The sequence below is a fragment of the Colossoma macropomum genome, unplaced genomic scaffold (assembly GCF_904425465.1).
Source record: "Colossoma macropomum unplaced genomic scaffold, Colossoma_macropomum, whole genome shotgun sequence".
NCBI classification, from domain to species: domain Eukaryota; kingdom Metazoa; phylum Chordata; class Actinopteri; order Characiformes; family Serrasalmidae; genus Colossoma; species Colossoma macropomum.
In genome coordinates this window covers 21,358,976-21,503,154 of record NW_023494800.1, presented here as the reverse complement: position 1 = coordinate 21,503,154, position 144,179 = coordinate 21,358,976, and the positions used below count along the sequence as shown (strand labels likewise).

Here is a 144,179-nt window from a genome sequence, read left to right as displayed (position 1 = left end):
CATAACTCTGTTATCAGATTAACTAGAACACTGTTGGCTCTCTTTGTGTTAAGCTGCCTATAAGCACAATATAAACTTTTAATCTTACTTAATCACCTACAAACACAAAAATCTAGTTTGTTTTTGGTTTTGTAGATCAGTCACACAAATATATTCCATCAATGTTACTGAAGAAAAGAAATGCATAGTGCAAAAACTGAGGGGCCTCCAGAACAAGTAGAAATTGTATTTTATGGCTCCTGATAAAAAGAGTTAAAGAACTAGGATTGTGAATACAATGTTGAATGTGAAGAACCTCTTATAGTCTAAAGAACAGCCAAATATAATTTTTCAAGAACAATACAACTGGTTCCAAGTCAAGAACCATTTAGGAACCCTTATTTTTCAGTCAGTAGGCATTACCCTGTCAGTTTTCCACTCGCATCCACACACAGTGTCTTTGTTCTGCTGGACAGACTGAAGCTTACTTGTGACTTGATTTTGTGTTGCAGCAGTTGCGCTGCTGGACTGGAGAGAACAGAACTCTACTTTGATCCTCCAGGCTGGAAGAAAGAGAGCAGACAGAGAGAAGAGAGGGTGGGAGGAATACGGAAGAGAGGCCGAGAGAGGGGGAGAAGTGGAGAGGATGCTGTCTTTAGCTTCCTTGCCTGAGAGGCCATGAGACACTGAATGTTGTGAAGAGGATGCAACAGTAATAACTAGAGCTAAGTAGCTGCATAGGGTGCATATTGATTGCAGTGACATTTAATCCAAAAAGGTCAGACATATTATTTTGTCAACACAAGAAAACTACAACGTGAATGTGGAGTGCTGTGCAAAACTCTTAATTGCCAGTCAAAACAACCCTTAGGTTAATGTTATTCATTTTTCATGTTATATTTATAAGCAGATTAGAAATAAAATAATGCACTTGCATAAGGGAGGGGAAAGTCAAAGGAAAATAAGTGAAAAACTGGTATTTACCAAAACTGGAAAAAATTATTAAAAGATACAGAGAAAATGGGACTCCTAGCAGATTGACCACCAAAAGGGACTCCTAGCAGGTCCACCAAAACTGTCACCATCAGATAAACAGTACTTTCATCTTTGAGAGATAATCAAGGTCCAATTTTGCTTCAGATCTGAAAAACAATCAACAGGTGTTTCATCTATCCCTTCATTGTGAGAAGACAACTCAATGCTATGGGTTGGAAAAGATGTGTAGCTCTTAAAAAGCCCTTGCTGAGAACAGGAAATAGACAAGAAAGAAGAAAATGTGCAAATCAAAGAAAAAAAGCTGCTGGTGTTCTCAGAACAATGGACTGACCACTCCAGAATTCATAGTTCCATCAATTAGTCACTCAGGCCTTGAAGCAGCAAAAATCTGTACACTATCGCACTACCACCATCATGTTTTACTGTTTATATGATGTTCTTATTGTGGAATACTTCATACCAGATGTTCCACGTTTTCTCCATTTGGAGATAATGGCTCTTACTGCGGTTTGCTAGAGTACCAGAGCCTTACACTCTTACAAATGATGGTTCTTAAAAGGTTTGTTAGTAAAAGGATGTTCTATATATGAGTTCTATATAGAACCATTTCCTGCTTAATGGTTCTTCAGATTGATGGTGTTGTATATGGTTCAATGTGGAATATTTTAGAATATTGTTCTATATGGCACCAAAAAGGACTCTTTTATTTTTACAATGCCAAGCTTGTAACAATAGAAGAAAACTTATTGCTGCTACAAAGATCCATTTTAATCAAGCTGAAGAACCATTTCACCATGCAAAGAACCATTTAAGCATGAAAAGGTTCTATATAGAACTCATGTTTCTAAACAGATCCATTACCTTTACTAAAGAATCCTTGAAGAACCACTTTTTTTAAATGGTTTTGTAACCCTTTCCAAACTGATATATTTTCTTTCTCATCTCTTTCAGGATTTCTTTTGATCTTGGCATAGTGTGCTGCTTATTGAGACATTTTAGCCCACTTTACATTGCTGGAAAGCTTTTCAAGTGATGTTTAGATTCAACGAGCCTGAGTATGTCTAGTTTCATTGATCTCAGTTATCAACTAACTTCAGTTAACTGGGTAACTAAGAGGGCAATTATTTTTTTCACACGGGGCAGTTGGTGTTGGATAACTTTTTTTCTTCATTAAATGAAACAATTGTTTAGAAAATGTATTTTGTTGACTTTTTTACAAGTTGTCTTTGTCTTATATAAAATTTTGTTTGACAATCTGAATAATAAAGTGTGACAAATACGCAAAAATAGAAGTGCGTGTGTGTGTGTGGGCGTACTTTTTCACAAAACTATATGTTTGTTTTTAGTGTTTGGTTTGTTTCTCTGCTCTGTGTTGCGTTATGTTCCATATCTAGTGTCCTTGTTTGTTTATCCTTATGGATTTCATGGTGCTCTGTTTGCCTGTTCTGTGACTCTCAATGGATGTTAATGAATCTGGATCTCAACAAATCAAACTTACAGTTGTATCCAGCCCCTCGCCTGCCTCACCTGCTGCTTTGCTACATACATTTACAATAGGCTAAGAACATGATTTGTGAATGGCACTAGAAACGTTGTTGTTGTTGCAATTTGGTGGCCATCCTTAGCCAAGCGTTGCCAAATTACTCAATCACTGGCAGGATGGAAGAGTTACAACTGCCTTTCATTTACAGCTCCAGTTTCCTCCTCTTCCACTGATCTTTAATCACCAGTCATTATAACTGACAGCACAGCCACGCCAAGTCTTTCTCACCTTACAGGCATAATAACATAGTAGAAGAGTTATGCATTACATTGGCAGTTTGCATGCCATGTTGCTAATGATAGAGAGGCTGGAAAGATATTTAAAGCCATTCAGTGTGGCACTAAAAGCACGAGTCTGGCAGGGCTTCCTTTCGCTAAACTATTGAAGCGCTTCTCACAACTCAAAGCATGAATTCAGCCCTATTGACAGCTCGAAAGCATGCATCTGCGCAGGTCTCGCTGATGAGGAAAGTGAGGGGTTCTTGAGTTTCAGAGTCATACAGTGCTCAGATAAAGTAGAAATACTTCTATAAATACAGCAGATGCATTTCTGCAGCATTTTAACAGACATGCTGCTAAATAGGGGTTGAGTGAAAAGGTACAAGCTGTGTGGGTGCCACAAGGAGGGATTTATCAGCATGCTTAAGACGTAGGCTGACAAAATGTATGCCACGAATGTGACAAGTTCTGAGTCTAAAATTATGACAGTGGTGCCTGCCATGATTACAACCATGACCTTCCATTTGAATGGATCAAATCATCAAAAAGAGTGTTTTTCTTGAGTTCTTTCCCATTTTGCTAACCAAAACTAGCATTAGCTTTACTTCTCACATCTGCTCCACCTTTCCGATGTTCCCCTGCCCCTAAAAAAGAGTGTGAATCTACTATCTGCTTAGTGTTAGCTGTGGTGTGAAGGAGGAAGCAGTGTTAAGCTCTGCAGCTTGTGTGCATTGTGTCCTGTCATGATTCGTGGATTATCCTCTGACAATTATAGCACCTCCGCTAATGCTCCACACCTCCGGCACTGTTTACTGAGAAAAAGCAAACTTTCCTTTTTAAATGTCAAGTCAAATCAGTATTATATTAAGAGTTACAAGATGAAATTGAGTTGATATGTCTAGGGTGAGTTTTTTTACTGCTCTGAAAAGGCTGTGGTGAAGGGACTTTTGTATGTGTATGAATGGTTTTGAAGACCGCGGTGCTGTAGCCCCTCCAGCAAGAGAGAGAAAGAGAAAAAGAGTGCTAGGACCATCTCTGATCTCATGCAATAACTTGAAATATTTCAAGCGTTTCTCCAAGAAAATGTATTCCCCCGAACATCTGACATAGGTCTCAGAAGTTGTTGTGGCAGCATCAGGCCATCGTCTTTTGACAGTGGTGCTTATTTTCACACAGAGTTTGCCACTATAATTATTTTACAATTAATTAGCCATTAGATACATCAGCAGCTGCCATCTTCCAGCAATTTGTGAGTTGCAGAAACATTTTTTCTTCACATACAGGATTTGACGTTACAGATTGTGTGCCCTGAAGCAACAAAGCATCCACCATGCATTAACATTTATGTCAAACTACTGAAGTGACTGCATTATATCACATAAATGGGCTTTATCAAATCCCTCTGCATTGTGCATTCACGAGGGTACTCTAATATTCTAGTTCTCATTTGTGGTTATTACACCTTCGAGACATAAACAATAAACATTAATAACAACTGCCATGGCCGTAATTAAACCTCAGTTCTCCAGTGGCGTTTTGCACCACAAACATTCTGTTTATTTCAATTATTAAAAGGGCAATAAGTAGCACTGTCAGTCATTTTGAGCTGGTTTTCTGCTGGTCTCTTGCCAGCTAACTGACCTGCTAACTGACCATCAATGAGGCTTCACTTTTCATCGCCATCAAACATTCCATGGCAGCCATTCATCTGTAATATTTCAATTTTCATTAATAGTTCATTACAGGGCCCCTGCTGAACAATTAACCGACAGTTTTCATTTGCTTGAACCCCTTTAGACATGCTCACACAATTATGTGGTTATATGTTTAACCCTTTAATGTCCATTAAAAATTTCAATGAAGCCCTATTGTGAGGAAAATGTTCAAATCGATCAAGTTTTTAATCACATGATTTATTATATTGATGCTGAAAAAACAAGTATTCCCATTTTATTTCTCTACATCATTTGAATGCAGCAGCTGCCCTTTACATTGTGTGAAAATTCCATGATGATTGGACAAATAGCATTGTAAAGAATGTTTTTGCCTTAACAAAAAGCTGCCATTTCGGAGATACTTGTTTTTTGGACAGTGATGATATGTTTTTATCATTTGATTTATCATATTAAATCTATTCTTGTGGACAAATGGGACTACTGATTTTTAACAAACCCATATTTTAAGGAAAATGACGTATAATCAAAACATTCAAGTAAGTACCATGCAATGTTCATCCATACATATAAGTAAACAAAACTTTCATCATTTTAGACCATTGAGAACCAGTTCTGTAGCATTTTTTTGGAATTGAACAGGTTAAACACACATTTAACAGCGCACTTATGTTATTTTTCTTAACTCTGTACAAGTCATGATAAGACCCCAGCCATCTGGGAAACCTTCTTACAAGTTTCAGTCTTGACAGGAATCTGTGAGAAGTTTAATATTGGATACAAGGGTCTATACTATGGAAGCCTGTTTCCACCATTGGAAAAATATATAATCATTTAGTAAGTCATAATAATAAGAAGGTTTTCCATAAGTATGACTCAATATCTCATAATTTTGACATAGAATTTTAGGATTAGACTTGCTATCTCATAATAATGAGATTCTATCTCATAATTATGACTTAGTATCTCATAATAATGACTTACTATGTCATAATTATGGCTTAGCATCTCATAATTATGATTTACTTTGACCTTCTTATTACTTTCTTATAATTATGAGATCATAAGTAATTATTTGGAGGTATTATGAGAATTATGAGATACTAAGCCATAATTATAAGATTCTTTGCCATAATTATGTGATACTAAGTCATATCTATGAGAAAGATTCATTATTATGAGATAGCAAATCATAATTATAATAATAATCAAATTCTATGCCATAAATATGAGATACTAAGTCATATTTATGGAAAGCTTACTCATTACTATCACTTACTAAACAGCTATGTATTTTTACATAGCATTTACATGGCAGAAATGGCCTTCCACACAATACTGACTACAGGACACTGAGCCTGTACAACAAGCTGTACATCACCATTAGGTTGCTGTCAAAGGAACCAGTCCATAGGTCCACAGGATATTTGATGTTATAGGCTGCCGTCTGTGCTCTTAAAAACATCTAACAGTGCAATTTGTACAGCAGTTCTGTTATGTGTAGTTGCTAAGATTAACTAAAGTTACAGCACAATATGTATCCTTGAAATTATAAGGCAGTTTTACATAACCATGAAGAGCCTTTTAAAGGCTAATTTTTCATAATTTCTGCATAATTAAATGCTTAAGATGTGAACAAAGTGTTCAGTGATTTGCCGTGAAATCCTCTGTTCTAGAAAAATTTACAGAGTCAGAATTGTTCACAGTGGTGGTGATAGGAACCAGACGTCCACCTCTAAAAGAATGTAGAATGCAGGAAGTTATTACATGAAATGGTTTTGAATACACTGCCTGATGTCTGAGACATTGTTTTATGATAGTTTTGTGATAATGTATTTGAATCCATTTATTTAAATCTAATAATGGCAGAGGGATACATGAAGAGTGTTCTAAGACGAAATAGTTCTCTAAAAAAAACATGGTTTCCTATCACCACCACTGTAAAGATAGAGTATCTACAATGAAGCATCTCACACCAAACCACTCTGAATGACTTTGTTTATATCTCTTATCTTATAAATTTGAAAAATCGGTGGAATTCCCCTTTAAGAAGCAAGAGGCCTGGCATCAACTAGTGAAAAAGACACGCACTGCCATCTAGTGTTAGTTCAATGTATTACAACATTTTGATTACAAGTAAGCAAGCAGGTACCTAAGCAAGAGGCTCATGATTACATGTTGCCTAATTCAGCGTAAAATACAGGTTCTCACTCACTCAGAACCTCCTCTTATTCAAAAAAGCAAGAGTGAAACAGTACTAACCTCTATTGTGGAAACAGATTAATCAGACCTTATATAATATTAGCTTGTCATTATTTTGAGTCAGTCAGTGCAAAGACTAATTAAACTATTTACTAAGTCAATACACCAGATACAATTTTGGTTATATACCCCTTATATATTACTAAGGAACATACAGTGCAGAAAGGAGTCTGACCAAGAAAAGGCTAATTATGTTACACAAGTTTATTTTATAACCGAAAAGGAAGGCCTCACTGTCATTTACAACTAAGTGGTAGTACTGATATATAATTTGTAAGGCTTTAAAAGAAGGGTTTGGACAAATGTTGACCATCTCAATTACAGATTGCACAAAAACTAATATTTGAAGTGACAATTGCTGTTACAACAGTAGCAATGTTTGTAAATGGAAACACTACTAATGGGTGCCAGATTTTTTCTAAGCTCTTCATACCTGTAATTTTTAAAAACTATAAAATGCTATATAATGACCATAAAACAAATGTAAATAATTTTTGACACCCCCTTCTGTCCCCTGGCCATAAAAAACACCTACAAATTTCTCTGTCACCATCTGAGTTGTATTTCACAAAGCAGGATTTCTCAGTTAGCCAGATAATTTAAGTCAAGCTTGTCCAACAAAACAAGGGTTAAGGGATGTTCCTACTAGACAATCCTTATTGTTAGCTTAGATCAGTGGTATTAAACTTTGGTCCTGGAGGCCTGGTGTCCAGCACAGTTTGGTGATTCCTTTACTCAAAAACACCAAACCTGGCAGTTAACAGATGACTAGAATCAGGTGTTTGTGCAAGGAAATTACCAAATTGTGCGAAACACTGGCTCTCCAGTACCAGATAATTTAAGCCGAAAATCAGAACTGTCCAATGTAACTCATGGGAACATCTCATATACAGCCATATATGGACATACATTATAAAGGGAGAGGCAAGAGGTACATTTAAAAAAAATGTTTACATATATTTTACATACATGCATGTAGGTATCAAACAATAGATGTAATATTGCATTATATATGGATCATACATATACATCTGATCGATGGGTGAATACATATATGCACAATACATAGATCATACATGTATGTCCAATACATGATTGAATATATATATATATATATATATATATATATATATATATATATATATATATAACTGTATATATATATACAGTTATAATTGTTACTATTATCTGCTTGCTTTTGAATACTAAATTATTTAAAAGTGCTAGGAGCAATATTTCATTTATTTCATGTTATGATTTTATTGCATAGCTTACAACGTGCACGTTTTTAGACTTTAGTCATGGCATCAGAGAAGATGCATGTTACATACAGGGGAATACGTATAGGCTAATACATGGCACATGTTTTAAATCTATATATTCCATATGTCAGATTTCCATATGGAAGCGCTAAGGAACATTCTTACAGGATAATCCTCACTTCGGGTTTAAGTTTTCCAGTTAAATGAGTAATCCTGTTTCAGATGCGCGTCAGGATTTTTCAGCGAGGCCGGTGATTTAAGTCTGAAAGCATCGACTACGTGACTATCAGGGATGGTTTTATTGGACAGTCCTGACTTCTGGCTTAAATTATCCAGCTAAGTAAAGAAATCCTGCTTTATGAAACACCTTGCAGGATTTCTCAGTTATTACAGGTGGTTTGAGTCCAAAATCAGGATTGTACAGACGGGCTAAGGAATACTCTTAGTTGAGGGTCTTCACTTTTGGTTTAAATGATCCAGTTTAGTGACTAATCGTGCTTTGTTAAACCTATAGCTCCACACACTGACCCATTTCACTGCTCCTCTTCTCGTTACACTGCTGGCGTAAACACGGTGGAGGCGTCGCGCGACAGTGCGGACCAATCACGGCGCTCCTTCTCGGGAGACAGCCAATAGCGACACGCGTTGTTCTCGTGGACCGAAAAATCTCCGAGCCGCCATGATGCTTGTTTGCTTTGGGTGAGAAAGAGCAGCGGATACAAAGTGGAGCAGAAACAAAGGAGACGCGCACTCAGCTTCGTCAACTGGTAATGCGCTTACAGGTAAACGGAGCAGACGCCGAGAACACCATCCACTTGGTTTTGCTATGAGGAAAACGCCTTGTTCATTTTAATACAAACGGATTTTGATGAGCGCAGCTCGTCTTTAGTTTGTAAAATACAAAAATCGCACGTTAGCCAGTGAGCTAGGTAGCGGCTAAGTGGCTAACTCACCAAATCTTAACAATGGGATCTTGGCTGGTCAATATAAGCTCAACGAGTGCTCGGTGTGTTTGTCAGGAGGCCTGTTCTTTTGTGTGTTCGCTTAAAACGCTTTAGTTTATGTCCGGTCTCGACCTCATAATATTCACCAGTAGCGGTAGCGGTAGAACCAGGGTTCATTATTATGTAAGTTGATTGCTGTGGTCTGTTAGTGCGCCGCTGAGCTAACTAGGCTAGCGATTTGTATTTATTTATACACCTAGCCAGCTAGCTAGCCTCACTGAATAACTAACGATGCCCGAAAAGCTAACGCTAACAGCGCTCAGCTCCGAGTCGCTTGTGCCAGTCTTTATGTGCTTGCTAGCTAACGTTACTTCACGGCTGGCACCTCGAAATCATTCCACAATGTGTTTTTCATTAGGTATTCACGTATTACCCCATTCATTTATATAAAAACCATTAAACAGTAAATAGTTAGTTGAGAAACAAACTTGAGGTAAGTTAATGAAGCTCCCCGCGCTTATGTTTTTTTCCTAGTAGTTTAACTAATTGTTTGGGATGCTATCTCTTGGCTGAACATTAACTCGTTAATTGTATGTTTTTCGTTCCAAAAATTAGTCATACTGTGGAGTAAGTTAGCTACAAGTTATCCTCCTGGCTAGTAAAGTGACTTTGTTGTAACTTACACGCTGTCTTATAATTTACATTTGATTATTTGTGTGTGAGGCAGTTTAGCTGGCTAGTTGTACGTGGTAGCTAAGTGCTGTACACACGAGGTATTGGTGTTGTGATTAGCTTGGTAACTTAAGAGGTAGCTGTAGCTGATGATAAATATTGGTAAATTGTTTAAAAGCAACTTGAGTTTGGCCTGCTGTCTAACTGTGGCTCTGTTAATTATGTTTGACTTTTGTAAATTTGTGGTGTGAGCCACTTTGTAGGAACTTCATGGATCAGAATCATGGTCTTCCCTGCAGCATAGTGAACACCACCTAATTTGTTAGCCTAGTTGTGAGCATGTCCCTCCATCTGTTCAAACCTGAGAGCAAATGGACGTTTTCAATCACAGGAATATCCCATTGAAAATTAATCAGCCTAATGGGGAAATTATCCTCAACTATTGATCTTTTAAATGGCTACCACATGTTTTCTGTATCCTGATCTACATTCATGGTTCTAGTGCTTCTCAAAAGCTAGAGTTTGAACTGCATATGCTTTTTAAGGAGCACAAGCTACGTAGCTTAGCTTAGATTGTGTGTATACAATTTGTTTCTAGGTCTCTTACCTAAGAGCCTCCTGAACTTGATCTGTGCATTTCAGAAGTATTGTAAGGCTTTTATTTCACAATGGTGGATTACCTGCTGTTATTGCTCTCTGCTGCTTTTAAACTGTGCTCTCCGCTGTTTTTGTCCAGCAAGGCATGAAGAATAGCTCTCATTTACAGCATTTTGAGTAGACTGGTGGAAATAACTATTTCACTTATTTCAGTATTACAGGGATGCCCAAGGAAAAATATGATCCGCCTGACCCAAGGCGGATGTACACAATAATGTCGAGCGAGGAGGCAGCCAGCGGGAAGAAGTCATACTGGGCCGAGCTGGAGATCAGTGGTAATGTTGGTGTTTTAGCTAGAAGATGTTTTGTGTAGAGCTTTTTAGTTTTTATAGCTTATAACAGCTTGTTTCCACTTTGGGTCCACATTATGACTTAAGCTCATTTTTTTTTAGTTAGTTGCACTCAAAGCAGATGTTTGCTTCTGATTTAGTTGACCAAGTTAAGAAGATTTGAGGTTGAAATTTTGCAACTCGTTATTTAATGTGTCCTTAAATGTAAGTCTCATTGTTTTTATTTTGTATTTAGGGAAAGTAAGGAGTCTGAGCACGGCGTTGTGGTCTCTCACACACCTGACTGCTCTGCACATCAGTGATAACTCCCTCTCGCGCATCCCGCCTGACATTGCCAAACTACACAATCTGGTGTACCTGGACCTCTCGTCCAACAAGATCAGGAGCCTGCCCGCCGAGCTAGGCAACATGGTATCTCTCAGGTCAGCATCTGGTGACTTTTTTTTTTTTTGGTTATTTTTGCACAAGACAAGAAATCTAATAGTAAATCTCAAGAGCATTAAGTGTATCTCTGAAATGTTGGCTGTTAGCTCTGCAGATGAGCTCTCCTGCTAGCTGAGGTTATTAACTCCAGTGTACACATGATATGAGTCATTCTGGATAGCCCCAGAACCTTGCTAATTAGTTTCCCTTTTGTTTGGAGGGGATGTTAATGACCCCCCCTGTGCTCACTTATATCAGTGTTGTTCTCATGTGTGTCTGCCATAGGGCTTTACTTAGATGGATCAATTCCATTAATGTCACCGGTTGTAATATATATCCACCTCTCTGCTGCTTGATTACTGCTGCACTGGCTGGTTATAAATCATTTTCTGCAAGGAATTGAAAAGGCACAGTGCACTGTTCCAGGCAGCCTGGATCAAGTCCAGTGTTACAAGTCTGTTGTACTACACCATTTATACCGGCGATATATTTTTTAAATATATATATTAATAATAAATGTAAAAGTATTGTCAACTTTGCGTCACTAATTTATTTTATTCTATTAAGTTTGTATGCATAAGTGTATCAGAGATACATGCTGGAGGGTAAATTTCAATTTTCAGTTATCTGCTGTTGTACCTAATTTTAATGTGTGTGTGTGTGTGTGTGTGTGTGTGTGTGCGCGGTGTTTTTCCTTGCTTTCAGGGAACTGCTTTTAAATAACAACCAGTTGCGAGTTCTACCTTTTGAGCTTGGAAAACTGTTTCAGTTACAAACACTGGGTTTGAAAGGTATGTCTGATTGTCTGCTGTTAAGTAACTGGATTGAACCTCTTCACTGCTTCTGTTTTTAATATGGATGTGTGTATTAATAATCTTTAGCAAATTAATTTATTATCTGTAGTCATGATCTTCTTGTCAGTGTTTGTCTGGGCATGAGGTTCTTTTAAGTAAAATGGAAATTTCTGCTTTTCTTGTACAGGAAACCCACTTGCACAAGACATCATGAACCTCTACCAGGAACCCGATGGGACGCGCCGACTCCTAAACTACCTGCTGGACAATCTTGCAGGCACTAAGCGCGGTATGCTTGCATTTTTGTTTGCTGTGTTCTGGAGCAGGCCTCTTGCAGAGCCTGGCTTTTCTTTGTAGGAAAACTTGGTTTTAGCAAGCACAAATTTCTTTCAGTGAGATGAGTCAATTTGTTGTACTCCATGACTTTTTGCCACATTCCTGCAGTCTTTTCTGAATTGCTATGGGGGTAATTACAATGTGCGCAAGTGGTGATGTAGTGGGAAGTGTGCGTGTGTGTGTTTCCGTTTTTATTGAATCTTTTGTTCTATTGTGATGTGTGTGTGTGTGTGTGTGTGTGTGTGTGTGTGTGTGTGTGTGATGGTGTTCCACCTCTGCTTTAGTCTCCACAGAACAGCCCCCTCCTCGCTCCTGGGTACCTCTGCAGGAGCCTGACAGGACACGACCATCAGGTGAGAAATTCACACAATCACAGGATGACTGTATGTGGCTAACAATAGGGATTTCAGGCTTCTGAAAGTAGCTTAGTGGTTTTGTAGTTCTTTAGAATTTAGGATCACTTGAGTTGTGTGGTTTTTTTTGGTTTTTTGAATTCAAGGCCCTGCCTTTGGCTTATACCATTCTTCTGTTTCTCTGCCTGTACCAGCCCTTTTCTCAGTGATGTGCTACAATGTGCTGTGTGATAAGTATGCCACGCGCCAGCTCTATGGCTACTGCCCCTCCTGGGCCCTCAACTGGGACTACAGGAAAAAGTCCATCATGCAAGAGATCCTCACCTGCAGTGCAGACATCATCAGCCTACAGGTCTGACCATGACACACAACATTGCTGTCAAAAAAAAAGAAAAGAAAACGGGTATCTCCGTTTTTTTTTTGTTTTTTTTTTGTTTTGTTTTTTCTTTTTCTTTTCATGTGCATCATTTGAGCTCAGCAGCTGTCCTTTTACATTGTGTGAACATTTCACAATGAATAACAATAGCAATGTTCCAAAATCGCAAGGGATCTAAACTTTTTATATTAACTTGCATTAAAAGTAAAGAACAAAATCATTTTGGAGATACTTGCGTTTCTTTGGACATTGATGATATACTCCTTACTCATATGTAGGCGGTTTACTTCTGAAAAAGGAAAGAAACCAGTAGATGGGTGAGAAGTTGATGTTTCAGTTGTCTGGCAAAGAGTCGCCACTATTTGCTTTTGAAAGCTTTTGTTGTTTTTGAATGTCTTTGCCCAGTTTAGATACACCTGAAGTGTGCTAGTTATTGTGAAAGTTTAAAATAATTTTGTGGGAACAGTAATTCCACCACTAAAAACCTCACATGGTAACAAGTAGAGCTAGTTCCTCTTAGTGATTTATCGCTAATACCTATGAAATCGATAGGTGGAATTTATTGTCCTCCCCCTTCCTTTTTGTACACTTGAGCGCTCTGCCCTCCAATTCATTATCTGAAACTCCAGCTATCTAACTAACAGTTAGCCATGCATTGTAATCTCACTAGCACAAAGGTCAAATTGCAGCAGAAATTGTATTTTCATTCTTATATACTGAACTCTCTGGCAATAAACAAGTCTGTGTTAATGCTTGGTATCTGCATATAGGAGTGTTACCATACACGCTTGCGCTACATCCTCCCAGAGTTTGAAGGTGCTAAACTGTTTTTCTTTTTCCTGAACTATGTAGCTTATCAACGTAATTTGAAGCAAATATCTGAAGATTTTGGTGACACTTGTGTTTATTAGCACCGTTAGCCTGGCAGCTCTAGTTGTGAACTTGGACAACCAAATATGTCATTGATCTACTGCATGTGAGAAGTAGAAAATCTTGTATGGTGTGTTTTTTCTGAACTATTTAACAAACAATGTGATTGCAGAAGATTTGCGTGCATCTGTCCAAAGTTATCATGTTTAACTAATGTGACTCAAGACCCAGATGCAAGGAAAGGGAATTAAGCCATTCTGGAAAAATCAGGAGCACTACAGAGCTTATCAAGGCTCTACTGTGTGTTTGTGGTTGAGTTTGAGCCTCTGATTGAGCTCAGAACTTCTAGCAAACAGAAAACTGCAGGAGCAGCCATGAGCTCTGAAGTGAAAATCAGTGTTAATGTGTTTGTTTTAAAAAAAACTCAACCTGAGACATTTCATAATAATTTTTAATAATAATTAATAATAATTTTATTTATATAGCACTTTTCATGCCGGTGGCAGCTCAAAGTGTTTTACAGACAGGTGATAAAACCTAGTTATAGAGAAGATCATTAGTACTAAATTAGAATCAGAAGAAAATGAAGAAGATTAAATTACAAGATAAACACCACGAGACATTGAGTTTTAGTTAAATGCTAATTTAAAGAGAGACGTTTTTTAGGTGCTTCTTAAAAGTGAGCACTGAGCTTGACTGTCTAATAAAAGATGGAATTGAGTTCCACAGCTTAGTCGCATAATAACTGAAAGAGGCCTCTCCATGTTTTGTGTATTTTACAGAGGGTATCTGTAGAAGGCCACTATTTGCAGATCTTAGATTGCGTGCCAGAACATAGACAGACACTCTGTGATGTAAGCAGGTGCCAGGTTGTTTTGAGCTTTAAAGACTAGTAGCAGAACCTTGAAATCTATCCTGATACAGGCAGCCAGTGCAGGTCTTTCAAAACGGGAGTGATGTGATCTCTTTTTTGTTTTTGTTAGGATGCGCGCTGCTGCCTTTTCTTACAAGTTGTAAGGGATGTGTAGTTTTCTTAGGAAGTCCAGCAAGAAGAGCATTACAGTAATCAAGCCTACAAATGCATGAACAAGTTTCTCTGCGTCGCTCTGAGATAGAAAAGGCCGAACTTTAGCGATATTTCTTAAATGATAAAAAGCTACTTTAGTGACCGTGTTTACATGTGGGGTAAAACAGAGCTCCGAGTCTAAGATCACACCCCAGTTTCGTACTTCAGGTTTGGTAGATGAAGCTAAAGTTTCTCAATCATTTTTCTCTGAGTTTCTGTACCAACAATCAGTAATTCAGTTTTTTCATGATTTAATTGTAGAAAATTTTGCGACATCCACTGAGAAATATCTGACACACAGCTGGTTAGTCTGTCTACAGAGTCTTGATCTTCAGAAGGAATAGAAATGTATAACTGGGTGTCATCAGCATAGCTATGAAAATTTATGCTATGTTTCCTAATAACCTCAACTAGAGGTAGCAAGTACAAAGAGAAAAGCAAAGGCCCTAAGACTGAACCTTGGGGGACTCCGCAAGAAACGGCAAATCGTTTTGATGAATGATTTCCAAGTGAAACCATGAACTCCCTATTACTTAAATATGATTTAAACCTTTCTAAAACTGTGCCTGAGAGGCCGACCCAGTATTCAAGACGCTGGGGTAAAATCTTGTGGTCAACAGTATCAAAGGCTGCACTTAGATCTAATAAAACCAAAATAGAAGGCTTTTGTGCATCAGCGCTGAGCCTGAGGTCATTCATAACGCGAATCAATGCTGTCAATGCTTCTTACCCCCCACTTTGTGTCAGAACTGTTTGTGTGAACTCCTTTTGTTCTAGATATATTTGTCACTGTAATTCACTAGTAGTTTATAATAATACATTGGTATTTATAGATTAAATTTGTTCCAATTTAAGAGATGTTTTGGAGTTGCTTCTCATCGCACTTGAAGTAACAAGCTTCTTGTCTGTGCTCTCTGAGCAGGAAGTGGAGACGGAGCAGTACTACAACTTCTTCCTGGTAGAGTTGAAGGAGCATGGTTATGAGGGTTTCTTCAGCCCCAAGTCTCGTGCCAGGACCATGTCTGAGTCCGACCGAAAACATGTGGACGGCTGCGCCATATTCTACAAGACTGAGAAGTGAGTGCCGTAGATATCACTATGGTCCTGCTTTTCTGGTCTCACTAAAAATGCAAGAGCTATCATCTCTTCTAATTACTAACTTGGAAGCAAAATTCACTGTCTGCTTCTCTGACTAAACTCTGTATGCATATGCTTCGGACACAGATTCAGCTTGGTGCAGAAACACACAGTGGAGTTTAACCAGCTGGCCATGGCTAACTCGGAGGGTTCGGAGGTTATGTTGAACAGGGTGATGACCAAGGACAACATTGGGGTCGCCGTGCTCCTAGAGCTACGCAAAGAGATGATGGAGCAATCTGGTCTGACTCTAATTCATTCTGTCTTCTTCTCTGTGTTTGTCTCTCTTCTTACATTGTTTTAATAGTATTTTGTACAAAAAATAATGCTTGTTTGTTGGTATATTTTAGCAGGGAAACCCTTGCATGGAATGGAGAAGCAGCTGCTGCTGGTGGCAAATGCCCACATGCACTGGGACCCTGAATACTCAGATGTAAAGCTGGTCCAGACCATGATGTTTCTCTCAGAGGTGAAGAACATTGTGGACAAGGCCACACGCAGCCTCAAGCTCTCTTCTGTGTCGGGAGAGACCAATGCCATCCCGCTCGTCCTGTGTGCTGACCTCAACTCACTGCCTGACTCAGGTAGGTCGTGCGTGTGCTTGGTTGTTTGTTTGTTTTAATTTATGGATAATGTTAAGGCAAATTTGACAATTGTAAAGGCATTCGTCTGTAAAACTGTGTGTAGGTGTCGTGGAATACCTGAGCACAGGTGGTGTGGACAGCACGCATAAGGACTTCAAGGAGCTGCGCTACATCGACTGCCTGACCAACTTTAACTGTAACGGCAAAAACGGCACATCTAGCACGAGGATCACACACGGCTTCAAGCTAAAGAGTGCCTACGAGAATGGCCTGATGCCTTATACCAACTACACCTTTGATTTCAAGGTATCACTTACACATTATTTATCTAACTTATTCACACACATCCCTTATCTATGGGAAATCCAAAAGGCATATTCCTCTGATTTTTCAAAATTTCTGCATAATTCTGTCACTGAGATGTAAAACAGTCATTCAGAGTGGTTTGAAGTGTGATGTTTTTTTGTAGTAAAATGTATTTACAGTGGTGGATTGTCTACATTGCATATAGATATTTTTTGCTTTCTAAAATGATCAGTGAATCTACATGTATTGAGTTTTTATATTTGACATTGACAAAGGTAAAATAGTGGTAAATGTGGGTTCTTTAAACAAAACAGCAACAATTAAGTAGTACATTCTTTTGGTACTGTTTTGTCTTGATCTATATTTTCTGCCATGAATTATTAAAAAAAAGTTTTAGACCAAAAGCTTAAACTTGCTGTTGAGCCAAATGTTTAAAGGGGCTGTATTCTGCTGTTATGGATTCATGAGACCAGTTACGTTTTCTTTTTCCATCTGTTTTCCCGCTAAATCAGAGCCAGGAAATACTGAAGGAAACTACACAAACGAGTGACTAACTGCTCACAGACTAATAGCTACATACACACACTACAAAACATGTTTATCTCCCTCTGACATTCCAACATCAATCAGTCGACTTTGCTTTTGCTTGAGTTGGCTAGCAGTAGCTTAGCTAGGAAGCTACAGCTGCAAACACCACAGAACATCAATAATAATAATAATAATACATTATACTTATAGCGCTTTTCAAGAACTCAAAGACGCTTACAGGTTTTTGAAATACAGAACAGTAAAGACAGACAAACAGGTTTCATTTAAGCTTTTTGTCCTTTCAACACCAGCCACTCAACTTCGCTTCCTCAGATTTTAGTTATTGGCTATCATCTCAACTTGCATCAGTAAAGCTTTTGTAAGTCAGAATCAAACCTGTTCTGTGGGGAGCAGAGCTGGCAGCATACTAGCTAAGCTCATGTTAATGAAATACACCAATCTTTGGCTAAACAGGGGAGTGTATGACAAAGCTTTGATGTTTATTGAATAGTGGATTTTAAATTGTGAAGTGCTGTAATTTATCTATTAATTTATGAGAACTGAGCTTGTTTAGTTTATGCTGTCGCACAATACCGACATGAACATAGCTACGTTGTTATGTCATCTCATCAAACGGTTCCGTGGCCCTGGGCGTGGCCAGCTAACTGGCCTGAAAAAAACGTGCTGAGCCTGGTTTTCAAGGGTTCCATGTTGAGCCATGTCCTTGTGGAAAAGTCACTGGAACGGTTACTCTCCATGCTCAGAACTGTTTGGCCCTGCAGTGGAAAAGAGGCGAGAGTTTTAGGCATCAGGCAGCATATTTAGAACTATTTTTAGTAGCATTGACTGTTTCAGATGTCTGGTTTTTATCACCACTTTTGTGAACAGCTCTGACTAATTTTTTTCTAGCATGGCATATTTCACATCAAACCACTGTGAATGACTGTTTACATCTTAACAATCAAAATATGCAGAAATTGAGATCAGAGGAATCCCCCTTTTAGGGGTGCATGATATTGAATTTATATCAGTATAGACAGGTAATTTGTTTAAAAAAAAAAAAAGACAAGTTTAGATTTGACATATTTGAGAATGCATCACTTATGTAGAAGAGCAGAATGTCCAGGCAACACTGCATTTTATTTATTTTATTGCTTTTATAAATTTATGAATGCAAGTGTTTTCTCTAATGCAAATCAATGCATACCAAGCTTGGATGATATCTAAAAAGAAAAAAAGCCTGGTATTTTCTATTTAAAAAAAATTGCGATTATCAGTAATATTGCATGAGCTGAGAGGTGACAACAGAGCTAAATGCTCATTGGCTAGAAGCTTAGCTGTCAACCATGTTGACATTTTGTTTAATACAGCACGTAAGCCCCTAAAATGTGTAGCTTGATTTTCACGACTGTGAATGTCACATTTGTATTTTTCAAAGAAATGTTATCTAGTATGTGAACGCCACAAACTGTCAGCTTGACGACCCTATTCTCAGTTCCTTCTCCAACTGGCTTTTCCAACTGCCAAGGCAAGGCGCAGTTAATTCTGCACAAGCCCAGTGGTTCCTAGTCCTGTTCCTTGAGTAGCACTCCCCAGCAGTACTTTCCTGTGCTGACAAAGCCACTACAACTGAGCAAGGATGTCTTATTAGAGCAGGAAAATGCCAACATATTCAGGGCAGGATACTCCAGGAACAGGGTTGGGAACCACAGATTTTTGAAAAGTAGATGCCTCTGAAGCAGATGTGGATTCTTTTAGTATGGTGCCATTGTTGATGAGAATATATTGTTCACACTTTAATACTCTGACAAACTTTGTCAGCCTTTGTCCCTGTGTGAATTGTTTGCTTTGCTTTCCTCTGCAGGGCATCATTGACTACATCTTCTACTCTCAGCCCCTGCTTAACGTGCTGGGGGTGCTGGGCCCACTGGACCCCCACTGGCTTCACGAGAACAATATCACCGGCTGCCCCCATCCCCACATCCCCTCCGACCACTTCTCCCTGTTTGCACAACTAGAGCTGGTCCTGCCCTACCCGCCCGCAGTCAACGGCATCCACGTGCCTGGCCGCAGGTAGTTCTCCGAGCCAGCAGGGGGAGCTCCCATCCACGCCTCGCCTCGCCTGCTCTCTGCTCAGGGAGAGAGGGGCAAAGCTCGTTGTGTATAAATCAGAATCCGATAGGAGGAGCTGGGTAATGGCTAAACTTTTATTCCCAATGGATTTTAACTGAAGCAGATGCTTATTGTCAGTCTTATGAGTACCACCTCCCCTTCTCTATTAGTTGTTTCTTGATTTTGATTTATGTATTTTTTTTTGTTTGTTTTTTTTTCCCTTTTCCCCCCCTCTGGGCACAAGTTTAACGTTACCTACATTTTTCACACTGTATCCCAACCCCAGATTATCCTGAGTATTTCTTGTAAATTTTACCTGAAGACAGTGGTCAACGCTTTTATATAAAATATGGCAATACCTTTTCAAACACATGCAGGGAGTCCAGATTAAGCAAGTACATCATCAGATTTCTATTTTGGACCATGCCACTTTTTTTCTGATGCCAGTTCAGAGCAAGCAGCTAAATTAGACAGGAACCGTTAACCACACCAGCTTTTCAGAGATGATCGCATAGTCTGTTCTCCCATAATGCCCTTCTGACCTAAAGGGCTTCTTCGGTGTGTACAGAGTGTGAGAGCAGGTCACACTCTCACCTTTACACTCCACATGGTGCTGAGGTGTCTTCTAATATAGCCCCTGCCCTCCTGCTGTACACCCTTAACCGTGTGTGTGATTCACCACACTGAGGCTTCAGCCTTCAGAGACGCTGCAGCCCACCTGACTGCGTCCATCTCGTCATCTCAGTAGACTGAGGGAGTTTTAGTAGAGATGCACTAAGTCACTCATACCGTGTATTTTAATCTGAATCCTTTTGCTTGTAATGGTTTTCAAACCCACGTCTGTAGCCCTGATGTATGCAGCAAAAACAGAGGGCGGCAGGAAAAGGGAAACGTTCTGGAATGGGCAGCTTTGTTTTTGGCTTGTGTGGGAGACTGCAGCTCACACACCTGGAGCACGGCTGACCCCAGGGCAGTTGAGTTTGGCAGCAAGTCACTAAGCAGTCACTAAAACTCAAGCAGGGCAGTACATAGCAGCAAGGGCATAAGTGAAGCATGCTCATTCTCATCTAGTTAGGCTAGCCACCCTCTCTCTGTCCAGTATGTTGCCTTGCCCAGCCAAGGCACCCACCCATTTTCTTTTGTTTTTTTTTTCTCTTGTTTCTTTGGTTTCTTTTTTGTATATTCTGTTTTGCTCCCAGATATTTTTAATTTTTTTGTTTTTGGGACTCCACATGATTGTATACAAACCACAGAAGTCCTGATTTCTTTTTTTTGTGTACATATTCAAATTTCGATTTGGATAAAAAAATGATTGTATTGTAAATGAAAGCTAAATTTCTATCCGTTTTAAGGTGTTTTGAACCTAACGAACATGCAAAATGACCAGCATGTATACAAGAGGAAGAAGACAATTTTCAGGTTTTTGCTGTGTAAATTTGCACTTGTCCAGGTCCTTTTTGTTTCTTTTTTTATTTCTCCCTTCCAGTACCACTTTTTATTTCCTCTTAACCAAAAGCATTGCTGCATAGAGCCTGGTGTCTGGTTATGTGCCCCTTTTTTCTTTTCTGTTTTCATGAAAACATGCAGCATTGTGCCTCACTGCTTCCTTCCTCCAAGCACACTGCCAGTGCTCTCCTGGACACCTAAACAGCCTCCAGCTAAACCACCTCCCCTCCCTGCTCTAGTTTCTTAAATATTAGCTCACCTGCTGTTACCCTTTAGCTGCTTTGCTGATTGTTTCTATTCAGATCTTTTTCTTTTCCTGTTTCAGTCCACCATCAGTCTTACCTTACAGTGGCTGTAGACTAGTTTTTCGTCCACAACTCCTTATTTTTTCCTCTTGCTCTCAATTTACTGCCACTTCCTCGCTCTCAACTCAGGCGATTCTCTTTTACCGTTTGTGTTGTGGATTCGTTTTGAGGTTTTGTTTTATTTTATTATTATATATATATATATATATATATATATATATATTTTTTTTTTGTCTGTTTGGAGCTTGAACTTCTCTTACTACTGCTAGACCACAGCTGTCTCCTCTTTTGTGTTGTGCCATCCAATGTGTTCTGCTGCAAGGCCAAGTGTAAAGCTCCTAGTCCATCTACTACTGTAAAACTCTTTCTGACCTGAGGGACACAAACCTGGCTGCAACTTTGTTTGTGCTACGTCTGCTCTCGGCTGGAGTGCGTGTATGTAGCGTGGTCTAGTCCTGTTGGATTCCGTTATCTGCAGTGGCCAGTGGTGTTGTAATCGGCCACTACCAAAACACAATCCATGTCAATGATATGTGCTCACAAGGCCAACCCCCCACCCCTTTTTGTTAGTTTTTTTCCCCTCTTTAAATTTGTCGTATTTTAAAAATGGAATGAATTGACAAGCACTTATTGTAGATCACTAGTGCAGCTACTCATTTTCCCCCACTTTTTTCCTTTTTTTTTTTTTTGTTTTGTTTTGTAATAAAAAGAAACTTTTGCCATGAGGCAGAGGTACATTTTAATGACTTTTACCAAACAGGGGAAAGGCATTAAAAGGCGGTCCACCCCGTCTCACTGTTGATGTCCCTTTTAGTTCCCCGTTCTCCTCCTCTTTCTCTCAGTCCCCAAGCCCTCCCTCCTTGTTTGGGTTGTTTTTAATCAAAAGCAACTTGTCTGGTTATTATATTGGATTGCTGATGGTGTTGTCGTAGCTAAAAAGAGATTTTTGTAAAGTGTGAATAAATTATGTATCACGTTTCCTTTCTTTGACATGAATTGTTGATGTGTGTATCATGATTGATATCTAATAGTTGTTTTTTTGTCATTCTTTTCATTTTGCTCATTTATTTTTTTTTTTTGCTTTTTTGTAATACTCAAAACCAAATTTTTTGTAAAGATGTTGGCACACTGAATTATAGATTTATATGGTTGCTAACTTTCACTTCGAGATACTTTTAAGAAAAAGAAAAATACTTCAGTGAAACCTAGAGAAAAGTCACAGAGAAATAAAGAGCTGTCACTTGTCACCAAACGAGATTTCTTCAACTTTGACCTTAAGCTTTATGTGGCTTTTTCACCTGGCTTGGAGAGCTTGTTTGATTAGCTGAAAGTTAATGCAAAGGTTGTTTTGGGTTAGTAAGAAGCATAGAAGTGGGCTGTACAGCCTTTTTCCTGCCTCCTGTCCTGTTTCACTGTTGTCTGAGGTTGTTTCTTGCTCTCTTTGGGGTGGGGAAGTGAGGTGTGAGAATGTGGGAGGTAGTACAGGCATGGATCAAAACTCGCTCTCCTCTTTTTCCTCTCTGTGCTCTGTCCTCTTGCTCTCTTTCTCAGTTTCCCTGCTTCTCCCTCAGTGCTCGGAAAGCCAGTCACTTCTGATAAACTGCATGTTTAGCTATCATTGCCACTGTCGTAGTTGTTAGATTTTTTTTGTTTGTTTTTCAGTTTATTTTTTTTAAGCTTCATGTTAGACGATTAGTTCAGGTGGTGTCTTGTGAACAACAAGCAAACTTTAGCGTCACGCTATCATGTCTATCAACTTACTCGAAACTTGGCAATAATGACTTTTCACAGCGGTTCCAGACCTTCTTTTACCCGTTCACATTGATTAGGCAGAAATGTCTGGCTTTGCCATAGACGTCCTCTCTTCCTTTTGCCGTTTCATGGTCTGTTTTTACCTTTCTTGCTCTGTCAGTAGGGGTAGTTGTGCAATGGTCAGGATTGTGGTTGATTCAGCTGGAAGTCAATAAGTATTTAGGCAATGTCACTATATGATGCACTGGACCAACTCTTGTTTACCATTTATGGAATACCAGCAAAACACTTGCACAATGTTTTAAAAAGAATGTTACGTATATATAAATATATATATATATATGAAAAAGATATAGATATAAAAAAAAAACAAATAATGGCAGCTGTTTTTATTCTGATATTAGGAAGTGTTTAAAAAAAGCCTAATGGTAAACAAGGCGTTTTGGATTTTACTGTTTCTCCTCCAGTTCTCTTGGTTCTTCTCCTCTTCTGAGTAGTGATGTGTTTATAACAGGGTCAGCTTGTTTCCTTTACACCTCTGTATTTTTTCCTACTCATGGTCAAATAAATTCTATATCTGTTTCAGCCTGTGTGCTGTGTTCATTCTCACCACTAGGCTGTTGCGAGGTTTGAGTCAGGAGTTTTAATGTGGCTAAGGGAACCTTAAAGGTATAGTGTCAGTAATTCATATGGTCATGACGTGAGCCGTTTTTGTTAATACGTGTATTAAGATCAGAGTGCGCTCCTAAAAATAAAGGTCCCGGAATACTTTTTGGCTTCGATGCAATGTTCCAGGAATAGCCAAAAGGGGAATTTTGGCCTAAAACTAATGTGTTTATGTAACATTATGTAGTGCAGCACTGGTTTGACACAATTTGTGATTTTGCACCTTTTTGTGTATTTGTGAATCTGCATTCTCTACTACAATAACCAGCATGCATTACACAAAGATGGAATCCCCCGAAAGGTATTTAAAAATCCAGTGAATTTGCCAGCAGGGGAAAATGAAAAATAAACAGCCAGCCCGCAAGTATCTGCCTCAAAGTGCTTGTAGTTTTACTGAATGTACACAGCAGGTTTCCTAATCTTTAAACCAGGAAATCTCATTTTGTGACTATTGTAGCACCACTGAAAGAGGCAAGTAGGCATGTTTACAACAGGTGTAGCAGTGGTAGTGTATTATTTTGGCTGGAGTGTCCCTTTAATTGGACAGAACCTTTACATTATGTAGAGGTTCTTTAAACTTCTGGGGAAAAAAAAATTCTTCTCACATCTCATTTACATGAAGCGCTCTTTGAAGTGTTCTTTCGGGAAACTAAAGGTGGTACCTTCTATATTTGAAAATGTGTCGAGTTTTCAAGATTTCTGAGACTGCTGTCCTCTACACTTAAAAAAAGATGGTTCTTCAAAGGTTCTTTAGTAAAAGGAATGGTTCTATTTAGTGCCATAAGTTGTATATAGAACTGTTTCTTGCTTAGATGGTTCTTCAGATTGATGGAGAATGTGTTGTCTATGGTTTTATATAGAACCTTTTTGAAGATGATTCTGTATGGTTATAGCACCAAAAAGAGAACTATACCCTTTACAAAAGGACCCCTGAAGAACCATCTTTTTCAAGAGAGTGATGTGCATCAACTCACATGACTCTTCACGTTATCATAGACAGTAGACTGTCTATGCACAAGTCTGTTACACAGATGAGTGTTTTCTTGTCCAGCAGGTGGAGTTGCTGTTCCACTGCACTGTTGTTGTCTCTGGTGAGCTGACAATCTGAAGTTTTCCTTAAGAAGCCTGTATATATCACAAGATGAACGAGACGATAGAAGTGCACTGGTTGTCTGCACTTCAGTCGTGACATATCTTCTCTGTTTTGTGTCGGAGAGAAGAGAGATCAGTGCTGCTTTGTCAGAAACTATCAGTTTGACTGGGAAAGGTTTACCACAGCTGAGGCCCTGTGGTATAGTTTGATAAACAGTTTATCTTTTCTGAATGTCATGGAACTTTGAAGGAATCCACTGAAAATAATGACCCAAGAGTTCAGCTCTGCTTCTGAGATCACCTTCTGTTTTATGCAGTCATTTGAGGTAAAAACCCTCAAATTGTCAATCTGCATGAATATATGCATAAACTTTCCCTCCACAGCACCACAAATGATGCAGAGTAATTACCACGCAGCCAATTTCTGGCAAAAATCTTGGCAGCAAACATGCACTGCTTCAAAATAAAAAAATCATACAAGTCATCATTTGTTAACATCTTGTCAAGAAGATATTCGAGTGCCCTGAATTTGTATTGCAGACATCCAAACGAGAGTCACAGAACATTCCATGTGCACAGTGTGTAAAGTATAGGCCTCAGGATAGTATAGCGCTCTCCAGAAGCTTCTGTCCACCTGGAAATTTCTACTCTGAGACTTCACTTTTTGAGGGGGTGGATATTTTCTAGACTGTAAGGAGACCTAGTATGTCGCTCATACCTGGCAGCATATCTAACCAAGCATGAACAGTAAGCATGTGAATCTAGCAGCACTACATACGGCCATGTAGTCTTTCTCAGTTTTGTTTCCATACAACATTTTTTCTAATGCCAATCAGTCGTGTTTCTGCACATTTTATTTTATTTTTAAAAATGAAAACATCCAATCAAATTCATATTAATGTAAAATGAAACAGTGAAAAAAAATAGTAACGTGCAAAAAATAGTACTGCCTTTTATTTACAACACTACACTCGTGGGCCGCACCGCCGAGGCAGATGAGGAGCGGGAGTGCCGTGTTCCTGCTGGATGTGACGTGGATGTGATAATTCATTGCAATGCAATGGTGACAATATCACATTACAGTGGCCCCAAAAAGCATTTGGACACTTCAGTTCATTGTATTAGGAAATACATTTCAAACAAAGTGGTTTTATTTTAAACAGATCTGATTTGAGCAGTCTTTTAGCAGATTTCTTCAGGTTTACATCCAAAATGTACTGTACAGTTCTGAGTTCATCAGCGAACACAACACAAGACACTGCTTTTGCACAAATTGTGGTGCTTTATTTTCCAGCTGTTGATGGGCACAACCAAACTCCGGGGGGCTTCTCCTCTAGGGTCAGCTGTCATCGCCATCAGTGAGATGGAGTGGAGAGACTGCCATTCCAGCCTGCCACATGCACTGCATCCAGCACTGACTTCCTCAGGCTGCTTCCCAGGCACTGGTTCCTCTCACTCATGGTCTAGCATCTCATCATGTATCCGGAGCCCGTCCCAGCAGGCACAAAGCACCTTAGCGGTGGGCCCCTTGTGGTGTCATGTCTGCCCAGCCCAGTTTATCTCCCACCTAGAGCGATCTGTGTGCCCAAGAGAGCTCTGCATCCTCCTCTTGGGTATGGCAGAACCCCCCACAGCTGTCCACTGTATAATTGTTGCTGACGAGGGTGCTGCTTGTGTGCGTAATCCACTGGCACTGGTGCTGTATGTTCAGCTCCTCTGACACTAGCAGCTTTACCCTTAAAAGACCGTGGCGCCATCGACCCGACAGCGCACCCTACCCCTGGAGAGATCCTCCAACCGGCTCTGATGCTAGGTGTTCAGCTATGCACTGGACTTCTGGTGGCTTCATTATCACCATGTGGCTTATCAGTGTGTCACTCCTTAGGTCCAACTGGCACCTGTTATTCCTCAAAAAGTCCTGGCCCAGAATGCTGATCTTGCACTTCAGCTATCCAGACTCATGCATATTCTTACCCCCAACTGTCATTGTCAGCCATCCCCTCCCTCTCATAAGTGTTAGCTCACTGTGCGGAGATGTACATACCATTGGGTCTTTCAGCTCGAACCCTGCAAGAACCACTTCTGACCAAGCCACTGTGACTGTCGAGCCTGTGTCCACTAAAGCACTGCATGGAACCCCTGCAGTGTTGATGGAAATATGGCAGAAGTCTGATATGGACATCTACTATGGCCACTTTGTTCTCCTTGGCTAGGGTAGCATTCATCTGGGACATGCAGGACGTGGATCTAGGGGCCTGCTCACTGTGACCATGGCAAGTTTCCTGCTGACTTCACCCCTTAATGTACAAGCCCTGGCCAGATATCCCAGCCAGCCGCACATCTAATACCGGCAGCCCCATCCCCCTGGCTGTATGGCCATGGGTATAGCTAACCTTCAGATCACTCCTGTCATCTCCTCCACCCGTGCTGGCATTGGTGACACACTTGACTCCACAGCTTTGACGGCAGAACCTGTAACATCTGTGCACCATGAAACTGCTGACCACACCATTTCTCTCCAGTGCCAACTCTAGGGCCTCAGGCAAGTTGCGTGGGCGGGCCAGCTGTGTGTGGGCGCCCAGCTCAGTAGGAGACAGTGGCAAGATGAACTGGTCTCAGGCTAGCTCTTTCTGTACAGAAGGCAGCATGTGAGCATGAGGCCATCTAGCTAAAGTTTCAATATCAGTAGCTAGGGAACCTAATGGTTCCCCTGCCTGTCTTCAGGAGTTACACAGTTCAGACCAAAGGAGCTTGGGCTGGAAGCACTGTGCAAAACCTCTAGAGTGCCCTGACCAATGCATTGTAAAGAGATCTCTCGCTAGGGTCTAGCAATAGCAGGCAAGCTAATACATCGTTGGTCACACAAAACGTCAGGGGCAGGGCTTTCTGTTCATCAGATCACTCACACAGTTTGGCTACTTTACTTCTGAACACAAGTTGTAGCGTTCACCACTATTAAAAGTGCTGGTGCTTTATTTTCTAGCTGTTGTTGGCCAAAATATATATTGTCTTTGATAATGTCGTAATTGTTGTTTTAAGGATGTGTGAGCTGACATGATCAAGTATCTTACCCACTTTGCAAAAAACAGTCAAAAACACACCCTGAGAGTCCACACATTCACTGTGTCATGTAGCCTAGTAAGGCATTTTTTTGCAGAATGATTCCACTAATCTTTGCTGAGTTTTTCATATTCTTCCTACGCTGTGCGGTGGTTAGTTCACAGATGGTGAAACAAGCTGAGCTGTCTTTAACAGCAAATGATTTCCAACATAGTTTGCACATTGCCATCTTTTGAGCAACATCTGTCTTCTCAAAGCCAAACCACCTCTATGCCAGCAATTTAATCAAGCTATGTAGATTGCGAGGCTGATGGTGTCTGTATTTTGTCTCTTGGCACAATTTGTTCACTCATTTTTAACTTCAGTCATGCGCTGTTAGGCAGCTATGCTAGCTTAATTTGTGGTATTGTGACCATGTGCGCCTATACCACACTGCATGACCTCTCAATGCGAACGCGGAGTATTCTGTCCTACTAGGCTACATGACGCAGTGCGTGTGTGGACTCTCAAGGCATGTTTTGGGTGCTTCTACGAAATGCAGTTGAAGTGCTATAGATCCTGGATTGTTAGGATGTTGAAATATACAAAAAGGAACAATGAAAATATGCAAAGCTATTATATTAAAACATGTTACATTTTTGTTCTTGGTTGTGTGTTGCACAGTTCCCAGCAGAGCAGCTGAATGTTTGTCCAGATTCTAATGTTCATGCCCTGAAGTTCATTTAGTTTATCTTCTGCTAACTGAGTTTAAGGAATTTTCCCATCCCTACATATTACGTAATAATTTTGCAAGTGCTAAAATTGAGTATACTCACAAAATCCATACTTAGAATGAGTACAATGTTAAGTATAATGATGATGAACATTGTTGTCCCACAATGTAATGCAGGGGGGAAAGGGAGAAGCTATACATTTGGAAAATTTGGAAAACATTAAAGAGTTGAGCTCTAGGTAAGCTGGCTAACAAGATCAAGATGGAACTCACATACAAGGTTTGTAAGTAAGCAGGACTTTTCTATGAAAAGGTTTTTTGCCATCTCAAAGAAATAAAATAAAAAAACAACTAACAAGGAAAAAAAAGTCTGAGACATAAGATTCTGTTTAAATACGGTAATATTAGCCTACAAAATCTCATCTCAGTATTTATTTGGTACACCTGCCTTGTCTTTGTATGTACACTCATTGTCTATATCATCAGCTCCACTTAATATATAGGTGCAGTGGTAGCTCTGCCATTATAGACTGTAGTTAATCTGTTTCTCTGCATACTTTGTTAGCCTTTCTTTACCCCATTCATCAATGGTGAGGACCACCACAGAGCAGGTATTATTTGGGTGGTGGATCATTCTCAGCACTGCAGTGACACTGATGTGGTGGTGGGTTGTTAGTGTTTCTGTTCCGTCCTGACCCTGGAAAAGTAGTAACTTCTGCTTAAAGGCCGTTTTGCACAGTACTGTATACTCTGCAGTAGTAAAGTGCTTAGTACACAATTTGGACACAGCATTACTCTAGAGTCAATTTCTCCACTAATTTTCCAAAGATGTGTCATTTAAGACTAGCTCCTCTCTATCCACCTGCTTAGATGCTTTCCAGAAATAGACTGTGGGGGAACCCTTCCTATGTCCTACCATTTGGTCCAGCTGTCAAGCTGCATTTTATTACACTTCATGTGACATTACCTAGGTATGAAGTTGCTGGGCAACAGAAGGCAGTCTCAATGAAAAGTGCCACAGAGATCCGCAGAGAGATGGTGAGTGGTTTGGGGATGCTCCTCGCTACTTCCGACTAAACCCCCGATGACCATCTTGGCCTTAAAAAACAGCAGAAGCCTCAGACGTGTGGACAGCAGGTAGTTTCAGGCTGTGCTTTAGGGAGGAAAGATGGTGTCTGCAAGAAGCGACTGGCTGCTGAGGGAGCTGTAAAATTACACACAGTCTTGGCTGCCCCTAAATACATCATCTGGCCTTCTGCCAGAGGAGAGACTCCATGCACACGCGCGTTCATGCCTGTACTGGCCTGTCCCACCCTATTTATGACTGCTAACTTCAATGACGCTCATGCTGCTTAATAATGTATCTTGTATAGCTTAGAAACTGAAAGACTCACTGACTTTGCAGACTCTATATATAGTATTACTAACACTGAAGTTAAGATTGCTGGTTAAGTTCCTTTTGTTTAGCCACATGTTCCTCAGGCTTAGTGTGTATTAGTTCTAATAGCCCTGTGCTTTCTCCCTTTGCCCGTGTACACCTAACATAACTCAGTGACATAGCCAGGGCCTTTATATAGAGCCTACACAACATTCTGGTTAGCAGCCCAGTGACTCAGTGCAATAGGCCTACTTATGCTGTGGGCTTAAGGAGGTGTATTGTTTTGCTCCATACTGTTTCATAATGTGTGGGTTCAGGGCTTGCTTGTAATTTAATTTAATGCCACCTTGTTCCCCTTGAGTCAGCAGCTGTGTATCTGTTTGTAGATAAAGGCAGTAGCCTGTATTACAATTTCAAAGGCAATACAATCTTCCGTGACCAATAGAAGACATCAGGCCTGAGCAGATGTGCCTTTCAGGAAGTTAAATCCTCTACCATCCTATACTGTTGTATCCGCCTTGCCATGTTTCACAGCCTTTATTTGGTTGAACAGTATCTGAAAAGACTTTGAACCAACAGTATCAATATGAAGTTCTTTTTGTTCTTTCAATAAGGAAAGCAAACATCAACAAAACAGGACACAGCCCTGCAATGGATGTGCCAAATTGAGCATACCCAATAAATATGTTACGCAAACTTAGAATTGGTTGATTTTTGAGGATGGTGTTGATGGACACTTTCGTCCCACAATGCAGTGAGAAGCGGAAAAGGGAGGGGCTACTTATGGCTGGAAGATTGACAGAAGCATGTATGTATGGCAATTGTTGAGTAGAGCACCAGCTAGCTAACAACATCAAGGTCAAGAACTTGCATTGTCCTCTACGTCACTCCTCTACAGTAGCCTTTCTGCCATCTCAAAGAAGGGCAACAATGAAACAGTTAATGAGAACCAAAAAGACATAAATACGTCCGTGACAAACACATCTTTAGTACACTCTTAGCAAAAAGGGTTCTATGTTAGACCAAAAAGTTTCTTTGACTTGTAACAATAGCTGAATGCTTTGATGCTCTTGGTACTATAAAAGATTCTTTAGTGAACCAAATACAACAGGTTTGCACATTTAATAGTTCTATAGATAACCATTGCCTTTGCTACCTCTGTGAAAGAAAAAAGCATTTTTATATTTATTTTATAATGCATATTTATATTTATATTTATATTATATAATATTTCATATTAAATATGAAAAGCGCATACTTTTGATGTTGGCACTTTAAACATACTTTAATACATACTATATATGCTATTTTGGAAGTATTTATGCTTTTTGTAAATGACTTAAGTTGCCCTTAAGTAGACTTAGGTGTATTTATGTCATTTGAAATAACTGTTATTACACTTGTAAAAAACTGCTGCATGTACTGATACACTTCAGTGCTACTTGTCGAGTTACACTGCAACTAAAATGCACTTCAATGCATTTTAAATTATATTTCAATATCATTAAATACACTTCAATGCAACAAATAAATCACAAATTAAAGTGTACTTTTATGAAACAATAAAATGTATACTTAAATATGTTGTTATGAATAACTAAATGTATATGTACTTAAATTATATTCAAGTCATGTTGAAATGGATCTTCAGTGCCTACAACGTATGTTGGAATGATGCTAACTTAAGCGATTGCTAGGACACAAACTTTACTACACGTTAACTTAAGCGACTGTTGAGACACAAACTCTACTACACTTGAAACCTTTTTTTTTATATACTTACGTATGTTTCTTTTTCACAAGGGTAAAAACCCTTGAAGAAACATTTATTTAAGCATGTAGTTCCAAAGTAGCCTACAAAGTTGCACTTTAGCAACATCATAGCATCACAGCAATGTCAGTATTGTAAATAAATATCGTGCAGTGTGTTAATATTTTGCGTACTAGTCTGCCAACATCTTACACTATTAAGCTTAATATACACTACGTGTGCAACAATAGTAGTGTTTAGTGTACAATCGCACACCACTTAACAATAACCTTCACTGGTGTTTCCAGTTATTTCAAGGCTGTTTCAATGCCGTTCTTTCAATCCTCATCTGATCTGCCTTGGATGGTCAATTATTGATCTTTTGGATCAGATCACTGGGCTGTGGAGCCGCTTAGAGTTTACAGGCCGCTAAGTCCAGCTCGAGGTGCGGTACCATCTGGCCTGGCTGTAGTAAGCCTGGCCTGAACGAGATGGAGTTAAGTCTGCAGGCTGCTCACCAAGCACAATGGACCCTAATGGGAAGCACGTGGAACTTCTCGGCCCGAACTGAGGATGGAAAACACGCGCCCGCTCGTTCCGACAGGCAGTTGGAGAAACGTGTTGTTTTTGTTTATTGGGTCTACACCAGAAGGTTTTATTGGTACCATGTAGGGTTTCTTTTTACACTTTTTGAGGGAAAACGTGCAAGATTTCACTGTTGTGTTCTTTTTTTGGCTGAAATCTAAAGTGCTCACAAACAAGTCAGTGGCTGTTGGGTTGCAAGCTAATGAGATGTGATGCTAGGTTTTATTCTAGGCCTTTTTCTGGGATTTAGACAAATTAAAGTTTCATTGACAGTGACCTCAGCATCCTGACATGTGAAAGGGGCTCTGCAGCACATAAGCATAATTGTACGGCGTAATGAATTCCTATTATGGACTTCTAATGTTGCTTGTTTACTATAAGTGTGATCCTGCATGGCTATTAACTGCATGTGTTCCCATTTACCTAATTATCACAGGCCTTTATGTAGTGGAATGTCTACTTTCTGTTAACATCTTGGCATCACTCAAAGGGATTCTGTCCTGTGGCCATGGTGGGCTCAAAGTTTGAACCCCATAATCAGAAACCGCCGTCGCTGAGTGTTCTTGTCCCGCATTCCAAATTTGGAGAAAAGAGAAGCAAAATTTTCAGTGCCAATGTAAATATCACTGCACTGGCTAAAGTGCCACAGTGGGGATGACTTTTTGATGCAAATGCTTACTGACAGGTCCCATATATGGTCCGTACTTTCATCAGCCGTGCTCCACAGTCAACGTCGCCTGCGTCGTGGAAAACAAGCAACTCATCTTTACGGCGAGGGCCTTCAGTCCCTACCCCGAAAAAGAAGGCGATTGATTGCCTGTCCCTCCCTCTGGGCCGCTTCCTCACTTCTGTCACTCCGAATCCCTCCTGCCATCTATCTGAGCCTCAGAGGAGCCCGCGCAGTGCCAGAGCGTTGTTTAGGTGCGCTCCTAAATTGAGTTGTTGATGAGCTTCCAGGCTGAGTCGAAAGATTGAGGGGGCCTGTGCCGAGGATAGAGGTGTTTGTCTCTGCCACGGCGCCGGTGGGACATCAAGGACACTGATGTTTGTTAGCGGGGAGCAAGGCTGTGCTGGAGATGCAGGTAGGATGAGGAGATGCTAAGTGACAGCAGGCGCAGGTAGCTAACACTGCTGCAACTGCTGAACTCTGTGGGGATTTGCTGAGCTCAGCAGCCAGCAGGGAAGCTTCCAGCACAGGCAAATTCCCTCAAACCCCGAGCATGAGTGCGGATGAAAGGAGACAAAGTACAAATGTGGTAGAACAACAGCAGGTGACATCGCGATGGCACCGAATCTGTACTTTTGCAAGAACACTGCTGTGAAGGCACTCTGTTCTCTAATATCGACAACAAATTTGCACACCTTAACTTGGTGTAATTGGAATGCGTCTAACACCAACATCTACTCTCCTGAAGATATGACTCAGCAGGATGTGCACCCTTAAAAAGAAGTGCTCTTGGCTTGGATGTACGGTCCTAGGGCAAAACCCTTTAATTACTATAAAGTCCACATTACAATAGGTTGAGGTTCTCTAGACTTTAAACTAAAAAACTTTTTTGCATCTCATTTACAAAAGTGTTTTTAAAGAACCATCTAATTAAAGGTTTTTTAGGGAAGCAAAAGTGGTTCTTCTGTGGCAACACTCCTACACTGTTAGAAATAAAAGTACTGTTCTGGTACATTTTTCGTTCTCAGGTACAAACAATATAGAGGTACAACAGTGGTTTTAGGGTTGAATTTCTGTACCTTAAACAAGTTGTCCCAGGTGAAAATTATACGGTATATTTTCATATTTTAAAACAGAACAATAAAATTAAAGCCTGGAGACGAGACAGGGTGTATGGAGTCAATACAACTTAGAAAGCATAATTTGAATAAATTATGGTACAATTATTTCCCCTGAACAATAGTACTGAGATGTATCCTTGAGGGTACCACCCCAGTGACAAGAGCGGCACTGCCCCAGAGAGATTTTAGTACCTTTTTTTTCTGAGAGTGTAAGAGTCCTTTTGACACTTTTATTTTAAGCATCAAAAAAAGAACATAAAAGAAACAGATGCATGTCTGAAATCCAAAATAGGCAACAACTGGAAACCAGGTACAAATTTTATAGTGACATTTAAAAATGGCTCAAAAATGCATAGTGAAAGATCTTTTTGCCCCCTGAGGCCCACTATGTAGATGACCCCTATTCTGATTGGCTGTCCTGTATTGTACCTCATTCAGAAATCAATCCAGACTGAAACACTTGAATGGGTGGAGCTAAACTGCTGAATAGGCAAATGTGTGTAAATGCATTGGTTTTTGTGACATCACAGAAACAGTGAATTCAAAATGGGCTGTTTTTGTATCTTGTGTCTCCAAAATAGAAACATTACAAGAAGGCAAAAACTTCTCTTAATTTTGATAATGTTTTAATGTCCTTTAGGACCATTTGTTGTGAGATTTTGACACATTGTGAAGGTCAGCTGACATTTTCAAATTCTGTTAAAAAAAAAGTCCAAAATTGATATACAAGGTTTTGTTTCAACAACGATGATATATGGACTGTGGGGCATGTTTTGAAGTGTTTCTCTATCACATCAAACTCCTTTATTTACTAAGTTAAAGTATTTCAGGGTCTTTAACAATTGTGAAAGCACAGCTAATCCCTGTGACAATACAATGCAGTTCAGGTGTGTGATACAAGAACACAAGGATACTAGAAGGTGCATGATTGCGTGAATGCATGATTGCTGATGATTGCTGGAAGCTGATTGCTGATGCTGCACCTACAGTTGGGAGTGACCATATCTAATTGAAGTAATTAAGGAATGGATTACAGCAGATTTTCTTACTCTTCCTGCTCTACCTCTGTAAATCTGGATATATCGGGGCTTTAGACACTGAATGATCCTTGAGCTTCTTTTCAAGGCTTTTCTGTCGACCATCTGCAGAAATAGTGAGTGTGAACGTCCACTTAACTGGCCATTTGGGGCTTGTAAAGAACAATCCTGTGTGAGCTGTCCAGCTCATCTGACTGCAGTGGAATGGGCAGTGATGGAAAAAGTACTAAAGCCTCCTGTTTGAGTGGAAGCAAAAATGCTCTGATGTAACTGTCCAGAAAAGGGAAAATGACATGCAAAAATCTGCTCAAGACAAATCAGATCCTTTTATTCATAACTATGTGTTGATCTTTTACAGTATGAAATCCAGCATGATCCACTCGAATACAGGGAAAGAAGGATCATGAATGAACTCAGAGATATTTGTTCATCTGAGAGATTTGCTTAGCATTCATCATAAGAGGGCATCATCAGAAGTGTAGTGTCATGAAATTCCTACAGATCACTATCTCAGATATGTTCATCCTCCACAGCTCTTCAGAGATGATGAAGGAGTGACCCTAAGGAAGAACATTCCAAGTATGTCTCAGTCCGCTATCACTCCACAAGACATCTTGATTGACCACACTATCCAGCTCTGCAGAGAAATGACCTCTGCAGAACTAGGGAGGAGGAGTGGAGAGCTGGGAGTAGCTTTGTAGTACAGTCACCAGACCCATGATGATCTCCCTCAGTGTTAACCCTTATCACTGCTGATAGCAAAGGCATTGTGCAGTTATTTAATATTTCAATTTAATGAAATCACATTTAGGATGTATCATATTAACATGATATCATATGAATTATTTATCAACTTTATTTCAGGTTATTGTGTATTGTTTGTCAGAAAAACCCATTCTTTACATTTTTGCCACATTGACATCAAAACAAATGACAAAGCAGTAACTGCTGACTCTTGTTACAAAGTGTAAAATAAATGTAAATGTAATAATTATGTAATACATGATGTTATTGTGTAGATACATTTAAACAGTATATCAGCATGGCAGTGACAACTCTAGGCTTCTAAAGGTTAAAATGAGCCATATTTAACTTTTAAAGTTCAGTTAAGGGTGGTGATTGTATATATTCCATAAATTTCATATTACTTTTATAATAGTTACTGAACTGTAAGATTTATGATGAATAAAAGAATTAACAGAATAATGCATATGCAGTTTAAGAAGTTTAATAAAGGAATGGTTTGGCATTTTTGTTTTACTTACACCAGATGTAGTTGATCAGTCAAGACATGTCTGGTGTCCATATTTTGCTCCTTTAGTTTAGCCTAATGTTGCTAACAAACACTACAAGCCAATAGTCCCCCAAATCTTTTCCCTAAATACATCCCTAAAACCTCTCCCAACCTCCTCAAACCACATCCAGGTCTTTAGTAGGTCATAGACTTGTGGATGTGGCGTAGTGCAAAGTATGACTTACTGTGAGCTTTAAAAATAAACATTTTCACAGCGTATCTGAACGCAGCCACTTTCAGTTCTCTAAAATCGACTGCCGGTCCGATTTTGCAGGCAAGTCAGAAACTGGCACAACACCCTTGTTTAAAATGACCACACCTTTCAGCTACACAGTAAAGTTTTATTGATTTTTACAGTTCACACTAAGTCATACTGTGCTCTAAACAACATCAATAAGTCTGCTAGACCCTAATGAACGTGAAGTTTTGGGATGTATTTACAGAAAAGATTTGGGTGGCTATTGACTTCTAGTGATTGTTAGCTACATTAGCTGTGTAGCTCCAGTTCTAATCCAAAGAAGCAAAACATTGGACACCAGTCTTGGCTGATTGAATGACTAGGGTAAGTGGAAATTGTGTCAATTAGATTTCTCACCAAACTATTCCATTAAAGAATTTCTCTTAGGCCTGAATATATGTAGGATGATAAGGGTAAATGTTTTGTGTTCATAGTGTTTTTTGTGCTAGGCTCTGTGCTTTGAGTCGCCTGCTACAGTTGAGGGGAAAATAAACTTATTTTTAATTATTCACCATACAGAGCAGAAGCACCTTCTCTGATTTCTTTGATGTTATTGTGCAGATGCCAAACGGTGATTTTTACCAAAAACAGAGTCTACTTTTAAATGTCTGTCACAGATACTGAAATGTTTTAAATGTGATCTCCTGGTTTATCATGACAAACGTGGATTCAGCTACTTTTACCAGAGTGGAAAAAACAGAGAGTACTTCATACACTGCTCAGTGTCAGGGGCTCATCTGATTTACGTACCTGATTCAGTCAGAACGACCAGTTACAAACAAACCTGTCCGTAGGGGCTCCTTCAATCCTCTGGGCCTTTTATTGGAACATTCCCCTCTCATTTCATTCTATTTCATTCCTCTCCAACACATCCATGCCTTTGATCACGGAATTGGAAGCAGAAGATGTGACGCTTGCTGCCAGACGGAGGCCAGCAGCAAGGCTGCTTCAGTTTAAACATCAGGCTCAAACACAGTGCCCATGTCTGCTGCACTGTTCATATAGACAGAGAGACAGACAGGTTATCCCTCATAGATCCGCTATAGGCCTACACCTTACATTCTCTTTAACCCTCTGTGGTCCATGAACTCCCCCGCACTTCAAATTTGTTGTTTCTATATGTGTTTCTCTTTCTATATGTGATAATACAGAGCAGAAATACAGTTCAAACATTTTCTGTTGGCCTTTCAATTCCATCTCATCGCAAGATTGTATGTGACTCACATCCGGAGTTATGAGGCTATGAAGAGGGGTTGAGATACACATCATCTGCCTCTAACCATGTGTAATTGATTCATGTATCCATCTACACTTTGTGTGAAACTGACCAATAACACTCAGGTAACCACTAAAGACTGACCCATCCCGTCGGAAACTCCTCATTCTTCCACATCCACATCAGAGACACGTGAAATGGCGTGCAGAGACTTTACAGTCACTGAAGTTGCTGCAGCAGTTTTGGAAAGTAGTGATGAAGATAACAATACAGTTTGGTTATCATGTTATATGCAAGCGGCTTTAACCTCTGAGGTCAAGTCATCAAATTCAATGTTTCTATGCATGATTCTCTGTCTTTGCAATAATACGGAGCAGAAATACGGTTCAAACATGTCCTGAATCTGTAGAGTTGCCCTTTCCATTCCATCATACAGCGAGATTGTATGTGACTCACAACCAGAGTTATGAGGCTGTGAAGAGGGGTGGAGATACACGTCACCATGTGTAACAAGTCGATTACTGTGTCTGTCTACATTTTGTGTGAAACTGACAAATGGACAGTCAGGGAGCCACTAAAGACTGACCCATCCCTTCGCAAACCCTTCATTCTTCATTTAGTCAACATAAGAGACACATTACTGCATTACACAGAAGCCTCAACAAAATATAATAAACATTTTCAGTATTTCAGTGTCCACACTTTGCCTATATTACAGCGTCTATTCTTTTTGGGAGACTTGCTTTCAGTTTTTTAAAGAAATCTGTAGGGATGTTTTTCGACACCTCCAAAGTTCAGTCTTAGAAGTTTTCTGCTGCACACAATCCAAGTAATCTCACACATTCATTGATGTTGAGGTCTGGACGCTGGGGTGGTCAGTCCATTGTTCTGAGAACAGCAGCAGCTCATTTGTTTGATATGCAATTGATTTTTCTTTTTTGTCTATTTCGTTTTCTCAGTATCGGCTTCTTGTCAGCTGCACATCCTTTCAGACTCATAGTGTTGAGCTGTCTTCTCGCAGTGGAAGGATGGACAGAAACACCTGTGGATTTGTTCAGATCTGAAGTAACAGTGGAGCTTGATTTTCTCTCACAGGTGAAAGCTTTAAGTGCTGTTTATCTGCTGGTGAGAGTTTTGGTGGTCTACCAGGTCTTGCAAAATTGCTAAAGGTCCAATTTTCTCTATATCTTTCAAACGCCTTTTGAGCTCCAGTTTGTTTGTTTACTTATTTTACTTTGTCTTTTCCTATTTATGCAAATGGATTCTCTAATCTTTTCAGAAATATCTTGTGAAAATTAAAACTTGCATATAATGGCTGTTTTGACTGGAAATTAAATGAATGAAAGGTGGTCTATGACTTGTACAGTCCTGCAGCTCATTGGAACAAGCTCATTGTAATTCTGTGGAAAGTGTGCATTCTAAACTTAATATAATAATATAATATAATAAATGCCACATTTGAGCTTGTAAGTAGAAACAGAGATGTGGTATTATGATTTGAATTTGACGAAAAGTTGTTGTTGAGAATAGAGTCTTGCTTTTGCTGAAAGAAAAGCATGCTTTTCATTTTTGCCATGTTTTGGTTATTTATGAGGATTTGAATTTGAGGAAAACTTGCACAAAAGATGTGAGAACGATCTTATTTTGCATTTGTGCTATGTTTTTTTTTATTTCTTCACATCACAACAAAAGGAGAAAAGCAGAAAGGCAGATTCAAATGTGTTAATACAGAAAGGCTAACTGACTATGTAATTAATTATGTAACTATTTAATAACACTAAAAACTGATGTTATGTAATACAAATGTATAGCAAGGCAAAAACTCTCATGCTTCACTCCTAAGGGTTAAGTAAGATAGGAAAGGTCTTCTCGGTTTCAGTTAGATTTATTGCTTCAGACGGGAATTCCGGGAATGACTAACCTAAATCATTTCTACACATCCTCTGTTCCTGAATACTGCATATCAGTCAAACACAGGGCTTTCACGTCCTGGTTCTTCTCAGAATTTGGGCTTTTATGCGCACTGTTTAGCCTGAGTGTGTTGCTGGTGTTTGTACACGTGCCGTATTTCTTCCTTCAGCTTCTTCCGCGGATGCCCGTTTCCCTTTACTCCTTATTCCACGCTATTGAAAGTGAGCAGAGCAGCGTCAGAGGCTTCTAAAGGAGGCACCTTGTCTTTGAGACATGCTCTAATGAGGTGTTCTGAAGGTGGCGTGTGCTGTACTGCTGTGACAGTCTCTCTGGTCCACATTAGAGACAGATTCCTCCTGTTACTGTCACAACATTCTAAACTGTCCACTCGTATCGTGCCCGGATGCCTCGGAGAGAGCCTTTGCCTCTTGCCTTTCTGAGACGTTGCCTTTTCTAATAGGCTTGACTCACTGCTGCAGCAGATCCAGAAGACCTTGTGGTCCTCCTGGACCACAGTGGAGCTGTGCTGATCTGGCATATGGCTGCCCAGTGGGATTTATTGTGTGCTACGGCAGGGAGCTGTCCTCATCTTCCCCCATTAAGCAGCCGAATAAGCAGCGGAGGAGGATGACCTTCAGCTGACCCTGGCCAAGATCACATCAAGCAGCTCCTCCTCGCTGAAGTGCCAGACTCGTGTACCTGTTAATGCAGCACAGGCATCCACAAAAAGAATACACCCATTTCTCATACGCTCCTAAAAATAAGAGTTCCTAAATGGTTCTTGGATGTACGGTTCTAGGAAAAGCATTTTGGTTCTGTATAGAAGCATTCTTTGAAAGGTACTTCAATATGTTCTTCTATATGGCATCACTCCAAAGAACCCATTTGGCACATAATATGTATAGATAGTACAGCTGTCACTATCTATTCTAATACTAATAGGGGAGATTGAGGCACAACGTAACACATTTTGTTTTCATTTTGAAGCATTTAAGCAATTAATAATTATATTATACAAGCAACCAAGACATCTCTGCTACAAATGAAATGTACACTTTGTTTCCAGCACATGCAGTTTGACAAAACAGACATAAGCAGCATGACTGCAAATGTTACATCTTACTCCATAGGTGGGGGTGGCTGTAGCAGACTGAGGAGCTAGTTGTAACAATTGTTACAAAGTAACATGGTAAATCAGTGCAAAGCACAAGCAATTTAATATAATTTATAATGTTATTTGGACCAGGTGAGCTTTTGACAATTGCATGTCTTTCTTTGCTACTGGACGTAATCGTCTACACATTAAGTTCAAAGTGATGCAGGTAAAGAGCTCCTTTCTTTGTCTTTGTTTTATCTTACTAGCTATACCTCAGCATCTCTTAGGCAGGCTGCTGTCAAAGTTGGAGACATTGCCTTCTTTTGAACATTTCTAATGTTCAAATGAACATTGATCAATAAAATCAGTGCAAAGCACTAATTCAATACAATTCCACATAATTTGAACGAGTCAAGCTTTCTAGCCTAAATACATAAACATAGATGCATCAGAACATGACAAGTCATTTTAACTACATAGTGGAAGAGAAAACGTCAGCACAATAAACTTGAATATATTTTATTTACATTATATTGTTCATAAATCGGTGTAAAAAAACCCAAAAAATGAACTGTTTTAAACAGAGGGATATAGACTTCTGTCTTTGTTTACCTTGGGAGGCTTAAAACTAACTCCGCCATGTTAGCCTGGGTAGCCACTTTAGGCTGGCTAGCGCTCATTGTGAGTTGCTTCAACACAGTGCTGTATTACAGTCACAAAGAGAATGATTGAAATAATATTGATATGAGTTAACAGAAGAAAAGATTGCTTTTACAGTAAAAAACAGTCTTCAGGGTTAATATTGAAAAATATTTATATGATTGCTGTAGAAATTCTTGTAAAAAAGCCAACCAATAACAAGCCAAGCACAGCCTTTCAAACATTCCAGACAAGTTCATGGGAAAACATTATCTAGGAATCCTTTAAAAAGATGTCATTTAAAATAAACACTCTTAGCAAACAGGGCACTGAATGGTACCAAAAAGGTTCTTTAATTTAATAGTGAAACCCTTGTTGGTGCAATAGAGAACCAATTTTTTAAAAACCCCATATACAATATATTTTCCATCATAGAGAAGAACTGTTTAACCATGCAAAGGACCGAAGGGTTTTTTGAGTGTTCCCGGTTCTGTATGTAACCATTCCCTTTATCTTTGGTTCTTCAAGCATTCTTTAGTAGAAGGAATGGTTCTATTTAGAACCATGTGTTCTATATAGAACCAGTTCATGCTTAAATGTTTTTTTTTTTTTGCATGGTGAAATGGTTCTACACATTGATGGAGAATGTGTTGTATATGGCTTATAGAGAACCTTTTTAAAAAAGGTTCTAATTCACCAAAAAGGGTTCTTTTATTGTTACCATGTCAAGCTAAAGAATCATTTAAGCACGAAATGGCTCTTTATGGAACTCATGGTTCTAAATAGAACCATTCCCTTTACTAAAGAACCATTGAAGAACCATCTTCTTGTAAGTATGTACAGTGTGGCAAAAAATATGCATTGTCATCATGCAAACCAATCACTGCAGATGCACATAGAAGGTGAAGGGAAAGGCAATGAACATGAATTGACATGATATAATGGTTCTTCTTTATGAAAGAAAACTTCTAGTATATAGTTCTTTGAAGAACCTTTTAAAAAATGGTTCTATATTACACCAAAAGGGTTCCACTAATTGTTACAAGCCACAGAAACCCTTAGAATCCTCTTTACTAAGAGGGTAAGTATATATGCTTTATAGGCTGAGGCTGTATGCACATGTTTATCTGTTGGCTGGGTCATTTTATGCCTGCTTGTTCATAGGTGCCCACGCTTGTGCGCATGTTGAAGCGCATGTGTATAAATCACATGTTCTGAAAGTCTCTCGTAACAGTGCGAGGCTCCTCTATTTTATTAGCCCTTTGTTTCCTTTCAGGTCCTGTAAATGTCGTGGCAGGGCGAGCAATGCAGAAAAGTTGCTTTAATGCTCTCTGGAAAAACACTACTGACCAGAAGGCCTTCTGAAATGACTGTTTGCTAGCGGCTTGTTCCATTCTATTAAGCTGTTAAGTTTTAAACTCACACCACTGAAATGAAAGGAAAACAGCTTTCGCCAATGAAAATATACTGCTGAAATGTATTGGTCTCAAAAGGAATTTGCCAAAGGCTCGCTAACTTAATCTCTGTTCCAGATTCACGTTAATATTCAGATGAACACAGAGCTGTTGGGGTTCAGCAGGGGAGCCAGAGGAGGGCCGGAACAGAGCAGGAGCTTGCATGTCTTTCTTTGGCATTGGACGTAAACGTGTGCGCATTGTATTCAAAGAGATACAGAGTTCCTCTCTTGAATGTTGTTTTGTCTTACTAGCTATACTTCAGCATCTCTTCTATGTAGACTGCTGTCAGAAGTCTGGGGACTTTGCCATCTTTTGAACATGTTTCACTGTTACTTTTCTACTGTGCAAGAAAAAAATGCATGCAAAAGTTTAGTTAACATAAAACAGCTTTTTACAATTAGAAAGAAAGGCCCCAGTAGGTAGACAGTTAAATTAGACACGGATCATGACTTTATGACTTGGAATTTTTATAACTTGTGGTTTTTTAGGCTGAGCACCACTACTTCTACTTCTTCTTAGTTGATTATGCATTCAGTTTGTTAGTTACTTCAAGCTATTTTGCGTGTTTTCTGCAGCACTTAGCTTCATGTTCATCAAAGTGTCTTCCTTGAAATGAAGAGCGTGTTTTGCCGAAATAATGACTTACACAATTTTCTAGCACATGTTTAAACTCTTTTGCCTCAAAAGTGGCTTAAAGAGCTGAACGTTTTAAATTTTGGTGAGTGCTGACATCAGAAGAAGGGGATAAAATGTATGTGGTATGGAATTGTTCCCAAAGTGGCACTTTTGTCAGTTATTTCAGTATTTCAGGTTTTTTTCTCTTTTTTTGCAAAGGAAAATGGTAAGATCTTAACAGCTTTAACAAGGAATTCCACTGATTTTTGATCATTTCTGATCATTTCTCTGCATATAATTCCTACATAAGTTTACTGTTGAGATGCAATCAAAGTCATTCAGAATGCTTTGATGTGAAATTCTTCATGGTAGAGAAACTTAGCAAGTCTTATTTTTTACAATTATGGTGATAGGAACCAGGGATCACAAGGTCTACAACACAAATATAGGCATTTCTTTTACTATACAAAACCACCAGTGAATCTACACGTGTTTTCTAAGTTTTATATGTAGTGCTGATAATGTTAAATTGGTGGTAAATCTGTGGTACATGCCGTACAACGTCCTGCATGTCCCACTAAAGTGTAAATGTGTTTTAAGGAATATACCTTTTAGGCCAAAACTTTATCTCACAACTATCGTACAGCAATGTCTCAGCCATCGTGCAATGTGTTCAATGTGTTCAATGCGTCGTGAAATAATGTTCTGTAAGGAAGCTCCTATCACCAGCACTGTGCACAATTCTGACTGTAGAACACATCTAACCACTCTGCATGACTCTGTTTACATCTTAACCATTTAATTATGCAGAGATCATCCACAAATTGCCATTCTCCTTTACGTTATTGCAAACCATCAGAGTATGTGTGTGCATGAAACTGTGCTAAGGCATGCGTGCGTGTTGCGAGTGGCGCTGGAGCTCAGCTGCTTATGTGATGTGTGAGGGTTCATGTGTGTGTGTGTGTGTGTGTGTGTGTGTGTGTGTGTGTGTGTGTGTGTGTGTGGGGAGCAAGGGGAGGAGGGTTGGGGAGTAAATGTGAAACACACGTCCTGGCGGGACACTCTGGCTCGGCCGTGCTCTGAGTAAGGGCCAGCAGTGACGCCAGAGAAGCTCCACTCTCTCTCTCTCTCTCTCTCTCTCTCTCTCTCTCTCTCTCTCTCTCTCTCTCTCTCTCTGTCTCCCCTTCACTTTCTGAGTTTCCATTTTCCTCAGTCTCTCTCTCTGTCTCTCTGTCTCTCTCTCTTTATCTTTTATCTTACTCTCTCTGTCTGTCTCTTTACTCTCACTTTCCTCTCTCTCTCTGTCTCTCATACTCTTTCTCTCTCTCTCTCTCTCTCTCTCTCTCTATCTCTCTCCCTCTTTCTCTCGCTCTCTCTCTTTCTCTCTCTTTCTGTCTCTTTACTCTTGCTTTCCTCTCCCTCTTTCTGTCTCTTTCTCTGTCTCCTGGACTCTCTCTCTGTGTTTCTTCTTTACTTTCTCTCTGACTTTCCGTTTCCCCCAGTCTCACTCTCTTTTTCTCTGAGCTCTATTCATCCGTTTCTCTGAGATCAGAGTGAGGCCACCCGAGCTAAGCCAAAATAACAAAGCGTTCTGAGCGTCAGTGTGGATGTGTTCTATCGTGAGAAGTCTGAAGCCTTACATGGTGATCTCATATGAGTGAGTGAATTACACACATATGGCAAACAGGACCACTGATGGCTCAGGAAGGAAGTTAAACTTGTATTCTACATATGTTTTTATATATTGGCATACCATGATCAAAACCGGCCATATCACTACAGCAGAGGATGAGACAAGTCTACAAAGTGATTTTGATACAATGTTCAGCTTCAGCTTTTGTAAATTTTGCTAATGGCTAGAGGACCAGTTGACCAGTTGGAGCTCCAAGGCTAATGTAGCTAAAAAGTAATGGAAGCTTACACATCTCAGACTTGCTTATGTTTCTGACACTGTATGGCAGACTGTTATCTATACAATTGGACAAAAGTACTGACTCAGTTTGAGCTTTGAGATGACCACTGTTACTGTTTTAGGTCTGCTTTTGTTTGTATGTATAGAAAACCACAAAGGATCCACTCCCTCTCCACCTCCCTCTTATTTTCTCTTCTGATTCAATGATGGGGCCAAACTTATCGCAACACATTTACTGACTAATTATTTAGACTATGGTCTAAATAGTTGTTAGCTACATTAGCCTCAAAGCTCCTGTGCAGGACTAATGAAAGAAACTTCATACAACAAACACGTCATGACAAACATACGTTTTCGAAAAGGAGAAAATATTTAAATTTGATATTTTGCCAAATTATTGCTTCATGTGTTTGGAACTCATGAACTAAATACTCAATGTTTTATTCTACAACTGCTAAATTTCATAACTAGGCTACAAAAATGCTTCTTTCAAAAGCACATCTAAATGTGCTTCCAACAGATGATGTGCTATCATATTCAGGTTAGTAGAGAAGTACGTGAGCTTCATTCAGGAGGTTTGTGCCCCTGGGCTTGCTAAGATTATGATTAATATACATGACCATCTGCTTTAAAACTCACTCTCTCGCCTCATTTTATTTAGTCCACCTGAGTCTATGCTCAAACAGACTGTTTGCTTTTCACAGGATATGAACTGATCCTTAATCACACATCATGGCTTTCATCAAATCTGAGAATGAAATCCAGAAGGACTTACTTTTTAGTAGATTTTTTTTATTTGGCAAAAGTTTAGTGACATGTTTGATGTCTGAAGTTTGCTTCTTTAGTTTTGCACTGGATATATGAAGCTTTATGTAGCTAAGAAATAATGGAATTTTATACCCCACCACTGAGCATCATACAAATGACTAAATCAGTTCAAAATTGTGTTTAATTGTTAAATAATCTCAAATAGACTTGCTTGGTTTCTGACACTGTATGACATACTATTAGCTATAGAAATGGACAAAATAAGACTCAAAATAACTGCTACTACTGTTTTAGCTATAGAAATAAAGTCCATACTAATATAATTGTCATGTCTGAATAGTAGAATAGAACATTACTTGTATTGAGTTACCAGAAGATAAATATCTGTATACACCCAGCTCTTAAGGCAGTGGTCATCATGTCAGTTTGGATTTTGGTGAACTGGCCCTGGTTATTAAAAAGTGAAAAAAATACCAAATGTTCAGTTGGATGCCGGTCTGCACTGATATGTTCCCAATTTAAACCCCAAACACAATGCCAGTCGTGGGATGGTTGGGGCAGTCTGGGGATGGTAAATCTATCATCTCTTATAAAAGAGTTAGCGTGCCTTGTCTGGCTAGCCGGCCGAGCATGCATGCAGTATTTAGGTTAAACCGCAGTCCGCCTTTATAGCGGAGTGGCATGTCGGCTCTTTTACGTCCGTTAGAAAAGCATAACACATTCACAGGCTCTCAGCTGTCCCAGTGCCATCCTGTCAGGAAGCCTGGCCTCTGTCTACTTTGCACTTACTCTTCCCCCGGTCAGCGCTCGCTCTCCTCTCCATTATGTCATAAAGCTGCTGCTCTCCAGCCATTCTTACGAAGCCACAGTGTGGTGGCTTTCAGCGCCAAGGCTGCGTAGTTAGTGGACGAGGTCATGTGGAGGTGCTTGAGATGAATGTCATACGATATGTTACTGTTTTGACCTTCGCTTTGGATGAGTCATTAATGTTCTCTTGGTGACATTTTTTAAACCAGCTAGCATGTCAAGCCTTGATGTTCAGCTCAAAAACTATAGGTTTGTTAGGCTGTCAAACAGCAACAGACTTGTATAAAACAGATCATTTCTACAGTGTGACTGGCTGAGCCACATCCAAAGCCATGGTAAAATACTCATATTAGTTCTTTGAATGGACTGTTTTGCTCAAAGAAAAAAAATGGCTAACAGGCTAAGCAGGCTAAAAGTTAGCTAACAGGCTAAACTGCTTCTCCATCATTTATCAGTGTTAGGCTTTCAATGGATGTATTCACTGAATGATTTTCTATAAAACTGCAATATGAAAAGAATATGTTACTTGAATGTTGTAAATGATTCAAATGTCTATATTTTTTGGTTAGATCTGCCTTAAATAGCATTAAACCTAATGTGGAAAATGTGTGGGGATGTTAGCTTGGTGCTAGCATAGGGAACTAGCAGAAATTAGCATTATTGTTGCAGTGCTAATTTGGTGAGTAAAAACTACTCATAATGTGAAGGTTTCTGCATCAAACACAGCTATATTATGATATTTTTATTATTTTATGACAAAAGAAAAATCATAAAATGACCGCAATATACAGTTATGGACATTTCTCCTTCAGCAATCCAGCAGTCATGGTTGCGTGCCAATAATAGCATACTGTAAACAAACTACATTTCTTGATGGAAGAATTGTTTATTGCAATTACTATTAAATTAGTCATTGAAAATTTTTGTATTTTATCATATTTCATGTTGCAGTCATTTTACAAAAGCACAATGCCACTATATGCATGAATATAACTGCACATATCAATCAAATTTTGTAATAATGTGCCATATTATTTAAAAAACATTATGCTGTGTGTGGAATTGTCTTGCTTGTATTGTGCTGCTTGGTATCCTCAGCCTAGTGATATTACCAAGCAATAATAACCTATTGTGAATATTATAAACTGCATATTATTTATTGAACATTTCTCACGAATTGGTAAAGGCCATGTATTACAGAGAAGTATAGATTTTGATCCTCTTTGCATCATATCTGACGCCCCTTAACCATGATAAGGATCATGTACAGCTTCTTGTGGCTTACTGCTTTATTACATGTTATTGCTTATCCCTGCACAACCCGTGCTGGACCTCAAATGCAAAGAGGACCAGTAATTGTACTTTCAGATGCATGGCTCAGCGGAGATGAGTGGAGGGAAAGATATGCTGACAGATAGATGGCCCGCGCTCCTCTTCCTCCTGGGCCAGAGATTCATTAGACATTCAGCTGATTTCCTTTCCTTCCAAGAATCCACTGTCCAATCCTAGCAAGGTGATTTATTTCATCCATAATCCACTTATTTCAGATCAAATCACTGTATTTCCCTTCCATTTCACAATGGTTAAGAAGAACAGTGCGACATTACACATGCTACGAGATTGCATGCATTTTTGAGCCATGTTTTTTTTTTTTTTGGCCATGAGACTAGAAAGAGGACAGATGAAACACTGTGCACAACACATCACAGCAAACTAATCCTGGCGAAAACATGGACAAAATGATTGAGATGTCTATGCCTTTCCTGTCGTTTCCAAACGTGTGTGGATTGATAGTGCTTAGAGAAAGCCAAAGGCCCAAGAAATATGGTTGTGCCAGCAAATCCCATTTCTGAGAGAGTGACAGATGATGGCAGATGACGTCACAGGAGGAATCTGAATCTCATCTTGCCTTAATGAAAAGTAAGCTTTGGCAAATACGAAGCGCTGGTGATGGTTTTCATCCTCGCTTTTTTGGTTTTTGGGGTCGAGAGAGTTACACTGAATGAAATTACAGTCTTTAATTTCCTCTGTGCTGCCACTTACGACAATTACGTGCGGGGTGGTTCTTCTAACACAACAATGAAGAAAGATCATTTGTTTAAAGAGATAGCTGAACTCCAAAGGCCCGGTTCTAGTGCTGAATGACTCAACCCCAAAAGACAGCATTGTTAGTTCAAGCAACTAGTGATTCAGCCCCTCATATTGCATCAGGCTCGGAGACTTTAATGTCCCTGATAGGCAGTTGGCAGGAAAGAGAACCTGCAGACAGCCGGCCTCTCCTGGGGCTCCGCCGGGCAGAATGATTGATAGAGAGACCGGGGCACCAATATCTGTCTGGATAGGAACAGGTGAGGGGGGGTAATACAGTGGGATTATTCGGCAAAGCCTTTGCTCCCTAATGACGCCGCCGCATGTCAGAATATGAGCAGACCACAGCACAGCAGCAAAAGATGAAGGACAGTGCTAAAACTAATCGTGATTCACCAAGAGTACTGGGCAGTACATGCTATAAGTCCAAAAATCTGTAGACACCTGCTCATCCAGCGTTTCTTCTGAAATGAATATTATTAGTAGGGAGTTTGCTGCACCCCTGCTACTCTTCTGCAAGAGCTTAACACTAGATGTTGGGACATTGCTGTGAGAATTTGATTGCATTCAGCCACAAGAGCATCAGTGAGATCAGGTACTGATGCTGGATGATTAATTCTGGATCACAAACGCCACTCCAACTCTTCCCAAAGGTACTGGATGGAACTCCATCACCCAGACAATACAGTGTCACTGCTCCACAGGGTATGGTGACCTCATACACCACTGCTTCAGAGTGTCCCATTCTATTAGCAGTGCTTTTCTACAGCAATTACATGACTGCACAATTGAACACTTGTGACAGCAAAAATACCTGAATTCACTCATTGAAAAGTGTGTCTGGATACTTTTGGACATCTATCACAGGTTCCCAGGCAGAGATTAAGCCTAGTCCACAGCATTGTGAATGAAGCTTTAAGAGGAAACCGACCCATAGTACATCTGCCTGTATGAGGCCTTTTATATTATGCAATTCTACAAGAATGCCTGCCACGGTGGAATGTCTGACACTGTCTGACATAAGCATAAAATAAAACAATGGAAACTGGTGGGTTCGTCTTTCTTCCATTTCTTTTTTATTTCTAAAAATGTGGTTATGCTGTCTTATTTGTATAGGAATTTTCTAAGAGGTCACTGGAAGGCTAGACATAAAATAGAACTAAGGAGTACCAGAGATAGCTGGGTAACATACATAAAAGGTCATATGCAAAAGTTTGAATACCCAGTGTCAGATTATATGTTTTGTTGATACGTGTATATACATAGTGCTGTGAAAAAGTATTTGCCCCCATTTAAATTTAACATTTAAATGTTTCAGATCATCCAAATAATTTTAATATGCAGCTTTTAAATGATCATTTCATTTGTTGGAGTTCAAGATTTATTTAAAACCTATATAACCCCTGTGAAAAAGTAATTTGGTCCACTCTTCTTTGCAGAATTGTTTTAAATCAACTACACTGGAGGGTTTCGAGCATGAACTGCCCGTTCAAGGTTTTTCCACAGCTTCACAACAGGATTTAAATCAGGACTTTGACTCGGCCACTCCAAAACCTTAATTTGGTATCTTTTCAGCCATTCAGATTTGGACTTGCTTGCGTGCTTTGGATTATTGTCATGCTGCATAATCCAACTGCACTTGAGCTTTAAGGCCCCAAACTGATGGGTGGACATTCTCCTTTATTATGTTTTGACAGAGAGCAGAATTCATGGTTCCATCAATTATGACAACTCGTCCAGGTCCTGCAGAAGCAAAGGAGCCCTGGACCATCACACTACCACATTGACCTTAATTGAAGCAAGTGAGGTCTGCTGTTCTTTCGATGTTTTTCTGGGCTCTTTTGTGAGCTCCTGAATGGGTCGTTGATGCGCTCTTGGTGAAATTTTGGTAGGCTGGCCACTCCTGGGAAGGTTCACTACTGTTCCAAGTTGTCTCTAATGGCTCTCACTGTGGTTTGAGCCCTAACAATGGCTTTGTCACCCTTTCCAGACTGGTAGACTTCAATGACTTTGTTTTGTGTCTGTATTTGAATCTCTAGAATGTGGTATCACGTGCTGCTTTTTGAGACATTCCAGCCTGCTTATATATATATATATATATATATATATATATATATATATATATATATATATATATATATATATTCTTTTTTCTACATCTTCTGAGCTAAAGGACTAAAGAACGTTTTTTGCTTTCTCCTGTGAAGTTTTTTGTATCTAGTACATAGCTGTATAGATATATCAATTTAGTGTATAGATAAAAATAGATATTCTGATGAAAACATTTATTACTGTCGCTGCTGTCTGAATTTTTTATGGATCTGAGCCAATGGCTGTTCAGTCTAAAGACAGATGAGATGTATTTTGGGACATAACTAATGAAACCCGTCTGTAGCTCTGTTCATCTTTGTAGTGGCCAGGGGAAGGAGGACTGGGCAGGGAGGGATGAAGAGATGGAGGGATGGGGGTGGGGGGGCGGGAGGGGGTTATTGAGGGGAAGAGCTTGCACAGTGCACTTTGCAGTCCGTGTAGCAGGGGAGGGGGAAGCAGGCTGGCTGCCGGATCTATCCTCTCTCTCTCTCTCTCCCTCCCAGCTCAGCTCAAAGTGCCGTCTGCCTCTCCAGACCTGCCATGGCCGTTCTGCCTGGATATGCCTTCTTCTTTCTCCTGCTGCACTTTCAGCTCGCCCGCGCGCTCTATATCGCCGACAGCGTAGGTATGTACACAGCTTTCTCCTTCTTCAGCCACGCTTCGCTCCTCTGTGGATGTGTGGCTACTTTACCGGGAGATAACGAACGGCGAAGAGCAGCCGTGCTACAGCACAAACTCAGTTCCTCCACGTTTTCGCCCAAACAGCACTTTTAAATAAGTCATAGAAAGTGTCTGCGTGGTTGGTGTTTGGAGGGACATCCAGCTGAGGGGAATGGCCTGAATGCCATCGACCTTTTCCCTGCGTTTGCGTGTCTCTAACTTTTTTTTTTCACTCATCCTTTCGTTCGAATTCTCCTCAGAGCGTGTCTTTTTTTTAGACTAACTTTTAAAACTGTGGTAAAATGAAATCAGATTGATTTTCTTCTTCCACGGCGTGTCTTGTTGTTAACTTTATGCTATTTGTTATGTCGCGCTCGGCTCAGTGACAGTTAGGGCTGCTCGATTCCAGAAATTCTGGAGTCGACTCCGATTCCGCTTCCAGCTGAGGAGAATCGATATAGTCGATTCTGAGAGTCGATTCCACACAATCATTTCTTCGATTCTCGATTCCAAAAATGACAGGAGATCCAGCAAAATAAAAACAAAGTACAGCATTGATTAGGTTCACTATTATGATTATGTTATGAAGGACAAGTGATCCTGACTTCACACGGTCCAGCCTTAGTTGTTCTTTAGGGACAGAAGACGCCAGCTTGTTTATATGATTTAGAAAAGGGTATCTGCAGAGCTAGCGCTAGGTGACTAACAGAGGACAGCTAAACTGTACACACTAAAAAAATATGGTTCTTCAAGGGAAAGGTAGTTGCTCTGTTTGAGTTCTGTATAGAACCATTTCATGTTTAAAGGGTTCCTAGCATGGTGAAATGTATTTTTATTTTAGAGTGAAGGAGAATGTGTTGTGTATGGTTCTATATAGAACCTTTTTGAAAATGTGGCACCAAAAACGATTCTTCTGTTGTTACAAGCTTGACATCGTAACAATAGCAGAACCCTTTTTGGTGCCATATAGAACCATTTTCAAAAAGGTTCTATACAGAACATTCTCCGTCAGTCTGAAGAACCATTTCGCCATGCAAAGAAGCATTTAAGCGTTAACTTGTTCTTTATGGTATCCTTGCCTTTACTAAACACCCCTCAAAAAACACATCTTTGTTTCAGTGTGTAATCTTTCCTGATTCCTATGTTAACTCCTTGAAGTGAATAAAGGTTTCAGCGCTGGCAGTGTTGTTGGATTGCAATCCACTATTTTTTCCCCACTTTGTCCGTACTAAACCACAGCCGATTTATTGATGTATGTGTTGTGAATGGATGTAGTTTTCAGACATGCTGTCTAGACAGTGACAGCAGAATATCTCACACTACGTGTGTGAGCGGACTTGAGCGTCACCACGTGGAATCAAGTCCAAAGTCGAGTCTCGATTCCCAAATGCCTGGAATAGGAGAATCGACTCTTTTTGGGATGGACTCCAATCCCTAGTGATAGTTCAAACTCACATGAAATCTTCACGAGATGCCATTTGAAGTAAAACAGTTGACAAAGGCAGTGTTTCTTGCCTGTTTTTAATATTGTGCATAAAACGCAGACATTACTGTCATGAGTACACTGAGAAGGGTGCAATAGAAAATGACTATGCAGATTGCTGAGGAACTCATTGTGTGTATGTATGTGTATGTGTGTGTGGCTGGACCTTCAGGCTCACCATCAGTGAGGTGAAGGGCTTTGCATATGCATAAGGACGCTCCCTGCGCTCTTCGCACTGACCTGCACACTGCAAGTCGATGTAAATGTGTGGCCAGGAATGCATGAGAAGTTCCTTTTTGCATTCAGAGATATGCAACTGCGTTGTTTTTGTAACTTGATAATAGCTGTCTGTGAGCCCTTAGATCTGAAGAAGAATAGTATGTATTTGCCTTCTGTCACTAAAGAGGATTATTGATTTCTGGGCTGACTGAGAATCTGTATGTTGTCCTCTGTAGGTGAACATGAGACATGCATGCAGACCTATGGGATGTGTATTTGTGCAGGTATTTGTTTTTGAACAATTTCAGGACAAAAATGTCCTAACTATGAAGGAAACCTACTATGGAGGGGCAGCCCACTTTGTCAGGACCAACAGAATGGTCTTAGTGAAGCTGTATGCTTCTTTTTTTAAAGTCAACATGAATCGGCTTTATGATAGGTGGGCGATGGCGCGAGAGGGAGGTGAAACATGATATAGGCTAGTTGGTTAATATTATTTTTCCTGCCCACTGGTGCATGTTGATGTAATTAAAAATCAGAAGACATTTTAGAGGTGGGTGAAAGTCACTACACTGCAGTCAACGGATATGGATAGCAATAATTGTGTCTTTTTAATGATATGATGAGTACTCAATTAACTATACGAGATGTCAATATTTGTATACTGAAATCACTATTCAGGTATTCATTCCGTTCCATCATGGGAAGACAGAAAATATACAGATAGGTCATTCAATGAAACACCAATTTCGTGTTTTAACAAGACGGTAAAATACGACAAATATATTTCTCTGACAAATTTACAGTTGACACATTGTCCCCTGAGGAAAAGAAGACGCAAGCATCATCAGCATCCAGCCCTGCACCGGTTAACTCTGTTAGCTCATTAGCTCTTCTGAAGAGGCAGCTTCTCTTACTTATCCGACAGGAAAACCTACTGATTCCTTACGGCTTTTGGCATAAGTTTTCCTCTGTGTGCTGCAAAATTTTCGTGCCACGTTATCTAAAAAAAGCCTACATCCCTCCGTTACCAATCCACTCATTAACTCGTACAAATACTTGAATATCAAAATTACACTCAATGCATATCCCTAAAAGGTGGTTTTACTTTGAAAGGAAATTGACCAGGTAGTGTTCTCTGTCATTTATAAAGCATGTTTAAAATCATGTGAAAAACGAATAAAAACGACACAAAGTTTTGTTTTGACAGCAATGATATATATAATGCATAAGGGACATGCAGTTCTGTGCAAAGGTCGTAGGCACCTGAGCAAATACTATTGAAAAAGCTGTTTTTCTGGGTAGTAAATGTTTATTTGCTCAGAGAACACTAACATTGGAATAAATGCAAATAACGTTAATAGAGAACAAAGTGCTTTTACATATTTCAAGGTTTTCTTTGAACCATTCCCAAAGCTCTCCTCGACAAAGCCCCGTGGTTAGCATCAGTTGTCTTGTTTGGCTAATAACTCACACATTTTCTAAACCGCTTATCCTTCTGGGTTGTGGGGGGTGTGCTGGAGCCTATCCTAATGGTCATTGGGCAAACTCCACACAGAAAGGACCCTGGTCGCCCAACCAAGGATCCAAACCCAGGCCCTTCTTGTTGTGAGGTGACTGCGCCACTATGCTGGCCTGTTTGGCTAATCAGTGCTATATTGCATTAAGTCAGATGTGCTGCTGATGAAACTTAACGAATCAGTGTGATGGCTGGGGACATAAACCTGGAACCAAACCTGTGTTCTTCTAACTAGCTAACAAGATATCAACTACTTGCTTCTTTGTATGTTAGTTTGCATTTATTTTAATGTTTAATGCAGTTTTTAAAAGGAAAAATGCAGTTAATGTTCAGATAAATGGTTTTAAACAATTTGCTTTGGTGTCTAAGATTTTGTACAGTACTGTATATTAGACCCCACGTCCAGACATTGTATAAAAAAAAAACATATTTGTGTGTGTGCCTTTGGCAGATTCCCTGCAGCATGTCCTGAGGGAGTACGGCTTGGTGAAGCCGGTAAGCGTGGACGTGGATGGACGCTTCCTCTCCCACGCCGTCTCCGCCGGCCAGCTGAGTAGGCAGCAGCCCCACCGGCGCAGGCGGAGAGACACCCACCCGAATGGAGTGCAGGAGCATGCGAGCACCAGAGAGACGCTCTTTTACAACGTTACTGTTTTCGGGCAGGAGTTCCACCTTCATCTCCGGCGTAACTCACGCCTGGTGGCACCCGGTGCGACGGTAGAGTGGCTCGAGGAGGACAACCAAACCCACTCAGAGCCGCTCCTGGCCAGTGACTGTCTGTACGTGGGCCACGTTACTAATGTACCAGATACCTCAGTGGCCATCAGCAACTGTGATGGCCTGGTAAGTGCCCCTCTCTGTTATGTAAAGTTCTTCTTGACTTGGGTTCAGTGGAATCCATGAATAAGGTTTTCCTCTAGTATTTTCCTCAAGTAGGCTTGTTTTGTAATGAACACTAAGCTGTTATTATTCCATCCAGTTGTGCGGCATCGCGTGCATACTTCACAAGATGTGGTTGTATTTGGGAAGATCTTGGTTTACATGGTTTTAAGAGACCTTTGAGGGTTCTGTTAGCTGATTCTTGTGGAAACTGTTCTTGTAGTGGAAACTAGGGCTGAGCTATAAATTGAATTTTAATTTTGGTTTCCAACAATTATGAAAACAAGATAACTGAGATAAAATGATTATTGTGCCGCATTCTGTTTCCAAATGGTGAGCCCAGCGCACCGCTTTCTTTTATTTTTTATCTGTTTTCCAGTTGAATTATATTTAAAGTTCAAGGAAATCCACTATTAAAAAGACAAGTTAAAATAACCGTGGTCTCAATATTGACCAAAATAATCGTGATAATGATTCTTGCCATCATCAAGCAGCACTTGTGGCCTTGGCACATGTCCATGAATTAGAAACATCGATGACAGAGATATTCTTTGCACATGTATAAATTCCTTCCTACTGAGGTTTTGAGTGTAATGCAGTCAGATCACGCATTCTGACTCACTTCCGCTCGGACACCACAAACTGCATTGGTCCTTGGAGGCTAGCATGCTAATGGTCAAGACAGCTGCCGTTTCTCCGCAGACACTTCACGATTAAATCGTGATGGAGCTGGGCTGGTGTTTTGGTCCTTGTCTGTTTTCCCTTCAGCACTTCTTGCTTACAAGAGGGAGCATGGCTAGCATAGACTTTACCACATCAATTAACCACCAGCGCTGGGCTAACCCTCAGTGGAAAAGTGGACTGTAAAATGAATTGAACTCTGAGTGGAATCTCAGTCCTAATGAACATGTGATTGGAATAAAAGATCACACCATTCACTTAACAGACAGAAGGCTAAGAACTCAAAATGGGGAGTAAAACAAAACATTTCACTTCGTTTATCATGCATACCTTTACTTGTAGCATAAGGTGACCAGCAGTGGTTTTCAAAAAAGACCTAATGATCTATTTTTCTAAAAAATACATCTTATTTTTGTGTTTTTTATTTAATCATAATGCTTCTTCTTTGTACTCCTATTTTAGTATTGTATTGTAGAATCACTCTAGTTTTTTAGAGTTGGATGGAAACAAAATCTTGAAAGGTTGAAAGGAAAATGATCCAATCAAGATTTTTTCCTGTGGTATTTAGGTCGAGCTGGACTGAAGGCCTTATATATTAGATTAACTACAAATATTATTAGGAACTGATAGCAGAAAGAACGAATCACTGTGTGATTTAAAATGGGTACAAAGTTACAACGCTGGTTTAAGGAGGGAGTCACTTCCACATACATGTAAAACTGTGTTCTCTGGATGCACCATCCAATACATTTGGGATGAGTTGGAGAGGAGTTTGTGATCCAGAACTAATCAACCTACATCAGTACCTAACTTCACTAATGCCCTTGTGGCTGAATGAGATCAAATTCTCACAGCAATGTTCCAACATCAAGTGTAAAGCCTTCCTAGAAGATTAGAGGCTGTTACTGCATCAGAAGAGGGACAAACTCCCTATTAATATCTTTAATTTCAGAAGAAACATTGGATGAGCAACTGTCTACGAACTTTTGGACATGTTGTGTACATAATTATGTCTGTTACAAACTTCAAACAACAATATGGAATGTCTTTAAGATTTATATGTCTGTGTTTAATCTAGAATGGTCAAAAGATGTTCATGTGCACCAGCATTGTGTTAGTGCTAACATACTATTAGAAATCCCATAGCAGGAATACGCTAGCAGAAATGAGCACCATTGTAGAGGTGGGTTTTTCTCGTGTTTTGACATTCATGGCCCATACTTAAAACCAAACTCTAACAGTCACGGTTCCACAATGGTGACTGGTTTACCCAGTAGAGCTTTCATGAACTGACTATTTACAGCACCTTACTTTGTTATGGTGGCTATTGAAACAGCTATAATGTTTTTACTGTGTTGACCAAAGGTTCTAGCTCACCATCTTCACCTTTTAATGGTTAGCAAGATTGCAATATCACAAGCAAGTAAACTGAGACAATAGTGGTTATGTTACATGACATGTGGTTATGCTAACAGTAGCCTATGGCTTCAGGTGATAATAAGACATGTTTCTTTACCCATTTGTCCACCAAACTTGTCATTTGCTTTTACTTCTTATGGGAGCCACCAAATCTGCCTGCTGGTGAATACCTGTTTCACTACCTAAATAATATATTTTAATTAATTAACTGAGAAAAAATGGGCTGTTAGACCTACTTGTGTTGTCTTCTCAGCTTCTAAGTGTAAAAATCATTTCTATCAATGCAGATATGAAGCTAATAGACTTCTGTGTAGTAATACTACAGGAGTAAACCTCACAAAAACATATTGTGAAAACAGTACTCATCAATACATAGGTTACCTCATTGTCAGACTTTCCACCAAGGGACCCCACAAGATCTCCACCGCAATTTGAACCCTGGCTGTAGTGTCACTGACGTGCAGCAGGTTACCTTTTCAGCTTACACACTGACTTGCAAGCGTGTCCGGACTGCTCCCAGAAACACTTTGGCGTGACCTCACATGTGCTGGCTCCTGTTCACACCTCTTAGTGGCCTCCCTCACTGAAGCCAGTGAACCCCCCAGTGAACTTGGGGCACCACAGGAGACGGCAGGCCTGGCTTGGAGACTGGGCAGTCCGGATGGCGAGATGACTCCATCTGACCTGCAGTGCTTTTACCCGGCTAGAGGAATCTAGAGGGAAAACGTTCAGCTTTTAGCGTTCGGATGTGAGAGGCTTTATAATTTAGTTACATTTGTGGAGAGCTGCTCTCCAGGTTTGAAAGTCAGTTTAGGATACACATTTAGTCCAGTTGTACGTTTATAGGGTTGCGCCAAGAGGGTTTTTTCACAGATGATTCTGATTCTGAGGGCCAGTTCTTGAGGACCTGCCAATTCTCATGTATATATATATTAGAGGTGCATTGAATGAAAGCATGAATTTTTGGCTGACTAGAAACAGACTAGCACATTTCTGGTATTTTTTATTTGCAACAGAAACAGCATTATTTACTCTTTAATGGGCCAAAGTGGCATTTAAAAGTTTAAAATATGAAAATAAGTTTGTTAATTAAGTAGCATGAAGTCAAATAAAGTGCTACATTGAAAGTAAGAGGCAACTGTCTATGTAGCATAATGAGTCACATTATTTTGTTATTGGTGTAGCAGCAGCCTTACATAATAAAAGTGCAACACAGATCGGCCAAAATAAAATTAATACATTGCCGATGGCCAATCACGTGTTTTTTAGTGAAAATGGGCAGGACAAAACATTCTAGATTTTAAACATTCTCTGTATTGCAGCATTTCTGTTGGTCCATTCGTTATGAAATTTTCACGCAATGAAAAGGGCAGCTGTTGTTTCCATATAATGTAATAAGGTTATATACTTACAGAAGCGCTGTGTTACAATTTCTGTCAGTAGCATCCAGGATAAATCACTGTATACAGTCGAAAAAGGTGTTGTGCAGGTGCATTTTTCATACATCAATGTACAAACAATGTAAATCTATCCATAAAAGTACAACAATGGTTTTAAGATCCAACTGTGTACCTCAAATAAATTTTTCCTGGAGGATATGTACATATTCATACATTCTCATAACATACAACTTGATTCAATAAGAAATATAATTGCCGTGGAATATGCTACAGTTATGTTCCATAACTAAAGGTACTGAAGACGTACCCTTAAGAGGACCACCCCAGTGACAAGAGCTGTACTGTACCTTTTTTCTGGCCACTGTTGACCTATTAAAAGGAAAACCTTAGTAATGATGCTGTATCCCATTACACATAGTTGTATAGACTTTATCTCAATTACACACTGGCTGTTAAGGCTCATACTGTGTTACAACTGCATATTTGTAGCTCACATTGGCTTTGTCCGCAAAACGCAAGCAATTTCCTGGTGTATAATTTTTATGACTTTGTATTAACCATATCAGCAATACCTTGATAGCGTGCCAAATGGCAATACCAGTGTCATGCATGTCTGCACGTATGAGTTTTCTAAAGCACACCCAAGCTTTATACAGACAGTGTATTAATTTACAAAAGCAATACCCTCAGAATTCATTTTCTTATCAAGCTTCATGTCAATCATCTGATATATTATTGTGAATCTCTTTTGATCCTGAACTAGTACGTGTTTTAAAACATGTGTAACCAGAGTTATTGCATCTTCTGTCTCATGCATATTTAATAGACACATACATACATAACTCTTATGTAATTTCATCTATATGGTACAAAATAATAAAGTTAGGTTTCAGCTGTCAACTTATAATAGCCTGTTACTCTATATAGTGTATCTACAATATGCATTGACTGAGTACTTTGTTTACTGCATTGACTATCCAATGTCATATATCCATCAAATCAGAGGTAAAAGAATCAGTGAGCTTTGTCTTTCACTCTGCACTGATTTTCTTTTCAACAATCCTTATGGTGCCTCTCCACAGCACTGCATCTCCTTTGGCAGTATACGCTTCTTTAGCCTGCAAACCTCTGCAGAATACACCCACCACTCGTCTCCAGCTCTGTCAGTGGCAGTGGGGCTAGCTCTAGCGCCAGAGCCTGTCACGGAGGGAGCTGGGGAGGGCAGGTGCATGCTGGGAGGCCCGAAGCCCCGCTAAGTGAGAAGTGAGTGGGAGGCAGCACGGCAAGTGTGTGCCTCGCTTCTCCAGCAGGGGCACAAGCTGTTGCCGCCACTATAGCTACTTTTCTGTAGGGGGAACTTTGAGCTAACAAGGATACGCCTCCTACACAGAAGAGACATGTATGTGCTTCTATTTCATTCCATAGTGCTTGCTCGAATAGGAAGCTCCTCATTGTATACCTTACCACATCAATTTACCACTGATGTTAGGATATCTCTGAGTGGATAAGTGGACTGGAAAATGAACTCTGAATGAAATCTCAATCTCAATGAACATGCGAGTGGAATAAAAGATCTACTCCAGAATAATCATTCATTTAGCAGAACAACTCAAGATGGAGGGCTAAACAAAACATTTCAATTAATGCTTTGTTCTTCATTAAATTTTAGCAGAGAGACACTCTCACTGAAAGAAAATTCTGGGCCGAAAACCAAAATTGAAATCCAGAAAAACTCCAACTTGCATGCATAGCTGCACTATGTATGTTTTGGGGATTTGGAGACCTCTCTGGTGAAATGTAATTACACACAACATGCTTAAGAACACTTTGTATGGTGGGTTGTGTGTGTAATAAAGAAAAACTCCCATGAAATCCAATCTGATGCCTCTGATATTTAAATTATTATTTCAGAATTTACAGATAGACTCGTAACAGAGATACCATTTATATTTTTTTCTCTTGATTCAATTTTAACAAAAAATGATCTTACACAGCGCAGCTTTACAAACTTTCTGAAATAATGACAGTATGAAGGCTACAGTATGTGCCATGAAATCCAACGGTCTCAGCAACATGATCCAAAGCAATTCCATCATTTCAGAAAATGTGGCTAATGATGGCGTTGGTGTGTTTCTGCTTTTTTGTTTTGCTTTATTTTGCATATTGAGCAGGATGTCATATTTCCAAGTGGTATCAAACCATTAGTGGTTCATTTCTTGGGTGTTGCATCTCCTCATATTTTTAAATAGTTATAATAATATTTTTTAATAGTCTTAAATTACATTACTGTTCTTTAATGTGCATGAATGTTCTTTTGCACTTCTTCTGGTGACAAATTGATCTATTTTTGACTATCAGCTGTGAAAAGTGGGCACACAACTTTGAAGGCTGCATACAAAAATGCATTCACCTGAAGTTCTATGATGTTTCAGAGGGCGAAATATTTAATTTTTATTATTAAAATGTACTACCACTAGTTTTTTTAGTGTTTTAGAAATGTGCAGGTACATTGGGAATTTCACTCCCAGCTGTCCATTGGCCATAAATTCCCAGAGGGCCACACAGTAAAGAATTCTGATAATATTAGCAGGTATTCGCATTAAAACAGTTGAAAAACATACCCACAAAAGCCTGTATAGCACTGTAATATCCCTGACATGGATGAATTGCCAAGTATGTTTCACTTGTCCAGTAGGGGCACAAGCTGTGGTCACCACTCTGGCTACTTTTCACAGAGAAGACATATATGTATGTGCAGGTTTTTCATTCTAACGCTTGGTAGCACAGGAAGTTGCTCAACACAAGTCGCTCATCCCAGCACTCCTAGCTATGAGCCTTGTGTGTGCCAAGTTTTGGATGTGAGAAACAGTTCTCTGTGCATTCCTCCTGGTGCTCGTCATGTGCCGATTGCCGTGGAGACGTCTCATTTTACAAATGAAATTCCCCAGCCGAAGTTTGATCAGCTGTTTTCCTTCAGTGTTTTGATAGTGGTCAATCAATTGCTCTGCATAGAGAGAAATTCAAACATCTGGAAAGTTGTTCATTAAAAAGGAATGAAGAGCTTCTTTTAGAGCTGAGGTCTTTCTTCTCTTCGTCCCAATTTTCTGTCTAAATGATACACTGGTATTGAAAATGTTGTAAGTTGAGTTCTGAGTTCAGTACTCTTTTAACCATTCAAAGTGGCATAATTGTAATACTGAAATCGAAAATTATGTAATTTGTTGCGCTCCGAGGTGGTATGTTTGCCTGGCATCCATTTATGATGCGATTAACTAAACCAGCTATAATTTGCATATTGTTTTTGACATTGTCCATATATTAACAATAACTGTTCTGTCTAAAGATCTTTACTGATAAAATAATTTCAGGCTACAATTTCTGTGGCTTAAAGAAAGACAGTGGTTCTGAATACTAAATAGAGAGTTGAATTCCAACAAAATAAACTAGTACGTAAGTATGCAGTGTGAATTATTCAGGCCAGCCCTACGTAATTAGTTTCATACTTGCATAACAAATTATGAACATTTAATTCACATTCTGCATCAACAGGTTCAAGTCAGCACCTGAAAGATTGCACAACCTTTTTCCGTTCCTTTAGTTGTTGAGAAATTACAAAAATGCCCTCTTATTCAGGTAACCATGTGGAAAAATCATGTGCAAAGGGTGTATGGGTATATCCTTTGCTTTACCGCTTTGTCCAGATATTTTTGGATGATTCCTTACACTAAAGCAGATGCAGAAGAAAACACAGTGATAGCATGTGAGTTCATCTTTGTCAAGTTTTTACTCATTTCCCAAGACTGGAGTCATTTTTTAGTCCAAAACTTGACACTGGTGTGACGTCCTAAAATGTACACCATGTTGTAGAGGCGGCTTTTTGTACAGACATAATGTCTGCCTGCAGCACAGAGCGTTAGAACAATCTCATCTATGCTAGGCACAACCCTGTTTCCAAGGGTTCACTGGTACGCTGTGCAAAATGTAAAAAAAAAACAGAATGCAATGATGTGCAAATCATTAAAACCATATGTTTAACTGAAAATAGTATAAAAAGAACAAATGAAATGTCGAAACTGAGAATCTTTTGTGTTTTATATAGTATATAAAATATTTTGAATTTGATGCCAATAACGTTTCAAAAAAGTTGGGACAGGGGCGACAAAAGGCAGGTAAAGTTGTGTAATGCTAAAAAAAGCAACTTATTAGGTTAATTGGAAACAGGTCAATAATATGATTGGATATAAAAGAGCTTCCCAGAGAGGCTGAGTCTTTCAGAAGTAATGATGGGGAGGAGTTCACCACTCTGTGAAAGACTACATGAGCGAAAAATGCATGAAATCAAGAATAACATTTTTCAGTCTAAAATAGCAAAGAACTAGGGGATTTCATCATTTACAGTATATGATGAAATCCCTGTTCGCAAGGGACAAGGCCAAAAACAATATTAGCTGGCTGTGATCTTTGGGCCCTCAGATGGCACTGCATTAAAAACAGACATGATTCAGTAGTGGAAATCACTGCATGGGCTCAGGAACACTTCTGAAAGTCACTGTCTGTGAACACAGTTCATCACTTCAGTAAAAACTTTACCATGCAAAGAAGAAACCACATATAAACGGAATCCAGAAACGCTGCCACCTTCTCTGGGACATATTAGATATATTGACTAGATTTAAGACAATGTCACTGGCCAAGAGACCATTTTTGGCAGTGTAGCTTCCAGTTTGCACCTTTAGTCAGTTGTGGAGTCTGGAAATTCCGCAGTTTCATCGGAGTGAGTGAGCCACATTAGAAAATCCCCTCCCATGCAGTTCAGTCAGAAAGTAAGAGCCACACTTTATATATAAATACAAGATCAGATTGTAAATTAACTTGTAATACTCAGAGCCATAATAAAACAAGTGTTTGCCAAACACATGTGCACTATGTAATACACATCTTGCACTTTTGCATTCTATTTTTATTTATTTTATGTTTTCCAAGAAAATAACTTGTACCAGTTATCCTTGTAAGAAGCACTGTTGTCTTTTTTCCAGAACATATAATTAACATATAATTCTGCATACTACTACATATACTACTTACAAGTCCACACTTTAGAAGTGAAGTAATTGAGCAGAACTTTTCCACGTCTGAATGAGCTTTGAGTAAAGAATTATTTATAAAAAACTGCACTATGCTTTACTCCTCGGCAGCCAGCTGCTACTCGTAAGGGTTAAATTTTTGCTTTATTAATGTTGACAGTACTCCACTGCTAGCTCGAGGCTAGGGTGGCTCCATGCTCTTGTGCCATGCCTCTGATCGCTTCTGGTATGAATCTCTGCCTAAAACAAAAATCCGTTTTGGGCCATCTGCAAAGCTAAGCAGCGGGCCCTTGTCCTGCACTCTGTGATGTGTGCAAGTGTACGTGCAGTGTGTGCACGGCTCTGCAGCAGTGGCGGATGAAAGGGGAGCGTTAGTCAGGTGGGGGTGTTTCCAAAAATCTCCTGGCACCTGTCGCCAGGGAGCCTCTTCGGAGCGCCTTTGATGATGTCATTAACTTTTCACCACTGACACTCTCCGAAGCTACGGGGGAGGAAACCTAAAACATATTCAAATAGCCGTCGGAACAAGGTGGCAGGGAATCGGGACTGTTTTCGGCTGTTTCAGTAAGAGGAAAAATTTCACTCATTCAGTACAAATTTCTGTATGAGCGCTGAATAAAAGGCATTGTGGGAAAACTCCCACAGTGAAGGATGATCGCTAGCTCAGCCTCTGGCTCGGCCTCTACAGGGCATGTTGTGAAACCCCAGCCTAAGAGTCATGTGACGTGGCAGCTGCAGCGAGAGAGAGAGAGAGAGAGAGTGAGAGAGAGAGAGAGAGGGAGAGTGGGCGAGGGGCCTGCGCTGCATCAGTCTCCTGATACCTTGAATACACTCCTCTCCTTCCTGAGGTGGGACGACGGCAGGATTTTAGGGCAACACAAACACAAGCACATGAGGATCTTAGCAAAAAGAATGGGAGGAGTTCATCCCCCCTTCCCTCCCTCGCCCTGGATCGAGTGGAGCTCACTGTGGGATGGCCAGTACTGAAATTCCTAAGATTATTAACACGAGAAAGAGACGGCGTCCATTTGTCTTGTAAAAAAATGCAGGTGCTTCCTTGTCTCTGAGCACTACGGTTGCATGATATGCACAAAATAGTAGAATTGCAATTAAATTGCAATTTCGATTTGCCTTTGCAATGCAGTATATCGCTGCTGTAACAACAAAACCCCAGAAAAAGTAACTTTACAGGAGGCAGGAAAAACTTTTCTTAGCTTTCAATGTAAACTACTGTAACAAGATTTTATCCAGAGTCATTATGGGCCTTTTCTGTTGGACTGTTTGCAGGGATGCTGGAAGTTGGGGTGCAGAAGTAGCTTCAGCATCCCCAGATTCAGGGCTGCCAAAACCGCAGGGGCGAGCAGGCATTCGACCCACCACTTTTCACAGTACTGGGGCGACGACCCACTACACTTACACTTACATCAGAAAAAATCTCCTCCCTCCTGAAACTGCATAAACCGCTAACCTATAGGCACAAACACCCAATCAAAATCAGTGACAGAATCCATCAAAATCTCCCTCTCAGCTGGGAGGTTGGAAATTTCTCAAAAACTGAAAAGTACATGAGTTTGTGTTCTCATGCAGCAGTGAGAGGAGCTACAGCTCACTGATTTGGTAAAAATGTTTTACTTCAATACACAAACTAACGCTTTTGGCCACAGTCTATGTTACTACACTGTGAATTTACTAAATGCCAGTTTGAACATTTCCTGCTGCCTTGCTTACGTAAGGTTGCTTTCACGCCTGTTTGGTGTCTATCAAACTTTTTCTCTGGTTCGGTCTGTTTTGACGTGAACAAATGAACCATTGTCCGGAAAAAATTATAGTTCTCAGCTCGCTTCAAAGTGAACCCTGGGTCTGTTCACTGCTGGGGACACATTTTTACTATGGTCCACACCAAATGAGAGAACTCCAGACCAGAGCATGCTTTTCTCAGTGCACATCAGCGCTGTTTTATCTGCATAATCTGCCCTTTTTGAATATTTTACCATTTTACACTCATCATTCTTGTATCACAAACTAATAACTAATTGCATTTCATTGCTCATAAAGCCTTTTTTTTTGGAAACAATACATTTTGTAGATGTGGTTCAACCCCTGTCAAATCTCTAGAATTGTTTGACTGTAACTGCTAAAAAAACTGGGGTGGCGTTTTCATTATTATCTTGTTTTATTGATATATTTTCAAAATCTGCACTGTTTAAGTCTGCATTTTTATTACATCAAGCCAAATCGCCTTCCTCACTTCCCTCAACTGTTGGTTGCTTTGGGAGCATATTGCTAAAACATAAGCAGATATAAGCAAGTGTGTGCAGAGTTGTAGGTTAGATCGTGACCCATCATATCTATTAATGTAATAATGTCCGACCATACTTTTTTTTTAATATCTCTTGCCTGGTGCTCGTTTGTGTATTGCATCTTCAGCATATAGCTTGACTATAGCTGTAACACAATCCGCACAACATAACAACAATCTGATTTGTTGCTGCTCTGCTCGTTTCCATAAAGTTTGTCTAGTACGAGAGCAGTGGGTTGACATGTCAGCTATGTGTTAATATTGTCTTGTCGTCTCTCACTTTGTTATGTTTGTTGTAAATTATGAAAAAAAAAAAAACAAAATTGCATGATGTCAGTGTGTACATGACATATGATGTCAGCAAAAGACAAAAATGGGGATGCAAGGGTTTGTTCCAACAGCAGTGATATTGTGACATGGTTAAATATTGGCCTGTATTATTTTGTTTAGGCCCATAGGAAAGAAAAAATCAAAAAAGAGCTCTTCTTGATATCTCTGCAGTTTGTCCTAGACAACAATAAGATCAGATGGAAAGATAAAGAAGACTTCTGCTTAAGTCTGCTGCTGCTCAGATATTTCTCCTGAGAAAAAGTGAGATCTACTACCACACAGGAAGAATTACACAGCTAACATCACATCACACAATGTGAGCTTGTGCTATTTTAGGATAGATTTGTTAAAGAATTATTTCTTTTTTTCCCCTCAGCTATCTAGTCCAGCATTTTCTGCTGATATTGGCCTGATACAGATACCCATAGATAATGAAATAGCCATAGAGTACCTATATGGTTGAATATTAAATTGATACATATTGCAGTTACATTGCAGTATATTAAACACATTGGTCAGTCAATAACGAGACGTAGTAAAAGACTGGCCTTCATTTAGACCAAAATAGTTTACTTTTGTTGGATTACATCAGGGATGGATTACTGCCTGGACCACTGGGGCCAATGCCCAGGGGCCTCTGACAGCCAAAGGCCATGGGGTTCCTTAGACCACAAGGCTTGAGTTTTGCCCAAGCAGTTGGGACAATCCACTGCAGATGTAAATGTTAGATGAATGAATAGCCCTTGAATATGAACGATGACTACATAAATTACTTGTGCAACATTACTGGGCACCAATTCTCAGTTCAGTTTGGTTTATATTTGTTGCCAAACAAAACCCTACCATGTATGGAAATTCTTAGCAGCAAGCAGCTCCCAGCACTATGCATATAATGTGTCATAAAATAAATATATAAAAACAATGAGATAAAGTTAAGATATAAATATCTGAACGTTCCATCTTAGTTCTTGTTCTTCTATCACTCTCTCACTACGTCTGAGGCACTCCCTCAGATTCTAGTCTCTCTCCTCTCTTTTTCTCTCCGTCTCTCTCTCTCTCTCTCTCCCTCTCTCTATCTTTCTTTCACTCTCCATCATTGGCCCAAGGCCCAGTCTAACAGAATGTGTGTTATGTTACCGTTTGAAAGTGACATATTGACGCTCTCGTCTGGATTTCCGCTCTAGTAAATTAGCTTAGTCGGGGTGTTAAGAGTCTCTTTGGACTCAAAGACACAAGAAATTTACTCTCCAAGTCCCAACAGGACGTACAAGAAAGCAGTGGACTGTCGCTGCTAAATCTTTTGAACCTCAAAACATGAGGGAATGTCACTCAACACCTCCCACCGCAGTTGTTCTTAGCATCCCTTTCGTTCGCCGTTCCTTGTCTTCTGTCTCTTGGAACTTGGAGCACGTCTAGAAGTCTGAATGTCTTTTTTTAGATGGAAAAAAAGAGAGAGAGAAGGTGATAAAACTCAGGCAGCTGCTGAGACGAGGAAGAGATTGTAACATGAGATCATAGCTTTCAGAAACCAGTTGAAAGAAAGGAGGACCATCTTCAGGAAAAGTTTTGGCTCAAATGTGAACTTTGTCTAGAAAGTTCTCAATGCTCGAGGACAGTGATTTAGGCCCTGCGAAAGGGTTGTTGAACAGTGAAGAATTAAAGGCACTGGGGGGAGATAAATGAAAATGAAATGGAGAGGCTGAGTTAGGAGTATTGATGGCACAGACTGAGTGGAACGGTTCCATCTGTAAGCACGCAGTTTTCCATAGAGTCTACCACAGTGGTTTGTCCAGACTTCTGACAGAAACCGCTGTGTGTGAGGTCTGACCTGATGATCCACTGTCAGTATGCATGCGTATGCGTACACTAAATGGAACGCAACCTTTATCCATTTCTCACTAAGCTTCTTCAGCCTTCTTGTTTTTCTTTTTGACCATTCCTCTCTTTTCAAGCACAAATGTAGTCATATTTCATCAACGATACATTCAGCTCACGATTAGATTGAATTGACAATACTGGAGTCGCAATTTTAATATTGTCACCATATTTTCAACAGAATTTCAATGAAGAAAAATGATGACCGTATACATGTCGCACAACCTACTAGTGGGACGAGAGCTGGCCTGAGGTTGGGATTGTGTCGATTAAACGTGCTAGTGCAAGTTAGGGTTAGCATTATTCCAATAAATGTCATTCTTTTACATGAGTATTTAAAAAAGGCTTGTGTAGAATGGAGCACTGATGTAGGCCAGCAGTGTTGGCATATGTTTGTAGTCACAGTTTTAGTGTATATGATTAAAAAAGGCCCAAAATGGTATCACACATTGCTGATGCAATAACATGGTTTAGTTTAACAATCAGTTTGGCAGACAGCTAACAGGCTAACGTGCTCCTTCAGCAGTATTCAAAGTTAGCCTTTAAGTAAAAAATGAAGCTTACATATATATATATATATATATATATATATATTCACATGTTATTGTGAAAAATTGTCACAATATGCTTTTGTGAGCATATCGTGGATATCATCAGTATCTAAAGAACACTGATAAACTACATGTTTTGATACAAAGTGAGCAAAATTAGGCCTGTTTATTGGATTTAGTGCAGTGCAGTTTTGTAAAACATTGAATAAAAATTTGTAGGTTTAATATTATTATTATGCTGCTTTTATATGTGACACTACAGGTTCTGTTTTGTCTTTCCAACTATGATTTTCACCATATCGCCCATCCCTAATCACTCGCAACCTTTCAAGTATTGGTCCTATCTTCAAGAGATCGCAAGTTCAAAGCCCTGCGATTCTACAGCCATCTGTCCAAGAAAGCATAGTTGGTCTCGCTCTCTCTGGGTGGGTATGTTGTTCCCCTGTCCCACCCCAATCACTCAGCATAGCGCCAGCTGACGCAGGTGTGTCTTATTTAACGTAACAGACTTGGCAGCTCTGCATTCTGCTTCAAGCATGTTGAGCTGTCCAGTGATGTAGCTCATCCCAAAGCTTCTCACACTCCCTGATAGTCACCCTTTCTCTCTATCTGTTGTTTGGAAAGAGGACTGGGGATTTCTGGAGTGGGTTGTGGCTGTGTTTTGGACAGCCTAATTAGAAGCAGCAGCTTTGGCCCACAGCTCTCCATTCTCCAGGCCTACGGCTAGGGATAAGCCTGCAGAAAGGCCAATAGTACAGTGAAGATGGATGCTCTCCACACCTCTATCCGCCTGAGCTGTGTCAACTCAGGCCCGCTCATGTTTCTCGAGATCAAGGCACGTCTTCATCCAGGACTCAGTAATCCTCTAGTAATGTAATTTATGGAACGCTGACAAAATCCACCCAAGCAGTAACATGAACCAAGCCTGGCATGACCCACGTACAGGCCAAAAAAGAATAGTCGGAGGTTTCACAGTTGTTCGCCTTTGACGTCACTAATTGGTTTTATGGTAGAAGCAATAAAACAGCGACATAATTTACAGCCACAAATCGCAAGTATATTAGATAATTAAAATATAATTGACTCATAATATTGATATGGAAAACACTCCAATTATTTCCACATGCTTGGTGTAGAATTGGATATTGCTGTAGCAGTAAGATGTGGTTTGAGGAAGACTTTGCTGTAATGTAGAAATAGACAAACCAACCCAAAAGAATTCAGTAACTGGCTATGCTTTTCCAGCCAGCACAGTAAAACATCAGTGCTATCCAATCAATCCCCATGAGACCTTAAACAGTTTGTTTTAACGTAGCATTCTTGCTCCAGGCCGACACTCAATCCCAATCATGGAGAAATATGGAAAAAACGTCCTCATCTGGAATCCAGAGATCCAGTGCAGTATGAAACTGGTCCTTAACGTGTTATTTTACCAGAGAGAATGCTTAGCTTAGCTGGATCACCTATGCTTCAGTATGGCTGAACTGGGTTTTAGACCTGCTGAAGCTATCAAGCGCAATGACCTTAACAGCATGAGACAAAAGCTGTAGTAAAGTTTTTAAATGGATCATAAAAATATCCTTGGAAAAACTGTTGTCCTAATAAAAGCAACAGGCTTGTTTCTGCTCCTAGTGAAGATGGACCAAAGAGAATCTAGCCAAAGTCAGCAGGATGTTTCATGCTTGAAGCAAATTGTTGCTATGTTGGTAGTTGCTAAGTCTCCTCATTGTTACTTAATGACAAGAGGGGTGTATTGTGATTCCACCTGTGCTTCATTTGACCAGTCACATTGATGGCCTGGACTGTCCTAGTCAAGACATTGTTGCCTGTAGACCAGGTGGAAAAACACCAACTAATGACATGTGAAGACATAATAACTTGTTGCTGTGGTTACAGTTCCAAATCATTAACACTAATGTCTGGTGTTCACCAGGTGAATAAATTGCAATTATGTTGTGAAAATATACTTGTGTGATTGAAAATGACTAAAACTGGCCATGTTCAAAACTTTTACTGGACACTACAGCATTAAGGATATGTTCACACTGCAAGCCTGGGTGCTCGATTGTGATTTACTGTTTGATTGTTAACATTATCTTTTGATGTGGCCTATATCCAGCATTAGTCTGAACAGATGACAATCCTAAACGAACAATACTCTGCCAGGTGATTCCCACTCCTGGCGACCATATGGGTTCTTCAGCAGTCTCCAATCATTCTGTTGTGACAAATCACAAATCATCATGAGGGTAAGGAGGTGACAGAGGGCCAAGATGTTAATAATGATTTTCTGTAAAATCATGGTGTATTGTGCCATTATTTAGCAACGCTTAATGTGGAAACTTTTTCCTTAGTTTTTTAACATTTGTTTATCTGCTACTCACCTCTACAGTAGTGCTAATGTCCACTAACAGCACCACTTCGGGGGTCATTATTATGTTAGCATCAAGCTAGTGATGGAATATACTCACGCTTTATCGTATCAGTACCTTAAACATGGACATTTAATTCATAAACATATTATTTATTCCCATTAATGTGGAATTGTGATAAATGAGTTGGACTGATGCCAAAAGTCTCATGAATTTTCTATGTCTGACTGTTCAGACAGAGGTTTCATTGCTACAAATCAGATACAAATTGGATTTTAGTACTACATATCAAAATGTCACAAATTGGGTAATCTTGCTGGTCTCAAAAACAAATGTGTTTCATATGAGAAGAAAAAGGTTGTTGCCTTTAAGCACAGTGTGAACGTTTTTCATTTTCTTTTTGCCTCAAATCAAATGAGGTATGACTGCAATTTAATTAAAGCTTGTTAAATGCATTTTAGTCTTAGGAAAAGAAAATAATAGGTGGACGTGCCAAAATCAGCACTGTTTTTTGTATACTACTGCCTGGCCACATTGTTTTATGACTGTTTTGAGCTAAAGGTTTGTTCTAAAATGATTATTTTTTAAATACAAGAAAAGCTTTTTTTCACGATTTACCAATATTTTAACATTGCCAGTATTACATATAAAAGCTGTGGTGTTTAGCCCTTTTCCTGAAGACCATAGCCCTATATCACCATACACAAGTGTAAAACTCCATTCTTCATCAGTACGTACCATGAGAGTGTATTCACTAGGGGTGTAGCAAAAATTGCCCACCTAGATTTATTATATATACATACATTATATGAACACCCGTTTTATCAATTGGAAATATCAGGTCAGCTTCATCCTTTAAACAGCTGACCTTAAAGAGCCTACTGTGTTAGGTAAGAGGACTCTTGTCAGGAAAGGACTCAGCACTTTCCTGAGATCTTCATTCTGTAATTCTCCTTCCACATCTCTCTCTCCTCCCCCACTCCACTCCACCTCTCACTCACAGCCCCTTCTCTCCTTCCGTCTGTCACTTACTCTCTGTTTCTCTCCTGTCTTCAGCTTTCTCAGTGTCCTCGACCTGTGAACTGAGCAAACCAGTCTATGCCACTTTTAGCGCTTGAATTCATTGAGGTCTTTGAGTTATATCACATAACTGTGCTACTAAAAAAGCAGATCCACTCTTAAAAATGAAGGTGATAGAATGGTTCTTTACCATAGTACAGACACAGAGACTGGATGGAGACACAGGCCTCGAACATACATTGTTCATTTGTTAGAACACTCATGATACTGTTGTGTCTAAAATGTGTTGTTGTTTCAAAAATGCGGTTTGTTGTTTAGTGGATTCATAATTACAGTCTTGTATAATGTTTTGGAAAGAAACAACTTCATTCATTAACTCTGCTTTCTCTTCATCACTGAACTTTTCTCCTTCAGCTTAATGACTGCCCACTAGTTCATGTTGTCTTTCAAACCCTGCGCCTCATGAGTACATGGTTAGTAGAAGTCCTGTGGACAGTTTTGTGGTCCTCTGTGCAGCCGTCATAAAATGTAAAATTTCAGACGTGTTGTGAGTGCCTATTGCAGTTGAAACAAAGGGACATTGTGTGCTGTGCCTGCGGTTGTGTGGGCATCAGCATGTCCAATTGTGTGTCTTTGGATTATCAGTTGAAATCATTGTACTTCTTTATCAGATCTTCACTGTAGGCCTATCAGAATAATTACTTTAAACTGACCACAGTTAGTTTCCACAGTTGCTAGCTTTCGCGGTCATACACTATATTGCCAAAAGTATTTGCTCACCCATTCAAATCGTTGAATTCAGGTGTTCCAATCACTTCCATGGCCACAGATGTATAAAACCAAGCACCTAGGCATGCAGACTGCTTCTACAAACATTAGTGAAAGAATGGGTCACTCTCAGGAGCTCAGTGAATTCCAGCGTGGTACCGTGAGAGGATGCCACCTGTGCAAGTCCAGTCATGAAATTTCCTCGCTACTAAATATTCCACAGTCAACTATCAGTGGAATTATAACAAAGTGGAATCGATTGGGAACAACAGCCACGAAGTGGTAGGCCACGTAAAATGACAGAGCGAGGTCAGCGGATGCTGAGGCGCATAGTGCGCAGAGGTCACCAACTTTCTGCAGAGTCAATCGCTACAGACCTCCAAACTTCATATGGCCTTCAGATTAGCTCAAGAGCAGTGTGTAGAGAGCTTCATGGAATAGGTTTCCATGGCCGAGCAGCTGCATCCAAGCCTTACATCACCAAGTGTAATGCAAAGCATCGAATGCAGTGGTGTAAAGCGCCGCCACTGGACTCTAGAGCAGTGGAGACGTGTTCTGTGGAGTAACGAATCACACTTCTCCGTCTGGACATCCGATGGATGAGTCTGAGTTTTGTCTGACTGACATTGTGCCGAGTGTAAAGTTTGGTGGAGGGGGGATTATGGTGTGGGGTTGTTTTTCAGGAGTTGGGCTTGGCCCCTTAGTTCCAATGAAAGGAACTCTTAATGCTTCAGCAGACCAAGAGATTTTGGACAATTTCACGCTCCCAACTTCGTGGGAACAGTTCCTGTTCCAACATGACTGCGCACCAGTGCACAATGCAAGGTCCATAAAGACATGGATGAGCGAAATTTGGTGTGGAAGAACTTGACTGGCCTGCACAGAGTCCTGACCTCAACCCGATAGAACACCTTTGGGATGAATTAGAGCGGAGACTGCGAGCCAGGCCTTCTCGTCCAACATCTGTGTCTGACCTCACCAATACGCTGGAAGAATGGTCAAAAATTCCCATAAACACACTCCTGAACCTTGTGGAAACCCTTCCCAGAAGAGTTGAAGCTGTTATAGCTTCAAAGGGTGGGCCGACATCATATTAAACCCTATGGATTAAGAATGGGATGTCAGTCAAGTTCATATGCATGTGAAGACAGACGAGCGAATACTTTTGGCAATATAGTGTATGTTTACATCGCAAGGAACAGAATGTGAACTGGGCATGTTTTCATCTCTTGGGTTAAGGCAAATGCAAATAAATTAGAGAAGGCAGCAACATGTTTACTGAGATACTTAAAGAGTCTTGTGCAAATAACAAAAGTTCCAACTTCTGACTGCTGTTATACCTTTACAGGACAACGGTGAGCAATGCTTGTTTATTTGTTAATAGCACCTCTAGAGGGCAGTGGTGAGTCATTTTTATTTAATTGATGTTTAACACCTTTAGTTTGTGTATTTGAGCTGTGTATGGTCTCAGTTGGGAGCTACTGTCAATTGACAGCTTGGAAGCAAAATAGCTAATTAGCCAATTTGCCACTTTAGAATTGTACTTTAATAGCACATCAATTAAAAGGCACAATGTAAGTTTTGGGGATTTGGAGCCCTCTCGTGAAAATGTGTAATTGCATGCAACATGTGTACGTTTTGTAATGCCAGTTGTGCTGTGATGATTGCGAGTGCTTTGAAATTAAATTCTAAGAGAACTCAATGAAAACTTGGTAGAGGATGCGTCTTCTGAGGATGTAAGCAAATAATCTACTGTTGTCCTCATATATTTGTCAGTGTAATGCTGATTTAGCATTTGACACCTACACATTGAGGCAGATCATTTTTTCGAGGCTGTGCGTGACATTAACATGTATAGACGTATGGCATAGTCCAAAGAACTCCTGCAAAATCCGACCCAACACCTCTAACTTTTAAATGAGTTTTTCAGGCTTTACAGTGTGACTCGCAGCAGTGCACACACACTATATTTTAGTTTCATTTATATGTTTTTTTCTCCTGCCTCAGCAATGCTGCTTCTTTCAATTTTAACAAAAAAATCGTACATAGTGCCATGATGCAATGGTAGTGTTTTGACTTGTTTATTATCCTGTCATAACCTAATGTTGCGGTGACCTGATCCCTAAGTTGAGCAGTTCTTTGAGAAGTGACTCACAGAAGCATTTTGAGCCTTCAGCTCAAATGAGACTTTTGGGTGAAACACCTTGCGGCAGCGTGGAAGGAGCTGCTGACATCACCATCAGAATCTTCAATACAAAGGAAGCTAGATGACACTTCACCAACACTACAGACTGAGAGACCAACACATGGATATATACACACACACTCACAGACTCACAGTAGCAGGGACAGTTGTTGTGGCTTCCTTGTTAGAGGCAGAGAAAGTGGCAGGTGTCCAGAAGGATAATGAGGGGGCAGTCTCTGTGTTGGCTCCATCCTCACCCAGAGCTGTTCTGTCCATCTTGTACACACACATACACGTACACACATACCCCCACACAAACAGAGTCAGAGATCCATCTGACTTCTCTCATGCTCTCTCCCCCACCTCAGTGTTGGCAGGAAGTGACTCTTTGACAGAGCGGAGCTTGCTAAATAGCAGTCTCTCTGATAAAGAGGATTTGGACCAAATTCCTGGTGTTTTGGACGGAGCAGCAGGCTCGACTTGTTCTGTTGGATAGCCTACATTGTGTTTCTTCATGCTGCTAATGTGCAACAAACAGAACTTTTTACTAATGATCCCATGCTTACGTGATCCTTTTTATAAGGACTCTGGAAGCCAACAGATAGGCACCAGCTGAATATTTTTCCATTAGTCTTTTTTTTAATAGTGATAGATTTCAGATGACAGAATTTGCTCCAAGCAGTCCAAATGGAAGAGATTAGCCATCTAAAGCGCTTGTTTTTACAATCATTGTGTAAAACCTACTAATGTTAGTTTATAAGTTTTTCAATCGGCTGCTTGAATGCGTGCTGAAAAAAATAGTTATGTGTCATTGCAATTTACTACTGAAATAACTGCTGTGTTAACATTTGAATGGGGTCATGGTTCAAGAAAAGGAGAAAAGGAGCCAGAACTGTTTTTTTTTTTCACAATTCACTAAAACATTTTTTGGTCATTCTAGATTAAGCTTGAATCCAAATTCTGTTATTTTGTTTGGATCTTATACCTGACATCAGTGGTGGACGAAGTACACAAATCATGTACTTGAGTTAAAGTAGAGATACCCAAGGTAAAATATTACTCCAGTGACCTCCACTTGAGTAAAAGTACAAAAGTATTTGCCTTCAAATATACTTAAGTATCGAAAGTAAAAGTACTAAAAGATTAATTATGGCTCTAATGTCCTATTATAATTTTGTAACAAGCCTCTTGCTTTATGAACTCATTTTAGGTGAAAATACTCCGCGTCACTCTTGTAACACCAATCTTTTAATAGAATGTCATTAATTAGTCTGACACTGATATCTATTAAAATCATCATAGGCACGAAACACTGAAGGCAAACAATTTCCATTAGGTAGAACCGAGTGGCCATGAAATAACGTTTTGCGAACAAACTACGTTTCGGTTTAAGATTTATTTGCAACTTAGTTAAAATAAAAATTAGTTTAGGGCTCCCGAGTGGCGCAACCGTCTAGGCATTGGCCCTATCTTCAGGAGATCACGAGTTCAATCCCTGGTGATGCTACAATTGGCCTCGCTCTCTGGGTGGGTAGGATGACCCCCCCTTCCTTCCCCATCACTCAACGTAATGCTAGTCAGTGCAGGCGTCTGTTAGCTGACATAACAGATCTGGCGGTTGGCGCTTTCCTCCGAGCGCGTTCAAATGTCCAATGACGTTGCGTGAGCGGCAGTTCGAAAAGATGCGGTGGCTGGCTTCACAGGTCTCGGAGGAAGCCTGTGTTAGCCTTCACCCTTCTAGCGCTGGTAATATTGTGTGATTGGGGGGGTCCTAACTAGCGGGTGGAATTGGCGACGACTAAATTGGGGAGAAAACTGGGTAAAAATCCCAAAGAAAATGATAAAAAAAAAGTTTAATAAAATAAATAATAAATAATAAAAAAAAAGTTTAATAAAAATCTTGCTTTAAACACAGGTTCACAAATGAGTTTTCCTTTACTATATTGCATCTGTAGGTCTCTGTTCATAAACATAAACTAGCAAAAACAAATTTACTATAAAATGAAAAAGTGTTTGTATAAATTCAGAAAACAGAAACATGCCAGTCACAACTGAATATGTGTACATATATCTATATTGTGGTCTATTTACAAAGCAGTTTCTTCCATCTTTTATGTAGGAATAGGCACCCCCAAACTAACGCTGTGACACTGATGTTAAAGCGTATGCTTGCACTGGGTAGGTATGTCCAACAGGTCAAAACAAGCTCAAAACAAAGTGCGTGCTGTACCTCGATTGATGTGCTGCTTCACTCTTTCGTTTTGACATGTTACATTTTTATGCACACATAAGCCAAAAGGAATGACAGATTTCTCATAATGTAGTGGAGTAAAAAGTAAGATATTTGACTTTAAAATGTAGTGGAGTGAAAGTAAAAAGTCACCAAATATGGAAATACACGAAAAAGTACAGATACACGAAAAAACTACTTAAGTACAGTAACAAATTATGTTTACTTCGTTACTGTCCACCACATGTACCTGACCTTGTATACGGATTATTCTGCTGAATTGGTTCAGTCACATTTCAGACTTTTAACTGACTTGGACTTCTAGACTACAAACATTTTGCTTTCAGTGGCCCTATACCTTAATTACACCCTTAAAAAAGATGGTTCTTTGAGGTTTTTTAGTAAAGAAAATGGTTCTAAATAGAATCTTGAAAACACAAAAGAACTCTTTGCATGATTAAAGGGTTCTTTGCATTGTAAAAGCATTCTTCAGATTGATGGAGAAAGTGCTCTAGATGGATCTATATAACACCAAAAAGGGTTCTTCTGTTATAACAAGCTTGTATTGTAATAATAGCATAACCCTTTTTGGTGCTACAGGATTTCCAGAAAGGCATAGAGTGACGCTTTTTTGGCTACTCTGGTTCCAGGTTTCTGATTCTGATTATGTCGGTAGTTAATCTAATGTGTAAGGCCTTCTGTCAACCTCCTGAAGATCTAACCATGTGACCAATGTCTGCGATAGCTTGGCTTTGTCTATCTAATTCCAAGGAGAATTATGTTTTTTTTTATAAAAATGAACTGAAAATTACAGACATGCATTTTTTATAATTCACAGAAATCATTAGGCCTTCTTTGAAGGCCTAGAAGGCAGTACATGTAAATTAATGCATTCTGTGGACCTTTTTACTGGCCATTCATCCTTAAATGCCAGCACAATATAAATGACAGCTGATGTTCTCAAATTGATGTACAATTTTTTTTTAATGGAATTACAACATTTTGATCTAACACTGATCTCCAAAAAAATTTTCCATTGATGACTAAAGTAGGCTATTTGATAAGGATGCTTCAACCCTTTACAAACATGCCACTGTAGAGAGGACTTGAGAGCTTTGAATTTGCGAGGTTTTCCACAGAATACAGAAGTGTGTGCCTGGCTTTTCTGTCAGCACTTTCTAGGAAGCTGTGACTGAGTGGGATGGCTACCCCTGGGTATGGCGGTGTCGATTTCTTCTGTAATGAACCCCCCGGGGACGTGGGAGAGAGGGAGGAGGTAGGGACAGCTTTCTGTGTAATTTGTCCTGGGAGGCCAAGCTAAACATCTAGCTCAGCGGCCTTTGCCGAGGCTCTCAACTGAGGGGTGGAGCTTTAATCATCACGATTCAAGTGAATTTAACCTGTCACAAGCTGGAATAGACACAAGAAGACGCAAGTGGGGCTATGTTGTGGGTGGAGCTAATTGTTGAGCCCTACCCATTACCTTTTTAGGTGGAATGTGGGGTGGGGCCACAGCCACTTCTTCCTAAGTGCAAGCTGGAAATCAGGGCATAGCTACTTGTTACTTTTTAGGACTCTATTACTCATGTCTGGAATTCCAGAGAGGTTTCGAGGGCACTACAATTTGCACCATTGCACTTGTTTCTAGTGATGCGCTTGTTTTTAGTAATTTCTAATGAACACTTTAGATCACTACATCAGCCCCAAAAATGCTCTGTTAGTAAGAAACAGAGGAATGTTAGCTAAAATTAACAGCAAACAGTAAATGAAACTTTCTGACTCTGTGGCAAAACACGGCTGTAAAGAAATGGCAGCACTTTACAGTTAAAAACAAAGACCCTAACACGTTTACTATCTATTGCTCATTGTATAGAAAATGCTTAGGGTTAACTGTTGTCTGTTACTGCAGTAACGGACCAAGAATTACATGTGTAGTTGGGTTTTTTGCATTTTTCTGGTTTCCGTCCCCCATATTTTCGAAAGGTTGCATCAACATCTGCAGTAATAAACAAGAAGAATGAAAACGTCCGCCTCACTTAAGCTCATGATTTGTTTATGTCACTGGTGAATGCTAACACATTTTGATGAGAAAGTGTATTAATTAATTTAGTAAACTAAATAGTTCCCCAATATTATAGCACAATATAGCACAATACTAATGAGGCCATCGATTAGTCGGCTATGGCTTATTTGCAACGTAAGCATTGGGAAAAGACCCTGATTTTTTGGTTCCTGCCAGGGAAAAAGTTGTAGGTACCGTGATGGGTCCAGTCTCTGGCCTTCGATCGATCACTCCCACAGCCCCTCCCACCCCCACTTTCTCTCTCTCTTTCTGCTTATTATGCACACGGCGCCTCAGGCACTGGAGCGCACCCTGTCATTCAAACAGACAACCTTAACCAGACGCAGTGAGAACTGAACAGGAAACTGTCAAGCATATCAGCCTGCCAGTGGAGTTTGCAGTCAGAAGACATTTTTCGCATTGATCTCGTTTCACGCTTTGAATTTCCCATTTCTCTATTTTGCCTTCGATCTCTTTTGACCACTCGTTCTGTTTAATTGTGTAAACACAGGGAGGTTACCTTTGGCTCTGGGTACAAAATGGCAGGTTCTTGGGGAATATGAGCGTGCTTCTGTTTTTGGCCACGGCCGGCAGGGTCACTGGGTATTTTTTAATGAGGGCTGCTGCCTCTGCACATGATTTAGGTGGAGACGGAGGATGGATCGATCGAGAGATCAGGTTGCCCGAGGGTTTCTTCTAAAGCCGCTGAAAATATGATATAGTGAGAATACAGAAATAGCTCCTGGAGCCGCTTTGCTTAATGGACTTGACGCGCAAGCTTTTGTACCTGTCTGTGAATGAAATGTTCATTCTTCTTTTTTTACCCTTCTGTTCTCTGTTTGTCTGTCTTGCTTTCTTTCTCTTCCTCTGTCTCTGCATATGTCTGGTCATGCTCTCTCTCTCTCTCTCTCTCCATCTCTGTTCTTCTCTCGCTCACTCTCTCACTCCCTTACTCTCGCTCTGTCAGGCGGGGATGATCCGTGCAGGTCAGGAGGAGTTCTTTATCGAGCCGCTGGAGAGAGGAGGAGGCGACATGACAGGAGAGGAGGAGGGAGGAGCCGGACGACATCACATCCTCTACCGCTCTTCTGCCATAAAGAAACCGGCCGTCGGTCACGTGGATGATTTCCCCCCCAGAGGTCAGCACTGCTTCTCCTGCACTTGTCCACACAGCAGCCTTCCACTTGCATCCTGATGCCTAGTGCTACAGTGACCGAGGGAAATCATGTTGTTGGTGGTTATTCCTCCTTAGCATGGCTAATAGCTCGATGTAGGCCACTTGTATGGAGCTTCTTCCAAGCATTTCCCATGTTGGCTAAACGGCAATGAAATGAAAAATGCGACATAGGAGACCAGCTGAAATCCTATATCAACCAAGAACAAGAAAACATTTCACTTTCAAAACAGCAGCAATTGGTCTCCTCAGTTCCCAAACACATACAGCGTGTTGTTAAAAGAAGAGGTGATGCAACACTTTTTTGGAACGTGTTGCTGGCATCAAATTCAAAATGGGGACAATGCAAAGGTCTCAATTATAATATACATAATTATGTGTAAATGATTTGCATTCTGTTTTTATGTATGTTTTGCACAGCATCCCAACTCTTCTGGAAACGAGGTTGAATTTGTACATGGGGAGATGGGGAGATGGGGTAATGTAATTCTACCACACTAACGTCTGTAATGTTTATGATCGATTCGCACAAGATAAGAAATCTCAGTGCGAATGACAGAGATGGGGATGGCTACTCAATTTATGCATTGCAAAAAAGGTTCCATATGAAATCATTTGGATGCTTACAAATAGAAAACACTTGCAAAAATGTAATTCAGTTGTAACTTCGTTTATCCTAACCTACCTGTCTTAAGTCAATGCAAGAAGTCAATAGCATTGTGATCAACTCAAGAATTTACAGCCAACAGTCAGCATTGCCATATAAACTTTTTATAGAATTTTATGTTTTAATGCTGGAGTCAAACACTTCACTAGGACAATACATATTGGCATGATCTGAGCCACAGAGAATACAAGCAAATGCTTTACAAGGATGCTTTACAGCAGAAACAACAGACACAAGTAACAATAAACAATAAACTGCAGTTATGAGGCTTCTTGGGTCAGCTGTCTGTGTGGTCTGTGAAGTTTTTCTCCCTACCAGATGGCTGGCCTGAGAAGCCTCATAACTACAATGGAGCATCCCTCAGACAGCCAGCCCAAGAAGCCTCATAACTCCAGTGTAGCATCGCTCAGGTGGCCGGCCCAAGAAGCCTGATAACTGCAGTGTAACATCGCTCAGGTGGCCGGCCTGAAAAGCCATGTTGCTTTGGTGTAGCATCACTCAAATGGCCAGCTTGTTAAGCCTCATAACTGCAGTGTGTTGCTTAAGTGGCCAGCCCGCGAAGCCTCAAAGTTGCGGTGTAGCATCGCTGAGGCCGCTGGCCCAAGAAGCCTCCTAACTGCAGTGTAATATTGATTAGATGACTGGCCCAAGATGCCACCTAGCTGCGATGTAGCGTTGCTTAGATGGCTGGTGCTGGGAAGCCACAAAGTACATTAGAAGGAAAACATGTGTTTGGCAAGGCTTTTACAGTCATAGATGCAGAGTTTTATATTAAAAACCATGTGAAAAGTTCTCATACACCAAAATCTCCTGGAATTTCAATCTGTACAAATGTAATCTGTACAAAAATTATTATCTAAGGAATTCTTCTAGAAAATAATGCAATGTGTTAAAAAGCCGTTTAATTTACAGAAGTCTGCTTTGGAAATTCATTTTTGTACTTTGGAGACCTTACCCTTGAAGCACCTTTGTTAGTGACTGGATACCCTCTTTGGCTGCACACTGTTTTTTTGTTTTTTTTTTTCATTTTTGCATCTCTGTCAAATCTGTTTTACTAGTTTAGTTGCTCACATCTGTTAATAATCAGACAAGTTCTTAGTTATATCAGCAACAATTGAGTTTCCTATATAAGCTTAGCAGCTAATCTTGACCTTCATGATTTTCTGAGAATGGATCAGGACCTTGAAACTTGGTCCAGTTTAGCACAGGTCTCTGGTCTCTGGGGCTGTCGCACTTAGCTTCTGAGCTTTTCTATGTGTGCACTCCCTGATCCCACCCTGCTCTCTTTCACTCTCTCTCTTTCTCTCTCTTTCTCTCTCTTTCTCTCCCTTTTCTTTCTCCCACTCCCTGGTGCACTGTGTGGGAGAGGTGTGAGCGGAGGGCAGGCTGGATGAAGTCATAAACTTCTCTAAGAGGGATTCACATGTCACTCAGCCTCTGGCCTGCCGGGTTCAGCCAGGGGGACACGAGTAGACTCCGTCTGCATTGAAGTCACTTCACGTTTGGCTCCAGTCCTTCTGGGTCGTTGGACTTGAAAGGGGCATGAAATAATGAAAGAAGGGCTATTGAAGTGTGTGTCACCGGCTGGGTTATTCCACATCAAAAACACACAGACACATGATATACACTCACCCATTTAATAAGGTACACCCACAGGATTATTGTTACAAGAACCTGAACATACTTGTTTTATTGTGAATGATCTTCACTGTGGTTGAGCAGTTCTGTACATTTACAGAAGATATATTCCACAAAAATGGTTTATTGATTATACACTGTTGTCAGTTTATTAGAAACACATGGGGTGGAAATGGCCAGGTTTTAGTGGGGGAGCCCAGGCTGTTTGTTGTTGTTTTGTTTTTTGTTTTTTGTTGTTGCCACAAAAACATGTCTTAAAATGCATGTTTCTTTTATAGTCAACCAATAAATGCTTTAAACTAATGCATTTCTTGAGAAATACTAAGGCTTTTTTAAGAGCTGAAGGTTTAAATGATTTTTACCACCTTACATCAGGGATCACTGACCTTTTTTGTGGAAGCTGAAAGAACAAACACCTTTTCTGCATGTTGCCAGTAACAGTGTTTTAACTGATTGTTCCATATAAACCAGCTTTGGCATTTTCATTATCATTATCATAATCATTAATGCTTTGATTGAACACCAGGGACGTATTTTACAAAGCAGGATTTCTCAATTTAGCCAGATAACTTTAGCTCAAAATCAAGCCTGTCCATTAGGAAAAGAGCTAAAGGCTGTCAATATTGGACAGTCCACTTCTTTGGCTTTAACGTAGGTGAGAAAGCTTGCATTGTGAGATGACCTGAGCCGGAATGCCGTTCTGTGGTGGCCCATTTCCACCCCAAATGCACCTATTTTGTACCTACACCTAATGGCCATTTTATGAGGTACGCTGATCATAGAGGTTTATTTCATCTAAATTCCAATTTACTATTATAGCACTTTTCACAACCCAATTTCCAAAAAAGTTAGGATGCTGTGAAAAAGGTACATAAAAACAGAAACAATAATGTGCAAATCATTTCAACCCTATATTTAATCGAAAATAGTACAACGACAACATATCAAATGTTGAAACTGAGTAATTGTATTGTTTTTTGAAAAATATATGCCCATTTTGAATTTGATGTCAGCAGCACCTTTCAAAAAGTTGGGACGGGGACATGTTTACCACTGCGCTTCATCACCTCTTCTTTTAACAAAACTCTGTAGGCGTTTGGGAACTGAGGAGATCAACTGCTGTAGTTTTGAAAGTGAAATGTTTTCCCATTTTTGCTTAACATAGGATTTCAGCTGCTCAGCAGTTCAGGGTCTCCTTTGTCATATTTTCCATTTCATTATGCACCAAATGTTTTCAATAAATAAAAAAGAAACAAAGTGAGCCTAATCAGTTGGCAGAAGTATTCAGATTACCCTATGAAATCAGTGAGTAATATTGGAAGCCTATCAGAGATGATCTTAAAAAGACTGAGAATGAGAATTAAATTCTTTGCTCTGAGGATGTTAGTATGGTGCACTTTATAGGCAGATAATTAGTGACTGTAGCTGTCTACCCTGTCTATTAATAGAATGCCCACCCTAAGACCACTGCTGATCAAATGTTATTTGGGTGGTGTGACATTCTTAGCAATTCTCAGCACAGCGAAGATACCAGTATGGTTTTGGCATAGCCATAAATATAAATGTTGCTGGAGTTACAAGTTAGGTAACTATTAAACTGGAAACATTGTGTATAATACAATGACATTAACCTGTTAGGAAGGCTTTATTTTGAGTTTATCTCAAACTGTGTGGAATATTTGTGCTAAAGGTTGATGGAGTGTTGCTTTTGGGATCTGGATGTTTTGACTTTAGAGGTATAGCTGTTTAATTAGAGCCATATCTTTGCTCCCAGAGGCCACATTTAGAGTAATTGTTCACACCTGCTCTTTGAAGTGGGACACAGTGGCATCTCAGATTTACTTTGGATCATCATATGTTGTTTTAGAGGCTAATGTAAAAGGAATGATTCAGTTGAATAGATTTTGGGTGCAGTTATCATAGACCCAGACCCTGTAGTGTTCCTGAATGTACAGCAGTGCATGCGTGGTGTTATAGTTGTTTTGTGTACTGCAACATCTGTAACCTAGCAGAGCAGACATAACATTACCCAAGACTAACAATAACAAAACAACTGGCTGTGTGTAGTAAAGAGACATGTGTAGAAACGTTGACTGGCGTGTGTGTGTGCGTGCAGGCATATGTGTCTGTTTTGGTATATACTATGCAAAGACCATGTTTCATTTATTTAATAAACAGCCATTAACTACACGTTATATTTTCAGAAGATATTTCAAGATAAATTAATATAAATCTCTTACATAAGAAAGGGGAAACTCAAAGTAAAAGAAGTTGTTTAGCAAGACCTGGTAGACCACCAGAATGATCACCATTAGATAGACCTCTTACTACAGATCTGAAAAAACGCTCTGGTCCTGAAAGGATGTGCAGCTGTAAAGAGAAAAGAAAAAAAAATCACGTCAAAAAAAAAAAAGGACTGTCCATCCTAGAGCCCAGACCTCAACATCACTGAATTTGTTTGGGACTGCTCGGATTGTAAGAAGCAGAAAAATATCCCTGCAGATTTTCTTGAAAAACTTCTGAAGAGTATAGACCAGCTCGGTATAGGTCGGCAGCTCGGTTGTTAAGAAGAGCCATTTTGTCCTTTCAATAAAAATCAAACCATCTTGGGAGCCACAACATTTTACAATCTTGGCTGCAAATATGTCTCAGTACGTGAGAATGTTCTAGTGTAGGCTAAAAATATAATATAAATGAAAATGCAGACTTCCTTTGTTCTACTTTAAGCTTTAGCTCTAGCTCAGCTTTAGCCTCTTTTCTCACATCTCTGACAGGATACATTTCCTTAAAAGTGGAATAGTTTCTTGTAAAATGTCTTTCAACATTTGTTTTTTACAAGGCTGAAGTCAGCTTCGCATTTGCCTGCTGACTTCAGGATTATTTTAGGATTATTTTATTTTTTACCTAGAAATCTAATTCTGCTGTGGAGTCACAACAGGGCAGTAAAAGAGCTGAACCCTGGTATAGCCGCTGTAATAAAGGCAAAAGGTGGATACAATAAATACTGAAACAATGCTAGTCTATTTAGTTGCTGTGGCTTCTGTGTAATCTTGTGTAGAAAAGGTATGTTTTCTACTTTTTTCCTGATAATAATCACAATCATAATAATCAGCATAGCTGGCTGTGTCTTGTTCAAAGGGAGTTATAATGACAGCAATGATCATGACTTTTAATGATAAATGACTTTTAAATGATGGCTGTTTCTTTGTTAATAAATAACTGAGAGGTCTGCTGGGTTTTTCTTTGTACAGTTGCTATAGATATGTGTGGAGTTTAGAGAGTAACCTAGAAATAAAGTAATGAGTAGTAGGTAAAGTAATCCCGTTACAGTTTGAGAGAAGTAATCAGTAATTTGTAATGGATGACTATCCCAACACTGTATGTTATTCAGAAGAGTGATTCCAAACTTTTGAATGCCGATTGTGTAGGTATGTACTTGCATGAAGGCAGATCTGGCTGTGTGTGTGTGGTGTGTGTATAAAGGCTGAAGCTCATATTGAAATCCAGCAGAGACATGTTGCAGCCAAGCCTGGACTCAGGCAGCCTGTGTCTACGTGGCAGACTTGATGGGATTTTAAGCTCCACTTGGCAGACACGAAAAGGGCAAAACTCAGAGTTACTGTAAAACTTGTGCAGAGGAAGAATGAAGCAGAGAGAACAGTGACAAGTCAGGCTTTAAGAATGCCTTTTGTGTTCTGCCTACACATGGCCATTATAAGCTAAACTAAAGGCAAACCAGAGAGATTGGCTTTGTCTCTGTTTAGGTTTCTCTGTCTGAGCTGTTTGTTAGTATTTATCTTCCAGTGCGCTGTTTACAGCCATGACCTTGAGTCACTCTTTGACACTTGGAAGCACTTGCAGCCATAACTCAATTATATTTAATTATTTGAGGGGGGAAAAAAAGACTGAATGCAGAAACAGATTGTATGATTATGTATAATTTTGTAAAATTTATTGCCTTCTTGGAACCCTTCTTAAATCATGATTAAGCATTCTGTGCGCTGTGGACTTATCTCAATAAAGGATAGGTTTTTTGATGACTTGCAAAATCACACACAACAAAATCCTTTTTTCCACCAAGCCTGAAACCTGAGACAGAGGGTCCAGCCTCTGCGGCACTGAATCATCAGTACTTCTGCTTCAGTTTTTCTCTACTAGCGTCCCTTTTTTAGCATTTTATTGAGCATTCAATTCAATAGGGAATCCAGCCTTTTGTATCTGTTGAACTTTCACATCTGGTATCCCATATTAGGTATTTGGGTCTTATATCTATAGTGTAGATTAAAAAAAAACTGAGGAGAAATATGTTTAAATATGAAGTTGGTGACCGTGCACAGCTGGGCTGGTGCTTAAAATATTAGTCTAATTTTTGCCTGCCTCGTCACCAGTTTGAGCAGAGTGGCTCTTCTGCATCTGTGTTTGTCTCTCCACACCTCAGTCACCCTGACATCTCAGCCTTAACCCTCCCACACACACATACACACGCCTCAGAATATCTAATGCAGCAGAACGCTCGGCGCTAGATCATATCTGTCGTTTGTGCAGAAATCTACTTTGGATTTTGGGACATCAAAAGTACCAGCAGAGCCTTGCTAATAATTATTAAAAGAAAACCTGCCTTATAAATAAAGCATGGGACGTTTTAGTAATTTTATGACTTGGAAAGCTAAATACAGTCATAAAATCATGTCATTAGAGAGCAATTAGGGTGCGCATTTTGACTAATTCGTTTCACTGATAACCAACTGTTATTAGTGATTTATCACTAATCAACAAACCTAAAATCACAGCCCATTAAAAACAAACGCAGCACTGTGTCACATGTGCACTGCTTCAGGCTTTATTGAATAAAATATTTAACAGATATAATAAGTAATGTAATGTAGTCTGCTTGCTTACATTTACCACATATCATTAGCCCAGGTTAACGAACATATCATCACTGTCTAAAAAAGGATCTACTTTTTTTTCTGCATCGTTTGACCACAGCACAGAATGGACCAATAGAAATACTAAAAAAACTCATTACACTGACATTAAAAGTAAAGAATGTTTTTGCCTTCTTCTATAAAGTTACCACTTTGGAGATACTTAGTTTTTTTGGCAATGGTGATATATGGCCTGACTGGGGCTAGCTTGAAGTCCATATCCATAGTTTAAACAACAGAAAAAGTTGGTAGCTGCCATTTGGCTGAGTGTGTCACAAGGAAATATCATCTAATAATGAGATGATACAAACACAAATGGTACATTATAGAAAAATAACATAGGCACTGAAAAAGTGCAGATTTGGAGCCCAAAGCTAGACCTATCACAGTCATGACAGTTTAGCTTACGATTAATTATTATATAAATAACTGTAATTAAGAATTTATTTGTTTGTTTGTTTTTTTTTTGTTGACTGTATGCAAGTATTACAGGTACAAGCCTGAATAGATATTTTGCTTCCAAGCAATTGATACCTAATAGTGCCTGACTGACAACAAACACAGCATGAGCTCAAATAAGTTTAGAGGACAACAGTGAGTTCTCACTGCTGCCCTCTAAAGGTGTTATAGCACTAGTCAGAAGTTAGAACATTTTGTTTTTCAGAAGACAGAAGATGACATGTCCCAGTAACTGTGTTCCACTTTCTTTTATTTACTTGCAGTTGCCTCAACTCAACTGATAAATACACAGCCAATTCACATTCTGCTTGTTGCAACATGATCATATGATTGTGACAGCCAACAACTTGGGAAAAAAATCATGGTCAGCTTAGATGCTTACTATGAGACAGTGTAATAATTGTGACGGGCCTATGGTAAGCAAAATAATCAAACTAGTTGATTAGCAGATTAGCTAGAGGTTTCAAAACATCATATTATTTTGCCATATACACTATATTGCCAAAAGTATTCGCTCGTCTGTCTTCACATGCATATGAACTTGACTGACATCCCATTCCTAATCCATAGGGTTTAATATGATGTTGGCCCACCCTTTGCAGCTATAACAGCTTCAACTCTTCTGGGAAGGCTTTCCACAAGGTTCAGGAGTGTGTTTGTGGGAATTTTTGACCATTCTTCCAGAAGCGCATTTGTGAGGTCAGACACTGATGTTGGACGAGAAGGCCTGGCTCACAGTCTCCACTCTAATTCATCCCAAAGGTGTTCTATCGGGTTGAGGTCAGGACTCTGTGCAGGCCAGTCAAGTTCTTCCACACCAAACTCTCTCATCCATGTCTTTATGGACCTTGCTTTGTGCACTGGTGCGCAGTCATGTTGGAACAGGTAGGGGCCGTCCCCAAACTGTTCCCACGAAGTTGGGAGCATGAAATTGTCCAGAATCTCTTGGCATGCTGAAGCATTAAGAGTTCCTTTCATGGGAACTAAGGGGCCGAGCCCAACTCCTGAAAAACAACCCCACACCATAATTCCCCCTCCACCAAACTTTAAACCTGACACAATGAAGTCAGACAAGTACCGTTCTCCATCAAACCCAGACTCGTCCATCGGATGTCCAGACGGAGAAGCGTGATTCATCACTCCAGAGATCGTCTCCACTGCTCTAGAGTCCAGTGGCGGCGCTTTACACCACTGCATTTGATGCTTTGCATTGCGCTTGGTGATGTAAGGCTTGGATGCAGCTGCTCGGCCATGGAAACCCATTCCATGAAGCTCTCTACGCTGTTCCTGAGCTAATCTGAAGGCCACATTAAGTTTGGAGGTCTGTAGCGATTTACTCTGCAGAAAGTTGGCGATCTCTGCGCACTATGCGCCTCAGCATCCGCTGACCTCGCTCTGTCATTTTACGTGGCCTACCACTTCGTGACTGAGTTGTTGTCGTTCTCAATCGCTTCCACTTTGTTATAATTCCACTGACAGTTGACTGTGGAATATTTAGTAGCGAGGAAATTTCATAACTGGACACAGGTGGCATCCTCTCACGGTACCACGCTGGAATTCACTGAGCTCCTGAGAGCGACACATTCTTTCACAAATGTTTGTAGAAGCAGTCTGCATGCCTAGGTGCTTGGTTTTATACACCTGTGGCCATGGAAGTGATTGGAACACCTGAATTCAATGATTTGGATGGGTGAGTGAATACTTTTGGCAATATAGTGTATGTTTATCAGACATATCACACATTATGATACATAGACAAATAGGTTATAACAATAAGTACTGAAAAAGCATATACTTGAAATGATGGCGACTCCTGTGTTAATGTGGGTGTGGGTGACACATATGTTTTTCATTCAAATATCTCTCTGCCCTGAAATAACAACATTCCAGTTGTTCCACTGACTAATAGCCTTTGGCCTGGCCCAGTGTTTTGGATGAGAGTTCACTTCCTCCAGTGCTGCCTTTCTGCTCCGTATCCACCTTCCCTTCAGCCCTCGCTGTAACACACTCCTATACAGAATGGCTTATGCAGATGGCAGCCTGCCGTTTGCTCCTGCAGTGATCAGCGCTGTTGTTTCCACTGCTGTTGGTCTAACTGTTTAGGGTTAGCACAGCCTCAGCTATGCTGCAGTTCTGTACTGTGATTACTGTGTTGTGTGGAAAAGACAGTGATTAAGCTCATTTTTTTTGGCCGTGTGTTTTGACTGAGAGCGATGGGGGGATGTCTGTTTGAGGTGTGGTTCTGGTGGTAGGACAGTGCTCATGGAGTATGTTATGAGACAGCTATGAAAATGAGGTCAGAAAGTTTATTTGCTGATGGAGAGGCACAATGTACATCATTTTGAAACTTGCACTTATGCATGTTCACGTTGATGCTTTCATAACAAAACTTTGTATCTTTTGGCACAGTAACTTAATAGAAAAGGAAGAAATATTCATAATATCTGCTAATTTAAAAGGACTCATGAAACGCACCACCAGATTTACAGAGATGTTAGGAGCAAATAGAGTCATGGGAACATATTTGCTCATTTTAAAAACAATTACTGGTATGTTTTACAGTGTGCATGCTGTGAAGTACTGCCACTCTTTTCTCTTATTTACATGTGCCATTACAGTGTTGGACATAATGCAGCACACAGTAATGTATTAGAGTAATGTGATCACTTGTTCCTGTAGCAAAGTAATTAATGTGATGAAATTCTTGTAATTACAGCTACTGACATAATGAGAATTGCATCATTTGCACAAAAAATACATGTAGTGCATTTAAATTATAAATTATCTCTATATATTATCCCTGCTGGTTCATGTATGTAATTTGTGTGCATGCTACCTGTGTCAGCTGACTACTCGACTTTAATTGTGAATATAAGTAGTACAGTGCAAGTGCTGAAAACTCAGCAAGCGATCTGTCGAAGCATATAATCACGACACTTTGAAACTGATGGATAAAAAATTTTTATCCATGAAGATTTTATTTCGAGGCAGCAGTCTAGAACGTTTCTACTGGGTAGTTTGTCGGTTTTCAGCCGTTCATCGTTTTTATCATCAGGCCTTTTAAATGATGTTTAATGTGACTGGTTAAATATCATAATTATGACATAATATTTCATAATTATGACTTGATATCTTATGATAATGAGATTTCATCATATAGAGATGGTTTCCCATAATGTTGACTTAGTATCTCATGATTATGAATTACCTTATCATAATTTTACTTGCTATCTTATAATTTGACCATTCTACTGAATTAGTCCAAACTGCAGTCCAACAGTAAAAAAATGAATAAATAAATAAATACAAATAAAAATCTAAAAATACATTTAAATATTCAGACTTTTTCAGATTGTGAGGTTGTAAATGAGAAATGTTCTCATTGTTATGATAAAATATTTTTATTTTAAGTGGTTGAAACAGACTTTCTCATTTTCTGTTGTGCAGTTGGTACATATGTGTGTAGGGTTTAGAGAGTAATGTAGAAGTGAAGTAATGAGTAGTGTGATCACTTTGTCTAGAAAGTAATGAGTAAAGTAATCCCAGTACAGTTTGAGAGAAGTAATTGTAGCTTGTAATACATTACTTATTGTAGTAAATACCTCAACACTGGCCATTAGTGATTTGAAACAGGACTCCTGAACTAGTTTGCTGGTAAATTTCTTCAATAAAAAGCTGAATTGTCTTTTCATGTTTTCGAACGTGTTTATTCACGCACCCAAATCATTAGCAATTTATGCACATGCTGCCTTTCTGTTGAGTAACCAGTATATATAATATGCACATTTTGATCGGTTTGGACATGGGGGCCATGAAGAGGAAGTTGACTTGCTTGAGATGAATTTCAAAGCACATTAATACAGAATTCAGTATTAAGCATTTTACTACAACTTTAACATTTTACTGCAACACAGCAAAAACATAGCATAACCAGACTGAAGAGAAATACAGCTCTTCACTGCTCTGTTATGATATAAAACAAGAATTAAAGTATTCAGCTCAGTGCAACCATGTCATTTTTGTCAAGCTCTAGGACTGATATTTGGATGCTTCTTCTTTCACTTTCCATTTTTTTCTCTTGCCACCGCTTTGACTGTGGGTAGAACCTTTGAAACCATGTTGATAAGATCCACAATTCTTTACTGCTCAGACCCCCAGTGACAGACCCCTATGGGCTAAATACAGACACAATAAGGTTTTTTTTTCTTTACCAGTGCAGTTATTTTTGATGAAGGGAAAAAGATGCTGACTTAAAAGAACAAAGCTCAAAGGAAAGGAAGTGTGTGATACAGCTCATTAAACAAACACCATGACTTAGTCATTTGACTTATTCTCCTTAACTGTCAAGTGCCTCATTTAGCATGATGCTGAGGTAATAGTAAGTCTCAGAGTTACCACTTTAAGGCTGATGCAAAACGTGGTGATTTCTGCCGTTTAATCTGCTCTTGTCTGCTAATAACCTGATTTTTAAGTGCGTTGCATTTATTTGATATGTAAAGAATGTGATCTATCAAAGCTGAAAATTCTGACAAACAGCCTTTTTGAACAGGAAACACATGAATAGGAATATAAGTCATAAGTCAAAATTCACTGTATGTACAGCAATAAGGTACGTCTTGTGCTTCTTTTACAAAACATGGTAGCACAGAGAAAGCTCTGTTTCTGTACACTTTCTCTGTGGCAGACATGGACATGTCATAACTCCTCTGGCAGCAGATTTAAATAAGTTCAAGGGGCCGTCTGCAAATCTTCTGAATGGATCTCTGATGATTTGTTTGACAGAGTTTATCACAGTTTGAGAAGTAGCTGAACATTCGACTGTGAAAATCTATGCTAGATGACGCTGTATGCTTCATAGGCTACATTGCTTTAAGGATAAGCAGTATTTCTGATGCATGTATTTAAAATACGCAAATTTCATAACAGTTGATAAAATGACATGTCAGAATACAAATATTCTGTATTTTGATGCCTTTATTTTTATATGTTGTCTTTTGTGTGAAAATACATTTCGACATATTTTTTCATTATCCCATTATTGCTTTCCTGTGTAGTTCAGAAGCACAGGCAGTTTTTGTTAATAAAAAGTTGAGTTGTTTGCAGGATTCTGGAAGCAATCGCAGGCTTGTTAAAGAAATACTTTGTCAGAAAATCCTAACAATGATGAAGAGCATAGCATCAGCTTCCAGCATCATTATAGGTAATGCTAGTCCTCCCTACCTCACTTTCCAGTCTTTTAAAAGCCTGTTCTTACAGTCCAGCCATGGTAGTGATCTGCGTTACCACCAGCAATTTTGTCAAAGAGCCCTTTAATGTTGGGAGTTGTGTTGATAAACTTTGCTTCGTAGCATAGAACACCATTGTTTATAGCTGATATAAGCCAAAAGGAGCACATGGAGAATGGATGCAGTGCTGATGTCTTGCAGTGGTATTTGTTGTAGTGTAGATTTCAAGACATAAATCTCTTTCCGCACTCAGCTGTTGTATGTCTCACTATGACTGTAATTTGATGCTCTCCTCTTGGCTTTCCCCTTGTGTTTGTACACCCAACATCAGTTCATATTTTTTTTAGATTTATTCCATGTTTATTTTCAGAGGCTGTTGCTTGAACAGTCACATCTGCCAGCCCTGCTGAAAATGCCAAGTTATGCATTTTGTTTTGACTCCTAAAGCCAGTGTCTGTGCATCCATCTGGCCAGTAATCTTGCTGGACCACTCCAAAAGCCGTGTGTGTTGCCTGGAGACCTCTGGGCTATGTCTGTATATGCATAGTTTGCTTCTTGTTGTGTATGCTTTGTTTTTTTGTCCTTGTTTTTTTTTGCTACGGGTTCTCAGTTAACCATTCATAGTGCCAGAATTTCAATACTGAAGTCAAAGTTTGTGTGTTTGTTATGCTCCATGTTTGTAAATATCCAAATATACAGCCTATTTTTGTTTTAACAGGACTGTAAAATGTGACAGGTTTGCTGGTATTATGTACTCATGATGTAAGGATGTATAATATAACACACTTTGCTACTGCAAAAGATGAATGCCTGAACTTGCATGTGTTGCCAAGCTTTATCTTATTAGCTTATACGAAGAATAAACCTCAATAACTTGTTCAACACAAAAACCTACCAATTTTCCTTGCCTATTTTTCGTGACATGTTTTCAAATATATTCCTCTGTGTGCTGCAGTGTTTTATCCTACTGATTTTTTTAAACTCTCAACACCAGTGCTATCATGTAAAAATCTTTTTGGGGGCTTTTTCCTTCTGTAGTTAACAGAATATCCATTCACTAACTCACTATGGATACTTGAATAGTCAGATTACTGAGAACGGACATTTGTAGTGCTGAATTTGGTTACCCTCCTTGAACAAAGATGAATGGATGGAGCTAGAGATCCTGAGACAATTAACTGGTCAACAACTGTCACAGGATCTGTCACAGCACTCCTCAGAACTGCTCCTAAGGTGATAGGTACCCTTATATGATGGGAAACAGAAACTGAGACACAACCAAGCCATACATAGTTCTGGTTTTGTATTGTGACATACTGCCCCATTATATTCTCAGATATCTTACTTATCTTGTATCATTCTCAAGCATTTACAAGCTTGATTTTGTCAAGCTTAGGTCCTCAGATTGGAGGATATGCCACAATGTCAATTAGTTTCTATCAGTCTAACTGTAACTGCTAGATATGATAGTCATCGGAGGCTAAGCCCTGGTCAGTTGGCCCTTGCAGTGGCACTGGAAACCCCTGCGTTATAAAATAAGCCTACTAATGACACTCACACAGTAAGAGCCACATCCTCTTCATCAGCACAGCACCTACAAACACATGGCCCTTCTGTAGCTTTCTATTTTTAGGCTTTGGCCAAGTACACAGTGGTGCATTGAAGCCTTTTACCCTTGAAATATGATGACTGTGGTGTTTAAGTGGACGTCTGCTGACATTGTGATACCCGGTTGACTGTGGCAGTGATTGTGTAGTAGGAGTGTGCTAAACTGGACCTTTGATGGTAGTAGAAGCTGGTCGTAAGCTTGAGGGAAACTGAGATTGTGGCATCAGGCTCAGGTTGCCTGGATTGTTATCTGATTTCCATGGTTTTATGATATGGAGATTAAACAGGATAGATGGCAAATTCAGAATGTGGCCAAAGAGAGTATTTTGATGATTATTTATTGCAATTAAGTAAAGGATTATAAGCTATTTAGACTCAGCATATATCAGAATTGGTCACACAATTGCCATGATCCATTAGCATGCAGGGGCTTGCTATTGGAGAGCTTATTGTGCTGTGTATTCCCTGTAGTTTGCAGGCCTGGGCTGATAAACTGCTGACTTCATCAGGTGTTTAAAGTCTTGGCTTTAAGCTTTTAAACCCTGGAGAATACCTTGATTCATGGTCTTTGCCCTGAACTAGAAGCAAAGCTAAAATTCGTGCTGGCCTGTTGTTGCTGATGTTTTGAGGTCTCGTAGTTAAGCATGATACTCATACCTTGACCGCTATTAGGATTATAGCTCTGAAAAGTGAGTTATAAGGGAAGGTTCTGGTTTTGCTTTTTGCTCTCTTAGATCTACCAGTGCTCTACCAGTGCTCAGAGTTCAGAAAGAGGCAAAGGAATGGCTCATGTCTATTATAGAGGCATGTGACCTGGTAAAACCCTGTTTTGTCTGTGGGGTTCCCACTGCTTACACTGAACTTATTCACTTTAATACTTAAATCATGGTTTCACTGTGTTTTGGTAGTAATTCTGCTCAAGAAACAAACCATTAGGGAGCATTTCTAAAGCAGTTATTTATGTAAAAAAAGGCTGCTTTGCTGACAGATTCTTGGGAGCAGTATTGTCTGGAAAAGATGACCTGATTTGAGCCGCACTGTTTCAACATCAGGCTGATCAGAGGTTGCAAGAGGTTAATCTATTGCAGAGCCCATGGAGCTGAAATAGGAGTGAAATCATATCAAAGCAACAAAGGCCCTTTGTCATGTATCATGGGGCACACACTGCCTTGCCTTTCCCTAAGTTAGCGTTATTAGTGAAGAGCATCTCACTCTTAATCACATTTATGGGCTACATTTACATAAATTACCCCAAAAGTCCTATACTTGAGAGGTACTGCAGATTTGTCAAAATGAGCCTAACAGCATTTAAGCAATCTTACAGAAGAGGTCTGAACATTTGTCTAAATTAGGCTAAACAAGCACTCTGAGCATATATGCTAATAAGCTAGCTGATTTAGAAACGTATGAGAAGAGATTGTGAAAGTCCAAGTGCTGATTCATCTCAGAAAGTTTCCAAATAGCCTTTTCCATTGAAGGCGTTTTTATTCATGAGTTGGTAGCCTTATTATCATATTGTTTACTGTCGTGTTAATACAGTCTCCTCGTCTTGGAGGTTTTGTTCACAGAGTCAGTTTAACTCTGAGTGGTTTTGCCTGCGGCTGAGCAGACCTGTACGTTCAAAGAAGATATACAGCACTGAGAGGCCACGTTTTGTTTGTTTAATTTCCTGTCAAAATGGCCATTCAGTAGTAGTTATTGTTTTCAGTGTCAGGAAAAAAGCAGGACATACGTTTAACAAAAAACTACACTGAATAATAACCTTAATAATTACAAATTTTTCAGTATTTAATTTTACAGTATTTAACGTGTCCACCCTTTACTCCAACTTCCATTCTTTTTGGAAGACTTGCTTTCAGTCTTTCAAAGAAATCTGCAGGAATATTTTTACACACCTCAAAGGTCAGTCTTAGAAGTTGGTTGCAATTAATCGCAATGATATATTGGGTAATGTTGAGGTCTGGACTTTGGGGTGGTCAGTCCATTGTTCTGAGAACACAAGCAACTTCTTTGTTTTGTAAATGTTCTTCTTTTTTGTCTATTTGCTTTTCTCAGTAACAGCTTCTTGACAGCTGCTCTTAACATCGAGCTGCCTTCTTAGGAAGGTCAACAGAAACACCTGAGGGCTTTTTCAGATCTGAAACAAAATGAAAGCTTTAAGTACTGTTTATCTGATGGAGACAGATTTGGTGGTCTACCAGAAGTCCCATTTTGTCTATTTCTCTGTATCTTTTTATCATTTTATTACTTTTATGCAAGTGGAATGTGGTATATCTAAAACATCTCCTAAAAATGAATAACTTTAACTTAATAGCCATTTTGACTGGAAATGAAATCAGTGAAGTATGAGCCGGGTCTCTGACTTTTGCACATTACTGTATATTGCAAAATTGGATTATATTAGTTCTATCATTTCAACAAGTAGATCATATTGGTTATATCATTTCAGTATTTGCATTTCTGTGATTTTTTTCCAAGGAGTGAGCTGTTTTCCATAATGTACGGTGCTCTTGAGTCCGTGCTGTATCTCATGATGGGTATTTTGTGTCAGTTGTAACTGCTTGTCTTTCAACTGCTGTTCAACAGGTTGTAAATGCAGTAAGGTCTTTTAACGTCTTTCATCAGCATGCCTTGGTTTTTTAACCACTATTTTCAGTTCTCACAACAGGGCTAAATGAGTTTCAGCCTGTGTGAGCTCTCTCAGGTAACCGCATCACAGCTGGTTCTCTCATACACTCCCACATTCATCAGTGACTTCAGTACATATCGTGTAGCTGGTCCACAGCCAGTCATATCAGTGAACTGGTGCAGTCGCCTTGTCTCAGTCTGCCATCTGTTTTTGCACTTTTTCCCTTTTTGAGCGTCCTGTCTCAGTGCTAATGTGTCTGAATGTGAATGCTTTTCTGTGTTGACGCAGTGTTTGTGTTTGTATCATATATCAGCAATATCAGAGGTCAAGCCGAAGAAGCTCGTGGAGATTGCGAAGACTCAGTTATGAAAGAGACTTAAGAAAGTCTTTGTGTTTGGAGTTGACAGACTGTGTCTAACGCATTTGACTTACACAATTAGTTTGTTTTTCTTTGCTCTCTGATTCCATAGCTTTGCTCATTCGTGAAATACAGGTCATGTGACAGATGACTTGATTGTAGGTGTACTTATGGCTGCTATAGAATATAATAGCATTCTTAGGCTATGTTCACATTTCACCCCGTTTTTTCCTCGACACCAACACTACAGTACCTTAAAAAATCATAAAAATATGATATAATAAAATAATCAGCAGTCCATTCTACTTTAATGAATGTATTCATCAAACAGTGCTTTCAAGCAACATTTTTATCATACAAATAACTCATAAAAATCATTTTTAAGTCTGGATAAACTTTCCTGTTCTGATGTGAGCCTTCACCTGTTTAATGCTGAAGCTTTATTTCTTTATATAGAATGATTCATACAGTCATATAAAAGGTGTGTTAGAGTCTATTTGATTTGAAAATCAAATAAAAAATAAAACATGTAATTTGACCAGGTGTTCCCAAATATTTGCATACTACTGTATGATATATTGAATACATAGCATAAAAAATCACCAAACAAACAAACACACACACACACACGTCATCTAAACTGCTTATCCTTCTGGGTCGCGGTGGGGTGCTGGAGCCTATCCCAGCTGTCATTGGGCAGACGGCAGGATACACCCTGGACAGGTCGCCAGTCCGTCGCAGGGCAGACAGACAGACAGACATACACATTCACACGCACACTACCAAACAAATAAATGGGAAATTTCATGAACTGAGCTGCACTTTCCTGATCTGATTGGCTGTTTTTGTCTGTTTAATTTTCTCATCTGTCATAAACACGGATAGTGGTTCAAGCATACCAGATTAAAAATGTTTCAGTGAAAGTTAGGAAGAAAAAGGTAAGGAGAAAGCTTTAGCAAGGGAAATGCAGTGTAAAATCTGTTAAGAGTGAAAGGCCTGTGAGAACTCCAACGTGATCTAAACCTGACCGTTCCAAGCTCTTTAACAGACTTCTGACTTTTGAGGACCCAGGTACACGAATCGCATAATCATTAGCCAACAGTGGATGATGAAGACAGTGATATGCAGATGGTGTGATATATAAATTGAATTCCGATTTCATTTTTGTCTCGGTATATCACATAAACAAGATGCTCAGATCTGATTTAAAAATATTTTGTGTTGTCACAGCAGATCTTCAACCACGTAATGTGTAATGTAAATGTTACCTCATACATGAATTCCAGGCTTTGGTTTCAAATGGTGAATGTTGTTTCTGCAGCTTCAGCGCTGGGTGGCCTGGCTGGAATGGAGGCTCTCTCCAGAGGGTTTGAACCAAAAGTGAACAGCAGCAGACGTTCCAAAAGACATTCACACCAAGACGAGATCTTCAACATCGAAGTCCTCCTGGGAGTGGACTGCTCAGTGGTTCAGTTCCATGGCCGAGAGCACATCCAGAAATACCTGCTGACACTTATGAACATAGTAAGTACTCCAAACCTTCACACATAGAAAAACTCTTATGTGTTTCTGAGCCGGTTTACTCTGAGCTACCTCATGGATCTCGAGCTGATTGGATTGTTATCTGATTGTAAAATTAGCGTAAATGCAACAAAGACATATCGCTATTTGATCACTCTCACAACTTCAGGAGGTGGTTTGAGGTGCAGCTGAGCTGTGTGTAAATGTATCTGTACTCCTCTGAGACGGAACTACTTTTTTAGTGAAAATCAATCATAGATGAAAAAAAAGCAACTGTATACCGTCACCTTTTGCTTCATAAGCATCATAAAAACTAGAACTGTTTCCTCCTTTTAGTTCTTATGAAATGCATAACTGCATAAAACAAAACTCTGGCACATCATCGTCTCAGACAGTTCTGGAAGACAGTTTCTTGGATTTGCATGTAGCTCCGATGTGTGTAGCAGCTTTGGTGCAAATCAGACTTCTTTCTGTGTAAAAGCAATGCGTTTTCGTAACCAGGTGTACATGGACTATGGATCTGGACATCCTGGATGCCTGAAATGACAAGTATCAATAGGCTCAAAGTTGCTCTTCTCAGATCTGTTTTCAAGCAAAATCCTTCATCTTCATGACTTGCTGTTTTCTGCCACCTCTGAATTTCACTCTGGAAGGGAATATATCAGTGCAGGAGTTCTAGAATTATCTTTCACACCTGCTGGTCTAGAAGACTGCCAGGGCAAGTTTTAACAAGCTACTGTAGCAATTGAAAACTAGCTAGAACATCTTATGCTGTTTAATCTGCCACATGATGTTATAGGGTTTCAAGATTGACAAAGTATCTAGCATTGAACTTGGCCTCTGTGTAACCTGAGGTGAATGTGGGGGATCAGCTGGAGTGTGACAGTGTTTTTTTGCAGCTCTCAGAATGAGAGAGCACGTTGTCAAATGTCCATCCATCTCCCTGACAGCTGCTCACACAGTGGAAATTCCGTCCACGTCCCTAACAAGGTTTTTTACCTGAAGGATTGATGTGCCTTTGGATCTATGGGCAAGACTGGACTTGCAATGAACTATCTATGCATTCGGTTAAACTAGGAGGTAGTCTACATTTCCAGGCTATTCTGGTGAAACCGTTTTTTTTTCTAGCTTTGCACAACCTCAGGTCCTGTTCACAGCATTCTGCATTGGCCCATCAGCCCTGTTCACCTCCAAAAACCTGACATTTAGCCCTTTTTACTAATCCTTGTATGTTCTTCTGTGTTCTACCTTTCTTCTCAGTCCATCGTTAGTCTCGTCTCTGCTTAGAATGCCTCATTTTTCTTCGATTTTTGTTTATTTCCTGCCATCTCTCCATCCAAAAACCCTGCACTCTTAAATATAAAGGTGCTAAAAGGGATTCTATAGAGGAAGGTCACAGAGGAAACACTTTTGGTTACCTCCAGATCTACTTCATTTTTAAATGTGTACATTTAGTCCCTTTTTCACTCTTTCTTCTTTTTCCCCATCCTTCCTTCCTTCTCAGTCCATTCTTTGTCTAGTCTGGGGCGCGCGTGCCTCATTTTTGTTTGTGCTGCTGTTTGGTTGCCTAGCAGAAGACAAGCTCCGGTGGAAGACCTTGGTGCATTATTAATTTGATCCTAATGATTTTCTGGCACTTTGGCCTCCCGCTCGTCAATTAGCTTACCTGCTCGGCAGCACGCTGGGAGCTGGACTAATAGAACACGGGCAGGGTCCAACAGAGGGCCAGACACAGACCTGCTCTAATGAGGGGCCTATGCTCTGGTTGTTAACACTGTGTGTGTGTGTGTGTGTCCACGTCAGAGACAGACAGCGTGAGAGGACGAACAGAGGAAAAATCAGCAGTAATGAGAGGAAGCGTGGAACGTTGCTGATAATTTTCACTTATATGTTAGGTTAAGAAGCTGTTACACAGCCTGCAGGGTGTGTGTGTGTGTGTGTGTGTGTGTGTGTGTGTGTGTATGTGTGTGTGTGTGTGTATGAAAGAGAGCGAGAGACAATAGCAGGCCAGTAATGGATGGCCTTACAGTCCAGACGGAGGTCAGCAGGTTTTTCTCATGGACATCTCGTCTCGTTCTCAAGGTTGCCAGGCAACTTTAATGAGTGAGTAACTAAGGTGATAAACAGGAAAGAGTGATCCTCCTCCTTATAAGATTCATCATCACCCGCTAATCGCCACAGTCGCAACCCAATACCTCTCTGTTTGCTCTAATGAGGGCTAGCACTAATTATAGCATTCAACTGACTAATTTAGTCCAATTTGCAATAGGGCTGAGCAATATTGCTGAAGAGTCACGTTGCAGTATTTTTTTCTGATAAACGTTAAAAGATAAATTACATATTTATGATTGTATTGCTCGATGTTGAGATTACAGTATACACTGTAAGGCCAAAAGTATGTGGACACCCCTCCTAATCATTGAGTTCATGTGTTTCAGACACAGCCATTGCTAACAGGTGTATAAATTCAAGCACATAGCCCTGCAATCTCCATAGACAAGCACTGGTGGTAGAATGTGTCATACTAATGAGCTCAGTGACTTTAAACGTGGTACTTTCATAGGATACCACCTTTGCCACAAATCAAGCTTGTAAAATTTCTACCCTGCTAGATCTGCCCTGGGCCAACTGTAAGTGCTAATATTGTGAAATGGAGGCATCCAGGAGCAACAACAGTTCAGTCACGAAGCAGCAGACCATGTAAACCCACTGAAGCATGTAGCATGTAAAAAAGAGAATGCACCTCTGTACTGTTTATCTGCGAATTTAACATATCGGGGAAAAAACATAAACATTAAATGTGGCCTGTGCAAAAGTTATGGAACATATTATATTTTATGTTTTTTTTTCCAATATGTGGAACCCAGCAGATAAACAGAAATTGTGCACTAAAATTGGCAGAAAAATGCTGTGTTTGCGTTGGTTTTCTGTAGAAGATTTGTTAACTTATTTTCGCTTCGAGAATCAACTAAATTCTGCCATGACATGTTAATGACATTGTTGTGTCAATGTTATGTAACAGAGATCAAGTAAAGTGTTAGTTTTCTTATAACAGCAATGTTATGTTTGTTGGATTATGCGAACGTCTTGATTCATCTCACCATCCACAGAACATTTGTGATCTGTCAGGATGGTTACTGCACAAAATAAAACATTCAGTGATTAGTTAGAAGCTCATTTCCACCTCTCATTCTTCCCATGTATCACTATTGCGATGGCTGATGGCGCAATTATGATTAGCAATATATTGTGCCGCCCCAACTCAACTTTCTTCCTATAGCCGCCTAATTTCATCTAAAAAAGGCTACTATTTGCCATCACTGTTATGTAGGTGAAATTAATTGCTCCTATATAGCTCCAAGGAGGAGTCAGTTAACCTCAGCTTGATTCTCAGGGACATGGATGCACCGTGTTGCATTATTCTACTCTGCGATCTCCTCTTTTTTTCCTTCTTTCTTCTGTCAATCTGTCTCTTTTTTCGCTCTGTCCGCTCCCCCCAATCGCACAAGGATTCTTAAACAGCCTCTGGTTGAACTGCCATCCATCTGTCAGTCTACGTGTGTGTGTGTGTTTGTGTGTGTGTGTGTGTGTGCGTGTGTGTGTCATAGGACTTCATTAGTTTTCTCTCACACTCACACACTCATGCACACACACCAGGCATTTTGGCAGGGGTCCTGCTCCCTTTCTCAGGTTTCTCCCCATCATGGGCTATGTAAATGGGGAATGAGACAGGGTCAGGTGTGAGCGGGACGGAAATGATATCTCTCCTACAGGCACACGTACACAGAGGACTGTGCACAGATGGCTGTCTTGAGACCCCAAGAGGGGTGCTGCCTGTTAGCCTGTCACAGGGGGGTTGTAATTATATGTATGTTTTCGAATCGGTTATCATACGTAGAGACTTCTCATGTTTCATTCCATTATGGCTCTTTTGATTTACATTATACTGGTATAGAATACGTACATTCACACATATCCATGCACATGCCTTAAAGCCTAGAGTCTTAGTTTCACTTTTACTAAATGTAATCTAGTTTTGCGGCAATAGCGCATCAGTATTAGTGCCAATACTAGCACCATCGTTCCACAATACTGGCATGATACAATGAAGCAATTTCTGATGCACCCTTGCACTACTGAGTGATGCATGAAGCAAGGATCACGTCAGCGGTGTGGGATTATTTCATATTTGAGACATGCAGTAGTGAAAAAATTGCAATATCAGCAGTATTCCCAGGCGAAGGCACTAGTAGCGTATGACATATTGGTTGAAATTCTTCCTAAAGTATTGGTTTCACTGTTATACCACAAGAAAGCCAGATAACACAACACAGAAACGGTGCAAAACATAATTCCTTTTACCTGAATGGATCAGTCAGGCATTCCCTCATCTCCTGCAATGTAGTCAGACAGTCTGAGTTAACGTTAGTCCCGGTGTGAACATTAGAGATACATGGAAGGAACAGCCAGTCTCTTGGGGTAATGATAGTCTTTAGCCTAGGGCTAGCCTTTAGCATAGCAGTTTACTTGCTGCCTATGTGTCCCTTGTCACTGATTGTGATATGCCTCTGGTTTTCTTAAGCAAAAAACCTTCTTGTTTCCACACTCATTGTCCATTTCATCAGTTACTGTAGGTGCACTTTATAGTTCTACAATTACAGACTGTAGTCCATCTATTTCTCTGCATACTTTGTTAGCCCCCTTTTACCCTTTTCTTCAATGGTGAGGACCCCCACAGGACCACCACAAAACAGGTATTATTTGCGTGGTGGTGGTGTGTTAGTGTATGTTGCGCTGGTATGAGTGGATCAGACATAGAAGTGCTGCTGGAGTTTTTAAACACTGTGTCCACTGTGGATTAAAAGAATGAACAATTGATGTATTTCCCCTAATCCCAAATGTTTTTAAACACTCCTTAGCCTTGTAGCTCCAATGCAATTCCTAGTTAATCAGCTATGCTTGGGAAAAGGGGGGAAAATTTGTGACTTTCTGTTGAACTAAGGCTGTCTATAACTTTGCCCACAGGTGAATGAGATCTATCAGGATGGTTCACTGGGCGCTCATATCAACGTAGTATTGGTGCGAATCATGATGCTTTGCTCTCCCAAGGTAACACCGCTTTAAAAATGTGGTCAGCTTTTTACAGTATCTTCACAATACATGTGCAGTCATTTCCTGTAGTGAAGAAAGGTTTTTGATGTAAATAAGAAAGTGACATACATCATAGGCCACTATCAAGTTCAGCAGTTACATATAAGGATTTGCTCAAGTGCACAAGCCAACTGGGGAAGAGTTGAAAAGTTTTTAGGACTAGTGTGGGTTTAGCAGTTATAGCCATTCTTACCCCTTCATTTGCATGAAATCTAAATTAATTGGCTCATAATTCATACAAAATTCTTGTGAGGTCGTTGTCAGTAATGTCTGCATAGAGGTGAGCAATATGGCAAAAATATAATATTGCGATACTTCAAGAAATTTTCATGTTAAACGATATGACACAGCGTTTATTTTGTCAGACATCTGATCAGTTGGAACAGAGAAAAAAGAACTAGTAGTACTACATATTGAAAAACATTGTCAAAAATTCTAAATGCAATATTTATTCAATATTTTGCATTCTGTGTTGCACTAAATCCAGTTAAATGGCACTATTTTTGCTCTCTTTATAATGAAACATGCAATAGGTTAGTGTTCTAAGTACTGACGATGTCCACAATATGTTCAGAAAAGCAAATTATATTGTACTGTGACATAATTTATCACAGTAACGATGTATATTGTCATATTGCCCAGCTCCCCAAGTGTGGTGAATGTAATGCTGTGGTGCTAATCCAGGTTATCCAGGTAATCCAGGATATGTTTTCATCTCTTGTTTTGTAAGTCTATAGGTCTGATCGAGCTGGGCAACCCTTCTCAGAGTCTGGAGAATGTTTGTCGATGGGCCTTCCTGCAGCAGAAAGAGGATGAGAATGACGCAGAGTACCACGATCACGCTATCTTCCTCACAAGACGAGAGTTTGGGCCTACTGGCATGCAGGGTACAGCACTGTTTAATGTAGAACACACAGCCTAACAGTATAACTGTATAATATGCATATTGTTGCTATAATAACAAAACCTTGTACCTTGTTATCATTCCAGGTAATTTTAAACCATTTCTATTGGTCAGTACAATGTTCCTACAACATAAAGGGTAAAACTGTGTAAAAAGTAAAAACATTAGGACTCATCAGGTTTTGATATGATGGTGATGTAAATATAGTTGTTATAGATATAGAGTTTGGGTGCTTTTGGTCACATTATATGTTTTCTTCATTTTCTAAGCGAAAAAAAAAATCTGTACGGTGAAAACACTTCTGCACATTTGAATGAACAATTACCATTTATTTGCTGAATTTAAAAAATAAAACAATAGTTATGGTACATTTTAATATTTAGTGCTTTATTTTTTCCAAATCAATAGAAATTGTGCACTAGAATTTGTAGAAAAAAGTACGTATTTGATCTGGCAGGCCCAAAGTTGTATTACACACTTCTATAACCTAGGAATAGCTCGATTAGTTTGCATTGAAGTCCCTGTGGTTACTGAATAATAAGCCTTTGTATTAACAGATTAGTGTACTCCAACTCATTCTCACTTAGAAAATCAGCAGTACGTAATTTCACTGGGTTTGTTCAGACCTTTGCGTACATCTGTATGTAGTGAATACTTTCCTCACTGTCTGTTTTCGTGTTTTTTTCTCTCCAACTGTTTTGTCTGTTTTGTGTGCTTGTGTTGTCTGTGTCTGCGTGTGTGTATGTGTAGGTTATGCTCCAGTGACTGGCATGTGTCACCCTGTGAGAAGCTGCACTCTGAATCATGAGGATGGTTTCTCCTCTGCCTTTGTGGTGGCTCATGAGACAGGACATGTGTGAGAAACGCTAAATCCCAGCCGACCGCCCACACATATAACTCGCACTTTAAAGCCATTCTTTTTACCATGAAGCTGCAGACAACATAACAGCATGCCACTTAGACTGTTTCGTGCTTGTGAGCTCAGGAAAGCTCCTGGAGATGCAAATATTTCTGCAAATATGCAAGTATTATATAAAGCATGGAGATCAGTCTGTGGTAAACTGTCAACATCAGCTGGTGAATTTAAAGTCAAAAATGAAATGCACACAGTTTTCTCCTCGCACCACGTATAGACAATCAGCCAAGACATGTTTTGCATAGAGGTGGCACAATACCACTTTTTCTATTTCAGTACTAATTCTAAACTTTGAGTATAAGCTGATACAATATGAAATTTCTTTACGTGTAATTATTTCATATAATATTTATATACTATGCTCAGAATTACTACCCCACCCTTACTCTTATCATGTGACATTATCAGGTGGTTACTGATGTTATAACATGACTGGGTTTAACATTTGCAAGATTGCCTGGGACAAGTAAAATGCTAATTTGTGTCAGCAGAATTTTACTTGTCTGTTCAGCCAAACTGAAGTTTTGACTTTTCTGCAGAAAACCGATTTGGTGAGCCACATACTTGATGCTACATTCTTTCTCTTACATATCCAAACACCCCCTGTCCATGGAAAAAATGGTGTAATCCAGTTGAAATCTAGCCACTTGTAGCTTATTGACATGATTCACATTTTGCACCAAAAAAACAAAAAAGATAAAACAACAGCAATAATAATAATAATAATAATAATAATAATAATAATAATAATAATGGCTTAAGAATACATTGATTTCCCTGAAGAAATGTGCATGTGTGCTTATTAAAATGTGAAAAATGTTTTTAAAAGCTAAAATTTGTTTGTGACAGTATAAATTCTCAGAGCAGTAAACTTTTGGTCCACTTGCCCAACTGGACAAGTTGGGGAAAAAGTTCATGTTGAACCCTGCGTGATTTGCTTTACTTCACTTTGCTTTTTCTCGATCAGATTTGTTTTATTTTTTCAGCTTTTTTTCCTGATATGCGCCTGATACTGATACCTATTATCATATCGGCGCCATCTCTAGTTTGTTGCCTGAAGTCTACGTTTTAGTTTTAAATGGCAGCTATGAGGCTGATGTCGCTAAGAATTAATGGAAGCTTACACATATTGCAATTAGCACTGTGCAAACTGACTAAATTTTCATGCACTTGCCTCAGACTTCCACATCTCAAACAGACGTGCTTGTGTGTCTTCTGACACTGTATGACACTGTAATCTATAAAAATAGTTAAAAATGTGGACAAAATGGTAGCTTAAAAACCTACTATTACCGTTTTTAGCTATGCAATGAGGTTTTGTCCATTTTTGAGATTACCCAAGGTAGTTTGAGGCAAATGTGTGAGGATTTAGGCATGCAGTTCTTTTTTTAGAAAATTGGGATTAGATTTTTTCATCAAACTCTTTTTATGTGTTGTGTAATGGTCAGGTTAGGGATGGAGCACGATGGCCAGGGCAACGAGTGTGGTGACGAGGTCCCGATGGGCAGCATCATGGCTCCTCTTGTACAGGCGGCTTTCCACCGCTTCCACTGGTCCCGCTGCAGCCACCAGGAGCTCAGCAGATATCTCAAGTAAGCTGACCTCCATTCACCCCCACCGAGTCCAAACTGCACTGCCATTAGTTTACAGCTCTGAGCAAAATACTCAGGTGTCAGCATTATGGTTAAAGCTTAAGTGGAGTTTTACAAAGTAACTATTAAGTTTTATGAAGCCACAAAGCAGGTGGCGTGTCTGAGTACATGGGTGGGGATAGAGAAAACGCCAATAAAAAAGACTTATCACCTTCTCTTATGAGGATTTATGAAAGAAAGTTTGACCAGAAAGCAAGTGCTTTGACGTTGAGTAATTTATTGACTCTTGTATTGCATTATAGATGTCTAAAGTTGTTAATGTTGTATTGCTGTACAGTCAAGCTATGTATTTAAATGTCATTACATAATGGCTCAATTACACAGTTAGTTACATATATATTTTATTGTTATTCTGTACTGATAGGCTTGAGTCTGTACTTATATCTTTTTGCCCTTTTTTCTCATATCTTTTTTCCTGTCAAAAAATGGCAAAACATGGCATAAACGTAAATAATGATTTTTCTTTCTGTGAAGCAAGATTCATAATTACAATCAAAATAAAACATCTTTTTTACTTACAAACATAAATGTGGTATCAACTGAAAATTCAGAATTCACACTACTACTAAGTGTCACATATTGCAAGTGATAAGGCTGGATGTGAGCATAAACAAGTTTTATTGATGAAAATGAACAAAAACAAACACTGAGAAGGATACAGAAGAACATACTACATGACTTTTACACAAAACTAACAAAGGGGAAATCAAACACAGGCTAGACACACGACTAGAAAAGCCAAGACTGAAATAAAGGTTTAGACCTACACAGTGGGCAACACCTGGGAGAAGGAGGAGAAAGGAACAACACACAGGTGGGAACATTGATGGGAATGTGGAAACGGGACACAGACAAGGACTGAAACAGAAATACACAGATGCACATGGCAGAAAAACACACGGCATTGACACGGGCAGAAACAGGCATACATTGGGGAACACAGGGGAATCTCTGACAGTAAGAAAATATTTAATGTAAAAATAGCCATTCAACCCTTGACGGTTAACAAAAATGTGGCTTTTATGCTGTTTAATCTACTTTTTCTATTAATGATATGTTGTAAAGAACATGATCTAACAAGCCAAAAACTAATTTTTATTAAGTTCTCACAAACAATCTTTTTGGACAGGCAGATTTATAAGTCACACATCAGTCATGTTTTATCGTTAAATCAATATTAAGTACTTACCTATTCGAATTGTGCTTTAAATGTGCTTGCAAGTTTGCACTAAAAACATCTTAGTCCAACTCACAATGAAGGAAGCCTGATGCATCTTTCATACAGTGATAGAAAACATGGTATCACACAGAAATCTCAGATTCAGTATGAAGATGCAGCAATCTGCCGTAACTCCTCTGATAGCAGAGGTAAATGATTTAATGATTCATCAGAGTGTTTGCATGTATCACAGTTGGCACATTTTGTAAATGTATCACGGATGAGACGTTCGCTTTGTTATGGTTTAAGGCATATATGGCATGTGAAACCTATCTTGGGGGTCTGTTCTTCCTTTATAAAGCCCAAATTAAAGCTATGTTTCCTGCAGCACCTACGACTGTCTTCGTGATGACCCCTTTGACCATGAGTGGCCGTCCCTGCCGCAGCTGCCAGGCCTGCATTACTCCATGAATGAGCAGTGCCGTTTTGATTTTGGCATGGGCTACATGATGTGCACGGCGGTGAGTGAGACACATCACACTGACATCAACAGCCAGAACACACCGTGATCTGCAGACTTTAACCCACTCAACTCTCCCCATCTCATTCTGTTACAACCACCTTTTAATATTCACTCATACGTGCAGTTGCGCTGTATTGTGGCAGCATCATGTAACTGGCCATTTCACATCTCTTGACGGATGTACAGTTGCAGTCAAAAGTAAGTTTCTAATCATAAATACAATTTGATCTAAAGGCCTATGCATTCATTCTAAGATGAATATAAATAGAGAAGTTGTTGGTTATGTATTCAATTATTTCCCCAAAAATTAAATAAATAAAATAATTGTATGCAGATGTTTGGGCACACCTGGTCAAATTATATCCCTCAAAACGAGCTCTTTGTTAGAAAAAGCTTCCCAGCAAGCTTCTCATTATTCTAAAATATGAAAACATATCAAAAATAAAAAAAAAAAATCTATGAGTAAATGTGTCTAAACTTTTGACTGGAACTGTATTACAGCAGTATGTTCCACAGCTCATTACTAAATTCCAATCTAAAAGTGGAGTTTGCCTTAAAGGAATACTTCACCAAAAAATGCTGTTGTTGCTAACAATGAACGGCTGTTTGAGTCATTTCTGGCTTTATTTTTTGTGTGCTTGATTCATTGTTAGTAATTCTAGCACTTTTTGAGTGAAGTATTCGTTTGAGGCTTCTTGGTAAAGTGGAGATTTTGGTGGAACACTTGACTTCACTGTCTTATCGAACTGTCTTCATAGCTGCAAAAGGTGGCACGCACAGCGAAGCAGGTAAGGGGTCAGCCTTTGATCAGAGAGGTGTCCCTCATGTGTATGGCACCTTCTTCTAGTACTCGTCATGTTTTCTGGTATTCATGATCATTCCTTTGACTCTTTCTATGTTCTCCATGTGAAGTAATTGTGCTTCATATGTATCAACTGAAATAGCCGTATATTGATGTTAGCATACAGCGTTATTCCCCTCTGTCCACCATCCTTCAGTACTTCAGTAAGATATACACAAACACAGGACTTCAAAAACTGACAAAGTGACTCCTTACTAGCCTTACATAAAGGTGTAATCTTCGTTTTGAAACAGTCAGTCTTTCAGCCGGCTGAAGGTAATCCTCCTCCTCCCCCTGTGATTGAATGTGAAACGTGGGTGTAAACTTGCCTTGCCTTCGGTTTGCATGGAAATTTCTGTTTTCTTCTTTACTGGTGATACTGTAGCCTTGGCCTCTGTGAGCTGCCATGTGTGAATGCGAGCATGACTGTTTCTTTTAGTACAGCACCTACGACCCCTGCAAGCAGCTGTGGTGCAGCCACCCGGAGAACCCTTTCTTCTGCAAGACCAAGAAAGGCCCTCCTATCGATGGCACCAAGTGTGCCACAGGAAAGGTACGAATCACAGCAATAAAATAGAAAACCCACTAAACTTCTTGTTCTTCAGCTGTACCTTTACTAGTGCCCATCAAATGTTTGGGGACACCTAGCTTTTCAAAGCGTTGTCAAGTGTTCTTTGTCAGTTTACAGTAACCTAATATATTGAATCGGAATCTGTATCAATCTGACCATTTGTTCCTTGCAAAAACTGCAAAAAATAAAAGAATCAACTGACAAAAGCACTATTTTCAGAACAGGGCCATACTCCACCTTTATCCCTTGATGTGACGTCAGCATTCATCAGCACTCAAAACACATTGGAACCATTAGAAAACGGTCAGATCATTATTTAGGCAAAACCTGCTCTTCATACCAAGAAAGACACCTTGATGATACTTTGATATCTTACAAAATATATTCAAAGTAAATACATAAATAACCGAATGTTATTTAAGAATTATGATTCAAGCCAGAACCTGGTAAAATAATGTCTTTGTACTCAGGCAAGTTATTCATAACCATTTCATATAATACCTTTCTGTGAGGTAGTTTATAGAGGCATCAAATTCTTCAGACATCTGGTTCATGTCACCCCCGTTATGAACGACTCCTACGTACGATTCTCTAGAACAAGGCATTTTACATTAAACCATTCTGAATGAATTTGATGACATCATAACGATTGACATATGCAGACTTCATAAAAAAGCAGTGGGATTCCCCTTTAACTAAACATTTGCAGGTATTTTTCATATGTAACTGAAACCTAACAGTGACAGTCAAACATTACTATTTCGAAAAGCAACCTGTCCCCACACTTTAGACGAGCAGAAGATGTAGTTTCATAAGCTTACAATACTTATGTGTAATATGCAAACCAATAGGAGTGTACGTCTCTCTCTCTCTCTCTCTGTCTGTCCCTCGTTCTCTTTCTTGCTCCTGCAGCACTGCTTTAAGGGTCACTGTATCAAGCTGTCACCAGACATTCTGAGGCAGGATGGCCACTGGGGCCAGTGGACTGAGTTTGGCTCCTGCTCGCGCACCTGCGGAGGAGGTGTCCGCTTCCGCACCCGCCAGTGTGACAACCCCATGTGAGCCTTAGTGGACTCTTCCATACTGTCACCTGCTTTTGCACTCAGCCTGCACAAAGAAGCACTGAGGAGTTGTTGGCGCAGCTTACTCTACACTCAACGCTGTGTATTCTAACTAAAATAGAGGAAAGTCTGGGAAGTTGGTATCCCACTTAAACCTAAGGGCTAGAAAATGGAGCCACAGTTTGATTCCTCACTCTCACAACTACATAAAGCACAAATTTGTTTGGTAGTAGTTACAGAATAATTCATAGTAGTTAGGGAATAATAAATCGTAATAACAAAATAAATAGCCTAAAGAGACATGAGGTCATACTTTTGATACACATAGGATGGAGCAGTTAGATTAAACATTACTGACTTAAAACTTTGAAGACGTTTAGGTTTCAGCTTCAAACTACTAATTTAGAAATATAGAAACTGCTAGTTACTTACACCTACACAATGAATAGTGTAAACAATTAGTACCTAAGTGTAGCCAAGCTACACCAAGGTTTTAGGAATATTTTTAGTAAATGAGCATGTTTTAATGCCACACTGTGGGCAGGTGTTGATAACTTGGAATTGCTACATATACTTGAATGCAAATGTCACCAAATTTGATATCTTGTGAAAAGAAGTATACAGACCCTTCTCAGCAAACTGTATTAAAAATAACGTGTGTAACTGTTAATACACAGTTCCTGCTGTCCAAACCTTTGCACAAATAACATTTTTGTATTTTCAAGTTAATCTAATATAAAGTAATTGTGCATATGCAATTCCAAAACAGTGCTATTTTTAGAGCCCTTTAGAGGTTGTTTTTTCTTTTCACTTAAAAAATCAACAAAATGTATCATTTGGCCAGGGGTGCCCAAATGTTTGCATACTATTGTATTTAAGCTAGCAAAGTTGAACTGTTCATTGTGCATTTTGACTAGGAATGGATGATATGGCAAAATATATCACGATAATTGAAGACATTTTCACAATATACGATACATAGATCACAGTAGTACATTTTCTGTAGGTTGATAAGGTCGCAAATCCTTCGTATTGAGACATTTGAGAAAAATACAATAAAAACTTTTGATCCAACAATTTCCATACTGCAAAATAGTAAATCTAGTGAAACAGGAATAATTGTGCTCTTTTTTTTGTGTAACATGTGGGTGTTTAGTGTTCCTTAGTTACTGACGATGTCCACGATATGCTCAGAAAAGCACATTGTCAAGTAGTGTGTTGCGATAATGCTAAATATCTTCATATTGTCATATCATTGTGACTGAAATAGAGGGAAATTTGGATTAGATTGTTGGCAAGAGGTACGACACAGCAAGAGTTGATCAAAATGCTGTTATGGTAAGATCTAAAATAGACATTACTAGTTAGCCATACCTACACAATGAATCATGTAGCTTTCACAGGTTAGAGAGAGTAGAGAAGCTCCAACCTTACTAGTTTAGAGATGTACAAACTGCTAGCACCTACCAACGTATAGCTTGGGTAGCCAGGGTAGATGTAACCAATAATTTCTACATCTCTAAACTAGCAAAACAGCTTTCTATTGTAATATCTTGAGTTAATGCAAAGTGGAAAGTAAACAGACCCATTAATTAAAGACATTTTTGAAAGCTAAGTGAAGCAGTTTGGAGCAGTTTATGCTCACTACTCAATGTGTGTCATGAGTAGGTGTCAGTCTTTTGGTAAAAGTTGTGATGAAGATATGAAGGATCAAAGGTTAATGGACTAAATCCTTAAAAACATTGCTGGGTCAGTGGCTGCCAGTTAGCAACACCTATTTACATTACAGACTCTTTGACAGCCTGGCACTTTATACATGTCACCTCTCCCTGACCTGTTTTAAAATTCTCCCTTCACTCTTTCAGCCCTGCCAACGGTGGGCGCACCTGCTATGGAAACAACTATGAGTTCCAGCTGTGTAACACTGATGAGTGTGCCAAGGCCCTGGCGGACTTCAGAGAGGAGCAGTGCAAGATGTGGGACCCACACTTTGAGCACCAGGGGGCCAAGCACCACTGGCTGCCTTATGAGCATCCTGACCGTGAGTCGTTATAAAAATAAACTCATATGTTTTCCTTACATTACACTACATTCTGAAGTAATAAACTGCCTATTAAATTGCTAGCATATGGCAGGAATATAGGTGTACTGGTGTACTGTACAAAAGTCAAAGACCATCCTACATTTATTTCATTTCCATTAGGCCTTTAAGTAGAATAAGGGGAAAGTCAAAGAAAATAAAGTGACAAAACAGGAATTCAAAAAAATGACTAAAAGATACAGAGAAAATGGGACTCCTAACAACCATACAAGACCTGGGAAGGCACCCAAACAGCTTTCATATTTGAAAGCGAAGGAAAAAAAAGCTCCACTTTTACTTCAGTTCTGAAAGATCATGAGAAGCAGAGAATGCAAACAACTTCTAAGGCGAAAATATCCCTGCAGATTTCTTTTAAAAGCTGAAAGCAGGTCTCCAGAAAACAAAGGAAGCTGTAATAAGGTCAAAGGATAAACATGCTTAATACTGAAAAAAATGCATTATATTTAGTTGTTGATGCTTCTGTGTAATTTTCTTTAGTGTTTTCTATTTTTTTTTTTCATTATGCTGAAAGGTTAATTACTTATACTTAAGGGCCATTTTGACTGGCAGTTAAATAAATGAAAGTGTGGTCTCTGACAGTGCTGTATTTTACTATGATACTGTGTGATCTGTTGCATTTTAAATGGAAGATCAGTGGGGTTTAAGGCTGTGCCTGGTACTGCTACATAAGATAAACTCCATCATGGAATGTCTTTCTGTAGATCTAAAGTGAAGTCTGCTTGCTGTTTGTCTGCTGTTGACATATTTACAGCACCTTCTTATATTTTGATTGTACGGTATGGGCTGAGAAACAAAAGCTGAGTTTTATTTATTTAATGTAAAGAGACAGGGTTTTGAAATATGAAATTTGCAGCTGGGAGCATTTCAGGTTACAGTCTTTTTCCAGCACTGGAATGCCTTTCTGGAGACTATGTTCTCAGCAGTCTAGAAGTCAGCGCAGTTTAAGGTATCTGGTTTTTGGGGCACACAACAGCTGTTATTTCCAACCTCAGTTGGCTCTTTTTTGTTTGAATTCTGGTCTGGTGCTACAGCTCCCTCCTGCATCCGCTTTGAGGCCTCCTGTGAGTTTTTTTGCTCTGAGCCGTAATAACTGCTTTGTTACATAATACGGGCAATGGCAAAAGCAATGGAAGCTGAATTCCAGAAGAGGAAAGAAGCAGGAGAACTGTCTGGCAGGAAGAAAACTGTATTTTACTGTTCTAGCACTACAAATGGCTAGAATAGAGACCATGTGTGCTTGGATTTTCTGTCCCTCTGGCAACGGCGTAATTACTTTAATAATTGTTTGATTTGGTGGACTCAGTGTTAATCCAGTTTGGGAGAGCGTGATTGGTTTGTAGCTGCATTGTGGAGCTAGTGAGAAGAACGTTGGAGAAACGTTTGGCTCCAGCTTCGAGAACATAGGAAGCATTAGCTGAATGCTGGGCTGCAGTGTTTGGGAGCAGAGACACATGGAAATCCAATTAGGCAGCAATGACATCTCCAATTTTCCACCAGAACCAGATTGCTCTTACATTAGATGGAATTCAATTAGCCCATGGATAGCTTACACCCTTTCATTCCCACTGCTCACTGCCGTTCTCACTGCACAGACACTGCTGAAAATGAGGGCATAGGTCATTTCCTTCAATAAAGTCATGATTTTTATGGTATATTTGAGTCTAATAGGGTTTCTAATTTCATCTCTATAGACTTCATGTAGATGAGGCTAGTTTGGTAACAGTAATTTGATACCTTTGAAAACAAGACACCTATTTTTAGCTTGTTTAAAATCTGGACTCTTATTATAAGTCCTTAGTTATTGTAGATTCCTTTCAATTCAATTCCGTTCCATTGAGTTCATTACTTTAATTCTAACTTTAATTCTCCCTGAATGGCAACAGACAGGCACATACACAACATAAAATAATAAAAATAATAAACAGATCACCCAGAACATTATAGTGCTATTAAACAATATGTTCCACTATTGCTAATTTCCTGGGTGGGTGGGGCTCTCTCAGCACCACTTTTAAAGGAGCAGTTGCAACCCGGGATAAAAGTAGACATGCTGCGAACCATTCTGTAGTGAAAGCAGTGAAGGTGATATGTAGGACATGTATGGAGTCATGCAAGATGTCATTATCTTTCTTAGTCTGCTGACCAACTGTATGTGGACAAAGAGTGACACTGTACCCCTGCAATTTGTATTACATAGTTATATAAACATAATTAGTTACAAAATGAGTTTCATTTACATTAGATTTATGTCCTATTCCAGAGGTGCTCAGTTAAAATTTGTGAAATGATCAATTATATCAGCTGTCTTGCTTACAAAGGTCTGGATAAACAGACTTAACATAAGTGAATGGCTACAATGGTTACCTTTAAATGCTTATCTGTAAATGATTAGTCCAGGCCACCAATAGAATAAAGTAAAACATATAAAATATATTTTGATAAACTGCATTATTTTGTAACACAATTTTATAATCTGTTGAGCATATTAAAATTAATTGGTCATTGGCTATTATTTGCAAAAAGAATAAATAAATAAAAGCTAGGAAAAAAACTAAAAAAAAACTTTTTGTAGGGTACGTTAAATAAATTAATTAAAAAATGAATTAAACACAAATAAAGCTATTGTTTATGAGATTCCACACTCTTGTGAGGGAATGCACAGTCACTCTGGTGAAGGTTTCATTTATTTTATTTGTCAGTGCCCCTCACTCTGGACATGTGAGACACATCGGTTTTGAACTCTCTCTGAGAAGGCGCGCTGGTCCATCTGTGTGCATGTTATTAAAATAGGACCCTTTTTACATACGTCAGTCAGGGTTGCTACAGAATTGTTTTCAAGAACATGGTTTGGTCTGCTGGGATACTTTGCTGGGTCTGCATTTGGACTACGTTCCACCAGTTGACGACCCCTGCTCTGTTCTATATTGACATTTGAGTCAATGACTTTTCCAACTTTGACTAAAAGGATTGTTTTTCAGAATGTGTATGTGAAACGTTAAATAAAAATCATCTGTAATTATTTTTTTGAATGTGGCATAACTGGCTCTTTTTTGCCTGTTCTAACATTTCAGTTGTCAGAAAAAATAAATATTGTGACATTGTGTAACATGAAAAGTTCAAGAAGTATCATTATATTGTATTTTTGCCCCTATTATTGTCCACAGTTACTTGGTTAAACTACAACATGCTTCTCCATGTTTAAAGGCCCTTTCTTCTCTGTGTTTTTGTGTGGGGGCTGATAGCTGAGGAGAGATGCCAGCTGTACTGCCAGTCTAAAGAGACGGACGATGTGGTGTCCATGAAGAGGATGGTGCATGACGGCACACGCTGCTCCTATAAGGATCCTCACAGCGTGTGTGTGCGTGGAGAGTGTGAGGTAAGAAGGGGGTCTGTCACTGGAATGCTTCCTCTTTGAAATAATAGTTTCAAAGTTGTCAAGTTTACATTACCTCCATGACCCTAGAGAGTCCCAAGACATTTCGGTGCCCAAAGTTTGTTTCTGTAGTTTTATTCTGGAGCTGTGAGGCTAGCTTATGGTGGGGCTTGCACTACTATTATGTTTTACTGGACAACTAGTCTTTCAATAAAAGTAGTTGACTAGTCATCATTACTATCATAAGAAAGGTGAGTGTTCTGGATATCAGTGAAAAGTATTTTGTGCTTAGCAGAAAAAAACTGATTTCTGATCTCTTCCTCCTGCCTCTTCAACGCAGCTTTACCAGCACTGGATTTAAGGCATTGACCTTGACTGCTGCCCACAGCACCAACTAGTGGATTTATTAGTCAACGAGTGGCTAGTCCATGTAACCCCTAGCTTATAGCAATTGAATTGACATCGTGCAAACTGCATGCCTAAATCATCACACTCTTGGTGTAAGCTTTCAGTACTTGTTCGCCTCGTAGCAAACTTTGGACACTAAACATGTCTTGGCTGTTCGACTACATTTGGGGTAAGGGGAAAATTGTGTGTATTCAATTTTTTGCTGAACTATTTCTTTATCCAATCAAACGAATAATGTCAAATGTAATCGGATAAAGCTCAGCTGGCTATCCTGGGCTTTGCTCCCTGGTTCTCTCTCGGTTTCTCTTTCCTCTGTTGCATTCATGAGGATGAGCCTTTTCCATCCGGCTGTGCCAAGCTTCACATTTATTTGCACAAATGGGCAGCTAGCGCATATGCTCCAGCTCTGCTCCTGGACCACTCTGCGCCGTATGCTGTGGCTGCTTGCTTTCTGCTAAGGTGGCCTTTCTGAAAGAATGTTCCGGGTCAAATAAGGCTAGATAAAAAAATAATATGTAGAAGTCTGGACACCCCTGGCTAAATGACATATTTTGTTGATTTTTGAAGTGAAAAGAGGAAAACACAACCTCTGCAGCAAATTGTTTCTGCAAATGTAGATTTACTTTATATTTGATTACCTATTTTAAGATCAGAAAAACAAATACTAATAGTGACGTGCAAAAGTTCGGAAATTTTTCTTGTTGTAAAGTCTCAGAAATTAATTAACTCATTAGGTTAACTATACTGGTTAGACAAGCAAACAAGCAAAAATGTCAGTATGAATTGTCAGCTGATGACAGTTCTACATTGTAAAAAAAATTACTGATTCATCAAACCTTATGCTAACACTCAACTATCATGTGCTGCTCTAAGCATCTGACTGAGCTGACTGTGCAATTTCCTCTGTCCAAAAGGTCAACAAGAAATGACATTAAGGGGAGGTCATGTGCTGGCCAGAAATGCAAAGCAAAACCCCCATATGTCAGCAAAGAACCTGCAGTAAGGTTTAGCTGACATAGAAGTGGTAGTGCATCATTTACTGTGTTGCTTGCGCAAACATGATCTGCTTGGAAGAGTCATCAGAAAGAAACCTTAAGCAACAAAAAAAGTCAGTGTCTGAAGTCTGCAAAAAAAAAAACCATCTAGATAGGCAACACGCATTTCAGAAACAAGTGCTGATGCAGTAAAAATGGCGATCTTTGACCACAATCACCAAAGGAACAAAGAGAAAAAAGTAAATGAGAAAGGAGCAGCATTTGATGAAAAGAACACCTTGCCAACTGTTAAGTATGGGGTGGTTTTGTGCATTGGGGTTGGGTGGTAGAGAGTGGCACAGGAGACACTGCACAGGAAAGATGTAATATTAGCAAATGCTGGAAACAAATATGACACAGTCAAGAAAATGAAGCTTAAGAGAGGCTGGCTTGTACAGCCGGACAGTAGTCCAAAATATACCTCAAAATCCATCACAAACTTCTTCAAGAAATGCAAGCTGAAGATTTTGGAATGCCCCCCACAGTTCCATGAGTTCAACATCTATGAGTAGATTTTAAACCTGCTGGGTATGCAAGATGGCCCAAGAATATTGCAGACCTAGAAGTGCTCTGCAAGGAAGAGAGGGTGAAAATAAAAATAAAAACAATAAAGAAATTCCTAGCTGGCTACAAAAAGTGTTTGCAAGCTGTAATATCTACCAGAGGAGCTGATATTGAGTACAGACTTAATAGTGTGTCCAAACTTTTGCACATCACAATTAATAAACAAATAAACAATTGTATTTTTTTCAGTTAGTAGCTAGAAACATATTAGAGAAATAGAAAGATGTCTGCAGAAGTACACACAACCTCTGCAGGAAACTATTGCAAAAAAATAACATGTTTAAATGTTAATAAACAGTTCTTGGTTCCACGAGCCACAATTACTGTTTTCTCTATTTTTTAAGTTAATCAAATATAAAGTAATTGTGCAAACATTTGCAAACAAAAGTTATTTTAGTACTTTGCTGCAGAGCGTGTGTTCATGTCTTTTTACTTAAAAAATCAACCTAATTAATTTAATTTGGCCAGGAGCGCCCCTTTTTTAGATATCCTAAGGTGGCAGAGATACAAAGCAGCTTTACCATATAAGCAAATTAGACAGTTGCCTACAGAGACAGCAGACTCGTCATATGTTTTCTTTACCTCAGTGCTGTAACATCCGTTCACTCTTTGTCCTGGTCTTTCTGTGTTTGCCTTTTTCTTGGTTTCCTAGTGCTGTGTGTGTTTGTGTTTATCTGCCATGTGCTTTTGTTTTCTTTTGACATGTGCTTTTGTTGTCATGTTGGCTCCTCCCCTGTCCTTACCTGTCTTCACCTGTTCTTTGTCTCCCAGCCCCGCCCTCTCATTGGTCTCAGGTGTTTCTCATTTTTTTTCTGTTAGTATTTATACCCCTGTGTTTGCTCAGTCCCTTGGTCTTGCATTGTGTCTTTATACCCTGTTGCTGTTGCCTGTTTCTCTCATTGTTGGTTTTTGTTTCTTGTTTAGTTCTGCTTACTTTGTTTGGTCTTGTCATGGACACCTCTGCTACTGTGTTTTTGAACTCTGAGTTGTGTTTAAATAAAAGCAACTCACACTTGCATCCTGCCCCAATGCCTCCTACGTTACAAGTGCTTTCACTAAGTTTTTAATTGATATTTTAATGAACTGACAGTTGAACAGCCAGTGTCATTTTTTCTAGTTTGTTGAATGTTGCCTGTGTAAGTTTGCTTTTTCAGTTAGGGTCAGCATGTTAAGCTGTTAGCCTTTCCGATGAGGTGGGAGATTTATCAAAATAATAATAAAAAAAGATGGATGTGAATAAAAGTTGAAGAATAGAAAATAAAAGCTAAAGCATTCATTGTCAAAGTCAGGAATGTGATGGTGTTACACTAGTGTGTGTGTGTGTGTAGGATACACTGTAGCCAAGCAACATCCATAGGTGGGGCAGCAAAACTTGCCTAGGGGAGGGCTGGGTAGATTCTGTGTTTTTGATGATTAACTCTTAGAAGTCTAGAGTTATTACTATCTCTGTGTTATGCTATTTAACCATAATTGTTATTCATAGGTAATTATGTAGTACTATAATTTATTCTGTTTACATTAGATTTACATTATTATTAAGTATTCATATTAAGTTCAAGTCTGTGTTTTTTTTTTTTTACTTTTTCTGCTTGTTTTGTTGTCAAAAACTGACAAATATGTGTCAAAAATGTAAAAGATCTTCCACATTTCACCAAATTGTACACTTGACAAAATTTCTCTACTTGCTTCCAAGTCAGAAATAATGAATATCATCATGTTTTTGTTATCGCATGTGGTAGCCTTCCAGGAGTTAAGTGATGATAATAATGGAGGCACACAAAGCACTAATGAGATTGACCCAACCCTGAACCTTCGCAAAGTCTATGACTGCATACTGATCTGCAGTTAATTTCCTCTCTCCGTACTTGCCTCAGTCATTTTTTGCAACCCAGCCAAACTGCTCCAGACACAGCATGGAAAAGCTATATACAACAGATCCTAACAAAAACAAAAAAGAGAGATCATATCGCCCTGTTTTGAAAGAACTGCACGTTTAGGATAGACTTCTATCCTACTACTAGTTCTTAACGCTCTAAATGACCTTAAAGTACCCACTTACATCACAGAATGTCTGTCTGTTAATGTTCCAGCATGTGATCTTAGATCTGCAGATACTGGGATTCTGCAAATACCTTCCATAAAAAATGTGAAGAAAACGTGGAGAAGCCTCTTTCAGTTATTATGCTTCTAAACTGTGGAACTCAATTCTACCTTTTATCAGGCAGTCAAGCTCAGTGCACACATTTGAAAGCGTATCTCTTTAAGCGTTTTATAAAAAAAATGGGTTTTTTGGTATTTATCTTTTCAATTTGATTTGTCTGCCTTATATGATTTTAATTGAATAATCGTAGTTTCTTCTGTTAAGTTTTATCAGCACTTTGAACTGCAACCGGTATGAAAAGTGCTCTTTAAATAAAGATTATTATTATTATTATTATTATTATTATTATGTCGTTCACTATGAATGAGCTCATTGCCACTGATGTGTGTGTAGAAAGTGGGCTGTGATAACGTGATTGCCTCAGAGCTGGAGGAGGATAAGTGTGGCGTATGTGGAGGGGACAACTCCACCTGCAAGATCGTCAAAGGAAACTTCACTCGAAGTGCCAAGAAACCAGGTGAACACTGCGCTCTGTTCCTTACAGTCTTGATTACATCTCCATGACTACATGAATGAGTGTCAATGTGATAAGCAATTGTTTACTTTTAGTGCCCACTTATTGAGGGTAGATAATGCACCAGAGTTATTGTCCTATTTATTAGATGCAAAAGAAGTTAGTTAGCTAGGTCTACCCCATCACACGGTGCTACCAAGTTGGGAAGGTGTCTTTATGAACTTGTGCTAATGCAGCATTATTGGACAGCTCAACACACTTGGAGGAGATCACTGGCAATTATGTTAGCTAACAGATGCCTGTGTTGGCTTGCAGAGTGATGACACCAAGAGATAGAGAGGCCAATTATGTTTTCTTGGACTCCCGGCCACAGATGGCTGGGGCATTGATTCAGATCAAACTCAACATCTTCCACTGATAAGACCAACATTTAGACAGTGATGCCACTCAGGAGTCCTAAAAAGCTTGAGATCTAAACTAATTCTAAGTTGATAAAGCAATAAAGTACAAATGTTTTTTAAAAATTGGGATTTTTGCTGCCCACAAATCCCACTTTTTGTGTTAAAATACTTTACATAATTGCACCACTTCCTGCAAAAAACTGTTGTCACATAACTTTCGGGTTTGTCAATAAAAAGGTGATATTTGTCATCCATCTTTCATTTCATATATGCTGCATATTGCTGTTGTCGGAAGAAAACCTTGTATGTCCAAAATGGTAACTTTACAGGAAAAAGAAAACCTTTACTTTTAATGCAAGTCGAAAAAAATGGAGATACAAGGTTTTCTTACGACAGCAACGATATGTACTTGTACCTTTGGCCTCCCTGACTTCCCTATAACCTACTGATGACATTTTTTCCTCATTGGAACCATTACGAGAGAGATCACGTTTCTCTGCCATATAGAGCTGTTTGAGCACTTTCCATTTAGAATAGCTGCCACCTTTTCTAGACATCTCTTTCTGTAAGAGCTGAAAATGGCATTATTCCTTTTAAAAATGCTCTGCTACTCAGTCCAGCCACACCTCTCTGCTGTGCTGTTTCTGTCACATGAGGGAAATCTGTCACATGATGCTAAATTTATGAACAAATGTGTTCTTTTTCTCTAAAAATTGTAGGTTTTCCTTGTGCTTGCTTAACTATATGGTGTGCTTAAGTTGTGAATGATGTAACTCTCATGTGTCCTATGTTGTAGCAATGTTTTTTTTTTTTCTCTTGTAAGTCCCATGTGTGTGGGTCAGAGTGGTGCAAACCCTTTAACACTATAATTCCAGTTCCCTTAGCTGGATCTATATCTTGGAAAACTACCTCTAGTTTCACACTTTATTTTTCCTTCATAAGTAGTTTCTTTATCATTGTCTAAAATAAACTCACAGGTTTCCTGAAGATCCTGGAAATTCCCAGAGGAGCGAGGCATGTTTTTATTCGAGAGTTTAAAGGAACCCCACACATTCTGGGTAAGGACCTTTATCTGAATGAGTACCTGTATAAATGGTTACAAAAAATATCTACTGCTCATAACTCAAGCGCCTGAGTGTTTGGCCTCTAAATGCTTGTTATTGATGGAGCAATCTGGGCTCTTCTTGGCACTGAGAACTTTAGAGGTTTCAGCTCACCGCCTCAGTGCCCATGAAACATTTGAACCTCCGGGAAGTAACGCTTCCCAGCACGTTGATTTATCTCCTTTACTCCAGCCTCTCCAGTAACAGCTTATCCAGGATTGAACTCTGCTTCTCCTTGTTTGATTTCTTGTAGGCATGAGTTATATGTTGTGAGAGTTGTGGTCATCCTAAAGTTGACACTTTTCCCATTAGCGGTGAAGAACCAGGCCACAGACCACCTGTTCCTGAACGACGAGGGTGAGTTTCCTGAGTCAAGAGCAGTCATCGAGAAAGGCGTACTGTGGGAGTATAGCAACGATGATGATATGGAGACGGTCCAGACCACAGGGCCGCTGGGATACGGAGTCCTCATCATGGTAATGAGAATGCCACAGTCCAGATGGAAGGATTTTCATTTTCTTACCTTGACTTCATTAGCGATGGAAAATCAGAACAGTTTGACTGTGGGTGGTACTTGTGCTCTGTATCAATAACAGGACAGAATAGCAGGATGGGGACTGAGAGCTGGAAAAAGCATTCAGGAGTCATAACTTGTGTTGATGAACGATGAATAATCTGATCCTTGATCTCACAAATCATCAAAGGTTGAGCTGTGGAACAGATATGATTTTCCAGTGCTTGTCCCATGAAAATATCTTTCCAGGTTTTATTATTATCAGTATCACATCCTCAGATTGCAAACGTGCATTTTTTTAGAGTCAGAAACTACGACAAGGAGCATTTATAGCTAGCGCTGAGTCATTTAGTAAGCAGGTTTATTTGAGGTTAGCAGGTCTGTTTGAGCTTGAAGTGGTTTAAGGAAAATTTTGGAATATAATACATGGTGTTTGTAACTTGGTAGCTAGAAGCTTCTATTACTTTTTGGCTACATTAAGCATGTAGCTCTAGTGAAAAACATGTTTGGGCTGATCGACTACTTTTGGGTTAAGAGTTAAAACTGTGTAAATTTGATTTTTGACAATTGCTTTAAATTGTTCTTAAATTAGAGTTTTAAACTCTATGTTTTCTTAAGTGTTTAAGAAATATGCTTGTGTCCAATGTTCATTTCAATTCTGGACCAATATATTAATTCATGAAATGTTATTTGCTGCTGTCTTTTCATCTCCAGGTTCAATCTCACAGCACATCCAAAGTCACGCTGTCCTACAAGTATATCCTGCCAGAAGACCCTGCATCGTCTATGGAGAACAGCTTACCACAAGACGACACAGTCTACTTTGAGTGGGCTCTGAAGAAATGGTCCCACTGCTCCAAGCCGTGTGGTGGAGGTACGCTTATGCTCAAATCATGGCCATGTGCTGTAAGTGATTCTGACCAGTGGTGGTTGACCATAGCTTGCGTGGTGGTATATTTTCCTGTGTTGCAGGGAAGCAGTACACGCGCTTTGGCTGCCGCAGGAAGTCAGATGGTAAGATGGTGCACCGCACACTCTGCGCCAACATCGCCAAACCCCGCGCCATCAGCCGAGCCTGCAACCAGAAGCAGTGCTCTGAGCCAATGTAAGCAGTGCAGTGGTAGTTTGGAAACCTAGAGTTTACTAAAAAAGCAAGCCATTGCTTAAACCAAAGGGTGTCATCACATATGTCGTGGTAAAGATTGTGTGTGTGTGTGTGTTTGCAGTTGGGTGACAGGAGAATGGGAGGAGTGCAGTAAGTCATGCGGTAAAACGGGCACTCAAACTCGGCCCGTGCGCTGTGTGAGGCCTCAGCCGGACGGCACGCAGAAAACCATCAACTCCAAATACTGCAACGATGACCGACCTGAGGGTCGCCGCAGTTGCAATCGGCACCTCTGTCCTGCCCAGTGGAGAACTGGACCCTGGTCCCAGGTGAGCTCCACCTATAGCATATTGTCCAGCCGCATATCTTGAACATAGCTTTACAATTTACTGTGCAAATTGCTCACACAACCTGTGTAACCAGTGAGCAGTGTTATGGTGCAATTAGGCCAAAAAGGTGTAAATAGAACTGTTTTATATGCTGTAACACTAACATATTGACATACTTAGAAAGTGTATAACAGATATTTGCCAGTGAGTTGCCATGAAAAGTGCTAATTCAGTGCTAATTTCATGGTAGCTAGCTTACTGGTTAGCTAACCTAGCAAATGTTAGGTTTCCTGTGTCATTTCTTAGGGTGAGCCAGCTTGCAGTTCAGATTTTTGCCCAATAACGTAGCACTAGACCTTAAGAGGGGTAGTGAACCCCCATAATTCACATATAAATGCAATGTATATCAGTGTAACTTAGGTAGCTTGTCACTTAATGACCTACAAAGAAACTCATGCTATTGCTAACTTTAATTGATGTGTGTGGATGCAGTGCTCCGTCACCTGTGGAAATGGAACTCAGGAGCGGCAAGTTATGTGCAGCACTCCCGATAACGCTATTGGTGTCTGTCTGGACACTAAACCAGAGAACATCAGGAAATGTCCGCTAATGCCATGTTCTGGTGAGTACCACTGAACAACTCTCTCCTGCTCACCACCTTATAACTCATTTATTGTAATAATCTTATCACAATTGTTTCAGCATATGCTATCACCATGGCAAAATTTTCATGGTTGCATGCTGCCCACATGCAAAAAGGCATAGAAAGACAGATTTTTCCATGTAAAGATGCAATTTTTTAATGTATTAACGTCATTTTACATCTTCAACCATTCACTCTTGACATTTAGCTACAGTGCAGGAGGTTAGTTGATGGTTGTCAGCCTCACTATAGTGATGTCTCTGTGCATATTCTGAACTTTTAACCAGCACCACATTTCAGTTTGTGAATATAAGATGTGTTTATGATTTGAATGCTGAAAAGTCATTGTGTATGCAGTTTATGGAATGTAAATCAAATGCAAATGTAATTCTTCACAGAACTATATAATTAACCTTCAAGATCAACGCAAAATCACACTATTTCCAAATATGTGCATGCACTGAATATGTTCATTCAACAAGAAGTGCAGCCTCATGTTATTCATGCTAGAATGTTACACTATTTTTGCTGGAACCACATGTTTCCACTTTTTTTGGTCACGCATGTTTTTGGTCATTACTTCGCCTGAAGTCTCTGTGAGAGTAAGTAATTATGCAGTTAGGTAAGCAATACAGCAAAATAGCACAGCAATGCAATTATAACTCCAGACTTTTAAGGCTTAACCTCCCTTTAAGATCTCCCATCTCACAATCCTCATTGTCTCCTGCATATGATAATCCTTCATTCTGATTTATCTAATCCTTCTTCCTCCAGGTGATAAGGGGAACTTCCTGATCCAGTGGCTGTCCAGGGCGGACCCCGAGTTCCCGGCCCCCAAGATATCCTCAAGTACTCGCCCTCTGTCCAGCTGCCAGCCAGCCATGTTCTGCTTTCCCACTCAGGCTGCTCTGGCCTGGCTGCTGGCTCTTTCTCTAGCTCTGTGGCTGTGCTACACTCTGCCCTGACTGCTGCCCTCTCTTGCTCTCTGGAGCCCAGCTGCTTCTCTCTCTCCCCTCTCTCGCTTCTCCTGAGGGGGGTCTAGGGGGCTGTTTTTATCTGCCTCTCCTTCTATTGCAGCCTGTGCTGGCTCAGTATCAGGGCAATGGGGTGGTAGAGCTCCTTGTTAAGGGTCAGGACGAAAAGGGTAATGGGCAGTGATGAAGGTAGGGGCGCGGTTTAAAAGAGCTGCGTTGTGGGTTGGTCACTGTAGTGTGATGTACAGGGAAGGCTTACACTAGAGGTACAGGACGAAATAACAGTCATTTTTTTGAAGGTGTTGGTCTTCTATGATCAAGAGGAAGGGGACATGTGTATTGATTATTTGTATTGTAAAATAAGCATAAAGTATATGAGTATAAACACTATATTACACAAAAAATAAGGGAGGCCTGGCCGTTGTTGACTGTTATATTATGTATTTTTTGTACATATTTCCTTGAATAATGGTGAAACCCTTTTGGGCAACATATATATGAGTGGAACTGAGGCAGTCCTTTGAGAAGTCCATTTTACACACCATCCAAGAAAACTACTGCGTTTCTTCATACTCTCTGGTCTCCATGTTGGACGTTTGTCTACAAGATGATCAAATACCTCATGCTTCTACATGGTTACTTTAACGAAAACTTTTTTTCATTAATATCAAGAAACTTTGCCTTATCCTGGATTTCTGAGACACGGGAATGACACTGTTTCTTCGGGGTGTGTCCATGGATGCTAGAAAAGAGGCAGCTAGAAGAAAAGGATTTTAACCAAGACCACAACGGATGTTTACAGCTAAAGGAATCACTGGCTGCATGTCATCTGCTCTTTAAGTTTTATCACGCCCTCTTTTATCGTCTTGATAGTTGCCCTGTAATACATGCAACGTTCTTTAACTTATGGATGGCACATTTATCTTTTATATACTACACAGTCAGAGTTTATATATGTATATGTATATATCAGATGTTAAATATATTCAATAATGTTATAATGACTGTTATCACTTTAGTCTTACGCCATTAACAACAAGATTATATTGTACTTAATGTCTATATATTTTGTGACATAACTTCAAGAAGATACTATAGATTGAAATGAGGCTTATTCAGGGTAATAGAGTTGATGGTGTTTAAAAAAAAAAGCTTTAATTTGGTAACGTCTGGAAGTGATAATTCTTTTTTCTTATTTTGACGGCTGCTATTCAGTATCCCAGGGCAAGAAAGGTCAAGAATGTCAAGAGGCTCAGGCCGTGGAGGCCTCGTCACACAGCTTAGAAACACACCTGGCAATACAAGAGCATCACCTATGTAGCTTTACGACTGTTTTACTACACGCTATCAGTATGTCAGTAGCACCTCGCAGCTAGCGCGGTGTTAGCCACATGGCTAACGGCAGTGCTTTATAGGCCTCCTGTGACTGTTGTGGTCCAACTTGGTCAATTCAGGGTTAAACGTTTTTCAATGGTCTTTAACCCCATCTACGTTTTCTCCTTTCTAAAGTCTGCATTGCTGACTGTAGTCTGTATAGCGTTAAATGTCGATGGCTTTACTTTCACGTATGTGTGAAACTTCTCAGACTAATAGCACTGATCTAGGATCAGCTTCTTCCCTTCACAGCCTAATGAGTGTCATTATCTGGTGGAGGTGGGTAGTAAGTAGTTACTTTTACTCCTTTCCATGATGGATTTGTACTTTTCTGACTATTTCACAAAATAATACTTCTGCTTCTACTCAAGTATGAGAAATGTAACCTCCTTTTATCATTTTATGAATTCACAATGGCCCATATTTATTAAGCATCACAGACAAAGAACACTGATCTAAGATCAGGTCTGATCAGTTTATGTACCTCTATTCAGTGTTCTGTAAAAAAATCTGACCCTAGATCAACATTCATATTCTGAGAAGTTTGACAAATATGGGTCATTGTGTTTCCTTTCATTCTGTTCTGTTGGTTCAGCTTCTTGACTGCTTTGCTGTTGGTCTCACCTCTTGTTTTTGAGCTTTAGCATTCTATTTTAGACCAGACAAAGAGAAATAGCACCTAACAAACTTCAGTTCCTTTGCTGATAGATGCTGGAGATACTAAGATGCTCCCCTGCAGTTCTACAGAGAACCCAGAGGTCAAGTTTTTTTGACCTTATGCATTTGTATTCTGCTCTTACTCTAGTTGTATTTGCTAAGCCATCTTTACTACTTCAGTCATTATTTCACTGCAGTGACAATACCTTGTGTAGCTGTCACTACATATGATCAGAAATGGAATCATAGTTCTTCAAGGGTTCTTTAGTAAAGAAAATGGTTCTATATAAAACCATGAACACTCAAAGAACCCTTTGGATTATTAAAATGTTCTTTGCATTGTGAAAGTGTTCTTCATATTGATGGAGTATGTGCTGTAGGTGGTTCTATATAGCACCAAAAAGTGTTCTTTGATTGTGTCAAGCTTGACATTGTAACAATAGAAGAACCATAGTTGGTGCTATACGGAACCCTTTTCAAAAATGTTCTGTATAGAACCATCTACAGCACGTTCTCCATCAATTTGAAGAACGCTTTCACAATGCAGAGAACCTTTTAATCATGGAAAGGGTTCTTTGAGTGTTTATGGTTCTATGTAGAACCATTTTCTTTAATAAAGAACCCTTAAAGAACTATCTTTTTTAAAAGTGCACAAATACTACTTTTAAGAAATAAAACATGTTTTATTACCTGTGATGTCACTCAGCCCACCATCAACATTTAAATTGCATAAAAAATGGTCTCATTAATTTGTGCTGCATTTGTGCTATTAAACGAAGTGTTTATCTTAATTAACAAGTTTTAAAGTCATACTGTTTCGATCAGTGACATCACGCCCCCCGTTAACGTCCAGATCTTGCCAGAATAGTCTAATTCGTTTGTACTCCGTTTTGCTGGTTTGTGCTGTTAAAATAAATGTTTGTGCCGTTTTAATTTGGAAGTTATTAAGCAATACCATTTTACTGAGTGATGTCACTCAGCAGCCAAATCACAACAAAACAGTCTTGTTTTTTGTGATTTCGACATTGACTGGGGGCTGAGCAACATTACAGGTAATAAAATGTAATGTTTAATTTCTCAAAAATAGTGCTAGCATAAACAATGATTTCTATGGCACAAACCAGCACAAATGAATAGTAGTAGTTTTATTACATTTCTGATCACATGGGATCCCAGCTTCATGGAAGTCAACACTTCTACTGCAGTATGGGCTTTGACTCCTGTACCCACCTCTGTTATCTGGTCAGGGGGGGCTGATGCTAAATCAGTTCTATTTGCCTGAGAACCTTGAAACATACTGGCCCAGTTCTGTAGCACCTCTCATTTCAGTAGCTCCGACTACATGGTACGATTGTTCAGATGTAGCTTAGGATGTGCCATTGTTTTTGTTTTTGTTGTTGTTTTTTTTTGCAATGGTGTTTTCTTGTTTACATTCATCAGAATTGCTCGTTTTGTTGTGCTTACGATGGACAGGATGGTCTCAAGAAGAAAGATGTGTTCAACCAAAGTGTTTACCAAACTGTGAATGACATAACATTTAAAACAGTTTATATTGTACTATGAAGAAAAAACAGTCAACGTGTCGTGTAGTACATGGTGTATATCTGACGAGAAGTGAGTGTTATTTATATGGCTTCTTGTCAGCTGTGTCTACGAGGATTAAGGAATAAAAGGTTGAGTAAAGTTGAATGATTGGACTCTGATACTGATTTAAATGCTCCTGGGCAGTGGACAGTGAGTGATGGAAAAACGATCATGAGAAGATGCTGTGGTATTTCTTCTGCCAGGTCATTTTTCCTTTCTTTTTTTACCTTTCAGCTTTTTATATTTCTTGTTCTTCTTGCTTTTTTCCTGATAAAACTCAATTCTTTGTCTCTTTTTTCACATATTAAGGTTGTTTTGATGCTGTTATGTAATAGCAGAGCTTCATTCTATAGACCAGTTTCGTGGACACATATTAAGCCTAGACTGAACTGTAGGGGATGCATGATGAAATTGGAATTATATCAGTGATTGCCAGATATTTGCTTAAAAAAATGGTCGGCGTTGGACAGATATTTTAGTTTAGAATTGACTGATATCTCAAACTGATGCTTGATGCTGTGGAAAAGCAGAATGTTTAGGCAACACTGAGCTACAGTGAATGTATATACCCATGGAAAATATCTGCATTTTATTCATTATATTACAACCCATTATATTGCAACCCTGCAGAAATAAGTGTTACGTATCTTCATAATGCTAATCCAGGTAGATGTAATCCCAGTTTCTATATTTTAGAAATGTTTACAGGGTTTTAACTTTTTCCCAGCTTGCCCAGCCTGTAGTGTTGTAGAGCTTGAATCCCACCTGGGTCTCTTTTCCTATAATTTTTTTTCTATCATTATTGAATATCAGTACCTTTAAACATAATGAAACAGTCATTTGTCTACACGTTTAAATAAAATCTGTTTGCTGCCAGTTGAGGATCTAATTGATCGTTTCTATGGCGGCTCAACTCAGTACTATTTTTTTGTTATTGTTCATTGGTTCCAAAATTCTCTGAGTACAGATCAGGATGTTATTATCACTATGTTTTCCTGTAATAATAAAAATGGATGTATGTTGTTTGGTTTATAATTAAGTTGACATTAGGTGGTGATTCTGAATACATTCTAGAGAAGAAGGGACAAAGAATCATCAAAGTTGGACTAAGACTATAGTAATAATGAATAATATAGGCTATATAGTATTTAATGTTAACAAATTTCAGTTTTCCTCCTTTATTCTTATTATTTTTATATTCTAAAAAAAAATCATAATCTGGTCTTGGTCCTGTCTCAGCCTCGGCCACTCCCGGTCTTGGTCTCGGACTTACCTCTAGTGGTCTTGACTATGACGCTAATGATTGGGCAAGTAATGTTAGAATAAGATCGCTCAAGTGATTTGCTGTTATCGATGTTGAACCCTTTGTACCTGCATCAGTATTTTGGATATAAAAAATGTCCATACATTGGTCCATGAGTCCTATATTGGTCCATTCCCACGTAATTGCAGTGCCCAATGATGATTCATCATTGAAAGCGCTATTTTTCAATGATTCACCACTGAATAGGCCTTATAGTGTAGGATTAGTCTTAATCTGGATGTGGGAAACTGGCTCTCAGTGTATTTCTTTATGTGTTCTAGGGACACGCTGTAAAGGAGATAAGTCAGTCTTCTGTCGAATGGAGGTGCTGAGAAAGTACTGCTCCAACTCTGGCTATAGGCAGATGTGCTGCAAGTCCTGCAGCAAGGGCAACTACACCTCAAGCCTCAACCTGACCTCAAAGCCCTGGACCTACACTTCAGTGGCTCCAGGCACCATCATTCCTACAGTTAGGAATGTCACACAGCCCTACACCCTCCCCCAGGTGCCCATCACCCACAGCTACTACACCACCATCAAATCTTCACTCAGCAAGCAAGGAACACCTACAAGCACCCCCACACGTTGGAGATACACCACCACTCTGAACCCCCTCACTCTGAAGACTACATTTCCTATTACCACCAGCGCCATCCTGGAGGAAACGGATGGACCGAGCACGACATTCGATGAGGAGGACAGCTCTGAGTCGTGGACAGTGATCACAAGTGACGAGGTCTCAGGGTCCATGACTTGGTTTGAGGATTTTTCGTCAACTGTTGTTCAGTTCTCTGATACACCCGAATATGTAGGTGCTGAAAAATTAGTTACAACTCAAACAGTTACAACGCCTCCAGTTACAACGCCAACTGTTACAACGGCAGTGCAATCTAGGTTTATTATAACAAGCCCACCAGCTATAGTAAGCCTTCACAGATCAGAGGACAGGAAGGAAAATAACTCCATTGATGTGTCCTACAAGGTTGTGGATGTTAATGAAGTCGCCCAGAACCACTTTATAGCCAGAAAGCTGGTGCGCTTCCAAGAGAAAACACACAATAAAAGGATTCAGGAGCTCCTTGCTGAGAAAAGGAGGCAAGACTTTCTTCTTAGAAGACTGAAAAGAAAACCTGGAGACTGATCAATTTTCGCTTTTCTTCTTGTCTCATGGAAAACACTTCAATCTCTCAGATGTATTCTAACATCTTTGGTAAAATCCACCTCCACAATGCTGAGACGTGCCCGGAGGTCTTTGAACATTTATCTGCTTGTTAGCCTTTGTTTCTGTATCAAAGCTTTACGTTTCTTTTTTAGCCGTCCCAGCACTCTCCATCCTGAAATAAATGTACTCACAGAAATGCATTTACAGTGGAAAAAGGCTTTTCAGTTGATTAAGATAAGAGTATATCAGGGAACCTTATGAAATATGAATTTTACTTTCATCTCTGATGTGGCAATTTAAAGGGATCATTTTTAAAGCAGATTTATTGTTTCTCTTATATGGAAATTTTACTTGTGTATCTTTCAGTGGGTGTCCAACTGAGTGGAGCAATACATCTAGATTAAAAATATAAACATTTCTCCCTAAGGATAATTTCAAACAGCAGAATTATAAGCAAGCTGATGAATATGAACGGTCTACTTTACTTCAGCTCACGTTGTTGAATATTTTCCATTGTTGATTTACATCAGACATCTAACCTTTAGAGACATTTTGTGGTTTTGTCTGTGGCAGATTTTTCCAACCACTGATTTGAAGTGGGAGGTGTTGGCAGCCTCTCTGCTTTATAGAAGCACTCCACTATTCTAAACATCAGGCTCATACCAGCACTAATATATATGTTGACGACAGTCAGAAACGTACTGTTGGTAGTAAAACTGGAATGGCAATAATTGTCAAAAATCATTTCAAAATATACGTCTTTTTATCTTGATATGCATGTTTGTATCTATTCATTAAGAGTCTCATAAGACCATTTTTTCCATGTTATGAATCACAGACTTGTCGTCTTTTTCATATATATTAAGGTTGTTTTGATGCTGATGCTGATGCTTCATTATAAGCCACCCACTCCTTCTCCCTGTGGAACTGTTGACTAGGTCCCTGCAACTTGAGCTTGATTTGCCAAAACCCGTCTTATGTTTCAGATACAGATCTCTTTGATGAAAACTTTTTGCACCAAGTTTTTTCGAGTCTTCTTTTAACACCATATAAATCCCTCACGTTCACATTTGCATTTGTTGTATTTCATCTATTCAACGCTTGTTAGCCTTTGTCATTCAGTACCTGCACAAATAAGAACCTCTTCATCAGTGTTGTATATGTGAATCAGAATTTTATTTTTTATATTTATTGAAGTGCCTTTGGTCAAACAGCAGTGTTTTATGAGTCTGCTTCGAGCTTACGTGGAAGTCAGCGCATGAGCAGCAGTGTCCCGCCTGTAGCACCTCAACATCTGGTACTATGACATGATGTCCACACTGTCTAAAGCCATTCATTCTCTTGAAGACGAAATGAAAGAATGCTGTGGGTATATGCATTCTTTCATTTATTATTTTAATAAAATTGCAAATGAAGTCAAGCATTACTGCCTTCCAGCTATTTTTGAAGGATACTGTCAGAGCCTATCAGGCAGCGTTGCCAGATTGGGCCTTTTTCAACCACATTGGGCTGCTTCTGGTTAAACTGTATGGGAAAAATGTGCTCTGGTAGGGGGACAAAATCTGAGGTTGTTGGCATGACTTTGTATTTTTAAAATATGTGTGTGTGTGTGTCTATATATATATATATATATATATATATATATAAACCAATCAGGCATAACATTATGACCACCTCCTTGTTTCTACGCTCATTGTCCATTTTATCAGCTCCACTTACTATATAGATGCACTTTGTAGTTCTACAATTACAGACTGTAGTCCATCTGTTTCTCTGCATACTTTGTTAGCCCCCTTTTACCCTGTTCTTCAGTGGTCAGGACCCTCACAGGACCACCACAGAGCAGGTAATATTTGGGTGGTGGATCATTCTCAGCACTGCAGTAACACGAATGTGGTGGTGGTGTGTTAGTGTGTGTTGCGCTGGTATGAGTGGATCAGACGCAGCAGTGCTGCTGGAGTTTTTAAACACCTCAGTGTCACTGCTGGACTAAGAATAGTCCACCAACCAAAAATATCCAGCCAACAGTGTCCTGTGGGCAGCGTCCTGTGACCACTGATGAAGGACTAGAGGATGACCAACACAAACTGCGCAGCAGCAGATGAGCTATCGTCTCTGACTTTACATCTACAAGGTGGACTGACAAGGTAGGAGTGTCTAATAGAGTGGACAGTGAGTGGACATAGTGTTTAAAAACTCCAGCAGCACTGCTGTGTCCGATCCACTCAGACCAGCCCAACACATACTAACGCACCACCACCACGTCAGTGTTACTGCAGTGCTGAGAATATATACATAAATATATATATATATATTATAATATATATATATATATATGTATATCAAACTATGAGCAGTGACCATAAAAATAATCTTATATTTAGATTCTTAAACGCTGGCTGGTTTTTCCTTGATGTTAGCTTTATGCACTCTTGGCGTTCTCTCAAGCAGCTTCACGAGGAGCAATTTGGAACGATTTTCCAACAGGACTAAAGTAGATACACTGCCTAGACCTTGTTGGCTGCTGAAAACTGCTTATAAATTATATTTTGGAAATAAATTCAAGCCCATGCATGACCTGCACTATTTATATTTGTTTAGGTAACAATATTTCAAGCATTAGAGATTGAATAGATCACAATTTCTTTAAGATTATGAAAAACACTTCCAATCAGATGTGGCACTTTTGACTGGGGTATCAATAATGCATAAGATACACTGCTTAATCTTGCAGCTGAAATTGGAACAGGGCCCACTTCTCCTCAGAACCCATCATTCATCACAGCTCCTGTTGAGAAGCGGGCGTTGCCACATTCACCTGCAGGGTGGATGTGCATTCAGAGTCTCATTTTGTTTGTGACACAATGAATGATAGATGAAAATGAACCCCAATAGGGTGATCGGGATTATAACTGTAGCTTAACTATAGAACAGTTAATTACTGAGGCTATGTTTGTAAATGCTCTGCTTTAGTATTAGGGTTAATATATTTTGGGGTTTTTTTCATGGTTTCAAATTTAGGCTGGAAACTGTTCAACCAGTCTGGCTAGCTTGGATGTGACTGGAATATTAAGTGATTGTCAACAGTCCAAAAATGATTGAGTACATTTGAAAACACTAAGAATTATGAAGGTTTGATTGCCTTGGTCCCTGAACATAGGCACAATTCTACAGCTTGTTCCACCATCTCGCCATAAGATGGCAGTGTTGTCTAAGCTGCTGCAGCAAATACGAGCAGGGACGTGTTTTCAGACTTTTTTCCTCAATGCTGTTACCCAACACTATATTTTCAGTCTTTTTCAGTTTCCCTCTTATTATTCTTAAAAACATCTTTTTTCTAACTGCTTCACTATGATCCAAGCTACTTGTTAACATTTAATGAAAAGGAAAACACATCATACTCAGGCGCTACATGTTATAAACAACAGATGGCAGTCTTCTATCAGTGTGGCAGTGTGAGCTCTATTTCTGTTGCCAATAGCTGCTCAAGGTCTCCAATCTGCAGCTCTCACAGTTCCAGTGCCCTTCACCACCATCTGACTGAAGCCTAGCAGATGTGGGCCTCACAGCAATAACACTGTGGCCTAGTTCTTTATCATGCGGTACTGTGGGCTCTGCACATTGGACCTTACTGATCTTCATCAATGTTGAAGGAGAAGAATTGACAAATGTGAATCATCTATACTCTGTCCATCCTGATCATTTACTTTACTGTATTGCACAGCCTACATCTGTGTTTCTGTCGTAACAAATGGCACAATATTTATGGGCCGTGGCTACAACCACTACTGACTCAAAGATTTGTTTACCTGTCAGCGTCCTAATGACCTACACATATTAGATTTCTTATCTGCTTGGACAGACCAGATCATTTGGTCAGAATGAATAAGGCTGTATCAACTGCATCTGGCTACAGACTTTAGTTTCATAGCAACTGCTAAATTAGAAAAACAATTACCAGCTTCTAAATTAAGAGCTCTGCCTGGCTTTTATAGTGCTTAATATGTAAATGTCAAGGTAATTCGTTCTAGCAATGATCGAAATATATTTTATAAGTTCATAACTGTCACAAGGATGTGGCTAAAATGAGATTATGTAAGTTTCTCATCAGCTTACATCATCTCAAGTACAACCTCATGTTCTTGGGTAACAGTAAATCCACATAATTAGATGGGCAGGTCCTCTCCTAAACCGTTCAGAGTTTTCAGTTCTCGAGGTCTTGACGATCAGCTGATGAATCAGACGGGCTAGCATAGAAAATGCTAACTCAACACAGGGCTAAGTTGCTACACAATGAATAAGATAAATCCACCTGATCTCGGTATAATGGATATGGAATGCACAAGAGCCTGTTCTGCAGAAACTACAGTAGTTCTTCTGCAATCATAGCCACGTGACAATTCATACAATTTGCAGAAATCTGTAGACGGTTGTGGTTGTCTAAAGGTTTTGAACTAGCTAGGGATCTCTGTCGACAGGTTTTGAGATTTTTTCCCTTTAAAATCTTTGGAAAACTTCTCAATGACTTGACTGCTTTCTTTGGAGAAGGTATTCTGTGTGAGGAATATTCTTTTTTTCTGGTAAAAGGGCTTTTCACTTTGCTAAATCAATGTTTTAGCTTGCTAGCTGACTAGCCTACTGATGTCGCATTGAGTTCACTGTGTTACACAATTGAATGCAAAATCATGATTGACACACCTCTCAGCCAATCACGATCATCTTTAAACATATCTTCCTCTGTCAAGTGAGGGAAAAACTCCACAGAACTCATTGAAACAAACCTGCAGTGAGAACGGCACTATAGTATAATTATTAGACTAACAAATGGTGGGAAGTTGTTACTGAGGAACATGTTGTGGCCACGCTGCAGTGGGGATAGGGTATAGCCATGCAAAATGGCTCTCAGGATGCGCCACACCCTCGGTGTAAGAACAACCTGTTGTTGTTGTGTGGTACAGTGGTAGTTGTGTTTTTTAGAGTAATTATATCCGAGGAGGGTGGGCTTTGCAATTAACTAGCGGTTAGAAGTGCCTACCCTCCTTATATATTATGTTGTCCCATGTTTCTGCTTCAATAGGAGATATTCACACAGTTCAACTGCTGGCAGCTATGCTAAGCTACATAGCTGTGACAAGGGGAAGAAGCACTCTTTATGTAAACATAGAGGAGGACAATTGCAATTATGCATCTTCAAGAGCATTGCAACCGCCGGAGGTGAGTCATTCTGCCCTGAGTGCGCATGAGGAGACGTGAGCTGAGAAGCATACAAGCTATTAGAGGAAGAAAAGTCAACTTATGTAGGCCATAGCCATGTCCAACACCAGCTGGAAAATAAAGCACCACAACTTGTGCCAAAGCTGTGTCTCTTTTAATAGCAGTGACCACTACAAAAATGCTTGACACACTGATCATCTGGAGGGTGGTGTTGTTTTTATTCTATTCCTGAAGCTGAAATAATCTGTGGAAGACCTAAAGTCTAAATTATTACCTATTAGCTCTGAGGTAAGCTAAACTTACTGTGGGTTTCTGTATTTGCTAAAAAACATTTTAACATGATGTCTAATGATAAATAACAGAAATTGTAAAAGTCAGTAAGTCAGTAAGTCCTCTTCAGCTTCTAACATTGCTCTGTCTAGCTCCAGAGTTAGCTTTAGCATTAGCTCGTCTCAAACAGTAGCACCCATTGCTAAAACCACTACCATGACATGAAAACCTGCTGCTATAGTGTCACGTGATGAAATGATTTCCTTGGTTTGATTAGTGTAAAATGATTCTTTTTGTTGTTCACTTTAAATTGGCCAACAGTCATATTTAGTTAGTTCTCAAACATGTACAACTGCTCTTCAGTATAATATTAACTTTTTAAACACTTCACTTAAAGGTACATGATGTAAGATTTTAGGATTTGGACATCTCTCTGGTGGAAATGTGTACATGGACACAAAATACAGCGCTGCTAGAAAAACCAGCACAAACTAGCACATGGCTGGTCACCAGCAAAATCAGCATTTGTTGTGTTTAAGATGTTGGTATGCTGGGTAGACACGGTGGGAGTTAATATGCTGGTCAGCAAAACCATTATACAGTGTTTTAGATGTTGGTATGCTGGTCAAACACAATGGGTGTTAATATGCTGGTCACCAGCAAAACCAGTATATGTTGTGTTTTGCGTGCTGGTAAGCTAGTCAACCAGCATGACCAACCTGTGTGACCAGCTAAACCAACACTAGACCAGAACTAGACCAGCATAAACCAGCATATACTGTAATGCATGCTGATCTGTGCTGTTTTCTTGGCAGGGAGAACATTTTACATCATCAGATACATTTCTGACCTCTTTTCAAGTGGGTGAATCTGATGATTGTGAACATGTTGAAAGAATATTCAAAGAGAACTCAGTGAAAACTTGGTGATCAACATGTCTTATCTACTATTATATGAATTATCTACTATTGTCATTATATCTTTATCAGCATAATGCTGATTTTGCATTTGAGTCCTAACTATCGCACAAATACCTTATTTTAGCATGTTTTTTCTCCAGACTCAGTAACGCTACTTTAATTTTAAGAAAAACTTACATAGTGCAGCTTTAATATGAGCATCTAGAAGTATTTTGAAGATTTTGTGCTCAAGCTCCTCAAACACTCTACTACCCCAAAGAAAGAAATCCGCAGCTAACAACATAACATCGCACAGTTTGAGTTACTGTTAGTTCAGGATAGATTTGTTATAAAACTGCGTCAGATTAATTCTTTTTTTCCCCTCTGATATCTGAAACTGCATTTTCTGCTGAAATCAACCAAATGCATAGTACAGGGGTCAGCATCATGTGGCTCTTTTACTGCCCTGTTGCAGCTCCAAAGCAAAATTAGCAGTTTAGGTAAAAATAAAACAATCTTCTTTTGCAGTAAAATAAAGCTCTGTTGATCATTCTAACACAGTTTTAACAATAAATCATCTTAAACGCTGGAGTTAATGTATAACTGCTAAGTCACCGACGTTTAACCCTGAGGATTGGTGCGCAGACTGCTGGTCACCATAGCAACGCAGACAAGAATCTTGCCTAGCTAGTAGCTAGTAGCTAACGAAACTGATACGTTTAATCTACAATGAGAAACTGTCAAACACTAAAAACTTGTGAGGCTGAAGTCAGCTTCTCGTTCGAATTTTCCCATTCCACCTTAAAAGCAGTTGCACTCTGGTGCCTCATGCACCATTTAAGGTGAAAGAGGAGAATTCTAATAAGAAGCTGGCGAATGACAAGCTGACTTCAGCCTCATAAAAAGTCAAATGTTGAGAGACATTTTACAAGAAAGGAGGAAAGGTTTCCTGCCAGAGATGTGAGAAAAGTGGTTATAGCTGATGTAAAGCTTAAAGCAGAGTAAAGAGAGTCTGCATTTTTGTTTATATTATATATTTTTTTGTCTATAACAGGACATTAGCTAGCACATATTAACACATGTTTTCAGCCAAGATGGTCACATGTTACCTCAATAAAATGGACATAAAATGTTGTGGCTCCCAGGGTGGTTCGATTTTTTTTTTTTTTTGAAAGGACAAAATGGCTCTTCTTAACATTTGGGTTGCTGATCCATGGCATAGTGCAATGAAAAATGCATTGCATACTCATCAGCAAAATTTAAACAGCTCCATCCTCTTTGAGTCTTTCAGAAACATTTCTGTTGAGTTGTACTTGCAGTGTGTTTCTATAAAGTGGCACTGGTGTCATTTTGATGAAAGTGTTTTCTGCGTTTGCAGCCTGTTTTAATTTTGCAGTGCATTGTCAGCCACAGTACGACAGTCACCAATACCAGTCTTTATGCCAACACTAACAAAAAAAGACCGTACAGTATTTCTGTCCCTTACAGCATAATACTAGATCCTGCAACAGGCCCACTTTGCTGTGTCCTTTTCCTCCCCATCAGCCCTGATGCACTGTGATTGAGGGCAGAGACGAGAGCTCTTGACACTAAGTTTGGCCTCTCTATCAGAGCTGAAGTGTCAGACCAATTTAGCATGAGGCACAGTCTCATCTCCTGCCCAGACGCTGAAATGATCCAACACAAACCCTATGACTTCATTTTAGACATGTAGTTTTCCTTTACATCACAGGTTAATCTCGATGATCAAAGGTAAGGCCTATGTTCGGTATTTATATACAGTTATCATGCCAGAGAAGTGTCTTATAAGGGGGCAATGCAAGTCAGCAGATTGCATTTTTGCTGTGCCTCACTGTATTGCATATAGTGCACTTATGACAAACATATCCTTTTGTCTTATTAATATTTAATATTATATGTTTGTATTTTCAAAGACCACAGAGAGCACTATGCAATTTTAATAGTCAGGCCTCTGTACTTCTCTCGAAGCCTTGTCCCTACACATTTTGGAATGTGTGCTCCAGATTTTAAATAATTCAAAGGGGAAACGGATGAAAGCCGTTTTACAGCACAGAGGCGTGGACATAGGCTAACTCCATCAACTGCTTTATATAACTGTATTGTGTATTTCCAATGAGACCAGAGTGAAAGCAAGGAAGCTAAAGCTACTGATCTTTCTCGACTCATCCTCACCACATGTGAGTTTCATACTGTTATGTAATTGAGCTGTTTATCACATTAGCTTTGAGATGCCACCACAGATTACATTAGTTGGAACAGCTCAGTAAGCCACTGTGCTTCAATAAGCTTCATTAAATGGCAAGCAGTCCCGGCATCATATGTTGTCTTGTTACGTGCCCAGATTAGATAGAGCCTGTCAATTGTCCCTCTCTGAATAATTACGCAAGATGTGGGCAAAATTTTTTGACACAAGCTTTGGTTTGATATTATCAAAGGTGTGGGCAAAGTCCGGGACCTATGTCAGTACTCTTCAGTGACAAGCAGCATTAAACCCTGAGAACCCTCTACTTTTTCTCAATTGGTGGATATGTGATTGTTTAGGAACTTAACTAAATCAATCAACACGGAGGGGGCACCACGTTGCTTAGAGCTTTGTAGGTTAAACCTTGTAGAAGGAAACAAGAAAGAACAGAAAACTCATTTTCTCAGAACATGTTTATGTAATATTTTTGGCCATGTAGCACTGGTGCTAGGAAAGTTGTAGTAAAATATTGTAGCACTGAAACAAAACAACATATCATTTTTTCTAAAACATATTAATTCCAGGACTGGAATAATTTGTCATTTTATTTGTGAAAAAGCAGAAGCTTCATGTAGAAGATTTGAAATTTAATTTTACAGAATTTACAGAATTTATGTTCTCAGATTCACCACAAGGGGGTGCTAATAGCACTGATATAGTGTTTATGTGTATTATTAAAAGAGTCTAAATTCCCAAATGAACCCACACCAGCAGGATTTTGCATGTCAAGTCAAGTGGTCTTTACTGTCATTCTTCAATATAAATTGTATACATTGGAACCAAATGTAAAACATACAATGCACAACAGCGTACATTACACAGGAGTACATAAAGTGCAGATATACAGCAGTGTGAAACAAGTGCAGAATATACAGTAAATCCACCAGAAATAAATATAGTAAATACAGAAGACAATAAATGAACAGAACAGTGAAAATATAATATACAATATACATGAATTAGCTGCTGTCACAGATTTTGGGGAACTGGAAGTAAAATAGTTTGTAGATCTAGGCTAAAGATAGCAAAACCAGTAAGCACAGCAAGTGGCGCTATGGTGGGATGGCTAGTTTTTTTTCCAACAGGCAAACAGTAAAATCTCAAATCATAGTTGGCTTTATATGTGACACTACAACCCCAAATTAAGCATTGTTTACAGACATAGGGATTCATTATACAGGGTC

At 39.5% G+C, this 144,179-nt stretch overlaps 2 protein-coding genes across 3 annotated transcripts; both read left to right on the top strand.

Annotated features, from left to right (window-relative positions):
* The first annotated feature begins 8,610 nt into the window (after positions 1-8,610).
* cnot6a (CCR4-NOT transcription complex, subunit 6a) lies at positions 8,611-19,593 on the top strand. Of its 2 annotated transcripts, none has more exons than XM_036588785.1 (12): positions 8,611-8,715; positions 10,360-10,481; positions 10,732-10,918; positions 11,625-11,710; positions 11,901-12,002; positions 12,334-12,402; positions 12,597-12,754; positions 15,637-15,791; positions 15,939-16,093; positions 16,205-16,435; positions 16,539-16,741; positions 19,134-19,593. In XM_036588785.1, exons 2-12 carry the CDS (start codon positions 10,370-10,372, stop codon positions 19,344-19,346), a joined length of 1,671 nt encoding a protein of 556 aa, XP_036444678.1. In that variant the 5' UTR covers positions 8,611-8,715; positions 10,360-10,369; the 3' UTR covers positions 19,347-19,593. The 2 variants fall into 2 exon arrangements, with proteins under 2 accessions (XP_036444678.1, XP_036444677.1); XM_036588784.1 differs by having other exon boundaries at positions 16,202-16,435.
* A 31,905-nt stretch (positions 19,594-51,498) lies between these two features.
* On the top strand, positions 51,499-135,769 carry adamts2 (ADAM metallopeptidase with thrombospondin type 1 motif, 2). Its single transcript, XM_036588047.1, has 22 exons — positions 51,499-51,709; positions 55,417-55,808; positions 81,088-81,259; positions 100,128-100,330; positions 105,353-105,436; positions 106,209-106,365; positions 107,133-107,238; positions 108,747-108,890; positions 110,498-110,630; positions 111,913-112,026; positions 112,957-113,102; positions 114,971-115,146; positions 118,449-118,582; positions 123,080-123,203; positions 124,579-124,659; positions 125,017-125,180; positions 125,933-126,092; positions 126,191-126,323; positions 126,445-126,652; positions 127,145-127,274; positions 128,070-128,144; positions 133,469-135,769. Exons 1-22 carry the CDS (start codon positions 51,625-51,627, stop codon positions 134,326-134,328), a joined length of 3,981 nt encoding a protein of 1,326 aa, XP_036443940.1. The 5' UTR covers positions 51,499-51,624; the 3' UTR covers positions 134,329-135,769.
* Positions 135,770-144,179: the final 8,410 nt, after the last annotated feature.

What these genes read in the sequence shown, in the direction of transcription:
- cnot6a (XM_036588784.1), top strand. Translation starts at nt 10,370, where the DNA reads ATGCCCAAGGAAAAATATGATCCGCCTGACCCAAGGCGGATGTACACA. An exon ending in AGAGATGATGGAGCAATCTG is followed by an intron (nt 16,094 to 16,201) that starts GTCTGACTCTAA and finishes GGTATATTTTAG; the next exon opens with CAGGGAAACCCTTGCATGGA. An exon ending in CAACTCACTGCCTGACTCAG is followed by an intron (nt 16,436 to 16,538) that starts GTAGGTCGTGCG and finishes AACTGTGTGTAG; the next exon opens with GTGTCGTGGAATACCTGAGC.
- adamts2 (XM_036588047.1), top strand. Translation starts at nt 51,625, where the DNA reads ATGGCCGTTCTGCCTGGATATGCCTTCTTCTTTCTCCTGCTGCACTTT. An exon ending in CGCCAGTGTGACAACCCCAT is followed by an intron (nt 113,103 to 114,970) that starts GTGAGCCTTAGT and finishes TCACTCTTTCAG; the next exon opens with CCCTGCCAACGGTGGGCGCA. An exon ending in TCCGCTAATGCCATGTTCTG is followed by an intron (nt 127,275 to 128,069) that starts GTGAGTACCACT and finishes TTCTTCCTCCAG; the next exon opens with GTGATAAGGGGAACTTCCTG.